Source organism: Pristiophorus japonicus, chromosome 19 (genome assembly GCF_044704955.1).
Source record: "Pristiophorus japonicus isolate sPriJap1 chromosome 19, sPriJap1.hap1, whole genome shotgun sequence".
Lineage (NCBI taxonomy): Eukaryota > Metazoa > Chordata > Chondrichthyes > Pristiophoridae > Pristiophorus > Pristiophorus japonicus.
Genome location: NC_091995.1, coordinates 13,906,358 through 14,049,523, shown reverse-complemented (window position 1 = coordinate 14,049,523; position 143,166 = coordinate 13,906,358). Strand labels below are relative to the sequence as shown.

The 143,166-nt window shown below is 49.7% G+C and overlaps 6 protein-coding genes across 6 annotated transcripts in view; 4 read left to right on the top strand and 2 right to left on the bottom strand.

Moving 5' to 3' along the window:
* Positions 1-2,142: 2,142 nt before the first annotated feature.
* LOC139230365 (histone H2B, gonadal-like) lies at positions 2,143-2,632 on the bottom strand. The gene has a single exon (XM_070862193.1). The coding sequence runs from the start codon at positions 2,591-2,593 to the stop codon at positions 2,183-2,185; it is 411 nt and encodes a 136-aa protein (XP_070718294.1). The 5' UTR covers positions 2,594-2,632; the 3' UTR covers positions 2,143-2,182.
* Positions 2,633-13,925: 11,293 nt separating this feature from the next.
* Positions 13,926-14,302, top strand: LOC139230364 (histone H4-like). The gene has a single exon (XM_070862192.1). It carries the CDS (start codon positions 13,958-13,960, stop codon positions 14,267-14,269), a length of 312 nt encoding a protein of 103 aa, XP_070718293.1. The 5' UTR covers positions 13,926-13,957; the 3' UTR covers positions 14,270-14,302.
* Positions 14,303-16,574: 2,272 nt separating this feature from the next.
* LOC139230363 (histone H2B 5-like) lies at positions 16,575-16,988 on the top strand. The gene has a single exon (XM_070862191.1). It carries the CDS (start codon positions 16,577-16,579, stop codon positions 16,955-16,957), a length of 381 nt encoding a protein of 126 aa, XP_070718292.1. The 5' UTR covers positions 16,575-16,576; the 3' UTR covers positions 16,958-16,988.
* A 19,064-nt stretch (positions 16,989-36,052) lies between these two features.
* On the top strand, positions 36,053-111,969 carry LOC139230362 (suppressor APC domain-containing protein 2-like). Its single transcript, XM_070862190.1, has 6 exons — positions 36,053-36,614; positions 82,741-82,874; positions 100,874-101,020; positions 106,344-106,445; positions 108,082-108,192; positions 111,420-111,969. The coding sequence occupies exons 1-6, from the start codon at positions 36,140-36,142 to the stop codon at positions 111,546-111,548; spliced, it is 1,098 nt and encodes a 365-aa protein (XP_070718291.1). The 5' UTR covers positions 36,053-36,139; the 3' UTR covers positions 111,549-111,969.
* Positions 111,970-116,194: 4,225 nt separating this feature from the next.
* On the top strand, positions 116,195-134,542 carry LOC139230361 (suppressor APC domain-containing protein 2-like). Its single transcript, XM_070862189.1, has 5 exons — positions 116,195-116,722; positions 122,863-123,018; positions 125,561-125,662; positions 127,943-128,065; positions 132,678-134,542. Exons 1-5 carry the CDS (start codon positions 116,645-116,647, stop codon positions 132,804-132,806), a joined length of 588 nt encoding a protein of 195 aa, XP_070718290.1. The 5' UTR covers positions 116,195-116,644; the 3' UTR covers positions 132,807-134,542.
* A 6,777-nt stretch (positions 134,543-141,319) lies between these two features.
* The window catches only part of LOC139230125 (valine--tRNA ligase-like), a 77,757-nt gene continuing 75,910 nt past the window's right edge, over positions 141,320-143,166 (bottom strand). Inside the window, exon 25 of the mRNA XM_070861968.1 lies at positions 141,320-142,110. Within this exon, the coding sequence (XP_070718069.1) occupies positions 142,042-142,110 (69 nt within the window). The 3' untranslated portion in view covers positions 141,320-142,041. The remainder of the gene's footprint in view (positions 142,111-143,166) is intronic.

The following is a 143,166-nucleotide window of genomic DNA, read 5'->3' as shown; positions in this document are numbered from 1 at the left end:
AAAAGGTCCCCTGGACCTGAAGCTCATCTTATCAGCTCACAAGAACACAAGGAATAGGAGCAAGAGTAGGCCGTTCACATCAGCCATGAACAATAAGATCATGGCTGATCTGATCTTGGCCTCAACACTTCCCTACCCGCTCCCCACAACCCTTGACTCCCTGTATCGTTTAAAAATCTGTCTATCTCCGCCTTAAATATATCCAATGACCCAGCTTCCACAGCTTTCTGGGGCAGAAAATTCCACAGATTTACAACCCTTTGAGAGAAAAAAAACTCCTCATCTCAGTTCCAAATACAAACATAGAAACATAGAAAATAGGTGCAGGAGTAGGCCATGGCTGATCATGGCTGATCGTTCACTTCAGTACCGCATTCCTGCTTTCTCTCCATACCCCTTGATCCCTTTAGCCGTAAGGGACATATCTAACTCCCTCTTGAATATATCTAACGAACTGGCATCAACAACTCTCTGCGGTAGAGAATTCCAGAGGTTAACAACTCTCTGAGTGAAGAAGTTTCTCCTCATCTTGGTCCTAAATAGCTTACCTCTTTTATCCTTAGTTTGTGACCCCTGGTTCTGGACTTCTCCAACATCGGGAACATTCTTCCTGCATCTAACCTGTCCAATCCCGTCAGAATTTTATATATTTCTATGAGATCCCCTATCATTCTTCTAAACTCCAGTGAATACAGGCCCACTCGGTCCAGTCTCTCCTCATAGGCGACCCCTTATTCTGAAACTGCCCCCTAGTTTTGTATTCCTCCAAGAGTGGAAACATCCTCTCTGCATGTACCCTGCCAAACATCCTCAGATTGTTATACGTGTCAATAAGATCCGTTCTCAGTCTTCTAAATCCAATGGGTATAGGCTCAACCTGTTCAACCTTTCTTCATATCAGGAATCAACCTCGTGAACCTTTTCTGAACTGTTTCAATAAGTAGACCAAAACTGTGTGCAGTACTCAAGGTGTGGTCTCACCAATGCCCTGTACAGTTGTAGCAGGACTTCCCTACGTTTTTACTCCATCCCCCTTGCAATAAAGGCTTTTCTCATAATCGTGGGCTCATCTAATCTTCTGAAAAATGAATAATAAAAACACAAAAGTCACCGATTTGAGGGGACATGTCTTCACCCAGCGGCTAGTGAGAGTCTGTAACTCACTGCCTGAAAAGGCGGTAGAGACAGGAACCCTCACCATATTTAAAAAGTACTTGGATGTGCACTTGAAGTGCTGTAATCTGCAGGGCTATGGACCAAGAGCTGGAAAGTGGGATTAGGCTGGATAACTGTCGGCCAGCACGGACACGATGGGCTGAAGTGGCCTACTTCCGTGCTGTAAATTTCTATGATTCTATGATTTCCAAAACGTGTATCACCTGCGAGCGATTATACATTTCCAGAGGCATTCTCCCCCCACTTTCAAATTTATTCTGAAACCCCCCATCGTTCCCTAAAGACATGAGCGTCTCTTCACCTATTTCCTCGGTGAAGCGTCCTAGGACGTGTTTCGACCTTAAATGTCATTTATAAATGCAAATTGTGCAGATCTCTTGATTTGGGGGAAATTGGCCGTCTTATATCCTTCTCCAAATCACGATCTCAATGACCTCTTGCCTCCCTCAAGTTCTCCCCCTCCATGTACAAAAACACACGTCTTCAGGCCCTAAACTTAGCGTCACTTAACATTATTCCTTGATTCACCTCATTATTTTCCCCGCTTTCCCCCCCCCACAATATTGATGGGTCCAGCAATATTGATCTTCGCTGTACACCTGAGTTTCAATTATCAAGAGCAAATTCAATTGGCAGAGCTAAGCGCTTTGGTTTCTGCCGCATTCCTTCTCAAAAAATATTTCATTGAGCGAAACTGTTTATTGAGCCCTTATTCCCCATCCCTAGCCTAGTGAATTTCCCAATCTCTTAATGTCATTTCGTATTCTTATATATCTTACAATCAAAAGTAATGAATTAAAACACATTCATAAATGGAGCACACCACGTGTAGTTTGCATAGATCAGACGGGACTTGGAAATTGGCAATTCAGTTCATTAAAATACAGCCATTTCTTCAGAGGTCCCTTTATTTTGTTCACTTATAGCCCCGTCTTAGACTTTGTGAAATGGCTCTTAAAAGAGCCTTTTGGCGATTCAATCGCAGGTTTTTCTGTGGGGGAGGGCTCTATTTGGAGCTGGTGTATTTGGTGACCGCCTTGGTCCCTTCGGAGACGGCGTGCTTGGCCAGCTCCCCCGGCAGCAGCAGGCGGACGGCGCTCTGGATTTCCCGGGAGGAGATGGTCTGCCGTTTGGTATAATGGATCAGGCGGGAAGCCTCGCAGGCGATGCGCTCGAAGATGTCGTTGACGAACGAGTTGATGACACTCATTGCCTTGGAGGAAATGCCGGTGTCGGGGTGGACCTGCTTCAGCACCTTGTAGATATAGATGCTGTAGCTCTCCTTCCTGCTCTTCCGGTATTTCCTGTCGCCTTTTCTGGTCATTTTCATGGCGGTTTTCTTCGAGCCCTTCTTGGAGACGGCGCCTTTGGCACTGGCGACGGTGGAACTGGTGGAAACAGCAGCAACAGTCGGCATCGCAAATCCTTCAATTCCTTCTGCAAGTTGAGCTAGTCCACACAATCACGGAGCAACATACAGATGGCAGCACTCAGCTTCTCCTTTATATACACAGTTTTATGCTAATGAAGGATACCAAATGCTCGATTCCAATTGACTGATCCTTGACACACCACATGCTCAGTTTGCACAAATCACAGAAAGGTATCAAGTTTTTTTTGGGCCAAGAGCGGCTGTCACGCAAGGAATGGAAAAACCTTAATTTGCTGGAGCAAAATCCCGAATCTATATAAATGCCATTCTCTCGTGTGACATGTCCACAAGTCATAAGCAAATGGCTCATGCAAAATACATTCATTCCAGCCATTAAAAAGTCTGGAACTTCCCGTAATATACAAATTAGACGGTCCCAGAAACTATAAACGAGGTCGTCTCAGAAAAGAATCTAGGACTAATCTATTGTGCCTCAGAAAGGCCACTGTAAGATTAGCTATTTACTAAAAACCCTTAAGGCATATTACACAAATGTTGAACCTAAGGCACTTTATTTGGTCTTTTAAAACATTATCTGGATGTGGGAGTCGCTGGCAAGGCAGGCATGTATTGCCCATTCCTAATTGCCCTGGAGAAGGAAATGGTGAGCCTCCTTCTTGAGCCGCTGCAGTCTGTGTGGTGAAGGTACTTCTACAATGCTGTTCGGGAGGGAGTTCCAGGATTTTAACCCAGTGAAGATGAAGGTGCGGTGATATATTTCCAAGTCAGGATGGTGTGTAACTTGGAGGGGAACTAGAAGAAGCCCGAAGAAGCCGTGGCGTGTTGCTGCAGTGCATCTTGTAGATGGTACACACTGCAGCCACAGTGTGCTGATGGTGGAGGGAGTGAATGTTGAAGGCGGTGGATGGGGTGCCAATCAAGCGGGCTGCTTTGTCCTGGATGGTGTCGAGCTTCTTGAGTGTTGTTGGAGCTGCACTCATCCAGGCAAGTGGAGAGTGTTCCATCACACTCCTGACTTATGCCTTGTAGATGGTGGAAAGGCTTTGGGGAGTCAGGAGGTGAGACACTCACCGCATAATCCTCTGGCAGGGTGAGTTAAAAGTCGGGAGACACGGATACTCATGTGGCGCACAGACACCAACAAACGTCCAACTGTTAACCGCAGACCAGTCCAATAATTTTGTGTTACTAATTGTTCTCTAACTTATTCCAGTCTGTAAGATATTTGGTGAGGACTGGAGTCGGTTTCAGAGGTTCATTGGGGCTGGAAGACAACCGCCGAGCTCATTCGCTGCTGTCAAGATTCTCAGGTTTTATCTTCAAAATGTCATTCGAGAAAGTTTGAACAGAAACACAGCATTATAATAAATATATATATATGTTTATTGTGTAATTCTGGAGCACTCTCTCTTTCTGTAAAGGCGTGCTGGCTCTGGAAAGAGCCTTATTTACGGTCCACGCGTGTAATTTTGCTCCTGGGTTTCTGGCCGCCTTGTCCGGGCAGCTCCTGGGCTCCCCGGCGCTGGCGGCGGCTCCTCCCCCCGGGCCGCCCTCCACCTCTTCCTCGCGTTGCGGCCTCGGGCCGGCCTTTGCCCTCCCTCCCCCCGAACACGCTGGCTCGCCGCCGGTCAGCGCCCTCCGGCCGCTCCCTGCACCGAGCTCAGCTGCCGAGCGGCGGCCGCGCCTTTTTCACCTCATGGCGGACAGTCCAGAGGTTTAACTCCTTCCCCCGGGGACCCGGCCGGCGGCTGGCTGAGCGCTGCGTGCTCCCAGCTGCCGCATCTGTCTCTGTGTCTGTGTGAGTGTGTGTGAAGAGCATCCAATTTGGCTGCATTTTTCAAACTTTCAACCCCTCCCTTGGCGGATGCATCCAATTTGGTTGCATTCTTCAAACTTTCAACCCCTCCTTCTCCCCAGATGGGTGCACCCGATCGTTTGCATTCTTCAAACCTTCAACTATTTAAGTTGTGCACTTTAATTGTGCAAAGGGGACATGTTCCAAAATATTTATTTTTCCAGTGCCCTTTTTTCTGGGGGAGGCGGTGGGTTTAGGGCACTAAAAACAGAAATTATACAATTGCCCCCTGGCTAAAGGGGAGGGGGCACTAAAACCGAAAACTTTAGACATTAAAATCAATTTAAAATTTGGTTGCCGAGATGATAGAAACATAGAAAGTATGTGCAGGAGTAGGCCATTCGGCCCTTCGAGCCTGCACCGCCATTCAATGAGTTCATGGCTGAACATGCAACCTCAGTATCCCATTCCTGCTTTCTCGCCATACCCCTTGATCCCCCGAGTAGTAAGGACTGCATCTAACTCCTTTTTAAATATATTTAGTGAATTGGCCTCAACAACTTTCTGTGGTAGAGAATTCCACAGGTTCACCACTCTCTGGGTGAAGAATGTTCTCCTCATCTCGGTCCTAAATGGCTTACCCCTTATCCTTATGATGATGCACTCCAGTCCCTCCGGCAACCACCTCTCGCGGAAGGCAGCGAGCGCACCGGTGAACACCGCGTACTCCATCTCTAGGGACACCCTGGCTCGGATGTAGCCACGGAAGAGAGGCAGGCAGTCGGGCTGAACGACCCCCTCGACCGCCCGCTGCCTGGACCGGCTGATGGCCCCCTTGGCGAAGCCCAGGAGCAGTCCTACCAGGAGGCCTTCCGACCTGCCTGCTCCCCTCCGCACAGGGTGCCCAAAGATCAGGAGTGTGGGACTGAAGTGCAACCAGAATTTGAGGAGCAGCCCCTTCAAATAATGGAACCTTCAATCCCTCTCTCCCGAGGCGGGTGCAACCATGCAAACTAAACTTTCAATTCGGGCTTGCCTTACACAGATTGTTCTTCAGATAATGAAGCAATCCCTGCAGCACGACCTGGAAAATATTCAAACTTGATAAGTAGCAAGTAATATTCGTGTCACACAAGTGCCAGGCAATGACTATCTCCAACAAGAGAGAGTCTAGCTACCTCCCTCTGACATTCAACGGGATTACCATCACCTCACAGACTGCAGCAGTTTAAGAAGGCGGGTCATGACCACCTTCTCAAGGACAAATAGAGTTGGCCAATAAAATTTGGCCTTGCCAGCGACACCCACATCCCATATTTTAAAACTCATCACAATACTCTCCACTTGCCTGGATGAGTGCAGCTCCAACAACACTCAAGAAGCTTGACACCATCCAGGACAAAGCAGCCCACTTGATCGGCACCCCATCCACCACCTTAAACATTCACTCTCTCCGTCATCAGCGGACCGTGTCTGCAGTGTGTACCATCTACAAGATGCATTGCAGCAACTCGCCAAGGCTTTTTCGGCAGCTTGTCCCAAACCCTCAATCTTTAGCATCTAGAAGGACAAGGGCAGCAGAAGCATGTGAACACTGCCACTTCATCGTCGCTGGGTCACAATCCTGGAACTCCCTCCCTAACAGCACTTGTGGGAGAACTTTCACCACAAGGACTGCAGCGGTTCAAGAAGGCTGCTCACCCCCATCTTCTCAAGGGCAATTATGGATGGGCAGTAAATTCTGGCATTGCCAGCGATGCCCACATCCCAGGAATGAATAAATAAAAATGGGATTAAAAAGTCCATTAACTCAGCATACAGCAAACAGAATCTATTTAAGAACAGAATCCCCATGAACTACAGCAAAAAGAACTCATGACCGAAGCTATAGCAAAGTCTCCCGATAATAGCAAGTTTATTTCTCAAGCAAAATGTAGTGAGTAGGATAGTTACATAATAGAAATGATGTGTGCAAAATTACTCCCAGTCACTTATAGCCATGTGGTCGGCAGGCATGTTTGGCGGGGGTATTACCAAGTCATCTCCATTGTGCCCAGCACTTGAAGTGTCACTATATGCAGCCGTGTGAAAATTATCCAATTTGTTTGTGTTTCCTACATTACAACAGTGACTGCACTTCAAAAGTACTTCATTAGCTGTGAAGTGCTTTGGGACGTCCTGAAGTCCTGAAAGGGGCTGAGGACAATGTCAGTGATGCTGAAGTCCACTCTAACTGAGTGGCTCCCGCTGCTGCCCCACTTTGCTACCCCCCACCCCCTCCTGCTATTCACCACAACACCATCGTGCTCCGTGAGGTGAAAAACATTAATGAGCAATATTGACCTTCCCATTCACGAACGCCTGGAAAAACCCATCACGAAAGCACTTAAAGTTGGCGCCGGCCACTCTGGGAAACAGCAGCCGATATTGACACAGCTGGTGACAACCCACTATCCAGATGGATGGAATCGGGGCACGCATGCGACGTAAGGAACCAACGCCTCACCACTAACCCAACAGCAGAGGTCCCCTGGCTTCGACCTGCCACAAAGAGAGTGGGCAGTGCCACAGGGCACGGGCGAAGTGGCCAACTGCTCCACAAGAGTATTATGAGACAAAGAAATTGACACCGAGCCACATAAGGAGAAATTAGGGCAGGTGACTAAAAGCTTGGTCAAAGAGATAGGTTTTAAGGAGCGTCAAAGAGGAAAGAGAGGCGGAGAGATTTAGACAGGGAATTCCAGAGCTTGGGGCCTAGGCAACAGAAGGCACGGCCACTGATGGTTGAGCGATTATAATCACGGGTACTCAAGAGGGCAGAATTGGAGGAGTGTAGACATCTCGGGGGGGGGGGGCGGTTGTGGGGCTGGAAGAGATTACAGAGATGGGACGAGGCCATAGAAATACTTCATAAGAAGGAAAAAGCTTATGAGTCCCAGACCATGGATACGTCACATCGGCCTGCCCACTAAGATCTGCTGTGGGAGGTACCTCATCTCTCCTCTCGGCGTCTCATCGAATGGATAGCCAAACTAGACATCCCATAATAAGCGTTTTCCTTCTTATGAATGTAGTAGTGATGCAAGTCTTTCTATGGCCTCGCCCCTATCTCTGTAATCTCCTTCAGCCCCACAACCCCAGCCCCCACCACCCCGAGATGCCTACACTCCTCCAATTCTGCCCTCTTGAGCACCCGTGATTGTAATCATTCAACCATTGGTGGCCGTGCCTTCTGTTGCCTAGGCCTCAAGCTATGGAATTCCCTCCCTAAACCTCTCCGCCTCTCTTTCCTCCTTGACGCGCCTTAAAACCTATCTCTTTGACCAAGCTTTTAGTTACCTGCCCTAATTTCTCCTTATGTGGCTCGGTGTAAATTTTTTTGTCTCATAATACCCCTGTGAAGCACCTTGTTAAAGGCGCTATATAATTACAAGTTGTTCTTGTTAATACCAAGGTCATACTAACACAAGACTTGGGGACTGAAACCTGGTTACATTATCACTATGGAACTTACAGCACCGAAACAGACCATTCAGCCCAACTGCTCCATGCCGATGTTTACAGAGTCATAGAGTCATTATGGCACAGAAGGAGGCCATTCGGTCCATCGAGTCCATGCCGGCTCTCTGTAGAGCAAACCAGTCAGTCCCATTCCCCCGCTCTATCCCCGTAGCCTTGCAAGTTTATTTCCCTCAAGTGTCTATCCAATTGCCTTTTGAAATCATTGATCGTCTCCGCTTCCACATCCTCCTAGGCAGCGAGTTCCAGGTCATTACCATTCGCTGCGTAAAATGTTCTTCCTCACATCCCCCCTGCATCATTCCCCCTGTATCTCTTGCCCAAAATCTTAAATCTGCGCCCCCTAGTCATTGTACCATCAACTAATGGGAACAGCTTTTCAATGTCTACCTTACCTAAACCCGTTATAATCTTGTGCACCACTATAAAATCTCTCAACCTCCTTTACTCCAAGAAGAACAACCCCAGCTTCTCCAACCCAACATTGTAGCTAAAATCCCTCAGCCCTGGAACCATTCTGGCAAATCTCCTCTGCACCCTCTCAAGGACCTTCACATCCTTCCTAAAGTATGGTTATCAGAACTAGATGCAATACACCAGTTGTGGCCTAACCAGAGCTTTATAAACTATTGGTGGCTGTAACTTCTGTTGCCTAGGCCCTAAGCTCTGGTATTCCCTGTCTAAACCTCACCGCCTTTCTACCTCCATTTCCTCCTTCAAGATGCTTCTTAAAACCTACCTCTTTCACCAAGCTTTTGATCAACTGCCCTATGTGACTTGGTGTCAAATCTTTTGTCTCAATACTCCTGTGAAGCGCCTTGGGACGTTTCACTATGTTAAAGGCGCTATATAAATACAAGTTGTTGTTGTTGTTGTTGTTCAGCATAACTTCCTTGCTCTGAACTTCCCAGTCCTGGATGCGCAGAAATTTTCTCCAATTGAATATTGGGAAGACCGAAGCCATTGTTTTTGGTCCCTGCCACAAACTCCGTTCCTTAGCCACTGACTCCATCCCTCTCTCCAATTTTTGCCTGAGGCTGAACCAGACTGTTCACAACCTGGGTGTGATATTTGACCCTGAAATGAGCTTTTGACCACATATCTGCGGCATAACCAAGACCGCCTATTTCCACCTCCGTAACATCGCCTGTCTCCGCCCCTTGCCTGAGCTCATCCGCTACTGAAACCCTCATCCATGCCTTTGTTACCTCTAGACTCGACTATTCCAACACACTCCTGGCTGGTCTCCCACATTCTACCCTACGTAAACTAGAGGTGATCCAAAACTCGGCTACCCGTGTCCTAACGTGCACCAGGTCCCGATCACCCATCACCCCCGTGCTCGCTGACCTAAATTGGCTCCCGGTTAAGCAACGTCTCTATTTCAAAATTCTTATCCTTATTTTCAAATCCCTCCTTGGCCTCACCCCTCCTTATCTCTGTAATTTTCTCCAGCCCCACAACCCCCTGAGATGTCTATGCTCCTCTAATTCTGCCCTCTTGAGCCTTCCTGATTATAAATCGCTCAACGATTGGTGGCCGTGCCTTCTGTTGCTTAGGCCCCAAGCTCTGGAACTCCCTGCCTAAACCTCTCTGCCTCTCTGCCTCTCTTTCCTCCTTTGACTCACTCCTTAAAACCTATCTCTTTGACCAAGCTTTTGGTTACCTGTGCTAATTTCTAATTATACGGCTCGGTGTCAGGAAGGAAATCTGGCCTGTTTATCCGGTTCTCCCCAGGCTGAAGAAGCACAGCAGTCTTGATTTCCGTGGATGGAATAGTTGAATGCTCGGTTTAACAAGCCTAAAAAAAAAACCTTGTTTGTGACAGGTTTAAAAAAATGTGATTAATTAAAGAATGACACATTTATATTCCACCTTTCATGACCTCAGGACGTCCCAAAGCACTTTGCAGACAATTAACTACTTTTGAAGTGTAGCCACTGTTGTAATGTGGGAAACGTGGCAGCCAATTTGCACACAGCATATGATAATGACCAGATAATCTGTATTTGTTATGTTGATTGAAGGCTAAATATTGGCCAGGACATTGGGGATAACATCCCTGATCTTTTGCAACCACCTGAAAGAGCAGACGGAGCCTTGGTTTAACATCTCATTTGAAAAACGGCACCTCCAACAGTGCAGCACTCCCTCAGCACTGCACTGAAGTGTCAGCCTAGATTTTTGTGCTCAAGCCCCTGGAATGTGGACTTGAACCCACAAACTTCTGACTCAGGCGAGTGTGCTCCCACTGAGCCACAGTTGAAACAAGGTCCCTCTCAAAAATCACCCCCGCCCTTGCTGAAGTACTTTGGCCCCTGATTTCCCAACACCTCCAATTTAAAAGAAAAGGCATAATTATACTGTGTATTAATGTAAAAGACTTTCGTAACAGTAAAAAAAAATTTGTGATTCGCCACGTACTTGGAAGAAACTTCTAACGAGGAGGGAACCTGCTTTGTCAGTTCATAAATGTCACAATTTCAAAATTTGCAGATTACACAAAACGCGGAAGTAAAGTAAACAGTGAGGAGGAGTGTGGTTGACTTCAGGAAGTCACAGACAGGCTGGTGAAATGGCGGACACGTGGCAGATGGAATTTAACGCAGAAAAGTGTGAAGTGATACATTTTGGTTGAAAGAATGAGGAGAGGACATATAAACTAAATGGCACAGTCTTAAAAGGAGTGCATAAATCGTTGAAGGTGGCAGGGCAGTTTGAGAAAGCAGTTAAAAAAGCGTACGGGATCCTGGGCTTCACAAATAGAGGTAAAGAGTATGAAAGTGTGGAAGTTATGATGAACCTGTATAAAACATTGGTTCGGCCCACCTGGAGTATTGTATCCAATTCTGGGCACCGCACTTTAGGAAGGATGTGAAGGCCTTAGAGAGGGTGCAGAAAAGATTTATGAGAATGATTCCAGGAATGAGGGACTTCAGTTGTGTTGATAGACTGGAGAAGCTGGGGTTGTTCTCCCTGGAGCAGAGAAGGTTAAGAGGAGATTTGATAGAGGTGTTCAAAATCATGATGGGTCTGGACAGGATGGATAGAGAGAAACTGTTCCTTTTGGCAGAAGGGTCGAGAACCAGAGGACACAGATTTAAGGTGATTGGCAGAAGAACCAAAGGTGACGTAAGACAAAACGTTTTTATGCAGCGAGTGATCAGGATCTGGAAAACACTGCCTGAAAGGGCGGTGGAGGTAGACTCAATTTTACCTTTCAAAAGGGAACAGGATGAATATCTGATGGGAAAATATTTGCAGGGCTACGGGGAAAGGGTGGAGGAGGGAGAATAGCTGAGAGTAGGCATGGGCACGACGGGCCGAATACCCTTCTTCCGCACTAACCATTCTATGATTCTATCATTTTATAAGGCTCGGTCTGGGGATTGAAACTGGCGAGACTGCCTGTTATAGAAACTATCTGATTTTCATTACATTAAAATCAGGCGGTTTCTTTAACGGGCGCCGATTCACAACACCCATTTTACACTTGGGCGCTGAGGTGAAAATCTATCCCCTGGTTTTCTTTCCTTCCTCTCCATCATGAATATCATTTACTTCCAACTCGGTAACATCACCTGCCTCCACCCCTGCCTCAGACCATTTGCTGCCAAAACCTCTCACCCGTTCCTTTGTCACCCTTAGACATGACTGTTTCAATGCTCTGCTGGGCAGCCTCCCATCCTTCATTGTCGGTAAACTTCAGTTCGTCCAAGACTCTGCTGCCCATATCCTATCCTGCACAAAGTCCCGCCCACAAATCACCCCTGCCCTTGTTGGCCTACTTTGGCTCAAACACTTCCAATTTCACAAGAAAGAAAGACATATCCTGCATATTAACTTAAGGTGTTTACGAAACAACAATTTCTATTTATACAGCAGTTTTAACATTGTGAAACACTCCAAGGCACTTTACAGGAGCATTCATAGAATTATAGAATCATAGAAATTTACAGCACAGAAGGAGGCCATTTCAGCCCATCGTGTCTGCACTGGCCGACAGAGATATCCAGCCTAATTCCACTTTGCAGCTCTTGGTCCATAGCCCTGTAGTTTATGGCAGTTCAAGTGTACATCCAAGTACTTTTTAAAATGTGATGAGGGTTTCTGCCTCTACCACCCTATCAGGCAGTGACTTCCAGACCCCCACCACACTCTGGGTGAAAAAACATCTGCCTCAAATCCCCTCTAAACCTCCTACCAATTACTTTAAATCTATGACCATTGGTAGTTGACCCCTCTGCTAAGGGAAATAGGTCCTTCCTTTCCATTCTATCTATGCCCCTCATTATTTTACACACCTCAAGGTCTCCGCTCAGCATTCTCTGTTCCAAAGAAAACAAACCCAGCCTATCCAATCTTTCCTCATACTTAAAATTCTCCAGTCCAGGCAACATCCTGGGTAAATCTCCTCTGTACCTTCTCTCGTGCAATCACATATTTCCTGTAATGTGATGACCAGAACTGCATGCAGTACTCTAGCTGTGGCCTAACTAGTGTTTTATACAATTGAGGTATGACCTCCCTGCTCTTGTCTTCTATGCCTTGGTTAATAAAGCCGAGTATCCCATATGCCTTCTTAACCACCTGATCTACCTGTCCTGCTACCTTCAGGGATCTGTGGACATGCACTCCAAGGTCACTCTGTTCCTCTACACTTCTCAGTGTCCTACCATTTATTGTGTATACCCTTGCCTTGTTAGCCCTCCCCAAATGCATTAACCTCACACTTCTCTAGATTGAATTATATTTGCCACTGTTCTGCCCACCTGACCAGTTGATTGATATCTTCCTGCGGTTTGCAGCTTTCTTCTGCATTATCAACCACAAGGCCAATTTTTGTATCATCTGCAAACTTCTTAATTATGCCCCCCTACATTCAAGTCTAAATCATTGATATATACCAGAAAAAGCAAGGGACCCAGCACTGAGCCCCGAGGACAAAGTTTGGCACAGAGCCAAAGAGGTAGGTTTTAAGGAGTGTCTTAAAGAAGGAAAGAGAGGTAGAGAGACAAAGCAGTTTAGGGAAACAATGGAAAAACAATTACTGAGAAATAGATTGGACAATATTAATGTTGTATCTATAGATCTTCCTGTCTAGCAAAGATTGATTAGTATTATAAACCATAGTAATCACATGCAATTGGGAAATATGGAAAGGAGATGGAGTAACATTTCTATTAGGGATGATTGCTAGTAGTCTTGTCTGTATTATTTTAAGTGGCTCTTTATTCCGTTATTGTTCTTCTAATTAATATTTGTGATGGTAAAGTTGCTGATGGACACTACACATACAATGGCCCTTGCATTCTGAAACCCCTGGAGCGACAGGTACTTTCTAAAGCAAAGGTTTCAGCTCAGATCACAATTGGGATATCATTTATTGCTGGTGGGTGTTCAACTAAGAGCCAGGAGAACACGGAAAAGTAGCCATCTGCCAGTCATTGTTCTTTTAAAGCTTTGTGCCTATCTGCGATTACAACACTCTGTGAAAGAGGGCTCCAGGTTGCCTTCATCCAGGCTGCATCCAACTGAAGGCATTCCCCCACCTCCTCCATCCCTGTTAGCTTGTGAAAATTAGGTGAACTGGACGGACCTCACAAAAGGCCGTCATGGGAGCAGGGGAAAAAACAGCGGTACAAAGGAAAAGCAATTTGCTGGAAGGACCGAAACATATAGTGAGAGATTTTAAAAAACTGGGAGGGACTTCAATAAAATGCAGCTCGAGGAGACAACACTGTGTCCAAAACAGGGTCTGGCACACAGAAGTGACAGAGAAAATCTCTCTCTCTCCACAACTTGCTGAGTGTATTCCATGCATTTTATGTTTATGTTTCAGATTTTACCACATTTGCGGCATGCTGCTTATGTCTAGGTGTCTCTTTCCCCCACGGGTGCAGTTTAATATTGAGAAGAAGCCTGGAGCCCTCATTTGCATCCGGACTCCGCCCATTTTATAGGTTTCCAACCAGGTCCGCCAGTACTGTATAAAATGAGTATGTGCTGCCGCAAGTTTCCATTTCCGATTCAATTGCTGGGCTAGAATTTTTTTTGATAATTTGCTCTTCGTTATGACTGGTAGAGGAAAAGGGGGCAAAGGGCTAGGGAAAGGAGGAGCCAAGCGACACCGCAAAGTCCTTCGTGACAATATTCAAGGCATTACCAAGCCGGCTATTCGCCGTTTAGCTCGCCGAGGTGGCGTCAAGCGCATCTCCGGCCTCATTTACGAGGAAACCCGAGGAGTACTGAAGGTTTTTTTGGAGAACATCATCAGGGACTCGGTTACATACACGGAACACGCCAAACGCAGGACGGTCACCGCTCTGGACGTGGTGTACGCTCTGAAACGCCAGGGGCGGACACTCTATGGATTTGGTGGTTGAAAAATATTAATACAATTAAGACCTGAAACCCAAAAAGGCTCTTTTAAGAGCCACCCATTCAATCAGCAGAAGAGCTTACAGATTGTTGCATATATACAAATTCGTGTTTATTCTTGGGTTTGATATGGAGGGAGACGTTGGGGTATAGTAGGAATGGACCCAGATAATGGAGTTTGTTTTTAGTGGTCATTCTGTATCCTTGTCCTGAACCAGAAATGTGCAACTGGGAATGGCAGAATCACCAACAGCAGCCGCCAGAAAAAATGGCAGTGGTCTGACATTATTTAACTTTGTTGAGTCCAGAAGGAACTGCCTAATCAAAAAAGATGCTGTTCCTCGAGCATATATAGCGCATTTATATAGCCTCTTTAATGTAATAAAACGTCACAAGCACTGACCAGGGATGCAACTATACTATTACAATATATTTTTCCCTTTGTCAGCTGCAACCCTCTGGGATTCCTTTCTCCAGTATGCACCGTTACTGAAATTTAAAGAACTTGCATTTATACAGTGCCTTTCACGATCACAGGACATTCCAAAGCGCTTCACAGCCAATGAAGTACCTTCTAAAGTGTCACTTCAAATGTAGGAAACGCAACAGCCAATTTGTGCACGGCCAAGCTCCCACAAACAGCAATGTGATAATGATCAGATATTATTTATATTTGTGATGTTGATTGAGGGATAAATAATGGCCAGGACACCATGGAGAAATCCCCTGCTCTTCAAAAGGGAATAAGGGGTTATGGGGAGCAGGCAGGGAAGTGGACCCGAGTCCATGATCGGGTCAGCCATGATCGGATTAAATTGAATTGAATGTAATATCTCCAAGTTTGCAGATGACGCTAAGCTGGGTGGTGGTGTGAGCTGTGAGGAGGATGCTAAGAGGCTGTAAGGTGACTTGTACAGGTTAGGTGAGTGGGCAAATACATGGCAGATGCAGTATAATGTGGATAAATATGAGGTTATCCACTTTGGTGGCAAAAACACGAAGGCAGATTATTATTTGAATGGCAGATTAGTAAAAGGGGAGGTGCAACGAGACCTGGGTGTCATGGTGCATCAGTCACTGAAGGTAGGCATGCAGGTGCAGCAGGCGGCAAAGAAGGCAAATGGCATGTTGGCCTTCATAGCGAGAGGATTTGTGTATAGGAGCAGGGAGGTCTTACTGCAGTTGTACAGGGCCTTGGTGAGACCACACCTTGAGTATTGCCTGCAGTTTTGGTCTTCTAATCTGAGGAAGGATGTGCTTGCTATTGAGGGAGCGCAGTGAAGGTTCACCAGACTAATTCCCAGGATAGCAGGACTGACATAAGAAAGAAAGACTAGATCAGCTAGGCTTATATTCACTGGAATTTAGAAGAATGAGAGGGGTTCTCATAGAAACATATAAAATGATGACGGGACTGGACAGGTTAGATGCAGGAAGAATGTTCCCGATGTTGGGGGAAGTTCAGAACCAGGGGTCACAATCTAAAAGATAAGAGGTAAGCCATATAGGACCGAGATGAGGAGAAGCTTTTTCACCCAGAGTGATGAACTTGTGGAATTCTCTACCACAGAAAGTTGTTGAGTCCAGTTCGTTGGATATATTTAAGAGGGAGTTAGATGTGGCCCTTACATCTAAGGGGATCAGGGGGTATGGAGTGGGGTACTGAAGTTGCATGATCAGCCATGATCATATTGAATGGCAGTGCAGGCTCGAAGGGCCGAATGGCCTATTCCTGCTCCTATTTATGTTCTTATGAAATAGTCCCATGGGATATTTTACATCCACCTGAGAGCGGACAGGGCCTCGGTTTGACATCTCGTCCGAAAGACGGCATCTCTGACAGTGCACTGTTCCCTCAGCACTGCCCTGGGAGTGCCAGCCCAGATATTTTTGCTAAATTTAGATGAGGAAAAACGGGAGGAGGCTCGAGTGGAGCATAAACGCTGGCATAGACTAGTTGGGCCGAATGGCCCGTTGCTGTGCCGTATAAGTCTCTGGAGTGGGACTTGAACCCACAACCTTCTGAATCAGAGGCGAGACAGTGCTACCCCATTGAAGGTGATGTTGTCCCACAATCAAAGCAGTTTAACTTCCGCATTCTCGGAGTTTGCCTGAAGACTTGGAAACTGCAACAATACCGTTCGCGATCCTGATTGGCCAATTATCACGCATTGTATCCAAATCACAATGGAGACCGCGCCGGTCCACCAATAGGAATGCGTGAGTTTCCGATTCCTCATTTGCATACGACGGGTTATTAAATCGCGCGTCGAGCAGACTTTCTCCCAAACAAAACTTCCCGCCCGTGTACCATGCCTGAGCCAGTGTCAAAGGGCATAGCGCCTAAAAAGGGGCCAAAGAAAGTGGTCTCCAAACAACGGGTCAAAGGCGAGAAGAAGCGCAGGAAGTCCAGGAAGCAGAGCTACAGCATCTACATCTACAAGGTGCTGAAGCAGGTTCACCCCGACACCAGCATCTCCTCCAAGGCCATGAGTGTCATGAACTCGTTCGTCAACGACATCTTCGAGCGCATCGCCTGCGAGGCCTCCCGCCTGATCCACTACAGCCGGCGGCACACCATCTCCTCCCGGGAGATTCAGACCGCTGTCCGCCTGCTGCTCCCGGGGGAGCTGGCCAAGCACGCCGTCTCCGAGGGGACGAAAGCGGTCACCAAATACACCAGCTGCAAATAAAGCTTCCTGGTCAGTGGAACATTTAACCCGAAAAAGGCTCTTTTCAGAGCCACTTGCCATTATCCAAAGATGGGCTAAATCAGAAGGCGCTCTAACGCCACTTCCACATCGCTGGAGAAATACCACCAACGATGTCTCCACAAGATCCTGCAAATCCATGGGAGGATAAGCGCATCAACATCAGTGTTCTCGCTCAGGCCAACATCCCCAGCATTGAAGCACTGACCACACTCGACCAGCTCCGCTGGGCAGGCCACATTGTCCACATGCCCGACACAAGACTCCCAAAGCAAGCGCTCTACACGGCAGGCGAGCCCCAAGTGGGTAGAAGAAACGTTTCAAGGACACCCTCAAAGCCTCCTTGATAAAATGCAACATACCCAGCGACACCTGGGAGTCCCTGGCCAAAGACCGCCCTAAATAGAGGCAGAGCATCCAGGAGGGGGCTGAGCACCTCGAGTCTCATCGCCGAGAGCATGCAGAAAGCAAGCGCAGGCAGCGGAAGGAGCGTGCGGTAAACCAGGCTCCCCACCCACCCTTTCCTCCAACCACTGCCTGTCCCACCTGTGACAGAGACTGTAATTCCTGTATTGGACTGTTCAGTCACCTGAGAACTCACTTTTAGAGTGGAAGCAAGTCTTTCTCGATTTCGAGGGACTGCCTATGATGATGATGAGCTCTGGAACTCTGCTCCTGATCATTTAAGTGATTCATTTGTTCTCATCCTTTCCAGAACTAAGGTCACCTCTAAGATGCCCAGTTTTTCACCGTTGTTCCAAACATCTCATCAAAAATTTTTATTCTGTGAGGTCCAATTCCACCTGAGGCTGTCCTCATGTCTCACACCCTCCCAAACAGAGTACAAGAAGAAAGGTGGTTGTCTATTTAGCTGTTCCTTCTTACACCTGCGGCCACCCTCTCTCTGTATTAACAACAACACATTGCATTTATATAGTGTTTTTAACATAGTCAAACATCCCAAGGCGCTTCACAGGAGCGATGATCAAACTGATCATTTGACACCGAGCCACATAGGGCAGGTGACCAAAAGCTTGGTCAAAGAAGTAGGTTTTAAGGTGTGTCTTAAGGGAGGAAAGAGAGCCGGAGAGGTTTAGGGAGGGAGTGCCAGGATTTAGGGCCCAGGCAGTTGAAGGCACAGCCACCAATGGTGGAGTGATTAAAATAGGCCAGCAATCCAGCCACGTGCAGTCCTTCTCTCACCCGATATTCACAAGCATGAGCAGACGGACTTTGCGGTAGGAGTTGTGGGTTTGTAATCAGGAACAGGCTGACTTTCTCATCCCCAACACAAAAGGGAGACTGAAGCCAAATGTGGCACTTATACTGCTGTGCCGGCTGAGATCAGCCATCTCAGCGCACTGCAGGGGTCAAACCTGCTCTGTAAGACCCGGTGGTACCAGCTCAGCAAGCATAGAAAACATAGAAACATAGAAAATAGGTGCAGGAGCAGGCCATTCAGCCCTTCTAGCCTGCACCGCCATTCAATGAGTTCATGGCTGAACATGAAACTTCAGTACCCCCTTCCTGCTTTCTCGCCATAACCCTTGATCCCCCGAGTAGTAAGGACTTCATCTAACTCCCTTTTGAATATATTTAGTGAATTGGCCTCAACTACTTTCTGTGGTAGAGAATTCCACAGGTTCACCACTCTCTGGGTGAAGAAGTTTCTCCTCATCTCGGTCCTAAATGGCTTACCCCTTATCCTCAGACTGTGACCCCTGGTTCTGGACTTCCCCAACATTGGGAACATTCTTCCTGCATCTAACCTGTCTAAACCCGTCAGAATCTTATCCGGGACTCCCTTATCCGGCACCACCACTCATCTGGGACCATTCGATTCCACCGGGTGGTGCATGCACAGAACGCGGCCATCAATAAGCACTTGCCTATTGAGTCATTGGGGAGTGGAGAGAATGCTTTTTAAATTAAGCCTAACAACCATTATAGGTGACTGTAATGTATGCACGAGTGAGTATGCTCACAGGTTTGTAGAGCTTTTGGGTTAGGAGTGGCTTAGCCAGTCACGTGATATTCACAAGACTCAACAAAACCCCAGCCAGTTGGGCTCAGGGGATCCACGATGAGCCATGTGGTTGTGAGCCTGGTGGATGAACTGGTATTGTGTAATGTGTTTTGTGATTGATAAACCTTTGCTAATAAGCTAACTACTTCTTAATAGCAATGTGTTGCGATGAATTCTTAAGCAGAGAATCCATGAACGAAATACAGGTTCAACCTCTCTTATCCGGGACTCCCTTATCCGGCACCACCACTCGTCTGGGACCATTCGATGCCACCGGGTGGTGCATGCACAGAACGCGGCCATCAAAATCCTCAAAAAATATCAAGGTTAAAAAAAACTTGGCCATTTACACTTGCACGGCACATTTCAATCTCAACAGACCCATAATAAATTTACCCAACTTCGGAGGCGACACCTCGGGACCCACCGACTCCTCAGGGCCCACCAACACCTTCGGAGCCTCCCCCCAGCCCACCGACACCTCGGGGGCCCGCCGGCCCACTGACTCCGTTGACTCACCTTCCTTTTGCACGGTGCTGGCTCCTCGACCAGCAGTGGATGTGTGGGGTGTTGGTCAGCTTCGTCCCCCAGCGCTGTGCTCAGGGCTGGGGTAAGGGTCGGTGGGGAAGGAGACGAGGAACCGCTGCTCCAGCACGAACTCCAGTTGCTGCTGGTCCCACTCCAGGAGTCGTTCCTGGAGTCTCCCCACACTGGCACAGGGACAAATCAAACAGGAAGATTCACTCTCACTCTGTCTAACCCATTGTGCTCAGTAGATCCAAGTGTGAACAATGTGTGTGAGCACAGAAGTGTCAGCGGGCCACGAGCCCCGAAGTGGCTTGAGGCTGGGAGTGGGTTGCAAACACGTCACCTCCCCTCATCCGGCAAAATCCCTTATTTGCCGGATAAGGGAGGTTCAACCTGTACATTACAGTGACAATTGCCAATGATTCACGGGGCTGAATTTTTAGCTTTCCGTTGAGATGGGTGGGGAAGGAGGGAGGCGTGGAGCGGGTCGGGAGCCCGGATGTTCTAACAGCGTGTTCTGCATGGCTTTTTTTCGAAGCCACTGCAATTGAATCAGTCATGCGGGTTCCCCGACCAATTAACTGGAGCAGGTCTAATGACGTCGCAGATGAGGCGACTTCAGCTCAGCTAGTTAAAGGTTGCAGTTGAAGGTTGGTGAAGGTGCAAAAGAGTTTGGTGGGGAGAGACAATGGATTGTTGATAGTGTAAGCTCGTTGGTAGAATATCAAGTTATACAGCTTGATAAGCAAAAATGCAGGCTCAGCACCAAGACCATGTCCTCAGATTCAGTGATGCCTCTCTAGAAATCCTGCACCAGGGAGTCAGCCCACAGGGAAGGCCTCTTCTCCAGTGACGGGATGAAGAGGGCAGCGGCCGAGACAACAAGGGCATGGCTGGAGATCGAGAAAGAAGTGAGCAGCAGGACTGTGCTTACTAGTTCCTGGATACAGTGAGGGGAGCGATTTAATGACCTCACGAGGGCAGGAAAGGTGAGTGCAATGCCACATTACCCACACCCTGCCATCACTCTGTCTTCCCGCGCCTACTCCTGCATATCACTCCTCACAACAGGAGTGATGTTGCATCACTCATGTCCCCACTCATGTCCCCATCTGACTAGCCACCACTGGCACTCGCCCTCACCCGAATGCAATCCTAGCCAGTAACACCACACAAGGAGGACATTGGGCAATGTCACCCTCTGCAGATCTTGCCCATCCAGCGCTAACACTCATTCCATGACTCAAACTCCAAGGTCCTTTGTTTTGCAACTTGCAGGGGAAGAGAGCACAGAACACACTGGAGAGGCAGAGAACCAAAGATGGCCCTCCAGTAATCACACCATTGATTGCAGCAGAGGAGGAGGCATTGGACATCAGTGGAATCACCATCATCATCATCATCGGCAGTCCCTCGAAATTGAGGAAGACTTGCTTCCACTCTAAAAGTGAGTTCTCAGGTGACTGTACAGTCCAATGTGGCAATTACAGTCTCTGTCACAGGTGGGACAGGCAGTGGTTGAAGGAAAAGGTGGGTGGGGAGTCTGGTTTGCTGCATGCTCCTTCCGCTGTCTGCGTTTGTTTTCTGCATGCTCTCGGCGACAAGACTCGAGCTGCTCAGCGCCTTCCCAGATGCTCTTCCTCCACTTAGGATGGTCTTTGGCGAGGGACTCCCAGGTGTCGATGGGGATGTTGCACATTATCAAGGAGGGCTTCGAGGGTGTCCTTGAAAGGTTTCCTCTGCCCACCTAGAGATCCCTTGCCGTGTAGGAGTTCCGAGTAGAGAGCTTGCTTTGGGAGTCTTGCGCCGGGTATGCAGACAATGTGGCCTGCCCAATGGAGCTGGTCGAGTGTGGTCAGTCCTTCAATGCTGGGGATGTTGGCTTGATCGAGAGCACTGACTTCGGTGCGTCTATTCTCCCAGGGGATTTGCAGGATCTTGCTGAGACAAGGTCCCATCCTCTGTCGTCGAACTACAGTACGCGGACGACGATTGCGTCTGCGCACATTCAGAGACTGAACTCCAAGCCATCTTCAACATCTTCACCGAGGCGTACAAAAGCATGGGCCTTACACTAAACATCCTAAGACAAAGGTCCTCCATCAACCTGACCCCGCCACACAGCGCTGACCCCCGATCATCAAGATCCACGGCGTGGCCTTGGACAACGTGGACCACTTCCTATACCTCGGAAGCCTAGCAATCATCGATGACGAGATTCAACACCACCTCCAGTGCGCTAGCGCAGCCTTCACTCACCTGAGGAAGAGAGTGTTCGAAGATCAAATCTGGCGCCAAACTTATGGTCTACAGGGCTGTAGTGATACCCGCCCTCCTGTATGGCTCAGGGACATGGACCATATACAGTAGACACCTCAAGGCTGGAGAAATACCTCCGACGATGTCTCTGCAAGATCCTGCAAATCTGTGGGATGCGGAGCTGCTGGCAGTAGGAGATGGAGAGAGGGCGACCTCCCAGCTACGTGGTGACAGAATTAAAATTCACACAGCCACATGGCATGCAACAGTCACACGTCTCCCAAACCCGTGACCTCTACCACCTAGAAGAACAAGGGCAGCAGGCGCATGGGAACACCGCCACCTCCATGTTCCCCTCCAAGTCACATGCCATCCTGACTTGGAAATATATCGCCATTGCTTCATGGTCGCCTGGTCACAATCCTGGAACTCCCTCCCTAACAGCACTGTGGGAGCACCTTCACCACACGTATAGCAGCGGTTCAAGAAGGCGGCTCACCACCACCTTCTCAAGGGCAATTAGTGACGGGCAATAAACGCTGGCCTTGCCAGCGATGCCCATTTCCCATAACAAATTTTAAAAACACTTTATGACAACAGGCAGAGAAATATAATCAAGTGCATAATGGTAACTCAAAACATTCTTATCATAATAGTTCTAATTTATGTATTTACTCTTCCACAGGTCCATCAAATGCCCCTCACCTCCCCCCCTTTCCCCCCCCCCTCCCAACTTTTGTCCAGCTGGAGGAGGAAGGTGACTCCTCAGAGACCCATCTGTACCCAGCATCAGCACAGATACGCATATGACGGTGGGTCCTGTGACAGAGAGCAAGTAGTGTTGTCACCTGGTGTCTCAAAGATCAGAAGTGAGCAAGAGCAGGTGGAGTTGACAGGGTCAGCAGTGAAGAGTCTCGTTGGTGGGCACAGAATGCTCAAAGCCCTGCTCAGCTGGACACATGCTGTAGCTCGGGGGCCTTTGACCAAGAGGATAATTCTTGAGGAGCAGCAAAAGAAATGCTCTGGGAGGCTCTGGCAGCTTTTCCAGTGCGACTGCAGGGAGAATGGAGAAGTCCGTTTCCAACATGAGCAGCACCGTGTCACAGGCGATGGCGACGATGCGCTTTTCCACTGCCAGTCACCTGCACGGAGCAGCTAATGCGCCAGACAAATGAGGGCATGCTTGCTGTGAACAACAGCCTGCAGATTCTGTTTGCAGCCATATCCAGGAGGATACAAACCTAGACTTGGCCACTCATCGCCCCACTGCTGTGCAGAAAGATGCTCTCTAGCTCCTGGCTAGTAGGGAAGTGCGGGTAGGTCATGAGAGGGATGATGGTGAGAGGGGACATGGAGGTGGGCTCCTTTGTCTGAACGTCTTTCGGATGAGACGCTAAACCGAGGCCCCGTCTGCTCTCTTAAGTGGACATAAAATATCCCATGACCACTGTTTCGAAGAAGAGCAGGGGAGTTCTCCCCGGTGTCCCGGGCCAATATTTATCCCTCAATCAACATAACAAAAAAATATTATCTGGTCATTCTCACATTGCTGTTTGTGGGAGCTTGCCATGTACAAATTGGCTGCCGCGTTTCCCGCATTCCAACAGCGACTACACTCTAAAAATACTTCATTGGCTGTAAAGCGCTTTGGGACAACCTGTGGATGTATAAATGCAAGTCTTTCTTTGTTTCTTTCTCTGCTCAAAGCGCTTCCACTTCATCCCCGTTGCCTCCCCCTCAGTCTCAGAGCCCCACATGCTGCCTCGGGTCACACTGGCCGAGTCCACCTCTGCACAGGTGCAGGAGGAGCAGTCTTTGGCGGGGTCCTCACAGGCTCCAAAACCCAGAGGATGACTGCCAAATGTATTGAAGAAGTCAGAGCATCCTGGCTCCACCTCTGCTGAAGCCTCAGGGGTGCATGTCATAGAAATGGTAGGAAAAGTAAAATGACACAATTGTAGATGCACATGGGTGTGTTCCAAAATGTCAGAGGGTTAAGATTCACTTCAATTTATGAACCACATAAATGCATTTATATGCAGCTCTTTCCTGTCTTGTCCATTTTTGCCTGCTATCTGGGAAGCGGCCTTGACAGTTGGAGTGAAAGGTAGTACATTACTTAAACTCGAGCAATGGTTGAGTGTGTGTGACAGGAATGGTTCCACTCGTGGGGGGAATCTAGAACTAGAGGGGCACAGTCTCAGAATAAGGGGTCACCCATTTAGAACTGAGATGAGGAGAAATTTCTTCTCTTAGAGGGTCATGAATCTGTGGAATTCACAAAGCTGTGGAGGCTGGGTCATTGAATATATTTAAGGTGGAGATAGACAGATTTTTGAGTGATAAGGGAGTCAAGGGTTATGGGGAGTGGGCGGGGAAGTGGAGCTGAGCTCAAGAACAGATCAGCCATGATCTTATTGAATGGCGGAGCAGGATCGGGGGGTCAAATGGCCTACCCCTGCTCCTATTTCTTATGGTCATTTTAGGACTGCCTTGTGGCGTTGGTGGGGGGGGGGGTGGGATAAGTTAGTTCAGCATCCGGGTGTCGTATAGTGCAGTGGTGCAGCTTAACTAAATCTGGTCATTATGAGGTCATTCCGGGCCTCTCGGGCAGCAATGTGCACCGCCACCTCAGTTCCCTCCACCTCTTCGTGTTCCTCCTGCGAAGCTGCTCTGGGCCTCGCTCCACCTGCAGCTCCAATCCACACTGCTGTGCTTTATTGTGCAAGAGACCCTGGCTGGTGCACATTGAAGGGCTCTTCAAGATCTGTCCAGGCATCTGAAGCACATCTTCACCATCCCGATTGCTTGCTCAGTGTCAGCTGTGGCTCAGTGGGTAGCACACTCACTTCTGAATCAGAAGGTTGTGGGTTTAAGTCCCACTCCAGCAACTTAAGCACAAAAACATCTAGGCTGACACTCCAGTGCAGTACTAAGGGGGCGCTGCAGTGCCAGAATGTGCCATCTTTGGAAAGAGATGTTAAAGCGAGGCCCTGTCTGCTCCCTTAGGTGGATGTAAAAGATCCCATGGCACTATTTTGAAGAAGAGCAGGGGAGTTATCCCCAGTATCCTTGGCCAATATTTATCCCTCAATCAACATCACAAAAACAGATTATCCGGTCATTATCACATTGCTGTTTGTGGGAGCTTGCTGTGCGCAAATTGGCTGCTGCATTTTCTACATTACAACAGTGACTACAAAAGTACTCCATTGGATGTAAAGCACTTTGAGACGTCCGAAAGGCGCTATATAAATCTAAGTCTTTCTATCACACGTCTGGTCATTATGTGGCTTTGACTGTAGTGCACTTCGGCCTCATTGTTTGGCCTCCTCAAGGGTGTCATCAGCTGATACCCCTTGTCTCCAAGCAGCCAACCGGTAAGTCTGGTTGGAGGTGTGAAGAGTTGAAGGAGGGTGGACTGGTGCAGGATGAATGAATCATGGCAGCTCCTTGGGAATCTGTCACACACATGTACATGATGATCTTTTTGTGGTTGCAGACGAGCTGCACATTGAGGGAGTGGAGGCCCTTCCGGGTCACAAATACACCTCGGTGATCTGGGGGGTGCCTTGACGGGCACGCATCTGCAATCGATGGTGCCCTGCACCTGTGGGAAGGCAGCCAGAGCCACAAAGCCCAGCGCCCGCTCAGTCTGACTGGTTTCATCAGTGGCAAAGTTGATATAATTGGCTGACTTGTGAAACATGGCATCAGTCATCTGTGTGATGCATTGTGGGTGGCCGACTGTGGGATCCTGCTAACGTCTGCTGCAGATCCCTGGAAGGAGCCTAAGGTGAAGAAGTTGAGGGCAGTGGTGACTTTGACAGCCACTGGCACCAGGTCCGCTTGGCAACAGGTCTTCTTCCAGCAGTCTACAAATGTCTTTACAATATACATTAATGATTTAGATGATGGAATTGAGTGTAATATCTCCAAGTTTGCAGATGACACTAAACTGGGTGGCGGTGTGAGCTGTGAGGAGGACACTAAGAGGCTGCAGGGTGACTTGGACAGGTTAGGCGAATGGGCAAATACATAGCAGATGCAGTGTAATGTGGATAAATGTGAGGTTATCCACTTTGGGGGCAAAAACACGAAGGCAGAATATTATCTGAATGGCGGCAGATTAGGAAAAGGTGAGGTGCAGCAGAACCTGGGTGTCATGGTTCATCATATACAGCAGGCAGTTAAGAAAGCAAATGGCATGTTGGCCTTCATAGCGAGGGGATTTGAATACAGGGGCAGGGAGGTGTTGCTACAGTTGTACAGGGCCTTGGTGAGGCCACACCTGGAGTATTGTGTACAGTTTTGGTCTCTTAACTTGAGGAAGGACATTCTTGCTATTGAGGGAGTGCAGCGAAGGTTCACCAGACTGATTCCCGGGATGGCGGGACTGACCTATCAAGAAAGATTGGATCAACTGGGCTTGTATTCACTGGAGTTCAGAAGAATGAGAGGGGACCTCATAGAAACGTTTAAAATTCTGACGGGTTTAGACAGGTTAGATGCAGAAAGAATGTTCCCAATGTTGGGGAAGTCCAGAACCAGGGGTCACAGTCTGAGGATAAGGGGTAAGCCATTTAGGACCGAGATGAGGAGAAACTTCTTCACCCAGAGAGTGGTGAACCTGTGGAATTCTCTACCACAGAAAGTAGTTGAGGCCAATTCACTAAATATATTCAAAAGGGAGTTAGATGAAGTCCTTACTACGCGGGGGATCAAGGGTTATGGCGAGAAAGCAGGAAGGGGGTACTGAAGTTTCATGTTCAGCCATGAACTCATTGAATGGCGGTGCAGGCTAGAAGGGCTGAATGGCCTGCTCCTGCACCTATTTTCTATGTTTTTCTATGTTTCTATCAGTCACTGAAAGTTGGCATGCATATACAGCAGGCGGTGAAGAAGGCAAATGGTATGTTGACCTTCATAGCAAGGGGATTTGCTACTGAGGGAGTGCAGCGAAGGTTCACCAGACTGATTCCAGGGATGGCTGGACTGACATATGAGGAGAGACTGGATCAACTGGGCCTTTATACACTGGAGTTTAGAAGGATGAGAGGGGACCTCATAGAAACATATAAGATTCTGATGGGACTGGACAGGTTAGATGCGGGATGAATGTTTCTGATGTTAGGGAAGTCCAGAAGCAGTGGACACAGTCTTAGGATAAGGGGTAGGCCATTTAGGACTGAGATAAGGAGAAACTTCTTCACTCAGAGAGTTGTTAACCTGTGGAATTCCCTGCCGCAGAGAGTTGTTGATGCCAGTTCATTGGATATATTCAAGAGGAAGTTAGATATGTCCCTTACAGCTAAAGGGATCAAGGTGTATGGAGAGAAAGCAGGAAAGGGGTACTGAGGGAATGATCAGCCATGATCTTATTGAATGGCGGTGCAGGCTTGAAGGGCCGAATGGCTTACTCCTGCACCTATTTTCTATGTTTCTATGTCTGCAATGACCTGACACAATAGTCAGAGCCTCCTGAGGCACTGCTGTTCAGTCATATGCAGGAAGCTCACCCTCTGCTATATAAGAATGAAAAACTTGGATTTATATATTGCCTGTGGAATTCGCTGCCTCAGAGAGCTGTGGAAGCTGGGACATTGAATAAATTTAAGACAGGGGATAATGGGTTATGGGGAGCAGGCGGGGACTTGGAGCTGAGTCCATGATCAGATCAGCCATGATCTTATTGAATGGCGGAGCAGGCTCGAGGGGCCGTATGGTCTACTGCTGTTCTTATTTCTTATGATCTTTCATGACCACCGGACATCTCAAAGTGCTTTACAGTCAATGAAGTACTTCTGAAGTGCTGTCACTGTTGTAATGTAGGCAACCCGGCAGCCAATTTGTGCACAAGCAAACTCCCACAAACAGCAAGGTGATAATGACCTGATAAACTGTTTTTTGATCTGTTGATTGAGGGATAAATATTGAGCCAGACACCAGGGATAATTCCACTGCTCTTAGAAAATAGTGCTATGGGATCTTTTACATCCACCTGAGAGAGCAGACATTGCTTCAACATCTCATCTGAAAGATGGCACCTCCGACAGTGCAGCACTCCCTCAGCACTACACTGGGATGTCTGCTCTTTTTTGTGCTCATGTTCCTGGAGTGGGACTTGACCCCACAATCTTCTGACTCAGAGGCGAGAGAGTGCTACCCACTGAACCACAGCTGACACCGTGTTGACGATATCCTCTCCAGCGTTGTGCACCCCTGTGTCTGTCACCTCCCTCCTGTGGAGCACCAGATCGGTGAGAAGGCTGCTGCTGTTGTTGCTGCTGTTGCTGCTGATGTTGCTGGGGTTATTGCTGCTGGGGCTCGAATCGCAGGTCCAAGGTGAAACAGCATAAGCGGCACCCGTGCAGATCCGATAGATGCCGGGTAAAGTGAAGATCAGAGGCACTAACCTCCAATGTAGTGAGAGTGGATTGAGTCTGTGGTGGATCTGCTGGTCAGGACCACGGCCTGCATGTCGTCGTGGAGCAGGCGGAGGATGGTGACAAACTTTTGGGGACAGCCGAAACGGAGGAGGACGCTCCATAGTCCCTCGCGGTTGACAGTGTCAAAGGTCTTTGTGTACAAGGGTTGGTGCTGCTCTCTGCATTTCTCCTGTAGTTGTTGCGTGGTGAAGATCGTGTCCGTTGTACCTATTAGTGGACAGAATCTGCATTGTGACTCTGGGAGGAGCTCTTCAGCCACAGGTAGAAGACGGTTTAGGATCCGGCACCAAGCTTATGGTCTACAGGGCTGTAGTGATACCCACCCTCCTCTATGGCTCAGAGACATGGACTATATACAGTAGACACCTCAAAGCGCTGGAGAAATACCACCAATGCACCCTCCGCAAGATCCGGCAAATCCACTGGGAGGACAGACGCACCAACGTCAGTGTTCTCGATCAGGCCAACATCCTCAGCATCGGAGCACTGACCACACTCAACCAGCTCCGCTGGGCGGGCCACATCGTCCACATGCCCGACACGAGACTCCCAAAGCAAGCGCTCTATTCAGAACTCCTACATGGCAGACGAGCCCCAGATGGGCAGAGCAAACATTTCAAGGGCATCCTCAAAGCCTCCTTGATAAAGTGCAACATCACCACTGGCACCTGGGAATTTCTGGCCCAACACTGCCCAAAGTGAAGGAAGAGCATCTGGGAGGGTGCTGAACACCTCGAGTCTCATCGCCAAGAGCATGCTGAGGACAAGCGCAGGCAGTGGAAGGAGCGTGCGGCAAACCAGGCTCCCCACCCACCCTTTCCTTCAACCACTGTCTGTCCCACCTGTGACAGAGACTGTAATTCCCGCATTGGACTGTACAGTCATCTGAGAACTCACGTTTATAATGGAAGCAAGTCTTTCTCGATTTCGAGGGACTGCCTATGATGATGATGAGTGAGAGAGGCTTCGGAAATTCTAGAAATTACTTGCAAACTCATGAAAGCAAATTCCCAGTACAAATGGTGATTGTATTAGATTCCCCCTTGTGCAAGGAAGCATGTGATTTTTTTTCAACTGTTCGATCACAAAAGGTCCGCTCAGTTCTGACCTTGCTTTCACAGGCAAGGTTCAGGAGGCCCATGGATCCAGTGCACATCCAGTAAAAGCTGCAACATCAGGTTCAAAAGACTGTCACTAGCCCATTAACAATCTCTCAAATACTTTAATTAGGTCAGCCGCCTCTCCCGAGCGGGGCTCTGGCGTGATGACTAACACATCCGAGTTAAAGGTGGAAGGCGGTTTCCCGACGCACTGCCGATTTCAGCGCTTTTAGCTTCCCACCTGCTCGCAAACCCGCATTCTCTTCAAAGTAAAAGTTCCGGCCATGGTGTCAGCTCAAACAGTCAGAAAGTCATAATTTCGGGTCCCACTCCAGAGACTTAAGTACAATATCTAGACCGATACTCCCAGTGCAATGCTGAGGGAGCGCTGCACTGTCGGAGGTGCCGTCTTTCAGATGAGATATTAAACCGAGGCCCCGTCTGCTCTCTCAGGTGAACGTAAAAGTTCCCATGGCACTACTTCGAAGAAGAGCAGGGGAGTTATCCCCGGTGTCCTGGTCAATATTTATCCCCCAATCAACATCACTAAAAACATATTTATCTGGCCATTATCACATTGCTGTTTCTGGAAGTTTGCTGTGTGCAATTTGGCTGCTGCGTTTCCGACATTACAACAGCGAGTACACTTCAAAAGTACTTAATTGGCTGTAAAGTGCTTTGGGATGTTATATAACATTATAAGGGCACCACAAGTTGTCTCTTTCTCTTAAGGGCGTAAGTGTCAGAAGCTGCAGAAATCCTGGGGATGCTGAAAGGTTGATTTTATGGTTGGCAGCCTTGCTAGGTGAAGCTAAAAATTTTCGACCTTTAAAAAAAGCTGCACCTGGTGTTTGTGTTTTTAGTTCATGTAATGACATGTACTTGCCAACAGAGAGTGCTATTGTGCTTCCTGATGAAACAAATTACGAAGCGAGACTTCAATGTCAGTGACAATCAGGGTGCAGATGTCTGTGTGGCCCTGGACACCGTGGACCACTTCTCATACCTCGGGAGCCTCCTATCAACAAGAGCAGGCATCGATGGCGAGATCCAATACCGCCTCCAGTGTGCCAGTGCAGCCTTCGTCCGCCTAAGGAAAAGAGTATACCAGGCCCTCAAAACTGCCACCAAGCTCATGGTCTACAGGGCTGTAGTAATACCCGCCCTCCTGTATGGCTCAGAGACATGGACCATGTACAGCAGACACCTCAAGTTGCTGGAGAAATATCACCAACGATGTCTCCGCAAGATCCGACAAGTCCCCTGGGAGGACAGGCGCACCAACATCAGCGACTTCATCCAGGCTAACATCCCCAGCATTGAAGCATTGACCACACTCGATCAGCTCCGCTGGGCAGGCCACATAGTCCGCATGCCAGACACGGGACTCCAAAAGCAAGTGCTCTACTCGGAGCTCCTTCACGGCAAATGAGCCAAAGGTGGGCAATGGGAACGCTACAAGGACATCCTCAAAGCCTCCCTGATAAAGTGCGACATCTCCACTGACACCTGGGAGTCCCTGGCCCAAGACCGCCCCAAGTGGAAAAAGTGCATCCGGGAGGGCGCTGAGCACCTCGCGTCTCAATGCCAAGAACATGCAGAAATCAAGCGCAGGCAACGGAAACAGCGTGCGGCAAACCTGTCCCACCCACCCCTTCCCTCAACGACTATCTGTCCCACTTGTGACAGAGTCTGTGGCTCTCGTATTGGACTGTTCAGCCACCAAAAGACCTCACTTCAGGAGTGGAAGCAAGTCTTCCTCAATTCCGAGGGACTGCCTATGATGATGATGATGATGCAGGTGTCTGCTGCGGGTCTATTGCCATTTCTCTGCTCATTAATAGCTTAAGCCGTTTAAAACAACGGTGACAATGACAGATGATGCAATGCCCGACAGATGCTTTGGGCATCTGCACACATCTGCAGCAGTAATTGCTATCGTAACATTTTGTAAAAATAAAAACAAGGTACTCTAGTCAGAAATATAAACAGAAAATGCTGTAAACATTCAGCAGGTCAGGCAGAACGGGGGGGGGGGGGCGGGGTGGGGGGGAGAGAGAGAGAGAGCAAGAGAAACAGAGTTAACGTTTCAGGTCAATGACCTTTCAAGGGGACTGCTTCTATTTATATTCCAGATTTCCAGCACCCGCAATATTTTGTTTTTGTATCCTATTCAGAATTCCTTCACATTAATACAAAGTTACATCTTTTGTTTTATATTTTTTTTAAAGGTCTAAAATTTTTAGCTGCACCCATCATAAAATCAACCTTTCAGCATCCCCAGGATTTTTATTTTCTCTTTCTTTATTCATTTTGACTCTTTTTGAGGGGATGATTCGACAGGCAGTAACTCTCCAGTACTTCACTGGAATGCTCACTGCGTGTGTATGAGCCCAAACAGCGAATATCGGTGGGCTGTTCGACTGTGGAGGCCATCGTGGTCGAGCTTGATAACGCCCTCACACACATCTACACGCTTCAGTGGGGATTCACCAGATATCCTAGAATCATAGAACGGTTACCGCACAGAATGTGGCCATTCGGCCTGTCGAGCCCTTGCCAGCTCTCTGCAAGAGCACCTCAGCTAGCCCCATTCCCCCGCCTGCTCCTGATATCAGGAGCCCTGGCTGCTTTTATTCCCTTTTCTAATTTGGTGGGGGTAGCTGCAGATCCCTTTTCTATGGAAAACGCTTTGTGCAAACATCAATATGTTTTAATTGTAATTCCAGCTATTTCCTTGCTAAGTTAATAATTCAGATTGTTATGTTTTCGTCCTAAATATTCAAGCACCTGATAAGCAAAGGCTTCCGCATGGTCTCGTCCCTCCCCTTCTCTGTAAGTTTCTCCAGCCCTACAACCCCTCCGAGATGTCTACGCTCCTCCAATTCTGGCCTCTTGAACATCCCTGATTTCAATCGCTCCATCATTGTTGGCTGCGCCTTCAGCTGCCTGGGCCCCTAAGCTCTGGAATTTCCTCCCAAAACCTCTGCACCTCTCTACCTGTCCTCCTTTAAGTTACTCCTTAAAACCTACCTCTTTGAGCAAGCTTTTGGTCAGCTGCCCCAATTTTTCCTTATGTGGCATGGTGTCAAATGTTGTTTAATCATCGCTCCTGGGAAGAGCCTTGGAATGTTTAGCTATGTTAAAAGTACTATATAAATACAAGTTATAGTTGTTGTCATTTTCGACACCTCACAATTAGAATAGTTCTGACACTTCCCCGTCTGGGGCAGATAACAATCAAGAAAAATGTAAAGAATTAACATTAGACACAAGATAAACCTGCCCATTAGTTTCAAGATTGGTTCTCTGATCGTGTTAAGTCTAAATACACAATAGAATTTCCTGTTGACAAATTGTACACCACTGATTTTGGAATTAATTGACAAATTCCCTGACCTTTATGAATGAATACCAAATAAATCTATCGGGCACTGTCATCATACTGCAAAATCTACACATGTTTAGAGTGCATAACCTACAAAGGAGACTGGGCAGTGTAGTGGGTCACACACTGTCCTTTCCCCCTCTGGGACTGGGTGGTGCAGTGGTCACACACTGTCCTTTCCCCCTCTGGGACTGGGTGGTGCAGTGGGTCACACACTGTCCTTTCCCCCTCTGGGATTGGGTGGTGCAGTGGGTCACAAACTGTCCTTTTCCCCTCTGGGACTGGGTGGTGCAGTGGGTCACACACTGTCCTTTCCCCCTCTGGGACTGGGTGGTGCAGTGGGTCACACACTGTCCTTTCCCCCTCTGGGACTGGGTGGTGCAGTGGGTCACACACTGTCCTTTCCCCCTCTGGGACTGGGTGGTACAGTGGGTCAGACACTGTCCTTTCCCCCTCTGGGACTGGGTGGTGCAGTGGGTCATAGAAACATAGAAACATAGAAAATAGGTGCAGGAGTAGGCCATTTGGCCCTTCGATAAGATCATGACTGATCATTCACCTCAGTACCCCTTTCCTGCTTTCTCTCCATACCCCTTGGTCCCTTTAGCTGTAAGGGCCATATCTAACTCCCTCTTGAATATATCCAATGAACTGGCATCAACAACTTTCTGCGGCAGGGAATTCCACAGGTTAACAACTCTCTGAGTGAAGAAGTTTCTCCTCATCTCAGTCCTAAATGGCCTACCCCTTATGCTAAGACTGTGTCCCCTGGTTCTGGACTTCCCCAACATTGGGAACATTCTACCCGCAACTAACCCATCCCACCCTGTCAGAATCTTGTATGTTTCTATGAGATCCCCTCTCATCCTTCTAAACTCCAATGTATAAAGGCCCAGTTGATCCAGTCTCTCCTCATATGTGAGTCCTGCCATCCCGGGAATCAGTCTGGTGAACCTTCGCTGCACTCCCTCAATAGCAAAAACATCCTTCCTCAGATTAGGAGACCAAAACTGAACACAATATTCCAGGTGAGGCCTCACCAAGGTCCTGTACAACTGCAGTAAGACCTCCCTGCTCCTATACTCAAATCCCCTAGCTTCTTCACCACCTGCTGCACCGGTATGCCAACTTTCAATGACTGATGAACCATGTCACCCAGATCTCGTTGCACCTCCCCTTTTCCTAATCTGCCACCATTCTGTCTTCATGTTTTTGCCCCCATTTATCCACATTATACTGCATCTGCCATGCATTTGCCCACTCATCCAACCAGTCTAAGTCACCCTGCAGCCTCTTAGCGTCCCCTTCACAGCTCACACCGCCACCCGGTGTCATCTGCAAACTTGGAGATATTACACTCAATTCCTTCATCCAAATCATTGATGTATATTGTAAAGAGCTGGGGTCCCAGCACTGAGCCCTGCGGCACTACAATCGACACTGCATGCCACTGTGAAATGGACCCATTTATCCCAACTCTCTGCTTCCTGTCTGCCAACCAGTTCTCTATCCACGTCAGTATATTACCCCCAATACCATGTGCTTTGATTTTACAAACCAATCTCTTGTGTGGGACCTTGTCAAAAGCCTTTTGAAAGTCCAAATACACCACATCCATTGATTCTCCCATGTCACTCTGCTAGTTACATCATCAAAAAATTCCAGAAGATTTGTCAAGCATGATTTCCCCTTCATAAATCCATGCTGACTTGGACCGATCCTGTCACTGCTTTCCAAATGCTCTGTTATTTCATCCTTAATAATTGATTCCAACATTTTCCCCACCACTGATGTCAGGCTAACCAGTCTATAATTAACCGCCTTCTCTCTCCCTCCCTTTTTAAAAAGTGGTGTTACATTAGCTACCCTCCAGTCAATAGGAACTGATCCCAAGTCGATAGACTGTTGGAAAATGATCACCAATGCATCCACTATTTCTAGGGTCAGACACTGTCCTTTCCCCCTCTGGGACTGGGTGGTGCAGTGGGTCAGACACTGTCCTTTCCCCCTCTGGAACTGGGTGGTGCAGTGGGTCACACACTGTCCTTTCCCCCTCTGGGACTGGATGATACAGTGGGTCACACACTGTCCTTTCCTCCCTCTGGGACTGGGTGGTGCAGTGGGTCAGACACTGTCCTTTCCCCCTCTGGGACTGGGTGGTGCAGTGGGTCACACACTGTCCTTTCCCCCTCTGGACTGGGTGATGCAGTGGGTCACACACTGCCCTTTCCCCCTCTGGGACTGGGTGGTGCAGTGGGTCAGACACTGTCCTTTCCCCCTCTGGGACTGGGTGGTGCAGTGGGTCACACACTGCCCTTTCCCCCACTGGACTGCGTGATGCAGTGGGTCAGACACTGTCCTTTCCCCCTCTGGAACTGGGTGGTGCAGTGGGTCACACACTGTCCTTTCCCCCTCTGGAACTGGGTGGTGCAGTGGGTCACACACTGTCCTTTCCCCCTCTGGAACTGGGTGGTGCAGTGGGTCAGACAGATAGATGGATGCAAATACACAGGGTAAATATGTGCATTAGTCTATTTATGTATTCCTGTTTCTGTATACGTGACCCGTCTGCTCTCTCATGTGGACATAAAAGCCCCTATGGCACTATTTCGAAGAGCAGGGTAGTTAACCCTAGCGTGCAGGCCAATATTTATCCCTCAACCAACATCACAAAAAAAAAGAAAAGCTGGTCGTTAATACATTGCTGTTTGTGGGAGCTTGCTGTGCGCAGATTGGCTGCCGCGTTTCGTACATTACAGCAGAGGCGACACCTCAACAACGAGTTATTTAGCTGTAAAATACTTTGGGAAGCCCTGAAGTTATGAAAGGCGCTATCTAAATGACAACAACAACAAATTGTATTTATATAGCGCCTTCGACGTAGTAAAGCGTCCCAAGGCGCTTCAGTGAGTGTTATAAGGTGTGGGGAGGGGGAAAAATAAGTATTTATTATATATTTGTGTTTTCTAATCATGTCTGTTAATCTCTTTTAGTCTATCTATCGCTCTATCTGTAGCTGGCTATATACCTGTTTCTAATATCTCTCCAATGTAGCTATCTGATTATGTCCCTATCAGTATTGTGTGTGTATGTGTGTGTGTGTGTGTCCCCGTCTCACCTTTACATGTCTTTCTATCTGTGTGTCTATTTATTTTGTATTTCCCATCGCAGTGTTCACTGATGCGTCGATCTGTCACTGCCTATATCTCTCTCAGTCTATCCCTGGCGCTTGTGCTGGTTTTTGTCATTTGTTTCCAGCTGCACTTTCAGTGTTGTTTCTGTAGCTCAACACACAGACAGAGAGAGAGACAGACCCTCTGCCTCGGCTCTCAGGATTATCCCTCTCAGGGTTTGGGGGTTTGTAGGAAGCAGGACTCTGTTGGGGGGCGGGGAGGAGGGGTTTGCTGAGCAGCAATGAGCCGGGCAGCAGCGGCGGAGCCCCCCGAACTACCCCAGCCCCAGGAGCGCTGCCTGCCCCGTACCTTCCTGCTCAGCTTGCGGATCCTCTTCGACATCCTGGACCAGGAGGGCCGGGGTGCGGTGGAGCTGCGGGAGATCGAGAGCCGCTGGCGGGCTGGCGGGGGTGAGGGCGGCGGGGGAGAGCCGGCGCTGCCCGCCGGGCTGATGCCGTGCCTGCGCCGGGCGGCCGAGCCGAGCGGCGGCCAGCTCACTTTCCCCCGCCTGCTGAGCGGCATCCGGGCAGCGCTGCAGCAGGACAGCGAGAGCCCGAGTCCGGGGGGCGGGCAACCCCAGCACCAGCTCCAGCACCAGCAGCAGCTCCAGCAGCAGCGCCGAGCCGACCGCTCCACTCTGGCCGCCTCCGGCCACAGCGACCTGGGGGGCAAGGGGACAGACAGCCCGGGACCAGACTGCAGGATCTGGACACAGGGTGAGTAACTATTACTAATATACACACCGTTCATCATAGTGAATGAATATCAAACTATTACTAATATACACACTGTTCATTATAGTGAGTGACTATCAAACTATTACTAATATACACAATGTTTATTACAGTGTGTGAATATCAAACTATTACTAATATACACACTGTTCATTACAGTGAGTGAATATCAAACTATTACTAATATACACACTGCTCATTATAGTGAGTGAATATCAAACTATTACTAATATACACACCGTTCATTATAGTGAGTGACTATCAAACTATTACTAATATACACACTGTTTATTACAGAGTGAATATTAAACTATTACTAATATACACAATGTTTATTACAGTGAGTGAATATCAAACTATTACTAATATACACACTGTTTATTACAGTGAGTGAATATCAAACTATTACTAATATACATACTGTTCATTACAGTGCGTGAATATCAAACTATTACTAATATACACACTGTTCATTACAGTGAGTGAATATCAAACTATTACTAATATACACACTGTTTATTACAGTGAGTGAATATCTAACTGTTACTAATATACACACTGTTCATTACTGTGAGTGAATATCTAACTATTACTAATATACACACTATTTATTACAGTGAGTGAATATCTAACTGTTACTAATATACACACTGTTCATTACAGTGAGTGAATATCAAACTATTACTAATATACATACTGTTCATTACAGTGCGTGAATATCAAACTATTACTAATATACACACTGTTCATTAGTGAGTGAATATCAAACTATTACTAATATGCACACTGTTTATTACAGTGAGTGAATATCTAACTGTTACTAATATACACACTGTTCATTACAGTGAGTGAATATCAAATTATTACTAATATACACACTGTTCATTACTGTGAGTGAATATCTAACTATTACTAATATACACACTGTTTATTACAGTGAGTGAATATCTGTTACTAATATACATATTGTTCATTACAGTGCATGAATATCAAACTATTACTAATATACATACTGTTCATTACTGTGAGTGAATATCAAACTATTACTAATATACACACTGTTCATTACTGTGAGTGAATATATAACTATTACTAATATACACACTGTTTATTACAGTGAGTGACTATCTAACTGTTACTAATATTCACACTGTTCATTACAGTGAGTGAATATCAAACCATTGCTAATACGCATACTGTTCATTACAGTGAGAGAATCAGATTATTAATAACATACATACTTTTCATTAAAGTATCAGATTATTAATTATATAAGTACGTTTCATTACAGTGAGTGACTATCAGATTGGTAATAATATAAATACCTTTCATTGATAAATAGTCCTGCAACTGACAGTAGGAACTGGGCAGCGAGTGTGTGAATAGCAGATTATTAATAAAATATAAATACTTTCCATTAATAAATAGTCGCACAATAGAAACCAAGAACTTGGCAAAGAGTGACTATCAAAAAAATTAATATATTTAATAATAAAATAGTCCTGAAACAGGCAGCAGGAACTTGGCAGAGGGAAAGTGACTACCAGATTATTAATAATAAATGTATAATAATCTGGCAATGGAGAGTATGAACTCAGCAGGGAATAAGTAAATATCAATTATATTGATAAATAAATGCATGTACTGTACTAAACAATGAATAAACCGTCTGGGAGTAGAGGGCTGCAACTCGCGACTCATTTTTTTCATCACTTCTCCCAACCCATCTCTCTTACTTACTCCTTTATCTATCTCTTGTTTTCTTTCTCACTCTTTCTCTTTAGCGCTCCCTTTCGCTCTGTCTTTGTCTCTCTCTATTTCTTTCTCTGTATTTCTCTGTATATCATTTATTTCTGTACTTCTCGTCCTCTCCCTCTTTCTCTCTCTTTCCCTCTCTCTCCTCTATCTCTCTATTTCGCGCTCTCTCTTTTTCTCTACCTCCCTCTCTTTCTTTCTCTCTTTCTTTTCCTCTCACACACACACAATCAGACAGACCCCTCTCCAGGAAACCTTTTCCAATATGAATGTCATGCACTGAATGACTTCAGCCCCTGTGGGAGCAGCCTCTGTTGTTGAATCATTAAATGCCAATCATGTTCACTGGTAGACCATGTGTGCAATCAGTGTGTGCAATCGTGAACATCCGGAATCAGTCCAATTCTAAACTGCAGCTGTTTTGTTTTACGGAGAGCGGGAGAAAGGTGCGAGGTATGCTAGCAAGTACAGTGTGCGAGAACGACCCAGAACAGGCCTAGATCCACAAACAATGAATTGTTCCCAGCTGTAACATTTGTTGCGGAGTCCTTGAACAGACAGCCAGGTGTTAAACCCGCGGTGCGATACAGGGAGAGTCACAGCGAGACTTCAACAACAATAACTTCTATTTATATAGCGCCTTCAATGTAGTAAAACGTCCCAAGGCGCTTCACAGGAGTGTTATAAGACAAAAATTTGACACCGAACCCACATAAGAAGAAATTACAGCAGATGACCAAAAGCTTGGTCCAAGAGATAGGTTTTAAGGAGCATCTTGAAGAAAAAAAGAGAGGTAGAGAGGCGGAGAGGTTTAGGGAGGGAGTTCCAGAGCTTAGGGCTCAGGCAGTTAAAGGCACGGTCACTGATGGTGGAGCGATTCTAATCATGGATGCTCAAGAAGGCAGAATTAGAGGAGCGCAGACATCGCAGGGGGGTTGTGGGACTCAAGGAGATTACTGAGGTAGGGAGGGATTTGAACACTAGGATGAGAATTTTGTAACTGAGGCATTGCCGGACCAGGAGCCAATGTAGGTTAGCGAGCACAGGGGATGAACGGGACTTGGTGCGAATTAGAACACGGGCAGCCAAATTTTGGATCACCTCAAGTTTACATAGTGCAGAATGTGGGAGGCCAGCCAGGAGTGCGATGGAATAGTCAAGTCTGGAGGTAACAAAGGCAAGAGACAATCGTAACCTAACCTGTCCGTCAGGAAGCTGACCAGATCGGTTGCGACGCTCGTCTTACAACCCGGACCAATTTTAATCTCCATTGAATTCAACAGCAAATAATATCGGGCAGGGGGTGTAAAACCGCCATTCCACCATTCTCGCGAGTCCATTTAAATTAACCCCCTTCCTCTCAGTTAAAGGAAATGTAAGGCACAGAGCGAGAACCGGACCAAGAGGAGCGGGCAGGGAAGTGGAGCTGAGTCCATGATCAGATCAGCCGTGATCTTATTGAATGACGGGGCAGGCTCAGGGGGCCAAATGGCCTACTCCTGCTCTTATTGCTTATGTTCTTATGTTCTTATGAGAGCAGAATAAATGGGGTGGGGGGGGGGGGTTGGGGGAGGGGTGTAAAGATCTGCAGCAGCGCCTAGAATAATTGAGGTCAGTCATCGTGGCTAGAAAGCTCATCCCAGATGCTCACGTTGTCTGTTCAGTGTTACTGAGATCGTTCACAGCCTCGCCTTCTCACTCACAATATTAACTCGAAGATCCACTTCGGATCCCAAGCACGTAGCAAACCAAAGCAATATCAGTATAACGCACTGATTCCTGGGATGCGAGGGTTGGCTTGTTAGGAGAGAATGGGCCTATATTCTTGGAGTTTAGAAAGAAATAAAGAAAGATTTGGATTTATATAGCATCTTTCAAGACCACCGGACCTCTCAAGGTACTTTGCAGCCAATTAAGTGCTTTTGGAGTGTAGTCACTGTTGTAATATGGAAAAACGCAGCAGCCAATTTGCGCACAGCAAGCTCCCACAAAGCGCAATGTGATAACGACCAATTAATTTGTTTCTGTTATGTTGATTGAGGGATAAATATTGGCCCAGGACACCGGGGATAACTCCCCTGCTCTGCTTCACAATAGTGCCATGGGATTTTTTACGTCCACCTGAGAGAGCAGACTGGGCCTCGGGTTAACGTCTCATCTGAAAGATGGCACCTCCGACAGTGCAGCACTCCCTCAGCACTGCACTGGAATGTCAGCCTAGATTTATGTGCTCCATTCCCAAGCAGTGGGACTTGAACCCACGATTGAATGAGAGGCGATCGCATTGAAACATATAAGGTTCTGTAGGGATTGACAGGGTAGATGCTGAGAGGATGTTTCCCCAGACTGGGGAGTCTAGAACCAGGGGGCACAGTCTCAGGATAAGGGGTCGGCCATTTAGGACTGAGATGAGGAGGAATTTCTTCACTCGGAGGGTGGTGAATCTTTAGAATTTTCTGGCCCAAGAGGGCTGTGGCGGCTCAGTCATTGAGTATATTCAAGGCAGAGATCGATAGATTTTTGGATATTAAGGGAATCAAGGGATATGGGGATTGTGCAGGAAAGTGGAGTTGAGGTAGAAGATCAGCCATGATCTCATTGAATAGTGGAACAGGGTCAAGGGGTCGTGTGGCTGACTCCTGCTCCGAATCTTTATGTATTTATGTTCTCAAAGTGTAGTAAGTCCTTGAAGGCGGAGAGGAAAAAAAGCACAAATGAAGAGGGTGAGAGGGAGGGCTCGAGGGGGCAGGCTTTGTAGCAGTTGGCAGCCACCACTCTAGGCTGGTTCCTCATTTCACGCTCCTATTCACCAGAACTCAATCCCAAGTGATGAAAGGCTCAGGGATGATTTGAACAGCAAAAAAATTCATTAAGTAAACCTCGTGTCAGCAGCTAGCCAACCGTTATCTTGTATGAGACTATCATGCAGCAAATGCTGGATTAAATTCACAGTCTTCTAATCCAGGCTCCCATTGAATGCAGTAGCTGGACTTTCTCTGCAGCATGTGCTATTGATATCTGGCAGGGGATTACACGGGATCTACCAGAGATGCTTGGAGGGAGGGGGCAGCGAGAGGGAGGGAGGCAGAGGGATTTGCATCTGTAATCTTGTGGTGATATAAAAGGTCACATTGAGAGACAGCAGGGAAGGGAAGCGTGCAAGATTTTTTTCCAACAGGCACGTAGATACCTGCAGCACAGAAGGGGGCTATTCGGCCCATCGTGCTTGTGTCAGCTCTTTGAAAGAGCATTGCAGTTTAAAGAAAGGCTTGCATTCATACATTGCCCTTTCACGACCTCAGGAACCCAAAGCGTTTTACAGCCAATTAAGTGCTTTTTGAAGTGCAGTCATAGAAACATAGAAAACAGGTGCAGGAGTAGGCCATTCGGCCCTTCGAGCCTGCATCACCATTCAATATGATCATAGCTGATCATGCAACTTCAGTACCCCTTTCCTGCTTTCTCTCCATACCCCTTGATCCCTTTAGCCGTAAGGGCCACATCTAACTCCCTTTTGAAAATATCTACTGTTTGAATACTGTTGTAATGTAGGAAACGTGGCAGCCACTTTGCGCCCAGCAAGCTCCCACAAACAGCAACGTGATAATGACCGGATAATCTTTCTTTTTTTTTTAGTGATGTTGGTTGTGGGATGAGTATTGGCCCCAGGACACCGGGTAGAATGCCCCCTGCTCTTCCTCGAAATAGTGACCGCGGGATATTTTACGTCCGCCCGAGAGGTTTAACGCCCGGTCAGAAAGATGGCACCTCCGACAGTATAGTGCTCCCTCAGCACTGCGCTGGAAATGTTAGCTGAGGTTATGTGATGAGGTGGCTGGAGTGGGGCTTGAACCCATGACCGGCTGGCGTTGAGGTGAGTGTGCCACCCGCTCAGCTGCGGCTCAATCATCTAGTTCATCCATGTCCCTCTCACCCTGCTCTGTCCCCCTCGCTGCTTGGCTGCTAATATGCTATTCCTGAGGCAAGGTTTGCTATTGGCTACCTCGTCACTCCTAAAATCATTATCCATTGCACTTAGCTGTCGAAGTGAGTTTTTTGGTCAAATGAGCATTGATTCTGGCATATCTTCTTTTACTTTTGCGGCTTATCAAAGTGAAGGTGTGAGTGCTGGGGAGGGGAACACTGACCAGACACTGCCAGGTCAGTTAGAACATTCTTCGGTACAATTCAAAGGTCCTTCCACAGGATGCTAACGATGTGCCTCAACATCATCTCCTACTGCATGAGTGTGAAAGTTTTCCCTTTCCCAGTGTAGGCGCCCTGTGGACTGTCTGAGCGAAGGCGCCTATTTATGCTGACTCTATGCCAAATAGAGTCAGTTTACTGTTGTTGATCCACACCCACTGGAAACTGGATTGAAACTGCACCAACACCTTTTCTGTAATATCTTTCCAGCTAGCATTAAAAAGAGGTTTTCACACCATTGTTCTTGACTGTATTCCAACACAGTCCCAGAGGGGGAAAGGACAGTGTGTGACCCACTGCACTACCCAGTCCCAGAGGGGGAAAGGACAGTGTGTGACCCACTGCACTACCCAGTCCCAGAGGGAGAAAAGCAGTGTCTGACCCACTGCACCACCCAGTCCCAGAGGGAGAAAGGACAGTGTGTGACCCACTGCACTACCCAGTCCCAGAGGGGGAAAGGACAGTGTGTGACCCACTGCACCACCCAGTCCCAGAGGGGGAAAGGACAGTGTCTGACCCACTGCACCACCCAGTCCCAGAGGGGGAAAGGACAGTGTGTGACCCACTGCACCACCCAGTCCCAGAGGGGGAAAGGACAGTGTGTGACCCACTGCACCACCCAGTCCCAGAGGGGGAAAGGACAGTGTCTGACCCACTGCACCACCCAGTCCAAAGCTTTTTTATTCCATCTCTTTATCAAGATCCCATAGAGTGCAGTCAGTAGCTGTGTTAACATATCACTTCGGAGTGCAGGTAATGTCATTGTGTGCTCTGACTCTTATCTGCTCTGCCCGTCCCAAGATCGGAATGAAATCCTTTTAAGGAATGATTTATGTTGCAACCAATGGATTCACTGCACAACACCTTCAGTGTGCGTGGGCCTGGTGCCAATAATAAGAAGATACATGTATTTTTTTGCCAAACGCTTTTTAAAAGAAAACGCCTGCCGCTTTAATGTTTTCAATAAAGTTCCTCGTAAAGTCTCGGCGCACGGCCAGCAGGGGTGAAGCAGCCGAGACTTTACATAAACAGCACTTGGTCAGTGGGTGACTGATGGCTTGCTCATATTGCCTGCTGGCTCAGCTGTTAATGGGATCAGGGAGAGGGCAGAGTTAATGGTCCGTCAGAGCGAAACAAAGGCTGATTAAAGGGGGTTGTCACTGTGAAGGTCTGCATGTGTCCTTTGTAATCTCCCTACCTCCTCCTATTCACTGCTACATGTATACAGTTTTATTTTGCTACAGAGCTCCGAATTCCTCGATTAAAACCAGCGTTCAGATCGAATCCCTCGCTGCAGCAAATGGGAAGATGTGAAATGGAGTTGGTTATCCATGGACGGTGTCGCATTACTGTTAGTGGGAGCTTGCTGTGCGCAATTCTGGCTGCTGCGTTTCCCTACCTTACCACACTTCGCAAATGCTTCATTGGCTGTGACCCGAGGTGGTGAAAGACGCATTAGAAATGCAAGTCATACTGCGAGCCACCACGACTTGTAGAGCGAAGGGTTAAGTTTCCCCCGCCCCGCACGGCTTGTAGCAATTTTGCCTGCCGATCTGTCAATCTGGGACAAGGAGGCCTCTGTGTCAGTGCCGGTCCTGGCACACGGCTCTCGAAACTCCCGATGTACGACTTTAATGCCACTCCCACCAGCTGAGCGATTGTCTACAGTGAGAGCAGGATCTCGCCAGGCCGGTACACACACAGAGCTCTGTGTACAGCGACGGGCCGGGAGCCAGTTTCACTCAAGTCTTTCACTCCCTGTACAGGTGGCCTTGGGCACACCCCACACTACTGCACGGACCCTCCCCACACTGGTCCGTGGATCCCCCCACACTAGTCCACAGACCCTCCCCACACTAGTCCACAGACCCTCCCCACACTAGTCCATAGACCCTCCCCACACTAGTCCATGGACCCTCCCCATATTGGTCCATAGACCCTCCCCACACTAGTCCATAGACCCTCCCCACATTGGTCCATAGACCCTCCCCACACTAGTCCATGGACCCTCCCCACATTGGTCCATAGACCCTCCCCACACTAGTCCATGGACCCTCCCCACATTGGTCCATAGACCCTCCCCACACTAGTCCATAGACCCTCCCCACACTAGTCCATAGACCCTCCCCACACTAGTCCATGGACCCTCCCCACACTAGTCCATAGACCCTCCCCACACTAGTCCATGGACCCTCCCCACACTAGTCCACAGACCCTCCCCACACTAGTCCATGGACCCTCCCCATATTGGTCCATAGACCCTCCCCACACTAGTCCATAGACCCTCCCCACACTAGTTCATGGACCCTCCCCACATTGGTCCATAGACCCTCCCCACATTAGTCCATAGACCCTCCCCACACTAGTCCATAGACCCTCCCCACATTGGTCCATAGACCCTCCCCACACTAGTCCATGGACCCTCCCCACATTGGTCCATAGACCCTCCCCACACTAGTCCATAGACCCTCCCCACACTAGTCCATAGACCCTCCCCACATTGGTCCATAGACCCTCCCCACACTAGTCCATGGATCCTCCCCATATTGGTCCATAGACCCTCCCCACACTGGTCCGTAGACGCTCCCCACATTGGTCCGTAGACCCTCCCCATACTGGTCCGTGGATCCCCCCACACTAGTCCATAGACCCTCCCCACACTAGTCCACAGACCCTCCCCACACTAGTCCATGGATCCTCCCCATATTGGTCCATAGACCCTCCCCACACTGGTCCGTAGACCCTCCCCACATTGGTCCGTAGACCCTCCCCACACTGGTCCGTGGATCCCCCCACACTAGTCCATAGACCCTCCCCACACTAGTCCACAGACCCTCCCCACACTAGTCCATGGACCCTCCCCATATTGGTCCATAGACCCTCCCCACATTGGTCCATAGACCCGCCCCACATTGGTCCGTAGACCCTCCCCACATTGGTCCGTAGACCCTCTCCACATTGGTCCATAGACCCGCCCCACATTGGTCCGTAGACCCTCCCCACATTGGTCCGTAGACCCTCTCCACATTGGTCCATAGACCCTCCCCACATTGGTCCATAGACCCTCCCCACACTGGTCCGTAGACCCTTCCCACACTGGTCCGTAGATCCTTCCCACACTGGTTCATAGACCCTCTCCACATTGGTCCATAGACCCTCCCCACATTGGTCCATAGACCCTCCCCACACTGGTCCGTAGACCCTTCCCACATTGGTCCATAGACCCTCCCCACATTGGTCCATAGACCCTCCTCACACTGGTCCGTGGATCCCCCCACACTAGTCCATAGACCCTCCCCACACTAGTCCACAGACCCTCCCCACACTAGTCCATGGACTCTCCCCATATTGGTCCATAGACCCTCCCCACATTGGTCCGTAGACCCTCCCCACACTGGTCCGTGGATCCCCCCACACTAGTCCATAGACCCTCCCCACACTAGTCCATGGACCCTCCCCATATTGGTCCATAGACCCTCCCCACATTGGTCCATAGACCCGCCCCACATTGGTCCGTAGACCCTCCCCACATTGGTCCGTAGACCCTCTCCACATTGGTCCATAGACCCTCCCCACACTGGTCCGTAGACCTTTCCCACACTGGTCCGTAGATCCTTCCCACACTGGTTCATAGACCCTCTCCACATTGGTCCATAGACCCTCCCCACATTGATCCATAGACCCTCCCCACACTGGTCCGTAGACCCTTCCCACATTGGTCCATAGACCCTCCCCACATTGGTGCATAGACCCTCCTCACACCCATCTATCGACCCTTTCCCCACTCGTCCACGGACCCTCTCCCCACATCCATAGACCCTCCCCCTACTCGTCCATGAATCCTCCCCACATCCATCCACAGACCCTCCCCCACTCGTCCAAAGACTCTCACCCACTCGTCCATGGACCCTCCCCACACTCATCTGCAGACCCTCCTCACACTCGTCCGCGGACCTTGCCCCCACTCGTTCATGGACCTTCCCCACACTCGTCCATGGACCTTCCCCACACTTGTCCACAGACCCTCCCCACACTCATCCACAGACCCTCCCCATACTCGTCCACAGACCCTACCCCCATTCGTCCATCGACCTTCACCATACTCGTGCACGGATTCTCCCACACTCGTCCACAGACCCTCCCCGCTCTCGTTCACAGACCCTCCCGCTCTTGTCTATGACATCTCAATTGCTAATATAGGGGGCAAAAGGCAGGATTAGGATACAAGGTTTGATGCTCAAATTGTTTTATGGTGCGTTTCCAGTGTGATCCTTCTCTCATTTCAAATCCTCCCCCTCTGTCTCTCCCACTTCTCACTCTGACGTTGACTCTTCTTACTCTCTATCTCTTTCGGTCTTTCTCATTCCTGTGTGCAAGTTGGCTGCCGTGTTTCCCACATTACATCAGTGACTGCACTCCAAAAGTACGTCATTGGCTGTAAAGCGCTTTGAGATGTTCAGTGGTCATGAAAGGCGCTATATCAATGCAAGTCTTTTTTACTTTCTTTCTTTACCTCCTGCCTCTGTTTTTCTCTCTCACTCCCTCCCTTCTCCTTTCGCTCCATCCCTGCAGTCACTGTTGTAATGTAGGAAACGCAGCAGCTAAATTTGTACACAGCCAGCTCCCACAAACTGCAATGATATAAATGACCAAATAATTTGCTTTTTTGGTGGTGTTGATTAAGGGATAAATATTGTCAAGGACACCGAGGAGAACTCCGGTGCTCTTCATTGAAATATTGGCTGTGGAATCTTTCACATCCCCCTGAGAGGGCAGATGTAGGACTTGTTTTAAGATCTCATCCGAAAGACAGCATTCCCTCAGGACTCATCATCATCATCATAGGCAGTTCCTCGGAGTCGAGGAAGGCTTGCTTCCACTCCCAAAGTGAGTTCTTTGATGGCTGAACAATCCGATACGAGAGCCACAGACCCTGTTACAGGTGGGACAGACATTCGTCGAGGGAAGGGGTCGGTGGGGCTGGTTTGCCACGCGCTCCTTCCGCTGCCTGCGCTTGGCATCTTCATGCTCTTTGCGTTGAGACTCGAAGAGCTCCACGCCCTCCCGGATGTACTTTCTCCATCTCAGGCGGTCTTCGGCCAGGGTCTCCCAGGTGTCAGTGGTGATGTCGCACTTTACCAGGGAGGGTTTGAGGGTGTCCTTATAACATTTCCACAGTCCTCCTTTGGCTCGTTTATCATGAAGGAACTCCGCATAAAACATTTGCTTAGGGAGTTTCGTATCTGGCAAGCGAACTATGTGGCCTGCCCAGCGAAGCTGATCGAGTGTGGTCAGTGCTTCAATACTGGGGATGTTAGCCTGGGCGAGGACACTGATGTTGGTGCACCTGTCCTCCCAGGGGATTTGCAGGATCTTGCAGAGACACCGTTGGTGATATATCTCCAGCGACTTGAGGTGCCTTCTATACATCGTCCATGCCTCAGATCCATGCAGGAGGGACGGTATTACTACAGCCCTGTAGACCATGAACTTGGTGGTAGATTTGAGGGCCTGGTCTTCAAACACTCTTTTCCTCAGATGGCCGAAAGCTGCACTGGCACACTGGAGGCGATGTTGAACCTCTGCATCAATGTCTGCCTTTGTTGAGAAGAGACTCCCGAGATATGGAAAATGGTCCACGTTGTCGAGGGCCACGCCGTGAATCTTGATGACTGGTGGGCAGTGCTGTGCGGCGGGGACAGGCTGGTGGAGGACCTTTGTCTTACGGATGTTAAGCGTTAAGGCCCATGCTTTCATATGCCTCAGTGAATACATTGACTATATCCTGGAGTTCAGCCTCTGAATGTGCACAGACGCAGGCGTCGTCCGCATACTGCAGCTCAACGACAGAGGTCGGGGTGATCTTGGACCTGGCCTGGAGGCGGCGTAGGTTAAACAGCTTCCCACTGGTTCTGTAGTTTAGTTCCACTCCAGCGGGAAGCTTGTTGATTGTGAGGTGGAGCATGGCGGCGAGGAAGATTGAGAAGAGGGTTAGAGCGATGATGCAGTCCTGTTTGACCCCGGTCCGGACGTGGATTGGGTCTGCAATGGATCCGTTGGTAAGGATCACGGCCTGCATGTCGTCGTGAAGCAGACGAAGGATGTTGACAAACTTTTGGGGGCATCCGAAATGGAGGAGGACGCTCCATAGACCCTCACGGTTGACAGTGTCAAAGGCCTTTGTAAGATCGAAAAATGCATGTATAAGGGCTGGCGCTGCTCCCTGCATTTTTCCTGCAACTGTCGCGCTGCAAAGATCATGTCTGTTGTGCCCCGTAGGGGATGAAATCCGCATTGTGATTCCGGGAGGAGCTCCTCGGCCACAGGGAGAAGTCGATTGAGGAGAACTCTAGCGACAACTTTCCCAGTGGCTGATAGCAGGGAGATTCATCTGTAGTTGCCGCAGTCGGACTTGTCCCCTTTTTAAGGAATGGTCACAATCACTGCATCTCTGAGATCTCCCGGCATACTCTCCTCCCTCCAGATGAGAGAGATGAGATCATGTATCCACGCCAACAGCGCCTCTCCGCCATACTTTAGCGCCTCAGCAGGGATTCCATCTGCACCCGTAGCCTTGTTATTCTTGAGCTGTTTTATAGCTTTGCCTACCTCGTGCAACGTTGGAGTTTCACTGAGTTGGTGGTGGGCCGCATGCTGCGGGATGGAGTCGAGAACACTCGAGTCAAAGGCAGAGTCTCGATTGAGGAGATCTTCAAAGTGCTCCTTCCATCGGGCCCTGACAGCCTCGGTGTCCTTGATGAGTGTTTCCCCGTTCTTGTGGGGCCTTGGGAGTTTGGACCATAGGTGGCCTTGACTGCAGAGAAGAATCCTCGCCTGTCATGGCTGTCAGCCAGTTGTTGTATCTCCTGTGCTTTCTCCATCCACCACCTGTTCTTTAGGTCCTGGGTTTTTTGTTGGACCTGAGCCTTGAGCCGTCTGTAATGTTGTTTTGCAGCTCCCGAATAAGTGTTGTTGCTTGAGGCTCAGAAATGCTTTGCGCTTGCAATCAATTAGTTCTTTGATCTCCTGATGGGTTTTCATCAAACCAGTCGTGATGTTTTCTGGTTGAGTGACCAAGTGTCTCTTCACAGGCACTGGTTATAGAGGCCTGGAGGGCAGACCAAGCGCTATGGGGATTCAGCATCTCAGGGTCATCAAGGCACGCCAGATTGTCTGTGAGGCGCTGGCTGTATAGGGCTCTCTTAGCTGGGTCTCTAAGTGCCCCGGCATTAACTTATTTGCGGAACTGTTTCTGCTGTCCCCTCTGCTTTGGGGCTATGTTAATGTCGATGATGGATCGGATTAGGCGATGGTCCGTCCAGCAGTCGTCAGCTCCTGTCATGGCGCGGGTGATGCGCACATCCTTGCGATCCCCGGCTCGGACGATGACATAGTACAAGCAGCACTGCACTGGGAGTGTCAGCCTAGATTTATTTGTGCTCCAACCCCCAGAGTAGGACTTGAACTCACGACCTTCTGACTCAGAAGCGAGAGTGCTACCCACTGAGCCGCAGCTGACATTTGGGTAAGTAGTTTGAAAAGGAAGATGTAAATGGGTACCGGGGAAGGGTGGGTGGGGGGAGGGGGGTGGGTACGGATCAGTGGAGCCGGTTTCCAGTTGGCGAGCTCGAGTGCGACGGGCCTATAACTTCCAGCGCGTTTGTCACCATGTTGGGTGCCAGATTAGGTGGCATTTGGCTCGCGTCAAGACCCATGACAAGATCTTGGACAACGTGGACCATTTTCCATACCTCGGAAGCTTACTCTCAACAAGGCCAGGCATCAATGACAAAATCCAACACCGTCTTCAGTGCGCCAGTGCAGCCTTCGGTCACCTGAGGAAGAGAATGTTTGAAGACCAGGCCCTCAAAACTGCCACCAAACTCATGGTCTACAGAGCTGTAGTGATACCCGCCCTCCTATATGCTTCAGAAACATGGACCATGTACAGCAGGCACCTCAAGGCACGAGACAAGTACCGCCAACGTTGCTTCAACAAGATCCTGCAAATTAATTGGCAGGATAGACGCCCCAACACCAAATGTTCTCGCTCAGGTCAACATCCCCAGCATCGAAGCATTGATCACGCCCGATCAGCTCTGATGGACGGGCCACATCGCCTGCATGCCCGATACAAGACTCCCAAAACAAGCACTCGACTCAGAGCTCCGACACGGCAAGCGAGCCCCAGGTGGGCAGAGGAAACACTTCAAGGACCCCCTCAAAGCCTCCTTAAAAAAGTACAATATCCCCACCGACACCTGGGAATCCCTGGCCTAAGACCATCTCGAGTCTCTTCGCCGGGAGCACGCTGAAGCCAAGCGCAAACAGCAGAAGGAGCGAACGACAACCCAAGCACCCCACCCACCCATCCCTTCAACCACTGGTCTGCCCCACCTGTGGCAGAGACTGTAGGTCCCGCATTGGACTCTTCAGTCACCTGAGAACTCATATTAGTGTGGAAGCAAGTCACCCTCCACTCCGAGGGACTGCCTAAGAGAGACTTGGCTCGCGTCGAGAGCTTTTGAATTGCAAGCCAAAAAATTCACACAGGCGACGTCGCTGACCCACACAGCTGCAGACATCGATCGACTTCAGAGGCATCGCAGACGCGGAGCCAGACAGACGGAGGCACACGGCTGGCTCTGTAGTCTAGTTGGCTGGGAGCCGGGGTACTGGGAGCGGCTGCTGCCTACTCGTGCTCAGGGAAGTTTGTTCTATGAATCTGTTCCTACGGTTACAGTGGCAAAGTGGAGGCACTGCTGCACACGTACATCCTGGAAAGGGGCAGGAGCCAACCTTTCCATTGGTTTCGGTCCCTGCCACAAACCCCATTCCCTAGCCACTGACTCCATCCCACTCCCCAACTTCTGTCTGAGGCTGAACCACACTGTTCGCAACCTGGGTGTTATATTTGACCCTGAAATGAGCTCTCGATCACACATCCGCGGCATAACTAAAACCGCCATTTCCACCTCCGTAACATCGCCCGTCTCCGCCCCTTGCCTGAGCTCATCCGCTGCTGAAGCCCTTATTCATGCCTTTGTTACCTCTAGACTTGACTATTCCAACGCACCCTTGGATGGCCTCTCACATTCCACCCTACTTACACTAAAGGTGATCCAAAACTCGGCTGCTCGTGTCCTAACTCGCATCAAGTCCCGCTTACCCATCACCCCTGTTCTCGCTGACTTACGTTGGCTTCCGGTTAAGCAACACTTCGATTTCAAAATTCTTATCCTTATTTTCAAATCCCTCCATGGCATCTCTGTAATCTCCTCCAGCCCCACAACCCCCCCACCCCCCGCCCCCCCCCCCCCCCCCAAGATGTCTGCGCTCCTCAAAATTTGCCCTTTTGAGCATACTTGATTGTAATCGCTCAACCATCGGTGGCCATGTCTTCTGTTGTCTTGGCCCGAAGCTCTGGAATTCCCTCCCTAAACCTCTCCACCTCTCTATCTCTATTTCCTCCTTCAAGCTCTTTAAAACATACCTCTTTGGCCAAGCTTTTGGTCACCTGCGCTAATTTCTACTTATGTGGCTCGGTGTCAAATTTTTAATCTCATAACACTCCTGTGAAGTGCCTTGCGATGTTTCACTACGTTAAAGGCGCTATATAAATACACTTTATTGTTGTTGTCAAATGATAGGGTTACAGCCAGCCTGGGAGAATCACCCGCACATTGCAAAGGCCCTGGGCTACCTGTGATTGCTTTCCCCGTCTTGGCTGCTGTCTCCACGTGCGGTCCTTTCCAAGGGGCAGGAGGAGGCTCGCGTGGAGCATAAACGCAGCCGGCAGGCACTGGGTGGGCCAAACAGCCTGTTTCTGTGCTGTAAGCTGCATGTGATTTCACTTCAGTGCAGTGTGTGTGTGTGTGGGTGTGTATGTGTCTGGCCTGTCGAACAATGTCTCAATGATGCCGGCTCTCTCTCTCTCTCTCTCTCTCTCTCTCTGTGATGACGCAGCGCTTACATTGACACCCATCCTCAATGCTCCTTGCCCGCTCTCCCCCAACCTCGCCAAAGCTTCCCTCTCCTTTCGACTAAACAAACAAACCCCTTGAAAAGAGTTAAGTGGGGGCCAATTTGAACCTATGCAACCCACCCCGTCGGGGAGACTGACGGGATCAGGGTGCGATACTGCTTTCACACCCCGCCAAAGTTCCCTGTAATTTGTTTTTTGGGAGGGTGGGGGGTGGTGGGTGGGGGAGGGGTGCATGGCCCCTTTAAGTAGCTGCGCGGCCCATTCAAATGTTTGCATCCTGCGCGGTTATTCCAATTGAGAAGCCAGCCTGCGTGGGAGCTCCAGACAACCGTCTGGCCACGCAGCTTGAAGGGATCATTGCCCCGATTTTGATCTATGTTGGAGTCTATGTGTGATATCGGGCAGGGGTGCTAAACCAGCGTTCCGTCGGGATTCTTCCCCGAGAAGAGTTCGGTTAAAGTGACCCCCACCCCCCTCACACCCCCCGCCACCCCATCCACCCCCCATGATAGTCTCGGCATTGGAGCTGCCTCCTACTCCTCAAGTTCCATTTGACTCTCCATTTCGAGGGTATACATATCAGGAAAGGATGAACTGGCCGGGTCTATTTTACCTTGAAAAAAGAAGGCGGAGGGGTGACCTTATATAGATCTTTAAAATTATGAAAGGTTTTGATAGAATGGATACAGAGAGAGCATAAGAACATAAGAACATAAGAAATAGAAGCGGGAGTAGGCCATACGGCCCCTCGAGCCTGCTCCGCCATTTAATACGATCATGGCTGATCCGATGATGGACTCAGGTCCACTTCCCTGCCCGCTCCACATAACCCCTTATTCCCTTATCAGTTAAGAAACTGTCAATCTCTATCTTAAATTTATTCAATGACCCAGCTTCCACAGCTCTCTGAGACAACGAATTTCACAAATTTACAAGGAATTCCTCCTCATTTCAGTTTTAAATGGGCGGCCCCTTATTCTAAGATTATGCCCCCTAGTTCTAGTCTCCCCCATCAGTGGAAACATCCTCTCTACATCCACCTTGTCAAGCCCCCTCATAATCTTATATGTTTTCATAAGGTCACCTCTCATTCTTCTGAATTCCACTGAGTATAGGCCCAACCTCCTCAATCTTTCCTCATAAGTCAATCCACTCATCTTCGGAATCAACCTAGTGAACCTTCTCTGAACTGCCTCCAAAGTAAGAATATCCTTTCTTAAATATGGAAACCAAAACTGTACGCAGTATTCCAGGTGTGGCCCCACCAATACCCTGTATAGCTGTAACAAGACTTCCCTGCTTTTATACTCCATCCCCTTTGCAATAAAGGCCAAGATTCCATTGGCCTTCCTGATCACTTGCTGTAACTGCCTACTAACCTTTTGTGTTTCATGAATAAGTAACCCCCAGGTCCTGCTGTACTGCAACACTTTGCAATCTCTCTCCATTTAAATTAAAACTTGCTCTTTGAATTTTTTCTGCCAAAGTGCATGACCTCACACTTTCCAACATTATACTCCATCTGCAAAATTTTTGCCCATTCACTTAGCCTGTTTCCACTTGTGGAGAAGAGCAAAACTAGAGGCCATCAATATAAGATAGTCACCAAGAAATCCAATAGAGAATTCTGAAGCAACGTCTTTACCCAAAGAGTGGTGAGAATGTGGTACTCGCTACCACAGGGAGGCTTGAAGCAAATAGTACAGATGCATTTGAGGGGAGGCTAGATAGGCACGTCAGGGAGAAAGGAATAGAGGGTTATGCTGATAGTTTCATGAGGAAGGACGGAAGGAGGCTCGGGGGTGGAGCATAAACACTGGCATGAACTGCTTGGGCCAAATGTAATTCCAAGTAAGACTTTAAAAGAAAGAAAGACTTGCATTTATACAGTGCCTTTCCTGACCTCAGGGCATCCCAAAGTGCTTTACAGCCAATGAAGTGCTTTTGAAGTGTAGTCACTGTAGTAATGCAGGAAACGCGGCAGCCAATTTGTGCATAGCAAGCTCCCACAAACAGCAATGTGATAAATGACCAGGTATTCAGTTCCAGCGCTGGTGGTTGAAGGATAAATAACTTTAACCCACAATGAGAGGGGCACCCACTGAGCCCTGACTGACACTGTAAACACATCGATGGAACATCGAGTGAACTCTGAGTGAAAGACTTTCTCTTTTTTAATGGGCCACAGGTTCTGTGCGTAACACCCTGTACAACTCTCTGAAAATCTGCTTAGCACAGCGGAAAGATAATCCTCTCCCATTGAAGGCCATGTGTTTGCTGGGCTGGAAATCCAGGTATTAGAGCTAAAGAATTTTGTTTCTACCTAATAGGAACATAGGAACAGGAGGGGGCCATTCAGCCCAGAGGCTGTTCCGCCATTCACTGAGATCATAGCTGATTTGTGGCCTAACTCCACTGTAATGTATTTGCTTCATGGGTTCTTTGTTTAAGAATTCACAGCAACACATCACTATTAAGAACAATTGGTTTATTAGCAAAATGTTTAACAATTACACGACACAGTTCCAGTTCATCTGCCAGGCTCACAACCTTCCTCATCGTGGACCCCCGATCCCAACTGGCTTGGGTTTTATTGAGTCATGTGAACATCACATGACTGGCTAAGCCAATCACAACTCAACAGCTGAACAAGCCTGTGAGCATATTATGTATGCAATAAAGGTTCAAACTGAGTACTGTTTAACGAAGCAAGGTACAACCTTGCTTCTGCTTTATTTTGGCCCAAAGTGCCTGACTCACAAAATGGCTGGCCTTTTATACCAGAGCAGCACCATGTGCATGCTGCTCAGTGACCTCCAACAATGATACCATCTGGTGGCTACAAACAGCATGTACATACATGACAGAGCAAACACACAGGGGCAAACATTACACCCTTCTTTGGCCCACATCACTTGATACCTTTGGTTAATAGCAAGCTATCAATCTCTGATTTAAAATTAACAATTGATCCCAGCATTAATTGCCATTTGTGGACAAGAGTTCCAAACTTCTACCACCCTTTGTGTGCAAAAGTGTTTCCTAATTTCACTCCTGAAAGGCCTGGTTCTATTTTTTAGACTATGCCTCCTAGTCCTTGAATCCCCAACCAGCGGAAATAGTTTCTATATACTCTATCTGATCCCCTTCATATCTGGAAAGCTTCAATCAGATCACCCCTTAATCTGCATGTGTCAAAGATGAATATCTGGTGAATGCATGCAGATCCATTTTATGCTTGAAAAATTCAGCTCGAACATAAATTGGTGTATGTATGGCTCTGTTTCCCATCAATGTCTGCCGTGTTTAGAAACCTATCTCCAACCTGAGTTACTGAGCAAACCACACGTGTAGGGTTTTTGTTTGATCGCTGTGGAGGACACACTCTCTCCCTAACTTATCGAAGTCTGGCAAGATCCCAGGCTTACGAGTGCCCGCCCCTCGCCCCGCTCCCCAACCAGCGGGTCAATTTTAACCTAACCCTCCTCCGGCGGGAATCCCAAGGGTTCGGGTGGAATGCTGGCTTTACTGCCGCCCGCCCGATATTGCTCATTGACTTCGATGGAGAGTAACGGGGGTCACAGGCGAGCCTCCATCCCGGGCTTTCCCGACACATGCACATGCGCACTTTGGAGTCGGAGCCGTTGGCAAGAGATGAGGAGCAGGAACCCCGGCTGATTCGCTTCCTCCTCCCCCAACTCTCTCTTGCTGAGACCAGTTGTAGTTGCCCCTATTTCTACCCCCACTAACACAGCAGAGAGTAAGTGGGGAAAGTGCATTTATATAGCGCCTTTCACAACCTCAGGATGTCCCAAAGCGTTTTACAGCCAATTAAGTACTTTTTAAAGTGTAGTCACTGTTATAATGTAGGCAACGCGGCAGCCACTTTGTACACAGCAAGCTCCCACAAACAGATACCTGTAATGATGTTGGTTGAGGGAGCGGGCAGGGAAGTGGACCTGAGTCCGTGATCGTATTAAATGTTGGAGCAGGCTCGAGGGGCCATATGGCCTACTCCTATTTCTTATGTTCTATATTGGTGGCCCAGGACACTGGGGAAAACTCCCCTGCTCTTCTTCAAAATAGCTCCATGGAATCTTTTACATCCATCTAAGAGAGAGCAGACAGGGGCTCGGTTTAACGTTTCATCCGAAAGACGGCACCTCCGGCAGTGCAGCGCTCCCTCAGCACTGCACTGAGAGCATCAGCTCTTAGATTACCTGCGCAATTTCCTGGAGTGGGACTTGAACCCATGACCATTCTGACTCAGAAGCAGAGAGTGCTACCTACTGAGCCACGGCTGACACTCCCAACAGCTACCATGCAGTTGTTGAGCTGACCCCTGACCTCTGAACCATGATGCTCTGGCCTGGTAACACTGGTGTGTGTCAAACAGAGTGTACATGAGAACATCTGTGCAGAAGGTGGGAGCTATTTGTACAGCTGTGCCACCCATTTACAAAATAAACAGATGAATTGACATTATCATCTCTTCTTTGCCCCACCGCTCCTATCCACACATTCTTAGACCCAGGACTGATTGCAGCCATCTCCCTCAGTGCCCAGGATCAGTCTCTCCTATGGTTCCCATTGTTATGTCTGTAATGTACTTATGAATTACTCCATGAGGCAATGTGTTGTACTCAAACTGTAGTGACCTTGGTCCTTTATTTATAATTCCAGAGTGAGGCACAAACATGGTGGGCAGCCTTTTATACTGGGCCCTGCACACCTGTGCAGGTGACCCTCAGGTCTCCCACTGCAATGCCCTCTGGTGGACAGGGGCAGGAAACCCCGGTCTCCACCAGTTGCACCCTCTAGTGGTGCCAGCATACTATATACACAGTGTAAACCTTATTAATAGTACATCAGGTAACAAGTCTTCATCTTATGCAGATATACAGTGACTACATAGAGAGCATCTCTATAGTCTGCATATATAACACCCATTATGGTTAAACAGGCTGCTGACATGCACTGCATGAATGGTCATTCTCCATTGTCTTCAAGGGAGAGTTAAACAGCGGTGGGGTGTGAAACCAGCATCGCACCTGATCCTGTCAGTTTCCTGATGGGCAGCTTCGGATAAAATGGCTCCTCCCGCCCCCCCCACCTCTGACCGGGGATTGTGCCTGAACGTGGACTTGGGGTGAGGGTGGGATCGGGTTAGACTGTGATGGTCAAACGACAGGAATTTGCATTTATGTCAGGCCATTGATGTTTAAAAAAGTGCCCCCATTCACGAGACACGGAAATGGGCCCTTAACCACGGAGGGAGCAATTAAGATGGGTGGCGGAAGCCTTGGACTGGTTTGGAAGAAGGCTTTTCAAGGTGGAGAGAGACGCGGAGAGGTGGAGAGGTGTAGGGAAGGAAGGCATGGCCACCAATGTTGAGGCGAAGGGGGATTGTGCAATAGGTCAGAGGTCAGAGGGTATGGGGAGAGAGGTCATAAAGAGTGGAGGGGAATAATTTTTAACAACATTCTGATAGCTTCACAGCCACTTTTACTGATACCAACGTTTACTGATACCAACGTCTATTGATACCAGCTGTGGCTCAGTTGGTAGCACACTCGCCTCTGAATCAGAAGGTTGTGAGTTTAAGTCCCACTCCAGGAACTGGAGCACAAAAAATCTAAGCTGACACTCCAGTGCAGTGCTGAGCAAGTATCGCACTGCCGGAGGTGCTGTCTTTCAGATGACATGTTAAACCGAGGACCCTCTGCTCTCTCGGGTGGATGTAAAAGATCACACGGCACTATTTCGAAGAAGAGCAGGGGAGTTATCCCCAGTGTCCTGGGCCAATATTTACCCCTCAATCAACATCACCAAAAAACAGGTTATCTGGTCATTATCACATTGCTGTTTGTGGGAGATTGCTGTGTGCAAATTGGTGCCGCATTTTTCTACATTACAACAGCGACTACCGTCCAAAAGTACTTAATTGCCTGTAAAGCACCTTGAGACGTCCGGTGGATGTGAAAGTTGCTATATAAATGCAAGTCTTTCTTTTGATTCCCAGATTTATTTTTAAAAAACGAATTCCGAGGTGGAGCTTGAACTTGCGTTCTCTGGCTCGCCAGTCCCGAAACTTAACCCCTGTGCCACCTTATCCAGCTGGCATGCAGCGAGTCGGACAGTAGGGCACTGTACCCCTGTCGCCAAGTCCCAGGGAGGAGTCAGCACCTGCCGGAGAGGGGGCTGGCACAAAAACAGTGTGTTGTTTGTGGTAGACTTGGCTTCCTGATTTATACAGACACTTTGCCAAAAAAACAACACCTGCCCTGGATCAGGGTTCCTGGAGAATGCAGATTGCAAATCTCCTCTTACCCCCGTTTAATTATGTATTCACTCATTGAATGCAATGAGAAAAAAAAAACCATCGGCAAACACTGAAGAGAAAGCACATTGAGCACAGAGGGATTAGACCCCCGAATGGGGAAGTGCTTCGGGTGCCAGTGAGCTGTGCATTTGAATGTGGCAAATGTCAAAATCTGGAAAATCAGATTCCGCTCATTCGTCGGATTGGGACTGAATTTCTTCTCCTTTTACAAGCCCCCTTCAGCCGAGGTGCTGACTTATACTGGGTGTGGCTTCGACGCTTTTGCGGTGGTGATGAGTGTCGGCGGGGCATTTGGCTATAGGGAGCATCGTTAGCCAAGCCCGATCCTGTCCAGCGACACGGGCTTAGCCAGAATTTCCACCACTCAGGACGGTGGTGTTGTTGGCGGAGGGGGGGGTGGGTTGGAATGAGGGTTAACCCTGAATGCTTTTAAGACATGAAAAGCTTGCATTTATATAGCGCCTTTCACAATCTCAGGACATCCCAAAGCACTTTGCAGCCAATGAAGTACTTTTGAAGTGTAGTCACTGTTGTAATATGGGAAATGAGGCAGCCAATTTGCGCACAGCAAGCTCCCACAAACAGCAACGTGATAATGACCAGATGATCTGTTTTTTTTATGTTGATTGAGGGATAAATATTGGCCCCAGGACATCAGGGATGACTCCCCTGCTCTTCTTCGGATTAGTGCCATGGGATCTTTTATGTCCACATGAGAGAGCAGACGGGGTCTCAGCTTAATGTCTCATCCGAAAGAGGGCACCTTGCGACAGCGCAGCACTCCCTCAGCACGGCATTAGGAGAGTCAGACTAGATTTATGTGCTCAAGTCTCTGGGGTGGGACTTGAATCCATAATCTCTGACTTAGAAGCGAGTGTGCTACCCACTGAGCCACGGCTGACAATAGGGAGCTCAGGCAAAGCTTCTTTACCCAGAGAGTGGTCAGAATATGGAACTCACTACCACAAGGAGAAGTTGAGGTGAATAGCATCGATGCATTGAAGGGGAAAGTAGATATGTACGTGAGGTAGAAAGGATTAGAGGGATATGCTGATGGTGTTAAATGAAGTTAGGAGGGAGGCAATGCTGCCGTTAAGCAGCGCGGCCGCATAGCTGCCTGGAGCTTGCTGGTTTCCGAATGGAAAAACCACACCGGCGCAGAAGTTTGAATGGGCCACGCGGACCCTTAAAGGAAAATTATGGGGAACATTGGTGAGAGGAGGCTCGTTTGGAGCAGAAACGCTGGCATGGACCAGTTGGGGCTGAGTGGCCTGTTTCAGAGTGATAGATTGTATGTCATTCTATGTAACAGTCCTCAGTGAAGTGGTTAAGAAGGTGGAGCCTGGTAGTTTGTTGTTCGTTGAGACCTGGCAGCTTTAGCTGTGAAATCCTCTGCTGTGTATTGTGGTTCGGGCGGAATCGGTGAAGCATGAGCCCATTGGTTGAGTTACAGAGCGGCGTGGCCAGAGGTCGCCACATCATGTGAGCGCTGCTCCTCATATCAGTCAAGTCCAGACACGCAGCCAACAACAGCAGCGAATTCAGCATCAGCCGAACAACAAACTCTCGACAGCAACAATGTCGTGGAGCTTGTTTGAAACCGTACCTAGACAACATAAAGGAGCTCAGGTGTCAGCCGTGGCTCAGTGGGTGGCCCACTTCTCACTCAGAAACACGATGGTTCAAATCCCACTCCAGAGACTTGAGCACGTGAACTCGGCAGTGTAATGTATGCAATAAAGGTTCAAACCGAGTACTGTTTAACTAAGCAAGCTACAACCTTGCTTTCTGCTTTATTTAGGCTCAAAGTGCCTGACTCACAAAATGGCTGGCCTTTTATACCAGAGCAGCACCATGTGCATGCTGCTCAGTGGCCTCCAACAATGACACCATCTGGTGGCTACAAACAGCATGTACATACATGACAATACCCTTCTCTGAGATCTTATCACAGTCTTTCACAAGTTGAGACAGTCCGGTGCTTTACACTTCCGGGCTGACTGTCTCAGTTCGATTCTGGCCTTGGGTGAGTGAGCGGAGTCTGTTGTGGCTGGTGGCTGGATGGCTGACTTGTTGGGGGTGGCAGTGTCCATATCAGGAATTGCAAGTCCATTTTTATTGAACAGGTCCGTGATGGGAATTCCGGGTTCACTGATGACCCTTGAGTCCACTGAAGGCTGCTGGTAGGTTGGTTGGTCGTCGTTGGTTTCTTCGTTCGACTGCTCTGGCTCATCTGTGTACCTCAGCTTTGTTTGATCCATGTGTTTCCTGCAAGTTTGCCCATTCTTGAGCTGAATAACAAATACTCTGTTGCCCTCCTTGGCCATGACCGTACCAGCAATCCATTTGGGACCCAGACCATAATTCAACACATATACAGGATCATTAACAGAAATCTCGCGTGACATAGTCGCCCGATCGTGGTACCCTTGTTGACTCTGTCTTCTGTATTCAACATGATTACTTAAATCCGGGTGTACAAGAAATAATTTGGTCTTAAGACCTCTTTTCATCATGAGTTCAGCAGGCGAGACCCCTGTGAGTGTGTGGGGTTTTGTCCTATAACTCAGCAGTATTCAAGACAAGCGGGTCTGCAGTGACCCTTGGGTTACTCACCTCATGCTTTGTTTGATCATTTGTGCTGCACATTCTGCTTGCCCGTTGGACGCAGGCTTGAACGGTGCTGACCTTACATGTTTTATGCCGTTAAGTTTTACAAACTCCTGAAACTCCTGACTGGTGAAGCACGACCCACTATGTCAGGCAGACCATGTGTCGCGAACATGACATTAAGGTTCTGTATGGTTGCCGTGGACATACTGGATAGAAACATAGAAACATAGAAACACAGAAAATAGGTGCAGGAGTAGGCCATTCGGCCCTTCGAGCCTGCACCGCCATTCAATTAGTTCATGGCTGAACATGCAACTTCAGTACCCCATTCCTGCTTTCTCGCCATACCCCTTGATCCCCCTAGTAGTAAGGACTTCATCTAACTCCTTTTTGAATATATTTAATGAATTGGCCTCAACAACTTTCTGTGGTAGAGAATTCCACAGGTTCACCACTCTCTGGGCGAAGAAGTTTCTCCTCATCTCGGTCCTAAATGGCTTACCCCTTATCCTTAGACTGTGACCCCTGATTCTGGACTTCCCCAACATTGGGAACATTCTTCCTGCATCTAACCTGTCTAAACCCGTCAGAATTTTAAATGTTTCTATGAGGTCCCCTCTCATTCTTCTGAATTCCAGTGAATACAAGCCCAGTTGATCCAGTCTTTCTTGATAGGTCAGTCCCGCCATCCCGGGAATCAGTCTGGTGAACCTTCGCTGCACTCCCTCAATAGCAAGAATGTCCTTCCTCAGGTTAGGAGACCAAAACTGTACACAATACTCCAGGTGTGGCCTCACCAATGCCCTGTACAACTGTAGCAACACCTCCCTGCCCCTGTACTCAAATCCCCTCGCTATGAAGGCCAACATGCCATTTGCTTTCTTAACCGCCTGCTGTACCTGCATGCCAACCTTCAATGACTGATGTACCATGACACCCAGGTCTCTTTGCACCTCCCCTTTTCCGAATCTGTCACCATTCAGATAATAGTCTGTCTCTCTGTTTTTACCACCAAAGTGGATAACCTCACATTTATCCACATTATACTTCATCTGCCATGCATTTGCCCACTCACCTAACCTATCCAAGTCACTCTGCAGCCGCATAGCATCCTCCTCGCAGCTCACACTGCCACCCAACTTAGTGGCATCCGCAAATTTGGAGATACTACATTTAATCCCCTCGTCTAAATCATTAATGTACAGTGTAAACAGCTGGGGCCCCAGCACAGAACCTTGCGGTACCCCACTAGTCACTGCCTGCCATTCTGAAAAGTCCCCATTTACTCCTACTCTTTGCTTCCTGTCTGACAACCAGTTCTCAATCCATGTCAGCACACTATCCCCAATCCCATGTGCTTTAACTTTGCACATTAGTCTCTTGTGTGGGACCTTGTCGAAAGCCTTCTGAAAGTCCAAATATACCACATCAACTGGTTCTCTCTTGTCCACTCTACTGGAAACATCCTCAAAAAATTCCAGAAGATTTGTCAAGCATGATTTCCCTTTCACAAATCCATGCTGACTCGGACCTATCATGTCACCTCTTTCCAAATGCGCTGCTATGACATCCTTAATAATTGATTCCATCATTTTACCCACTACCGATGTCAGGCTGACCGGTCTATAGTTCCCTGTTTTCTCTCTCCCTCCTTTTTTAAAATGTGGGGTTACATTGGCTACCCTCCACTCCATAAGAACTGATCCAGAGTCAATGGAATGTTGGAAAATGACTGTCAATGCATCCACTATTTTCAAGGCCACCTCTGGGATGCAGTCCATCAGGCCCTGGGGATTTATCGGCCTTCAATCCCATCAATTTCCCCAACACAATTTCCTAACTAATAAGGATTTCCCTCAGTTCCTCCTTCTTACTAGACCCTCCGACCCCTTTTATATCCGGAAGGTTATTTGTGTCCTCCTTAGTGAATACCGAACCAAAGTACTTGTTCAATTGGTCTACCATTTCTTTGTTCCCCGTTATGACTTCCCCTGATTCTGACTGCAGAGGATCTACGTTTGTCTTTACTAACCTTTTTCTCTTTACATATCTATAGAAACTTTTGCAATCTGTCTTAATGTTCCCTGCAAGCTTCTTCTCGTACTCCATTTCCCCTGCCCTAATCAAACCCTTTGTCCTCCTCTGCTGAGTTCTAAATTTCTCCCAGTCCCCGGGTTCGCTGCTATTTCTGGCCAATTTGTATGCCACTTCCTTGGCTTTAATACTATCCCTGATTTCCCTTGATAGCCACGGTTGAGCCACCTTCCCTTTTTTATTTTTACGCCAGACAGGAATGTACAATTGTTGTAGTTCATCCATGCGGTCGCTAAATGATTATGCATTTGAATAAGCATCCACCATCACTAAAAACATCTTGCCCAGGAAGGGACCTGCAAAATCTACATGGATCCTGGACCAAGGTTTGGATGGCCATGACCAAGACTCAGCGGCGATTCCGCTGGTGCTTTGCTGAGCTGCATGCAGTTGTTGCTCTGATGTACGCATGCTTCCAGCTCAGAATTAATTCCTGGCCACCATACGTGGGACCTGGCGATGGCCTTCATCATCACTATACCAGGATGTGTGCTGTGTAACTCACGCACAAACTTCTCTCTCCCTTTCTTAGGCATTACAACTCGATTACCCCACAATATGCAATCTGCTTGAATAGACAGTCGTCCTTGCAACGAATGTACGGTTTGGCCTCCTCACACATTTGTTTAGGTATGGCAGACCAATCCCCTTTGAGGATGCAACCCTTTACCACCGATAATATTGGGTCCTGGCTGGTCCAGGTCTTAAACTTGTTGAGCTGTGACAGGGGTACTTTCACTCTCAAAAACATCCATGATTAACATTAAATCTGCCGTTCGTGGCATTTCCATCTCTTGTGTGGGCAACGGCAACTGGCTCAAAGCATCAGCACAATTCTCTGTGCCAGTTCTGTGGCAAATTACATAATCATAGACAGATAATGTCAGCGCCCACCTTTGGATGAGGGATATTGATACCTTTGCTCTCGGAAAACAACGAAATGAGCGGCTTGTGATCGGTCTCTAATTCGAACCTCAGACCGAGCAGGTATTGATGCATCTTTGTAACACCGTACACACACGCTAAAGCTTCTTTTTCTACCATACTGTAGGCTCTTTCTGCTTTAGACAAACTTTTGAATGCTTACGCGACAGGTTGAAGTGTCCCCGACTCATTGGCTTGTTGTAACACGTAACCAATTCCATATGACGATGTGTCACAGGCCAAAACTAAATGTTTACATGGGTCATAATGTACCAGCAGCTTGTTTGAATAAAGTAGATTGGTGGCTTTCTCGAAAGATCTGTCTTGCAATGCGCCCCACACCCAGTTGTTGCCTTTTCTCAATAGCATGTGCAGTGGTTCAAGTAAGATGCACTATTTAAGTAAGAAGTTACCAAAGTAGTTGAGTAGACCCAGGAACGAACGCAGCTCCGTCATGTTTTGCAGTGAGGGTGCATTCTTGATGGCCTTGGTTTTCACGTCAGTAGGTCTAATGCCATCACCGGCGATTTTCCTCCCGAGGAATTCGACCTCTGGTGCCATTAAGACGCACTTCAAGCATTTCAGTCTGAGTCCCACTCTATCCAAATGCAGTAGAACCTCTTCCAGGTTGTTTAAATGTTCCTTGGAGTCACGACAGGTGATCAGGATGTCATCATGGAACAGGACGGTTCTGGGAACGGATTTCAGTAGACTTTCCTTATTGCTGCAGCTGAGCGAATTCAAAACGGGCACCTAAACGGATAAATAAACAGTCCTTTGTGCGTGTTAATGCACGTAAGTCTCTTCGATGTCTCGACCAACTCCTGCATTATATAGGCCGACGTTAAGTCCAGTTTTGTGAACAACTTTCCTCCGGCTAGTGTCGCAAACAAGTCATCAGCCTTCGGTAACGGATATTCATCTCGTTTCGAAACTCTGTTGATCGTAGCCTTGTAGTCTCCACAGATCCTGACTGTGCCATCACTTTTCAGCACAGGAACAATGGGGCTGGCCCATTCATTAAATTTGACCGGTGATATGATCCCTTCATGCTGGAGTCTGTCCAGTTCAATTACGAACTTCTCCCTCAGCATATACGGCACTGCCTGAACTTTATGATGGACGGGTCTTGCATCTGATGGACGTGGATCTGCACCTTGGCTCCCGTGAAGTTGCCGATACCCGGTTTGAACAGCGAGGGGAACTTGCTCAGTACTTGGGCACATGTATCTTCCTCCTCCAACGATGCCTTTATGTCGTTCCAGTCGCATCTGATTTTCTCCAACCAGCTCCTGCTGAGCAGCGTTGGGCCATTGCCTGGAACAATCCACTGCTGGTGCCGATGATTTCCCCCACAACGCTAACATGGAGAAGTCGGATACATTCCCTCTGGTGGACTTTGGGCAGTCGCAGGTTTCGCGAACGCAGCCGGATAGGCCCTGCCATGTGCCATTCTTCCGAACGCCGAATCATTCACATTTACAGTACTTGCCGAGGTTCGGTTCTTCACCGCTATTTGCTTTAAACTCCCGTCCATCTTCATACAATGATTGAGCGATCTGGATGGCCCTTTTTAAATCCAACTCCTCCACCACCAGAAGTTTGCGCAGGATCACCTCCTGGTTAATACCGATAACAAACAAGTCCCGCAGAATGTCTGCCAACACCGTCCCGAACTTGTACGGTCCCGCTAGACATCTCAGATCGGCAACGAATTCCGCCGCACTCTGGCCCTCCGATCGAACGTGTGTATTAAACCTGTATCTCAAGATGATGATGCCGTCGTCTGGCTTGAGGTGCTCCCGTACCAATGTACACAACTTCTCGTACGTTTTCTCTGTTGGATCACTAGGCATGAGTAGATTCTTTATTAGACTGCTGCTCTTTGAACCGCACACAGTGAGGAACACGGCCTGGCACCGATCTGCATCGTCGACCCCCTCCATTTTGTTGGTCATGAAGTACTGGTTCAAACGGCTCACAAAGTCTGCCCAATTTTCTTCCTCCACGAATCGCTCTAAAAATCCAATCATGCTCATTTTGCAAACAAAGGTTCTTGTATTCTCGTCGCCAAATGTTATGTATGCAATAAAGGTTCAAACTGAGTACTATTTAACTAAGCAAGGTACAACCTTGGCTCTGTTTTATTTAGTCCCAAATTGCCTGACTCACAAAATGGCTGGCCTTTTATACCAGAGCAGCATCATATATGTGTTGCTCAGTGGCCTCCAACAATGACACCATCTGGTGGCTAAAAACAGCATGTACATACATTACAGGCTGACACTCCAGTGCCGCACTGAAGGGCGCTGTACTCTCGGAGATGCCATCTTTCGGATGAGATGTGAAACCGAGGTGCCTTTCAGGTGGACATAAAAGATCCCACGGCACTATTTCAAAGATGAGCAGGGGCATTCTCCCCGGTGTCCTGGGCCAATATTATCTCTCAACCTACGTCACTAAAAAACAGATCACCTGGTCATTATCATATTGCTTGTTTGTGGGAGCTTACTGTGCACAAATTGGCTGCCACGTTGCCTTCATTTAAACAGTGACTACACTTCAACAATTACTTCATTGGTTGTAAAAACTTTGGGGCATCCTGAGGTTGGGGTGATGAGTAGAGTTTTGTTCACACTGCTGTGATCTGGAACGCGCTGCTTGAAAGGGCGGTGGGAGCAGATTCAATAGTCACTTTCAAAATTAAATTGGATAAATACTTGAAAAGGAAAAATCTGCAGGGCTACGGGGAAAGAGCAGGAGGAGTGGGACTAATTGAAATGCTCTTTTAAAGAGCAGGCAAAAGAATGATGAGCCAAATGGCTGTATCATGCCGTGAAATACCAATGGTATCTTGGCCTTTATTGCAAAGGGGATGGAGTATAAAAGCAGCGACAGTTATATCGGGTATTGGTGAGGCCACACCTGGAATATTGCGTGCAGTTTTGGTTTCCATATTTATGAAAGGATATACTTGCTTTGGAGGCAGTTCAGTGAAGGTTCACTAGGTTGATTCCGGGGATGAGGGGGTTGACTTATGAGGAAAGGTTGAGTAGGTTGGGCCTCTATTCATTGGAATTCAGAAGAATGAGAGGTGATCTTATGAGGGGGCTTGACAAGGTGAATGCAGAGAAGATGTCTCCGAGAACTAGAGGGCATGATCTTAGAATAAGGGGCAGCCCATTTAAAACAGAGATGAGGAGAAATTTCTTCTCTCAGAGGGTTGTAAATCTGTGGAATTCGCTGCCTCAGAGAGCTGTGGAAGCTGGGACATTGAATAAATTTAAGACAGAAATAGACAGTTTCTTAAACGATAAGGGAATAAGGGGTTTTGGGCAGGGAAGTGAAGCTGAGTCCATGATCAGATCAGCCATGATCTTATTGAATGGCAGAGCAGGCTTGAGGGCCAAATGGCCTACTCCTGTTCCTATTTCTTATGTTCTTATGTAAACCTTTCTTCTTTTATTAGACCTGCGCTGGGAAAGAGGGTGATTGGCGTTCAAAGTTAATCAAAAAGGCACGGGCGTATATTTGACCCGATGAAGCCCCTATGGCCAATGGAAATTGACCCATTCTCTGCTGAATTGACAAGTGATGACAGCCAATGATTGAAAAGTGATTGATCACCCTGATGGGTCAGCAAGTCTCGTGAGAGCAGAAATGATTGCACAAAATTGATTATGGTCGGGTCCTTTCTGCATTTGCATCAAACCCCGGCCCTGTTATTGAATTCGCACACCCTCGGGTCAGTCCGTGCAATAAAACCTGTCCCAGCTGTCCCGAAGGTTCGGTTGGTCAATTCACCGCTCGATGGGATACCGGGCCCCTTTGCACGGGAAGATCCCAGGGTTGACCCCTGACCTTTGCCGAATTGGCTAATCTCAGTTGAGGTGGTGGATGGGGCAGCTGCTCCCAGTGGCCTTGTAGATAGGAAGAATTTATATCACCTTTAATGACCTCAGGGTGTCCCAAAATGCCTCACAGCCAACGAAGTACTTCTTGTAGTTTAGTCGTTGTTGTAATGTAGGAGGCGTGGCAGCCAATATGCGCACAGCAAGCTCCCGCAAACAGCGACATGATAGTGATCAGATCATCTGTTTTAGTGATGCTGGTTGATGGAAAAATACTGGCCAGGACACCAGGGAGAACTCCCCTGCTCTTCTTCTTCTTCGAGAGTGGCCATGGGATCTTTAATGTCCACCTGAGAGGGCAGAGGGGCCCTATTCAGGCAGTACATTTCAGATCACGTCCAACTCGCTGCGTAACCAAAACTCTCCTCATCTCCACAACCTCAGGACATTGGAAAGCGCTTTACTACCAATGAAGTACTCTTTGAAGTGTCGTCACTGTTGTAATGTAGGAAGCACGGGAGCCAATAATGCGCACAGCAAGCTCCCACAAACAGCGACGGGATATCATCCGTTTTTGGTGATGCTGATTGAGGGATAAGTATTGGCCCAGGGCACTGGGAAGAACTCCCCTGCTCTTCTTCGAAATAGTGCCGTCAGATCTTCAGCTGCCTGGGCCCTAAGCTCTGGAATTCCCTCCCTAAACCTCGCTCTCCTTCTGTAAGATGCTCCTTATAACCTACCTCTCTGACCAAGGTATTGTGACATCTCCTCATATCTCTTTTTGTGGCTCGGTGCCAAATTTTGTTTGATAATATTTCCTTGAAGCGCCTTGGGATGTTTTCCGAGGCGCTGTATGAATGTAAGTTGTTGTGTGGCTGTGCCAAGCCCTGATGATCCATGCACCATGTGATCAGGCAGAAGCCAGCATTTGTTTTTTGTTGAACTCGCACCGACCTACCGTGCGCCCACGTGATGCCCGTTGCCCGTCGTACCCGAATGGCGCGGTCGATGGGCGCGGGCTCCCTTTCGTTGGCCCAGGTCCAAAGCGTTCACCAGCCACTTGGTTTACGAGCAGGCAGCAGCTGTTCACTGGGGCTGGGCGGGGGGGAGGGGGGGGCCGGCTGCGAGGGCCAGACACCCCTCTCCAGAGAGGCCCAATACATGTGCACAAAGGCGTTCAAAGGCAGATTGACCCAACCCCCCCCGTAATGTGCCAGAGAGCCTGTGATTTCCGCAGTGCAATCTCAAAACAACATAAGAATTAGGAGCAGGAGTCGGCCATTTGGCCCCTCGAGCCTGCTCCACCATTCAATAAGTTCATTACATAGGATTACATAGAATATACAACACAGAAACAGGCCATTCAACCCAACCAGTCCACGCCGGCGTTTATGCTCCACTCGAACTTCTTCTCATCTTTCCTTATCTAAATCTAACATATAACCCTCTATTCCCCTCTCACTCATATGCTTGTCTAGCCTACCCTTAAATGTATCTAGAATGTCCGCTTCAACCGGTGGCAGCGAGTACCGCATTCTCACCACTCTTCGGGTAAATACGTCTCTGCTAAATTCTCTACTGGATTTCTTGGTGACTATCTTATATTGATGGCCTCTAGTTATGCTCATTCCCACAAGTGGAAACGTTCTCTCTGTATGCACTCTGTCACGATGACTGATCTTCTACCTCAACTCTACTTTCCTGCACTGTTCCCATAATCCCTTGATTCCCTTAATATCCAAAAATCTATCATAGAATCATTTAAATCATTGAAATTTACAGCACGGAAGGAGGCCATTTTGGCCCATCGTGTCCGCGCTGGCCGACCAAGAGCTATCCAGCCTAATCCCACTTTCCAGCTCTTGGTCCGTAGCCCTTTATGTTACGGCACTTTAGGTGCACATCTAGGTATCTTTTGAATGTGGTGGGGGTTCCTGCCTCTACCAACCTTTCAGGCAGTGAGTTCCAGGCCCCCAAGACATTTCCCCTCATATCTCCTCTAAACCTCCCTCCAATTACTTTAAATCTATGCCCCCTGGTCGTTGACCCCTCTGCCAAGGGAAACAGGTCCTTCCTATCCACTCGATCCAGGCCCCTCATAATTTTATACACCTCAATCAGGTCTCCCCTTAGCCTCCTCTGTTCCAAAGAAAACAGACCCAGCATCTCCAGTCTTTCCTCATAGCCAAAATTCTCCAGTCCAGGTAACATTCTTGTAAATCTCCTCTGCACCCTTTCCAAAGCAATCACATCGTTCCTGCACACAGTACTCCAGCTGCGGCCTAACCAGTGTTTTATACAGTTCAAGCCTAACCTCCTTGCTCTTGTATTCCATGACTCGACTTATAAAGGCAAGTATTCCATATACCTTCTTAACCACCTTAATTACCTGGCCTGCTACCTTCAGGGATCTGTGGACCTGCTCTCCAAGGTCCCTTTGTTCCTCTACATTTTTCAGTGTCGATCTCTGTCTTGAATATACTCAATGACTGAGCCTCTACAGCTGTCTGGGATGGAGAATTCCAAAGATTCACCACTCTCTGAGTGAAGAAGTTTCTCCTTATCTCAGTCCTAAATGGCCGACCCCTTATTCTGAGACTGTGATCCCTGGTTCTAGACTTCCCAGCCAGAGGAAACATCCTCCCTTCAGTCTTTATGGGTCCCAGACGAAATATTTGTAGTTCTTTTGGCTGAATCTTCTTGTTATATCATGAGATGCAACACATATGTATATAGATATATATATATGTCTATATACATATCTATCTATCTATATATAGATACATATCTCTCTGCCTATGTAACTCTCTATCTATATATATATCTATATATTTTATATCTGTATATATTATGGAGTGATACAGCACCGAAGGAGGCTATTTGGCCCATCGTGCCTGTACTGGGACACACGATATACACACACGCACAAAATATTTTATGGAGTAGTTGAGATGAATAGCACAGCTACATTTAAAGGGAAGTTAGATAAAGATGAGGGAGAAAGGAATAGACGAATATGCTGATAAGGTGAGATGAAGTAGGGAGGGGAGGAGGCTCGAGTGGAGCATAAACACCGACATGGACCTGTTGGGCCAAATGGCCTGTTTCTGTGCTGTACGTTCTATGTAATTTCACGAAACTAAAATAGTTTTTAAAAATCCACATTTCAGGCACATACAGGTGTGGCAGTTGAAGTAACAGATTGTGTAAGAGGTTCTGTTATTTCCACAGGATCGTGGATGTCACTATCTATAGCAATCAGAACGCTCATTTGCAGCTGCCATCAGGATTTTTTCTTCCACTAATATCTTGAAGGGTTAATACTACCTTCAGGGAATAGGATTAATCTCTCTCATTGGTACAGGTAGTTGAATGGTTAATTCTTCTGGGTGTAGTTAACTGAAGGGTTAATCGCTTGGGAGCTGGGTGGGGTTATTGAAGTGTTTATCGTTCAGGAGCTGGATGGGTTTATTGAAGGGTTAATCATTCAGGAGCTGGGTGGGGTTATTGAAGTGTTAATCGTTCAGGAGCTGGATGGGTTTATCGAAGGGTTAATCGTTCAGGAGCTGGGTGGGTTTATTGAAGGGTTAATTGTTCAGGAGCTGGGTGGGGTTATTGAAGTGTTAATCGTTCAGGAGCTGGATGGGTTTATTGAAGGGTTAATCATTCAGGAGCTGGGTGGGGTTATTGAAGTGTTAATCGTTCAGGAGCTGGATGGGTTTATCGAAGGGTTAATCGTTCAGGAGCTGGGTGGGGTTATTGAAGTGTTAATCGTTCAGGAGCTGGATGGGTTTATCGAAGGGTTAATCGTTCAGGAGCTGGGTGGGTTTATCGAAGAGTTAATCGTTCAGGAGCTGGATGGAATTATCAAAGGGTTAATCGTTCAGGAGCTGGGTGGGTTTATCGAAGGGTTAATCGTTCAGGAGCTGGGTGGGTTTATCGAAGGGTTAATCGTTCAGGAGCTGGGTGGGTTTATCGAAGGGTTAATCGTTCAGGAGCTGGGTGGGTTTATTGAAGGGTTAATCGTTCAGGAGCTGGGTGGTTTTATCGAAGAGTTAATCGTTCAGGAGCTGGATGGAATTATCAAAGGGTTAATCGTTCAGGAGCTGGGTGGGTTTATCGAAGGGTTAATCGTTCAGGAGCTGGGTGGGTTTATCGAAGAGTTAATCGTTCAGGAGCTGGATGGAATTATCAAAGGGTTAATCGTTCAGGAGCTGGGTGGGTTTATCGAAGGGTTAATCATTCAGGAGCTGGATGGGTTTATCGAAGGGTTAATCGTTCAGGAGCTGGGTGGGTTTATCGAAGGGTTAATCGTTCAGGAGCTGGGTGGGGTTATCGAAGGGTTAATCGTTCAGGAGCTGGGTGGGTTTATCGAAGGGTTAATCGTTGAGGAGCTGGGTGGGGTTATCGAAGGGTTAATCGTTCAGGAGCTGGTTGGGGGTTATCGAATGGTTAATCGTTCAGGAGCTGGGTGGGGTTATGGAAGGGTTAATCGTTCAGGAGCTGGGTGGATTTATCGAAGGGTTAATCGTTCAGGAGCTGGGTGGGGTTATGGAAGGGTTAATCGTTCAGGAGCTGGTTGGGGGTTATCGAAGGGTCAATTGTTCAGGAGCTGGGTGTGGGCTATCGAAAGGTTAATCGTTCTTGAGCTGGGTGGTGTTTTCGAAGGGTTAATTGTTCAGGAGCTGGGCGGGGAGCGATTATTTAGCATGTGACTGAATTGCATTTTAAACTTTCTGTTGCAAACATCCACACAATTTCCTCCCGCACCTCCCCAAGTCCCAGCTGCTGCGGGAGCAGAGGGCGAGGGTGTTGTGATGGGAGTGCCCCAGGTCTGCACAATCTCATTTCAGCCCATGTTTAATCAGCTGCAGCGACTCACAGCTGCCCCTGTGCCTGCTCCGCGTCCCTCGATCACGTCTCGCATCTGTCTATCATTTGTTATACTTGCCTTGTTTGCCAAGTTTATAATCGTAACGGGTTGTGATTGAACATTCTTGATCCCCTCCACCCGCTGCACACGGGAGGAACGTGAGCGACAGATGGAGGGACTTTAACCCCTTCCGCAAGGGAACCCAGTGAAGCGGTGAGCATCACAATCACCGATCCACACAGCTCGACACTGTGCAACATTTAACACACTCTCCCTCTGTTCATACAACCCCACTCTGTGAAAGGAACAAAATAAATAAATGGCACCTTTCATAACCAGCGATGCCCCAAAGCCACTTGCAGCCAATGAAGTATTTTTTGAAGTGTGGTCACAGCTATACGCGACAGCTGATTTACACATAGCAAACTCCCAAAAAGAGCAATGAGATAACAACTAGATAATGTGTTTTTTAGTGATGTGGATTGAGGGATAAATTTTGGCCACCTGCACCACCCAGTCCCAGAGGGGGAAAGGACAGTGTGTGGCCCACTGTACCACCCAGTCCCAGAGGGGGAAAGGACAGTGTGTGACCCACTGCACCACCCAGTCCCAGAGGGGGAAAGGACAGTGTCTGATCCACTGCATTAACTGTGCAGGCAGCTATTAATGAATATGATATAATTGTGATTACGGAGACATGGCTCCAGGGTGACCAAGGCTGGGAACTCAACATCCAGGGGTATTCAACATTCAGGAAGGATAGACAGAAAGGAAAAGGAGGTGGGGTAGCGTTGCTGGTTAAAGAGGAAGTTAATGCAATAGTAAGGAAGGACATTAGCTTGGATGATGTGGAATCTGTATGGGTAGAGCTGCGGAATACCAAAGGGCAGAAAACGCTAGTGGGAGTTGTGTACAGACCACCAAACAGTAGTAGTGAGGTTGGGGACAGCATCAAACAAGAAATTAGGGATGCATGCAATAAAGGTACAGCAGTTATCATGGGCGACTTTAGTCTACATATAGATTAGGCTAACCAAACTGGTAGCAATACAGTGGAGGAGGATCATATTCATTAATAGCTGCCTGCGCAGTTAATGCAGTGGGTCAGACACTGTCCTTTCCCCCTCTGGGACTGGGTGGTGCAGTGGGTCACACACTGTCCTTTCCCCCTCTGGGACTGGGTGGTGCAGTGGGTCACACACTGTCCTTTCCCCCTCTTGGACTGGGTGGTGCAGTGGGTCAGACACTGTCCTTTCCCCCTCTGGGACTGGGTGGTGCAGTGGGTCACACACTGTCCTTTCCCCCTCTGGGACTGGGTGGTGCAGTGGGTCAGACACTGTCCTTTCCCCCTCTGGGACTGGGTGGTGCAGTGTATTAGGGAAGTTTTCCAGACTAATATGTCGAGGAACCAACTAGAGGGCTGGCCATCCTAGACTGGGTGATGTGTAATGAGAAAGGACTAATTAGCAATCTTGTTGTGCGCGGCCCCTTGGGGAAGAGTGAGCATAACATGGTAGAATTCTTTATTAAGATGGAGAGTGACACAGTTAATTGAGAGACTATGGTCCTGAACTTAAGGAAAGGTAACTTCGATGGTATGAGACATGAATTAGCTAGAATAGACTGGCAAATGATACTTAAAGAGTTGACGGTGGATAGGCAATGGCAAACATTTAAAGATCACATGGATGAACTTCAACAATTGTACATCCCTGTCTGGAGTAAAAATAAAACAGGAAAGGTGGCTCAACCGTGGCTAACAAGAGAAATTAGGGATAGTGTTAAATCCAAGGAAGAGACATATAAATTGGCCAGAAAAAGCAGCAAACCTGAGGAAGGGGAGAAATTTAGAATTCAGTAGAGGAGGACAAAGGGTTTAATTAGGAGGGGTAAAATAGAGTACGAGAGGAAACTTGCCGGGTACATAAAAACTGACTTCATAAACTTCTATAGATATGTGAAAGAAAAAGATTAGTGAAGACAAACGTAGGTCTTGTGCAGTCAGAATCAGGTGAATTTATAATGGGGAACAAAGAAATGGCAGACCAATTGAACAAATACTTTGGTTCTGTCTTCACGAAAGAAGACACAAATAACCTTCCGGTAATACTAAGGGATCGAGGGAAATCCTTATTAGTCAGGAAATTGTGTTAGGGAAATTGATGGGATTGAAGGCCGATAAATCCCCAGGGCCTGATAGTCTGCATCCCAGAGTATTTAAGGAAGTGGCCCTAGAAATAGTGGATGCATTGGTGATCATTGTCCAACAATCTATCGACTCTGGATCAGTTCCTATGGACTGGAGTGTAGCTAACGTAACACCACTTTTTAAGTCGGGATAAATGGGTCCTTTTCAGAATGGCAGGCAGTGACTAGTGGGGTGCCGCAGGGCTCAGTGCTGGGACACCAGCTATTTACAATATACATCGATGATTTAGATGAAGGAATTGAGTGTAATATCTCCAAGTTTGCAGATGACACTAAGCTGGGAGGCAGTGTGAGCTGTGAGGAGGATGCTAAGAGGCTGCAGGGTGACTTGGACAGGTTAGGTGAGTGGGCAAATGCATGGCAGATGCAGTATAATGTGGATAAATGTGAGGTTATCCACTTTGGTGGCAAAAACAGGAAGGCAGAATATTTTCTGAATGGCGACAGATTAGGAAAAGGGGAGGTGCAATGAGACCTGGCTGTCATGGTACATCAGTCATTGAAAGTATGCATGCAGGTACAACAGGCGGTGAAGAAGGCAAATGGCACGTTGGCCTTCATAGCTAGGGGATTTGAGTATAGGAGGAGGGAGGTCTTACTGCAGTTTTACAGGGCCTTCGTGAGGCCTCACCTGGAATATTGTGTTTAGTTTTGGTCTCCTAATCTTGCTCTTGACCGAGTGCAGCGAAGGTTCACCAGACTCATTCCCAGGATGGTAGAACTGACATATGAGGAGAGACTGGATCGACTGGGCCTGTATTCACTGGACTTTAGAAGAATGAGAGGGGATCTCATAGAAATATATAAAATTCTGACGGGATTGGACAGGTTAGAAGCAGGAAGAATGTTCCCAATACTGAGGAAGTCCAGAACCAGGGGTCACAAACTAAGGATAAGAGGTAAGCCATTTAGGACTGAGATGAGGAGTAACTTCTTCACTCAGAGTTGTTAACCTGTGGAATTCTCTACCAGAGAAAGTTGTTGAGGCCAGTTGATTAGATATATGCAAGAGGGAGTTAGATATGGCCCTTACGGCTAAAGGGATCAAGGGGTATGGAGAGAAAGCAAGAAAGGGGTACTGAAGTGAATGATCAGCTATGATCTTATTGAATGGTAGTGCAGGCTTGAAGGGCCGAAAGGCCTACTCCTGCACCTATTTTCTATGTTTCTATGCATCACCCAGTCCCAGAGGGGGAAAGGACAGTAACTGACCCACTGCACCACCCAGTCCCAGAGGGGGAAAGAACAGTGTGTAACCCACTGCACCACCCAGTCCCAGAGGGGGAAAGGACACTGTGTGACCCACTGCACCACCCAGTCCCAGAGGGGGAAAGGACAGTGTGTGACCCACTGCACCACCCAGTCCCAGAGGGGGAAAGGACAGTGTGTGACCCACTGCACCACCCAGTCCCAGAGGGGGAAAGGACAGTGTGTGACCCACTGCACCACCCAGTCCCAGAGGGGGAAAGGACAGTGTGTGACCCACTGCACCACCCAGTCCCAGAGGGGGAAAGGACAGTGTGTGACCCACTGCACCACCCAGTCCCAGAGGGGGAAAGGACAGCAACTGACCCACTGCACCACCCAGTCCCAGGGGCGGAAAGGACAGTGTGTGACCCACTGCACCACCCAGTCCCAGAGGGGGAAAGGACAGTGTGTGACCCACTGCACCACCCAGTCCCAGAGGGGGAAAGGACAGTGTGTGACCCACTGCACCACCCAGTCCCAGAGGGGGAAAGGACAGTGTGTGACCCACTGCACCACCCAGTCCCAGAGGGGGAAAGGACAGTGTGTGACCCACTGCACCACCCAGTCCCAGAGGGGGAAAGGACAGTGTGTGACCCACTGCACCACCCAGTCCCAGAGGGGGAAAGGACAGTGTGTGACCTACTGCACCACCCAGTCCCAGAGGGGGAAAGGACAGTGTGTGACCCACTGCATCACCCACTGTCTCACCCAATCTCTGAGCAATGTACTGTTTCATTGATCACAGTAACGTGAATCAAATGTTGAAAGGTTTGACGAGAGATTATATTTGGCATGTATGCCGCCTCCCATCGTGTTACAGGCACTCAGAGACTGCCACACTGACGGGTTTATTGACTGGGGGTGGGATCGGCGGTCAGGCAGTTAGATGTGCATGTCAGTTGTGTGTCTACCCCTAGGGAATAGATGCAGACGAACTCTTCCATGTGTGAGATGAGGACAGGGAATGTGAGGCTGTCACTCAGCTGGCCTCGACACATTTAAAGCGACACCGTGCGACCTTTTAACAGTTGCTCTTGTTCAGTGGGGAGCCAGAAGGAGAAGCAGCAATTAAAGGAGTGCTGCAGGTCGTTTGAGTGAAGGCCAAAAACTTCACCTGTCGGGTGACGGCACATGTTGAGTTCCCGATCACAGCTGCCGGCAAGGTGTAAGGCGATCCGGAAACTGACACAAGCTTTTGTAAGAAATGCAATCGGGGCAGCAATCAAGTCCCTTATTGGGTGGGAGTGTCAATGCCTCAATTCATGAGGGGTCTGGACAGAGTAGATAGAGAGAAACTGTTCCCATTGGCAGAAGGGTCGAGCACCAGAGGACACAGAATTAAGGTGATTGGCAAAAGAACCAAAGGCGACACGAGGAACAACTTTTTTACGCAGCGAGTGGTTAGGATCTGGAATGCACGGCCTGAAAGGGTGGTGAAGGCAGATTCAATTGTGGCTTTCAAAAGGGAGTTGGAAAAGTTTCTAAAGGAAATGCAATTGCAGCACAACAGGGAAAGGGCAAGGGAGTGGGACTGGCTGAGAGTCGGCACGGGCTCGAAGGGCCGAATGTCCTTCTTCCGTGCCATAATCATTCTAGGATTCTATGATTTTAATTCATCCTTTCAAGGTGGAGCTGGATGAAGGATCAGATGGGCAGACTGATGGAGTAAAAGGCCTCTGTCTCTGCTAGCTTTCCTGGTTGTCATTATGAGTTTAACGCCATTTCAACACAATCGGCAGTGAACACGGACTCAGGGCACAGAGCTATCACTGCTGGTACCTGCCCTGGGAGTGTTTGATAGGACAGTACAGATAGTAAAGCTTTTACCGATATATAAAACGGAAGAGAGTGACTAAAGTAAATCTTGGTCCCTTAGAAGATGAGAAGGGGGATTTAATAATGGGAAATGTGGAAATGGCTGAGACCTTAAACAATTATTTTGCTTCGGTCTTCACAGTGGAAGACACAAAAACCATGCCAAAAATTGCTGGTCACGGGAATGTGGGAAGGGAGGACCTTGAGACAATCACTATCACTAGGGAGGTAGTGCTGGACAGGCTAATGGGACTCAAGGTAGACAAGTCCTCTGGTCCTGATGAAATGCATTCCAGGGTATTAAAAGAGATGGCGGAAGTTAAAGCAGATGCATTCGTTATAATCTACCAAAATTCTCTGGACTCTGGGGAGGTACCAGCAGATTGGAAAGCAGCTAATGTAAAGCCTCTGTTTAAAAAAGGGGGCAGACAAAAGGCAGGTAACTATAGGCCGGTTAGTTTAACATCTGTAGTGGGGAAAATGCTTGATGCTATCACTAAGGAAGAAATAGCGGGACATCTAGATAGGAATCAAGCAGACGCAACATGGATTCATGAAGGAGAAATCATGTTTAACTAATTTACTGGAATTCTTTGAGGATATATCGAGCATGGTGGATAGAGGTGTACCGATGGATGTGGTGTATTTAGATTTCCAAAAGGCATTCGATAAGGTGCCACACAAAAGGTTACTGCAGAAGATAAAGGTATGCGGAGTCAGAGGAAATGTATTAGCATGGATAGAGAATTGGCTGGCGAACAGAAAGCAGAGAGTCGGGATAAATGACTCCTTTTCAGGTTGGAAATCGGTGGTTAGTGGTGTGCCACAGGGATCGGTGCTGGGACCACAACTGTTTACAATATACATAGATGACCTGGAAGAGGGGACAGAGTGCAGTGTAACAAAATTTGCAGATGACACAAGGATTAGTGGGAAAGCGGGTTGTGTAGAGGACACAGAGAGACTGCAAAGAGATTTAGATAGGTTAAGCGAATGGGCTAAGGTTTGGCAGATAGAATACAATGTCGGAAAATGTGAGGTCATCCACCTTGGAAAAAAATACAGAAAAAGGGAATATTATTTGAATGGGGAGAAATTACAACATGCTGCGGTGCAGAGGGACCTGGGGGTCCTTGTGCATGAATCCCAAAAAGTTAGTTTGCAGATGCAGCAGGTAATCAGGAAGGTGAATGGAATGTTGGCCTTCATTGCGAGAGGGATAGAGTACAAAAGCAGGGAGGTCCTGCTGCAACTGTACAGGATATTGGTGAGGTCACACCTGGAGTACTGCATGCAGTTTTGGTCACCTTACTTAAGGAAGGATATACTAGCTTTGGAGGGGGTACAGAGACGATTCACTAGGCTGATTCCGGAGATGAGGGGGTTACCTTATGATGATAGATTGAGTAGACTGGGTCTTTACTCGTTGGAGTTCAGAAGGATGAGAGGTGATCTTATAGAAACATTTAAAATAATGAAAGGGATAGACAAGATAGAGGCAGAGAGGTTGTTTCCATTGGTGGGGGAGACTAGAACTAAGAATTCCAGTAAGTTAGTTAAACATGATTTCCCTTTCATGAATCCATGCTGCGTCTGCTTGATTGCACTATTCCTATCCTTAATGATAGTTTCAAGCATTTTCCCCACTACAGATGTTAAACTAACCGGCCGAAAGTTACCTGCCTTTTGCCTGCCCCCTTTTTTAAACAGAGGCGTTACATTAGCTGCTCTCCAATCCGCTGGTACCTCCCCAGAGTCCAGAGAATTTTGGTAGATTATAAGAAGGAATTTCTTCTCCCAGAGGGTTGTGAATCTGTGGAATTCTCTGCCCAAGGAAGCAGTTGAGGCTAGCTCATTGAATGTATTCAAGTCACAGGTAGATAGATTTTTAACCAATAAGTGAATTAAGGGTTACGGGGAGCGGGCGGGTAAGTGGAGCTGAGTCCACAGCCAGATCAGTCATGATCTTTTTGAATGGCAGAGCAGGCTCGAGGGGCTAGATGGCCTACTCCTGTTCCGAATTCTTATGTTCTTATGAGCTTTACTCTATATCTAACCCCATGCTGTACCTGCTCTGGGAGTGTTGGATGGGACAGTGTAGAGGGAGCTTTACTCTGTATCTAACCCATGCTGTACCTGCCCTGGGAGTGTTGGATGGGACAGTGTAGAGGGAGCTTTACTCTGTATCTAACCCGTGCTGTACCTGCCCTGGGAGTGTTGGATGGGACAGTGTAGAGGGAGCTTTACTCTGTATCTAACCCGTGCTGTATCTGCCCTGGGAGTATTGGATGGGACATTGTAGAGGGAGCTTTACTCTGTATCTAACACATGCTGTACCTGCCCTGGGAGTGGTGGATGGGACAGTGTAGAGGGAGCTTTACTCTGTATCTAACCCATGCTGTACCTGCCCTGGGAGTGTTGGATGGGTCAGTGTAGAGGGAGCTTTACTCTGTATCTAACACATGCTGTACCTGCCCTGGGAGTATTGGATGGGACAGTGTAGAGGGAGCTTTACTCTGTATCTAACACATGCTGTACCTGCCCTGGGAGTGTTAGATGGGACAGTGTAGAGGGAGCTGTACTCCATATTTAATCTTCCCCAAGAACAACATAATTCACCATTTTGAGCACAAAACTCACACGGGAAACCTAGTGAGGGAACAGTTGGATAGATAACAGGAATGACGTCGGTGATTGACTTCTTCAGTAATGCAGTATCAGTCGTGATTTGGTGCTCAAGTCTTTGGAGTGGGGCTTGAACCCACAATCTTCTGACTCAGAGGCCAGAGTGATACCAACTGAGCCACATTGTGAGTTGAGACAACAGCAGTAAATTGTATCTATATGGCTGCTTTACCGTAGTAAAAACGTCCCAAGGTGCTTCACAGGAGCGATTATCAAACAATATTTGACACTGAGCCACAGAAGGAGATATTGGGACAGCTGATCAAAAGCTTGGTCACAGAGACCTTAATAATAACCTTGACACTCTAATAAGGAAGGACACTCTGTGTGTCTGTTTCCTCTCACTATAAAACTCAGATTTTAGGTTATAAGGAGCGTCTTGCATGGGATATGCGGCACAGAAACAGGCCATTCGGCCCAACCTGTCCATGCCAGCGTTTATGCTCCACTCGAGCCTCCTCCCGTCTTTCCTCATCTAAATAAAAACAGATGATCTGGTCATTATCACATTGCTGTTTGTGGGAGCTTGCTGTGCGCATATTGGCTGCCTCGTTTCTCACATTACAACAGTGACTACACTCCGAAAGTACTTCATTGTTTGTAAAGTACTTCGAGATGTCCGGTAGGAGCTATGTCTTTCTTTTAAATCTATCAGAATAACTCTCTATTCCCTTCTCCCTCAGATGTTTGTCTAGCCCCCCCCTTAAATACATCTATACTATTTGCCTCAGCGAGTTCCACATTCTCACCACTCTCTGGGTAAAGAAGTTTCTTCTGAATTCCCTGTTGGATTTCTTGGTGACTCTCTTATATTGATGGCCCTTAGTTATGCTCTTCCCCGCAAATGGAAAAATGCTCTCTGTCTTGAAGGAGCAAAGAGTGGGGGAGAGGTTTAGGCAGGGAATTCTCGAGCTTTCGGACCCAGGCAGCTGAAAAGGTCCCGTTCGATCACAAACTGTGGCCCCAATGTTTCTTCTCTCAATTGCCACTTGGGATCACTGGAGCTGCCGTTCCCAACTGTCCATGCGACGGGAGGGCAGGTGTTCCTGCTGCTACCTCTTGGACTATTAGATCCTGGGAGCAGCGAATCCAGGAAAAATCAGACCAGCTGAGCCACATAGTGAGTTGAGGCAACAACAACAACTTGCATTCATTCAGCGCCTTTAACGTAGTAAAATGTAGCAAAGCACATCACAGGAGCGATTATCAGACAGAAATTTGACACCGAGCCACCATAAAGAGATACTAGGGCAGGTGTGATCAAAGAGGTAGGTTTTAGGGAGAGTCTTAGAGGAGGAGAGAGCAGTGGAGAGGTTTAGGCAGGGAGTTCCAGAGCTTAGGGCCCAGGTGATTATGAAGGCACGCCCGCCAATGGAGCGACGGAGGTTGGGGAGTGGGCAAGTGGCCGGAACGGCAGAAGGGCGGGGTCTCACCGAGCCGTTTCCCCGGCAGTCTCCGCCAGCGTCGGACCTTCCTCGCTCTAACCGCCACTTCTCTCTTCCGATTAGACCGCGAGGGGATGGGAATCGGACGCTCCCAGAGTGTCACCGCCTCCATCGCCCGGGTGGCCCAGCACAGGAGCAGCCGGGGACGCAACGAGCCCAGGCGCCACACCATCGCCAATGGCATTGATTACGACGCGGTAAGTGCGACCGAGCGACGCCCCGCGATGGGGGGTGGGGGGGGGGTTTGTGGGGGCAGGGGCAGGGGGTGGCAGGGGATCGACTTCACCGGGTTACCCGAGAGCAAATCGGGATCCCGTGATCAGCCTGAAAGGATGAGCAGGCTGGGACTCCTTTCACTACCACAGGGAAGACTGAGGCTGCCCCAATAGAGGCCTTCAGGATTATGAAGGGGTTCGATCGGGTGGATGCAGAGAAGATGTTTCCCACATCACAACAGTGACCACATTCCAAGTGTACTTCATTGGCTGTAAAGCACTTTGCGACATCCGGTGGTGCTGAAAGGCGCTATATAAATGCAAGTCTTTCTTTCTTTTTTGTGGAGGGGCCAGAACTAGGGGTCATCAATATAAGATAGTCACTAATAAATCCAGTCGGGAATTCAGGAGAAGCTTCATTACCCAGAGAGTGGTGAGAATGTGGAACTCACTACCACAGGGAGTGGCTGTGGCGAACAGCATAGGTGCATTTAAGGGGAAGCTGAATAAGGAGATGACGGAGAAAGCAATAGCAGGATATGCTGATAGGGTGAGATGTAGTAGGGTGGGAGGAGACTGGTGTGGAGCATAAACACTGACATGGACCTGTTGGACCCAATGGCCTGTTTCTGTGCTGTAAAATTCTACATATTCTATGTAAATTCAGCTCCTCCCCCAGTGACCCCACTCTCCCTCGTCCAGTGACCCCACTGCCCCCCCAGTGACCCCGCTCCCCCCTAGTGACCCCGCTCCCTCCCCCAGTGACCCTGCTCCCTCCCCTGTGAACCCTCCCCCCTCACCAGTGACCCCACTTCCCCAGTGATCCCGCTCCCCCCCGCAGTGACCCCACTCTCCCCCAGTGACCCCATTCTCCCCCAGTGACACCGCTCCCTCCCCCAGTGATCCCGCTCCCCCCCCCAGTGACCCCACTCTCCCCCAGTGCCCAGTGACCCCGCTCCCACCCCCAGTGACCCCGCTCCCTCCTGCAGTGACCTCGATCCCTCTCCCAGTGTTCCTCTCCCTCTCCCAGTGACCCCACTCCCTCCCCCAGTGATCCCACTCACCCTCCAGTGACCCCACTTCCCCCACTGACCCCGTTCCCTCCTCCAGTGACCCTGCTCCCTCCCCTGTGGAACCCCCCCCCCAGTGACCCCACTTCCCCCCCCCAAAGTGACACCGCTCCCTCCCCAAGTGACCCTCCTGCCCCAGTGACCCCGCTCCCACCCCCAGTGACCCCGCTCCCTCCTGCAGTGACCTCGATCCCTCTCCCAGTGTTCCTCTCCCTCTCCCAGTGACCCCGCTCTCCCCCAGTGACCCCGCTCTCCCCCAGTGACCCTCCTCCCCTTGTTATCCGAAGGTTCCCCACTCCCCTACGCTTGCCTCTGTCTCCTGACTCCCCCTCCCCCACCAGGAACACTGAAAATGGGTCCCTCAGCCCCGCTGCAGGCCTGTACCCGCGAAGGGTTAATGGAAACATTGGACATGGATTGGGAACGGCCCAGGCTAGAGAACTCCGGTGAGGACAAGACCTCCCTGCGGTGGTGGCTCAGCGAACCCCTGCAGGCCCCCAGGGCCTACTCTTGAGGTGATGGCGTGCGCTCAGTGCCCGAGAGGAATTCGAGGATGATGTGTCCCGGGAGCAGGAACATTCATCCTGCCCGCCGTTGAGGCCGAATGCTCATTGAGTCCGGTGGGAGCAGTTGCAAGACTCTCGATGGCAGGTGCAAAACACAAGGACATCCTCCCTCCCTCCCTCTCTCTCTCTCTCTCTCTCTCTCTGCGCCATCAAAACAAAGCAAAGAAGTGATTCCAAAGATAAAAGAGAGTCGGCAATTTGTCACCAATACAGGCTCGACCTGTGGGATTTGGGAAGCCTGAGGTTTACAGAGATCATGAGGATGAAGTTTTCCACGGAGACGAGTGACGAGCTCAGTCTGACAGCGACTCCCCCCTCCCTCTCCCTCCCCATCCTCTAGTGACCCCGCTCCCTCCCCCAGTGGCCCTGCTCCCTCCCCCAGTGACCCCATTCCCCCCTCCCTCCCCCGCCCCGTCCTCTAGTGACCCCACTCCCTCCCCCAGTGACCCCACTCTCCCCAGTGACCCCACTCCCTCCCCCAGTGACCCCGCTCCCTCTCCCAGTGACCCCACTCCCCCCTCCCTCCCCCGCCCCATCCTCTAGTGACCCCACTCCCTCCCCCAGTGACCCCGCTCCCTCCCCCAGTGACCCCACTCCCCCCTCCCACCCCCGCCCCATCCTCTAGTGACCCCACTCCCTCCCCCAGTGACCCCACTCCCTCCCCCAGTGACCCCGCTCCCTCCCCCAGTGACCCCGCTCCCTCCCCCAGTGACCCCACTCCCCCCTCCCTCTCCCTCCCCCGCCCCGTCCTCTAGTGACCCCACTCCCTCCCCCAGTGACCCCACTCTCCCCAGTGACTCCGCTCTCTCCTCCAGTAACACCGCTCCCTCCCCCAGTGACCCCGCTCCCTCCCCCAGTAACCCCGCTCCCTCCCCCAGTGACCCCGCTCCCTCCCCCAGTGACCCCGCTCCCTCCCCCAGTGACCCCACTCCCCCCTCCCTCCCCTGCCCCGTCCTCTAGTGACCCCGCTCCCTCCCCCAGTGACCCTGCTCTCTCCCCCAGTGACCCCGCTCCCTCCCCCAGTGACCCCGCTCCCTCCCCCAGTGACCCCGCTCCCTCCCCCAGTGACCCCGCTCCCTCCCCCAGTGACCCCGCTCTCCCCCAATGACCTCGCTCTCCCCCAGTGACCCCACTCTCCCCAGTGACCCCGCTCCTCCCCCAGTGACCCCGCTCCCTCTCCCAGTGACCCCATTCTGCCCCAGTGACCTCACTCCCTTCCCCAGTGACCTCACTCCCTTCCCCAGTGACCCCGCTCTCCCCCAATGACCTCACTCTCCCCCAGTGACCCTGCTCTCTCCCCCAGTGACCCCGCTCCCTCCTCCAGTGACCCCGCTCCCTCCCCTAGTGACCCCGCTCCTCCTCCATGACCCCGTTCCCTCCCCCAGTGACCCCGCACCCACAGTGACCCTGCTTTCTCCCAGTGACCCCACTCTCCCCCAGTGACCCCACTCACCCTCCAGTGACCCCACTTCCCCCACTGACCCCGTTCCCTCCCCCAGTGACCCTGCTCCCTCCCCTGTGGAACCCCCCCCCTCAGTGACCCCACTTCACCCCCCCCAAAGTGACACCGCTCCCTCCCCAAGTGACCCTCCTCCCCCAGTGACCCCGCTCTCTCCCCCAGTGACCCCGCTCCCTCCCCCAGTGACCCCGCTCCCTCCCCCAGTGACCCCACTCCCCCCTCCCTCCCCCGCCCCGTCCTCTAGTGACCCCGCTCCCTCCCCCAGTGACCCTGCTCTCTCCCCCAGTGACCCCGCTCCCTCCCCCAGTGACCCCGCTCCCTCCCCCAGTGACCCCACTCTCCCCAGTGACCCTGCTCCCTCCCCCAGTGACCCCGCTCCCTCCCCCAGTGACCCCGCTCCCTCCCCCAGTGACCCCGCTCTCCCCCAATGACCTCGCTCTCCCCCAGTGACGCCACTCTCCCCAGTGACCCCGCTCCTCCCCCAGTGACCCCGCTCCCTCTCCCAGTGACCCCATTCTGCCCCAGTGACCTCACTCCCTTCCCCAGTGACCTCACTCCCTTCCCCAGTGACCCCGCTCTCCCCCAATGACCTCACTCTCCCCCAGTGACCCTGCTCTCTCCCCCAGTGACCCCGCTCCCTCCTCCAGTGACCCCGCTCCCTCCCCTAGTGACCCCGCTCCTCCTCCATGACCCCGCTCCCTCCCCCAGTGACCCCGCACCCACAGTGACCCTGCTTTCTCCCAGTGACCCCACTCTCCCCCAGTGACCCCACTCCCTCCCCCAGTGATCCCACTCACCCTCCAGTGACCCCACTTCCCCCACTGACCCCGTTCCCTCCCCCAGTGACCCTGCTCCCTCCCCTGTGGAACCCCCCCCCAGTGACCCCACTTCACCCCCCCCCAAAGTGACACCGCTCCCTCCCCAAGTGACCCTCCTCCCCCAGTGACCCCGCTCTCTCCCCCAGTGACTCCGCTCCGTCCCCCAGTGACCCTGCTCCCACCCCCAGTGACCCCGCTCTCTCCCCCAGTGACTCCGCTCCCTCCCCCAGTGACCCTGCTCCCTCCCCCAGTGACCCCGCTCCCTCCTGCAGTGACCTCGTTCCCTCCCCCAGTGTTCCTCTCCCTCCCCCCAGTGACCCCGCTCTCCCCCAGTGACCCCGCTCTCCCCCAGTGACCCCGCTCCCCCCCAGTGACCCTCCTCCCCTTGTTATCCGAAGGTTCCCCACTCCCCTACGCTTGCCTCTGTCTCCTGACTCCCCCTCCCCCACCAGGAACACTGAAAATGGGTCCCTCAGCCCCGCTGCAGGCCTGTACCCGCGAAGGGTTAATGGAAACATTGGACATGGATTGGGAACAGCCCAGGCTAGAGAACTCCGGTGAGGACAAGACCTCCCTGCGGTGGTGGCTCAGCGAACCCCTGCAGGCCCCCAGGGCCTACTCCTGAGGTGATGGCGCACGCTCAGTGCCTGAGAGGAATTCGAGGATGAGGTGTCCCGGGAGCAGGAACATTCATCCTGCCCGCCGTTGATGAGGCCGAATGCTCATTGAGTCCGGTGGGAGCAGTTGCCAGACTCTCGATGGCAGGTGCAAAACACAAGGACATCCTCCCTCCCTCCCTCTCTCCCTCTCTCTCTCGTTCTCTCTGCGCCATCAAAACAAAGCAAAGAAGTGATTCCAAAGATAAAAGAGACTCGGCAATTTGTCACCGATACAGGCTCGACCTGTGGGATTTGGGAAGCCTGAGGTTTACAGAGATCATGAGGATGAAGTTTTCCACGGAGACGAGTGACGAGCTCAGTCTGACAGCGACTCCCCCCTCCCTCCCCCGCCCCATCCTCTAGTGACCCCGCTCCCTCCCCCAGTGACCCCGCTCTCTCCCCCAGTGACCCCACTCTCCCCATTTCTCCCCCAGTGACCCCACTCTCCCCAGTGACCCCGCTCCCTCCCCCAGTGACCCCGCTCTCTCCCCCAGTGACCCCACTCTCCCCATTTCTCCCCCAGTGACCCCACTCTCCCCAGTGACCCCGCTCCCTCCCCCAGTGACCCCACTCCCTCCCCCAGTGACCCCACACTCCCCAGTGACCCCGCTCCCTCCCCCAGTGACCCCGCTCCTCCCCCAGTGACCCCGCTCCCTCTCCCAGTGACCCTATTCTGCCCCAGTGACCTCACTCCCTTCCCCAGTGACCTCACTCCCTTCCCCAGTGACCCCGCTCTCCCCCAATGACCTCGCTCTCCCCCAGTGACCCCGCTCCCTCCTCCAGTGACCCCACTCCCTCCCCTAGTGATCCCGCTCCTCCTCCATGACCCCGCTCCCTCCCCCAGTGACCCCGCACCCACAGTGACCATGCTTTCTCCCAGTGACCCCACTCTCCCCCAGTGACCCTGCTCCCACCCCCAGTGACCCCGCTCCCTCCTGCAGTGACCTCGTTCCCTCCCCCAGTGTTCCTCTCCCTCCCCCAGTGACCCCGCTCTCCCCCAGTGACCCCGTTCTCCCCCAGTGACCCCGCTCCCCCCCAGTGACCCTCCTCCCCTTGTTATCCGAAGGTTCCCCACTCCCCTACGCTTGCCTCTGTCTCCTGACTCCCCCTCCCCCACCAGGAACACTGAAAATGGGTCCCTCAGCCCCGCTGCAGGCCTGTACCCGCGAAGGGTTAATGGAAACATTGGACATGGATTGGGAACAACCCAGGCTTGAGAACTCCGGTGAGGACAAGACCTCCCTGCGGTGGTGGCTCAGCAAACCCCTTCAAGCAAACCAGTGCCTACTCCTGAGGTGATGGCGCACGCTCAGTGCCTGAGAGGAATTCGAGGATGAGGTGTCCCGGGAGCAGGAACATTCATCCTGCCCGCCGTTGATGAGGCCGAATGCTCATTGAGTCCGGTGGGAGCAGTTGCAAGACTCTCGATGGCAGGTGCAAAACACAAGGACATCCTCCCTCCCTCCCTCTCTCCCTCTCTCTCTCGTTCTCTCAGCGCCATCAAAACAAAGCAAAGAAGTGATTCCAAAGATAAAAGAGACTTGGCAATTTGTCACCGATACAGGCTCGACCTGTGGGATTTGGGAAGCCTGAGGTTTACAGAGATCATGAGGATGAAGTTTTCCACGGAGATGAGTGACGAGCTCAGTCTGACAGCGACTCCCCCCTCCCTCCCCCGCCCCATCCTCTAGTGACCCCGCTCCCTCCCCCAGTGACCCCGCTCTCTCCCCCAGTGACCCCACTCTCCCCAGTGACCCCGCTCCCTCCCCCAGTGACCCCGCTCCCTCCCCCAGTGACCCCACTCTTCCCAGTGACCCCGCTCCCTCCCCCAGTGATCCCGCTCCCTCCCCCAGTGACCCCGCTCTCCCCCAATAACCTCGCTCTCCCCCAGTGACCCCGCTCCTCCCCCAGTGACCCCGCTCCCTCTCCCAGTGACCCCATTCTGCCCCAGTGACCTCACTCCCTTCCCCAGTGACCTCACTCCCTTCCCCAGTGACCCCGCTCTCCCCCAATGACCTCGCTCTCCCCAGTGACCCTGCTCTCTCCCCCAGTGACCCCGCTCCCTCCTCCAGTGACCCCGCTCCCTCCTCCAGTGACCCCGCTCCCTCCCCTAGTGACCCCGCTCCTCCTCCATGACCCCGCTCCCTCCCCCAGTGACCCCGCACCCACAGTGACCCTGCTTTCTCCCAGTGACCCCACTCTCCCCCAGTGACCCCACTCTCCCCCAGTGACCCTGCTCTCCCCCAGTGACCCCACTCTCCCCCAGTGACCCAGCTCTCCCCCAGTGACCTCGCTCCCTCCCCCAGTGACCCCGCACCCACAGTGACCCCACTCTCCCCCAGTGACCCCACTCTGCCCCAATCACCCTCCTCCCCCTGTTAACCAAAGGTTCCCCACTCCCCTACGCTTGCCTCTGTCTCCTGAACATGTCCCACCAGGAACACTGAAAATGGGTCCCTCAGCCCCGCTGCAGACCTGTGCCCGCGAAGGGTTAATGGAAACATTGGACACGGATTGGGAACGGCCCAGGCTAGAGAACTCCGGTGAGGACAAGACCTCCCTGCGATGCTGGCTCAGCAAACCCTTCCAGGCCCCAAGGGCCTACTCCTGAGATGATGGCGTGCGCTCAGTGCCCGAGGGGAATTCGGGGATGAGGTGTCCCGGGAGCAGGAACATTCATCCTGCCCGCCGTTAATGAGGCCGAATGCTCATTGAGTCCGGTGGGAACAGTTGCCAGACTCTCGATGGCAGGTGCAAAACACAAGGACATCCTCCCTCCCTCTCTCTCTCTCTCTCTCTCTCTCCCGCTCTCAGTGCCATCAAAACAATGCAAGGAAGTAATTCCAAAGATAAGAGAGACTTGGCAATTTGTCACCGGCCTGTGGGATTTGGGAAGCCTGAGGTTTACAGAGATCATTAGGATGATGGTTTCCACGGAGACGAGTGACGAGCTCAGTCTGACAGCGACTCCCCCCAACCTCCCCTCCCCCGCCCCCTCCCCCACACCTCCCCAGAAACATTGCAATTAATATTTAAGTTTGTCTAAAGCCTCCAGAGTTGCTGATTGGTTGACTGGCACTTGCCGCTGATTCACTGAGTGTGTTGGGACTGAGGAACAGCAGGAGGGAGGGCCTTTTTACCCCCTCGGGCCTGCTCTACCATTCGATGAGATCAAACCCACTCACCCGCCTCATCTCCATATCCCTCGATACCCCCACCCAACAAAAAGCTATCGATCTCGGTGTTGAAAGCTCCAATTGATCCCCAGCCTCCACAGCACTTTAGTCGAGAGAATTCTAGATTCGAACTACCCTTTGTGTGAAAAATGATTCCCCTCCTCAATTACCTCAATTTCTTGGTTTACACCACCAGAGGAAATAGTTTCTCTTATCTACCCTATCGGATCCTCTTAACATTTTAAACACCTCAAATCTTCTATATTCAAGGGAATACTAGCTACGTTTATCCAACCTGTCCTCATAGCTTTACCTTTTAAGCCCCAGTATCATTCTGAATTGGTGGATTCTGAATAATGAACTATCATTGAGCCGGGGTGTGGTATGGGGGACAGAATACTCCAGGGTCCCCAATAGTACTAAGGTATAAGAAGCAGAAAACCTCCTGGTAAAATCTTGGGTCCCACAAACAGCAATGTGATCGTGACCAGATAATGTTTTAGTGATGTTGATTGAGGGATAAATACTGGTCAGGACACCGGAGATAACTCCCCTGTTCTTCTTCGAAATAATATTGTGAGATCTTGTCCATTCACCTGAGAGGGCAGACGGGGCCTCGGTTTAACGTCACATCCAAAAGATGGCACCTCCGACAGTGCAGCGCTCCCTCAGCACTGCCCCTCCGACAGTGCAATATTCCCTCAGCACTACCTCTCCAACAGTGCAGCGCTTCTTCAGTGCTACCCCTCCAACAGTGCAGCTTCAGTACTGCCCCTCCGATAGTGCAGTGCTCCCTCAGTACTGCCCTTCCAACAGTGCAGCGCTCCCTCAGTACTGCCCCTCTGACAGTGCAGCGCTCCCTCAGTACTGCCCCGTTGACAGTGCAGCGTTCCCTCAGTACTGCCCCTCCGACAGTGCGGTGCTCCCTCAGTACTGCCCCTCCAACAGTGCAGCACTGCCTCAGTACTGCCCCTCCGATAGTGCAGCGCTCCCTCAGTACTGCCCCGTTGACAGTGCAGCGTTCCCTCAGTACTGCCCCTCCGACAGTGCGGTGCTCCCTCAGTACTGCCCCTCCAACAGTGCAGCACTGCCTCAGTACTGCCCTTCCAACAGTGCAGCGCTCCCTCAGCACTGCTCCTCCGACAGTGCGGCACTCCCTCAGTACTGCTCCTCCAACAGTGCGGCCCTCCCTCAGCACTGCTCCTCCGACAGTGCGGCGCTCCCTCAGCACTGCTCCTCCGACAGTGTGGCACTCCCTCAGTACTGCTCCTCCAACAGTGAGGCCCTCCCTCAGCACTGCTCCTCCGACAGTGCGGCACTCCCTCAGTACTGCTCCTCCAACAGTGCGGCCCTCCCTCAGCACTGCACTGGGGACTGTCAGCCCAGATTATTCGCTCTGGAGTGGGACTTGAACCAAAATCTTGTAAGTCAAAGGCGAGAGTGTTACCCACTGAGCTACGGCTGATGTCACAGAGTTGGCAAGGAGAGACGTGGAAAAGGAGTGAAGTGGAAAAGAGTCTAAGAACAAACTTGCCTTAGTATAGCACCTTTTATGACCTCAGGACGTTCTAAAGTGCTTTACAGCCAATGAAGTGTGGTCACTGCTGTAGCCTAACTCCTTCAACTGGGCATTGAAGAGGAAATTCTGCCCAATTCGGCAGGTTTGACATCAATTGGATGCACTTGAATCCTAATGGAGGCAAGAACAGTGTCAAGAACTGGATAGTTAGTGAATTATATTAAAACCCTTTTCTCTCCGTGGTCATTGAGTCCCCAAACAATGAGCAAGGCATCTTTCACTGTGCAGTACTGCTGCCCCCTGCTGGCTACGATTATGCTGCAGTTTCAGGGACTGGAGTGAATTGTCGATCTCAACAACAACAACAACAACAACTCGCATTTACATAGCACCTTTAACATAGTGAAATGTCCCAAGGCGCTTCTCGGGAGTATTATGAAACAAAACATTTGACACCGAGCCACATAAGGAGATATTAGGATAGATGACCAAAAGCTTGGTCAAAGAGGTAGGTTTTAAGCAGTGTTTTGAAGGAGGAGAGTGAGGTAGAGAGGCGAAGAGGTTTAGGCAGGGAGTTCCAGAGCTTAGGGCCTAGGCAACAGGGATGCTCAGGAGGGCAGAATGAGAGGAGCGCAGGCATCTCTGGGGTTGTGGGGCTGGAGGAGATTACCGAGATAGGGAGGGGGGGGGGCGAGGCCATGGAGATATTTGTAAATAAGGATGAGAATTTTGAAATCGAGGCATTGCTTAACTGGGAGCCAATGTAGGTCAGTGAGCACAGGGGGGGTGATGGATGAGTGGGACTTGGTGTGAGTTAGGTCACGGGCAGCCACGTTTTGGATCACCTCGAGTGTACGTAGGGTAGAATGTGGGAGGCCAGCCAGGAGTGCGTTGGAGTAGTCAAGGCTGGAGGTAACAAAGACATAGATCTCTTTCTAAAAGGGGCAATGTTGCCAGACTGTGGCCTCATGTGAAACCCTCTACGGTCTATGTTCCGGGCATTGCATTTCTCCGGGTGACTCTGCTGCTGTTCCCAGATTATTTCCCATTATAACCGCTTCCAATCCTGACATGTAGTATTTAAACCCACGCTGCTCCACGTTGGAGTCACGGTCCCTCCTGTGAATGCAAAGGTGCTGCCAGGGAGCGTCAGTGACCAGTGCGGTTTCTGCAGGACTTCCCATTGCGGACGAGAAGGCTTCCCAGGCCCGGAGTAAGCATCCGCGGTAATTACCTGCCCTGTACATCGGCCAACGTCGAGCCAACCTGTCGCACAGGTGTTATCCTTCTGGCACAGTGGTTGTCAGCAGACAACTGAGTGATGCATCAAGGGGTAGATTCAAGGGAGGAGGACCGTACCCTCTCTCAGCTGTCACATGGGCCCATTGCTCTTCATCAGCATCTAACATTCACCCTCTGTGGTGCAGTGGGTAGCACTCTGAACTCTGAGTCAGAAGGTTCCCACTCCAGGGAACTGAGCACAGAATCCAACTCTGTGCAGTGCTGAGGGGACTGTACCTGCTGAATGGGGCAGAATTTCCTCTTCACTGCCTCAATGACAGAGTTTGGTTACGACAGCGACTACACTTCATTGGCTGCACAGCACTTTGGGATGTCCTGAGGCTGTAAAAGGCGCTATCTAAATTTATTTTCCACGTCTAACTCTGCAACGGCAGCCGTGTCTCAGTGGGGTAGCACTCTTGCCTCGAACTCACAAAGATTTTGCTTCAGGTCCCACGCCAGAGCGCATGATCTAGGCTGACTCTCCCCAGTGCGGTACTGAGGGAGCGCTGCACTGTCAGCGGTGCTGCCCTGGGGGAGGCATGAGTTCGGGGCCCAGGGGCCCAGGGGCAGCACGGGCCAGCCCACACTGCGATTATGTGTGCGCGCACTAGGTCCGTGCAGCACAGCTGGTCTCCAGTTAGTCTTGAGTAATCCTTGCCACGGGGCCAAGACCTGGCTCTGTCAAGCCCGTGTGCTGGCTGGTGTGCAACGGCCACCACACGTGAAAAAAATCCACGCTCAGGCATCGTCCATCCGTGAGGATGTAGTTTGGGTTCTTCATTCGAAATACCTGTGAACTCATCCTTCTTTTGGTATGGAAGTAAGTTATCCTCATTTCGAGGGACTGCCTCTGATGATGATGATGATGATGATTATGCTAAACCAAGGCCCCATCTGCTCTCTCATGTAAAAGATCCCACGGCACTATTTTGAAGAAGAACAAGGGCATTCTCCCCGGAGTCCTAGTCAATATTTATCCCTCAACCAACACCGAAAATGACATTATCTAGTAGCTTATTCCCTTGCGTTTCCTACATTACAACAGAGAGTCGTGAATCTTTGGAATTCTCTGCCCCAGAGAGCTGTGGAGGCTGCGTCATTGAATATATTTAAGGCAGAGATAGACAGATTTTTGAATGATAGGGGAGTCAAGGGTTATGGGGAGCTGGCAGGGAAGTGGAGCTGAGGACAAGACCAGATCAGCCACGATCTTACTAAATGGCGTAGCAGGCTCGAGGGGCACAAATGGCCGACTCCTGCTCCTATTTCTTGTGCTCTTATGTTCTTACAACAATGACTGCACGCTGTAAGGTCCTGAGGTTGTGCACTGCTACAATGTAGATACAAGTTTTTTCTTTCTATATCACTCATTTAGCTCGCGGGTGTCTCTTCATTCATAAATGCAAGAAGCTGCCACTCAACCTGCCAAGTCGGCTTGCAAAGGCTGATTCTACAGAAGGCAGGACTTCCCAGCCGGACTGGGTATCGGGCGATCGATGGGCACTACCCGTCAATGCCACCCTCAGTTTGCCGGGTAGGTGCTCAAGGTGGGCAGTGCTCCGTGCCTGGAGCACGCGTTCGGAAAATCGGTCCCACCTTCTCCACGTCAGGAGCAGCAGCCCGAAGTACTAAAGTTTTGCCATCACCTGAGCCAAGCTGACACACTTGTCTTCCTGCATCACACCCCTGCACTCTACAACGCTGTTGTTATACGACTCGCCTCCCCGCACCTTTCCCACCTTTAAAAGCTTCCTGAGAACCTACAGCATTAATTATGGGCCTTGGCTCATTTACCCCAACTCTTCTCACCCACTCATCAAGGTTTGCAAGGCCTTGACACACTTTGCTACATCACTGGAGTTCTACACAAATACCTTGTCCTATTTCTACCTTTATATAATCAAAATCTTTGTGTATTTTCTTTAACATTCGTTGGATGTGGGCATCGCTGGCAAGGCCAGCATTTACTGCCCATCCTTCACTGCCCTTGAGAAGGCGGTGGTGAGCCGCCGCCTTGAACCACTGCAGTCCGTGTGGTGAAGGTGCTCCCACAGTTAGGGAGGGAGTTCCAGGATTGTGACCCAGCGACGATGAAGGAAAGGCCGATATGTTTACAAGTCAGGATGGTGTGTGACTTGGAGGGGAACGTGGAGGTGGTAGTGTTCCCATGCGCCTGCTGCCCTCGTCCTTCTAGGTGGTAGAGGTCACGGGTTTGGGAGGTGCTGCCGAAGAAGCCTTGGCGAGTTGCTGCGGTGCATCTTGTAGATGGTATACACTGCAGCCACGGTACGTCAGTGATGGAGGGAGGGAATGTTTAAGATGGTGGATGGGGTGCCAATCAAGTGGGCTGTTCTGTCCTGGATGGTGTCGAGCTTCTCAAGTGTTGTTGGAGCTGCATTCATCCAGGCAAGTGGAGAGTGTTCCATCATATTCCTGACTTGTGCCTTGTAGATGGTGGAAAGGCTTTGGGGAGTCAGGAGGTGAGACACTGGCCGCAGAATACCCAGCCTCTGACCTGCACTTGTTGCCACAGTATTTATGTGGCTGGTCCAGAGCTTAGGCCCAGGCAGCTGAAGGCACGACCACTAGTGGTGGAGAGATGGCCAGGATTGAAAGAGCGCAGAGATCTCAAAGGACCTGGTGAGGTTACAGAGATAGTCAGGGGCGAGGCAATGGAGGGATTCTTAGACCTTACACACAAAGTGTACTTGGAGCCTTATGGAGAAATGGACTGGCGGAGTAAGTGAATGCCCGAAGCATGTAACTTGTGTAAAGTGCTGTCCCCTCAGTACAGATTCACACGAGGCATGTAGTGAAGTCAAGTTCACTCTGGACCTGCACCTTTATTTCACAGCTCTGGAATGCTGCACTTGCCTGAGACCTGTCCTTATATACCCGTCTCTTGCAAGTGCACCCCTGGTGGTAAGGTTTTTCTTGAGGTTACAGGTCATATCTTATTACAGTCATGTATAGCATGTTAGGATACAGTTATATATAATAATGTAAGATACATGACATCACCCTCCCCCAAGGTCTTATTGTCCTTATAGGTTTAGTCTCTCAGGTGGTCTACGCTCTCGCGTGGAGCGTCTGAGTTGTGGTTCAGTTGTTTGCCTTGGTGTCTGTTTTTCTTTGGGTGTGGTTGTTGGTATCTCGCCTGGGCTGTCTGTTTCAATTGGTGTGATTGTTGTTGACTCGCCTGGGCTGTCTGTTGGGAATGCCCTTTCCTCAGGTTGTTCCCTCTGTCTGTCCACCAGGTGTGGTGCGAGTTCCACATTGTAGTCTGCCTCAGGTTCCGCAGTGTTGTTGGTAAATCTGCTTTTGACTTGGTCGACATGCCTCCGGCAGGTTTTGCCATTGTCCATTTGGACTACCAGTAGCCTGTTTCCTTCCTTGCCCATTACTGTCCCTGCAAGCCATTTGGGACCCCTGCCATAGTTTAGTACAAACACTTTGTCCCCTATCTCATTCCACCTCCCCCTCGAATTTCTGTCATGGTACTCAGTCAGCTTACGACGCTTTGCCTCAACGATTTCGTGCATGTCTGGGAGGATTAATGAGAGCCTTGTTTTTAAAGTCCCTTTCATCAACAGTTGCGCGGGGGGGATCCCACTCAGTGAGTGCGGACGAGATCTGTATGCCTGCAGCGTGGGATCTTGGATTTTAAGCATGCCTTGTTTGATGATTTGCACTGCTCTCTCCGCCTGGCCGTTGAAGGCCGGCTTGAACGGTGCCGTCTTGACGTGATTTATGCCGTGGTCAATTATAAAGTCTTGGAATTCTGCGCTGGTGAAGCACGGACCATTGTCACTGACTAATATGTCAGGGATTCCGTGCATTGCAAACATGGTTGCGAGGCTCTCCACAGTGGTGGAGGTTGTGCTCGAGTTTAAAATGGTGCATTCAATCCACTTTGAAAATGCATCTACAACTACGAGGAACATTTTGCCCATGAATGGTCCCGCATAATCTACGTGCACCCGCGACCATGGTTTGGTAGGCCAGGGCCAGGGGCTCAGCGGAGCCTCCCTGGGGGCATTGCTGAGTTGGGCACAAATGGTGCACCTTCCGACGCAGAACTCCAAGTCCACATCAATACCAGGCCACCAGACGTGGGGTCTGGCTATGGCCTTCATGAGAACGATCCCCGGGTGCTCGCGGTGGTGCTCCCGGACAAATGCCTCTCTGCCTCGCAGAGGCATGACTACTCAGCTGCCCCACATCAGGCAGTCTGCTTGTAGTGATAGCTCATGCATGCGCCTGTGAAAGGGTTTTAATTCCTTGGGGCAGGCATCGCGAGCCTCTGCCCAGTCACCGGTTAGGACACATCTTTTTACTAAGGATAACGTGGGGTCGCTGGCCGTCCAGGCTCTGATTTGGCGAGCCGTCATGGGCGAACCTGTGGACTCAAAGGCATTGATTGCCATGACTATCTCACAGTCCTGTTCGTCAGACCCTTCCGTGGTCGCCAGGGGTAGCCTGCTGAGCGCGTCGGCACAGTTGTCTGTGCCTTCTGTGCCTTATGGTCGTAGGACGCCAGCATGAGTGCCCACCTTTGAATTCGCGCCAAGGCGTTGCCGTTTATTGCCTTGCTCTCGGATAGGTGGGACGTGAGGGGCTTGTGGTCGGTTTCTAACACAAACTTGGCCCCGAAAAGGTATTGGTGCATCTTTTTGATACAGTACACGCACGCGAGCGCCTCCTTCTCTACCATTCCGTACCCACGCTCTGCCCGCGAAAGTGACCTGGAGGCATAAGCTATGGGTTGTAATTTGCCCGCACTATTGACAAGTTGCAAAATGCACCCGACCCTATATGCTGACGCATCGCATGTGAGAACTAGCTTTTTACCTGGGTCAAAGGAAGTCAAAATACTGTTGGAACACAGAAGGTTGCGTGCCTTATTGAAGGCGCGTTCCTAGGCGTCCCCCCAAAACCAATCGCACCCCTTCCTGAGTAGCACTTGGAGAGGCTCCAGCAGTTCTGAGACATTCCGGGGCCTGGGTGCCAGGCGAATTGCTTCTGTTTTGGACTCTGTTGGGCGGATTCCATCAGCGGCAATCCTTCTGCCCAAAAATTCAACCTTGGGTGCGCGAAACAGGCACTTGGATTTCTTGACTCATAGGCCTACCTGATCCAACCGCTTTAGTACTTCCTCCAAATTACAGATGGGAGTCGGTGTCCCTGCCCGTGATAAGTATGTCGTCTTGAAATACAACCGTCCCCGGGATGGACTTGAGCAGACTCTCCATGTTGCGCTGGAATATGGCAGCCGCCGACCTGATGCTGAATGGGCATCGATTGTACATGAAAAGGTTTCGATGTGTGTTGATGGTGGTGAGTAGCTTGGATTCCTCGGTCAATTCTTGCGTCATACACGCAGATGTGAGGTCTAGTTTTGAGAAAAGTTTACCTCCAGCCAATGTGGCAAATAAGTCCTGGGCAACGGGTACTGGTCCTGTAGGGAGACTCTGTTTATGGTAGATTTGTAGTCCCCACAGATTCGTACGGATCCATCAGGCTTCATGACTGGGATGATGGGACTTGCCCAGTCGCTAAATTCCACATGTGATATAATGCCTTCCCGCAGAAGCCTGTCTAGTTCGTGTTCAATCTTTTCCCTCATCACATAGGGTACAGCTCTGGCCTTGTTATGGACCGGTCTAGCATCCTGTGTGATGTAGATTTTGACTTTGGCCCCTTTGAAAGTGCCCACACCTGGCTGAAAGAGATGTTCAAATCGCTTTATAACTGTTGAGCAGGAGGTCCGTTCCTCTAATGACATGGCATGGACATCATCCCATTTCCAGTTTAGTTTTGCCAGCCAGCTTCTCCCCAGCAGTGCTGGGGGGTCTCCGGGGACAATCCACAGGGGAAGTCGGTTCACTGTCCCTTTGGGTGTGACAGAGAGCATGGCGCTGCCGAGGACTGGTACGATTTCTTTGGTATAGGTCCTTAGTTTGGTGTCGACCCTTGTGAGTTTTGGTCTGTCTCTTTTATGCGGCCACAGTTGTTCAAATTGTTGAGCGCTCATGAGAGATTGACTCGCTCCCGTATCCAGCTCCATGTTGACAGATATCCCGTTGAGTAGGACCCTCATCATTATAGGAGGCGTCCTGTTGTAGGAGCAGCAGCCATTGATCGTGTTGACCCGCTGTACATTGGTGTTCCGGGTACTGTCCCCACCATCTTCTGGTCCGCTTTCCGACCCATCCGATTCGTATACCAGCCAAGCTGCCATTTTTTTGCACATGCGGGCCAAATGCCCTGTATATTCACAATTTCTGCAAACAACCTGCTGAAATCGACATCCCCTTGACGAGTGCCCACCCCCACACCTCCAGCACAGACCTGTATCATTGTTCAAAGTGTTTCCAAAGAATGAGCTGCGTCTGGCTGATCTCTCTTGAGCTTCTCTCAGTTTGTAGTTGATTGCTCGCATTGTGAGTTGATGAGGTGTGAACGGCCGTTCCTGTGGCCCTTGATGGCTTCTGCCTGCTGTCGAGAGCCTGTTCTCCCGGTTTTGTCTGTGTGTGGTGGTAGCAGCTTGTTTAGTGCTGTGAACTTCTTGTTCCGATATTTCGTTCATTGTCGTACCTGCATTATAAATCGACCTCGTTTCTTCTTCCCCTACCAAGAATGTCTGTGCAACCAGTGCTGCTGTCTCTAAGGTCAGGTTCTTGGTCTCTATGAGCTTTCGAAATATGCCTGCGTGGCCTATTCCTTCAATGAAAAAGTCTCTCAGCATTTCTCTCCTCAGTTCATTGGAGAACTCAAATAAACTAGCCAACCTCTGAAGTTCCGCCACAAAGTTGGGTATGCTTTGTCCCACACAGTGTCTGTAGTTGTAGAACCTGTGTCTGGCCATGTGTAGGCTGCTCACTGGCTTCAGGTGCTCAATTCTTCAAACGACTTGCTTGCTGGTTTCTCGGGTGCCAACAGATCCTTCATTAAAGCGTATGTTTTCGAGCCACAGCTGGTCAAGAGATGGGCTCTTCTCTTGTCTGCCTTATCGTCGCCTAACCAGTCTTTGGTTACAAAGTTTTGCTGGAGCCTTTCTATAAAGTCCTCCTAATTGTCTCCCGCAATGTACTTTTCATCTGATCCGTTGTTCGCCATTCTGTGGATTCTGTAATCCCGTAACTTGTTGCCACTGTAAAGTCCTGTCCCCTCAGTACAGATTCACACGAGGCATGTAGTGAAGTTAAGGTCACTCTGGACCTGCACCTTTATTTCACAGCTCTGGAATGCTGCACTTGCCTGTCCTTATATACCTGTCTCTTGCAAGTGCACCCCTGGTGGTAAGGTATGCTGGTGGTTACAGATCATATCTTATTACAGTCATGTATAGCATGTTAGGATACAGTTATATATAATAATGTAAGATACATGACAACTTGCTTTTCTCTTTCCTTTTGCCTCCCTCTCAGCTGAAGCAGATGAAGGAGCTGGAGCGAGAGCGCGATGCCCTGTTGCACGGGCTGGAGATGGCGGAGCGGGCACGGGACTGGTACCACCAGCAGATCCACGCCCTGCACCAGCGGCAGAGGCATGTCAGGCAGGGCCTCGGGAACCAGGTGAGTCACGGGACGGGCATGGCCAGCGCCAGCTGAGCGCTGGGCTCAGCGAGTCCCCCTCCTGCTCCCCTCCCTCCCCTCCCCTGCCTCCTGCTCCCCTCCCTCCGCTCCCCTCCCTCCGCTCCCCTCCCCTCCCTCCGCTCCCACCCCCACCCCTCCTGCTCCCCTCCCTCCGCTCCCCTTCCCTCCCTCCGCTCCCATCCCCACCCCTTCCCTCCCTCCGCTACCGCCCCCACCCCTTACCCCCCTCCGTTCCCACCCCTACCCCTCCCCTCCCGTCCCTCCACTCCCACCTCCAACCCCTTCCCCTCTCCTCCCGCCCCAACCCACCTCCCCCTCCCCTCCCGCCCCAACCACCCTCCCCTCCCTCTGCTCCCAGTGACAGCGCTGAAATAATTACTGAGCTCAGGTAGTACACGGGAAGCCTAGGATGGCAGGACATGGTCCATACCCAGCGCCCCAGAGTGCCTGATGTCAGGCATAACGGCGTGGAGAGGTACTGAACAAAAGTGGGGGGGGGAAAGAATCAGCCAAGGAGCCTGTCCAGAACCCCATCTTGTGTCCTTTCAGAGCAGGAATGATGGAGTCCTGCTCGTTAGCATGAATGGAAAGAAAGATGTGCATTCATACAGCGCCTTTCATGACCACCAGATGCCCCAAAGCGCTTTACAGCCAATGAAGTACTTTTGGAGTGCAGCCACTGTTGTAATGTGGGAAACGCGGCAGCCAAATTGCGCACAGCAAGCTCCCACAAACAGCAATGTGATAATGACCAGATAATCTGTTTTTTTGTTATGTTGATTGAGGGATGAATATTGATCGGGACACCGGGGATAACTCCCCCCTGCTCTTCGAAATAGTACCCTGGGATCTTTTATGTCCACTTGAAAGAGCAGACGGGACCTCGGTTTAACATCTCATCTGAAAGACGTTACGTGACGTGGGAGAATATCGATGCGGGGTTGAGAATTACGACTCACAGGAGCAGGAGTTGGCCATTCAATAGCCTGTTCCGCTATTCCATTAGATCATGGCTGATCTGCACCATGTTATGTTTTCGGTACGACCTCACAAACACACAGGCTACAAGATGGCTGATAACTCACTCTTTATTGTTGTAAACAGCAATTGCTGCAATGCCACAGTAGTCCACTATGTGGAGCTATATATATATATATATATCACACACCTCAACTCCATTTACGCACCTTTTCTCCGCACCCCTTGGTACCCTCACCCAACAAAAATCTATCGCAGTCTTGAAAATGTCAATTGCCCCTCCCTCAGCATCCACAGCCTTTTGTGAGGGGAGAGAGAGAGAGAGAGACAGTTCCAGATTTCCACTACACTTGTGTGAAAAAGTGTTTCTTCATTTAGATAGGTTAAGCCAATGGGCTAAAGTTTGGCAGATGGAATACAATGTTGGAAAGTGTGAGGTCATCCACCTTGGGAAAAAAAACAGAAAAAGGGAATATTATTTGAATGAGGAGAAATTACAACATGCTGCGGTGCAGAGGGACCTGGGGGTCCTTGTGCATGAAACTCTTTTAGAGTCTACCTGCAAAAACATAAAACATTAAATCGTGCCACCCAACCTGGGTGACACACCAGACATTTACAAGGCCCTTTTTTTCCTTTTTTTGTTTTTTTTGAGTTTTTTTTTTTTTTTTTTTTGGGCACTAAAATCACAATTTTCCAGTGCCCCCTAAAAAAGGGAAGGGGACACTAAAAGCACCGGCAATTAAAACAAATTAAACTTTAAAACGTAAAGTCAAATTAAAATTTGGTTGCCGGGCGTGATGATGCACTCCAGTCCCTCCGGTGCCCACCTCTCGCGGAAGGCCGCGAGCGTACCGGTGGACACCGCGTGCTCCATCTCCAAGGACACCCTGGACCGGATGTAAGAGCGGAAGAGAGGCAGGCAGTCAGGTTGAACGACCCCCTCGACCGCCCGCTGCCTGGACCGGCTGATGGCACCCTTGGCCGTGCCCAGGAGCAGTCCTACGAGGAGGCCTTCGGACCTACCCACTCCCCTCCGCACAGGGTACCCAAAGATCAGGAGAGTGGGACTGAAGTGCAGCCAGAATTTCAGGAGCAGCCCCTTCAAATAATAAAACTCCTTGTGCATGAATCCCAAAAAGTTAGTTTGCAGGTGCAGCAGGTAATCAGGAAGGTGAATGGAATGTTGGCCTTCATTGCGAGAGGGATGGAGTACAAAAGCAGGGAGGTCCTGCTGCAACTGTACAGGGTATTGGTGAGGCCGCACCTGGAGTATTGCGTGCAGTTTTGGTCACCTTACTTAAGGAAGGATATACAAGCCTTGGAGGGGGTACAGAGACGATTCACTAGGCTGATTCCGGAGATGAGGGGGTTACCTTATGATGATAGATTGAGTAGACTGGGTCTTTACTCGTTGGAGTTCAGAAGGATGAGGGGTGATCTTCTAGAAACATTTAAAATAATGAAATGGATAGACAAGATAGAGGCAGAGAGGTTGTTTCCACTGGTGGAGCTGAGTCCACGGCCAGAACAGCCATGATCTTGTTGAATGGCGGAGCAGGCTCGAGGGGCTAGATGGCCTACTCCTGTTCCTAATTCTTATGTTCTTATGTTCACCCTCAAACGACCGAGCTCTAATTGTAAGCTTATTCCTCCTTGTTCTGGACTCCCCCAACCACCAGAGGAAATAGTTTCTCTCTCTCTATCTACCCTATCAAATCCTTTAATCATCTTAAACACCTCGATTGGATCGCCCCTTAATCTTCTATACTCGATGGAATACAAGTCCGGTCTGTGCAACCTGCCCTCGTAATGTAACCCTTTGTGCCCCGGTATCATTCTGGTGAATCCGCGGGGCACCCCCTCCAAGGACCTCCTTCCTGCGGAGCTCAGAACAGAACGCAGTTGCACCAGGTCAGGTCTGACTAACACGCCGTACAACTGAAGCACAGCATCTGTCACTTTAAGTTCCAGTGCCCCATCCCACCCCTTAAGATAAAGGCCACCATTACACTGGCCATTTTGATTTGCTTCTTGTAGCTGTGGACAGGCTCTTAGTGATTTGTGTACATGGAACCCCCCCGCCCCCCCCCCGCTATCCCGCCACCCCTCCCTCCCCTTACTGTAAAATGATTCATGTCAGCCACCTTCAATCGAAGCATTGGTCACTGCAGTTGCCTGTGTAGTTGTGGCCCTCGCTTGGCTCTGTCGGGGTATTCACACCATGTGCCCTCAATCCTTCTCCATCCACCAGAGACCTCGGAGGAATCAGAACGTCGAGTCCCAGTTACACCCCCCACCCCCCCCACCCCGCCCTACCCTCGTTGGAACAGTCCCTGGCCCTTCGCTGCTTGTCGCTTAGGGTCGTCAACTCTGGTTGAATGTATTCCTGGAGATTTCGTCACATGCCTCTAACTGCCCCGCACCCCCCCCTGCCCCCCCTCCCATCCCTCCACAATCCCACCATTGGTCGCGTTAACACATCCTTATAAGATAATGAGGGGGCTCGACAAGGTGGATACAGGGAGGATATTTTCACTCATAGGGGAAACTAGGGGACATAGTCTTAGAATAAGGGTCAGTCCATTTAAAACTGAGATGAGGAGGAAGTTCTTCTCTCAGAGGGTTGTAAATCTGTGGAAGTCTCTGCCCCAGAGAGCTGTGGAGGCTGGGTCATTGAATATATTTAAGGCGGAGATAGACAGATTTTTGAGCGACAAGGGAGTCAAGGGTTATGGGGAGCGGGCAGGGAAGTGGAGCTGAGTCTATGATCAAATCAGCCATAAGAACATAAGAACATAAGAATTAGGAACAGGAGTAGGCCATCTAGCCTCTCGAGCCTGCTCCGCCACTCAACAAGATCATGGCTGATCTGGCCGTGGACTCAGCTCCACTTACCCGCCCGCTCCCCATAACCCTTAATTCCCTTATTGGTTAAAAATCTATCTATCTGTAATTTAATACATTCAATGAGCTTGCCTCAACTGCTTCCCTGGGCAGAAAATTCCACAGATTCACAACCCTCTGGGAGAAGAAATTCCTTCTCAACTCGGTTTTAAATTGGCTCCCCTGTATTTTGAGGCTGTGCCCCCTAGTTCTAGTCTCCCCGACCAGTGGAAACAACCTCTCTATCTTGTCGATCCATTTCATTATTTTAAATGTTTCTATAAGATCACCCCTCAACCTTCTGAACTCCAACGAGTAAAGACCCAGTCTACTCAATCTATCATCATAAGGTAACCCCCTCATCTCCGGAATCAGCCTAGTGAATCGTCTCTGTACCCCCTCCAAAGCTAGAATATCCTTCCTTAAGTAAGGTGGCCAAATCTGCACGCAGTACTCCAGGTGCAGCCTCACCAATACCCTGTACAGTTGCAGCAGGACTTCCCTGCTTTTGTACTCCATCCCTCTCGCAATGAAGGCCAACATTCCATTCATCTTCCTGATTACCTGCTGCACCTGCAAACTAACTTTTTGGGATTCATGCACAAGGACCCCCAGGTCCCTCTGCACCGCAGCATGTTGTGATTACTCCCCATTCAAATAATATTCCCTTTTACTGTTTTTTTTTCCAAGGTGGATGACCTCACATTTTCCGACATTGTATTCCATCTGCCAAACCTTAGCCCATTCGCTTAACCTATCTAAATCTCTTTGCAGCCTCTCTGTGTCCTCTACACAACCCGCTTTCCCATTAATCTTTGTGTCATCTGCAAATGTTGTTACACTACACTCTGTCCCCTCTTCCAGGTCATCTATGTACATTGTAAACAGTTCTTATTAAACGGTGGAGCAGGCTCGAGGGGCCAAATGACCCACTCCTGCTCCTATTTCTTATGTTCTTATCCATCCTCAATTGGAAAGTTACCCCATTGATTCTTGACAGTCAGTCAAACAGCCTCTCCTCTTACTTCAGGATTATCTCACTGACCCTCACCAGAATCGAGCCTACATCCCATTGGCTAAGATCCAGGAAGTCAATTGCTGCCTCAGCGATCTCAATATTATTGTAACTACTTGTTCGAATAAAAGAAAAAAAAAATACACCATTTTTTTTTTAAAGCCCCTGTGATGTTTCCCCTGGCTTTGCTCGTATTCCTGCCCTGAAGATTCACCTTCAATTCCTGGAGACTCCAGGCCAATCCTGGAGGGTTGGCAACTCTATTGCCGCTGGAACTGGTGCTGGGTGTTGTCCGAGGGGTGGTTCGTTCAGGCACAGAGACTGGCCCCAAGCTGTAGGGGGGTATGTGGGTGGGATTGTTCCCCACCAGTACTTTGTCCCCCTGTCCCACTTGTTTCTCATGCTGCTCTCCTCTTGTTTCAGGATTACCTCACTGACCCCCACCAGAATCGAGCCTACATCCTATTGGCTAAGATCCAGGAAGTCAACTGCTGCCTCAGCGACCTCATTTCCCCTTCTGGAAAGGTGCGTCTCAGCGAAGAATGGTCGTTGGGGGGGGGTCGGTGGTTAGGGGGGGTCTATAGTCAAGACCACCCAGCCTCCGGCTGATGGCACAGGGCTATGGGGACGAGGGGAACAGGAGCCTCCACCTTATTGTGCCTGCTGGAAGGGAGACGACCCTCCCCTCAGCCTCACTGCGCACATCTGGAGGGCAGAGGAGGGGAACACGGGCCCACCCTCACTGCACACATCTTGGGGAAGGGGGAGGTGCCCCCCATCTGACCCTCACTACACATCTGGCGGGAAGGGGAGGAGAACTTGGTCCAACCCTCGCTACACATCTGGGGGGAAGGGGAGGAGAACTTGGTCCAACCCTCGCTACACATCTGGGGGAAGGGGAGGAGAACTTGGTCCAACCCTCGCTACACATCTGGGGGAAGGGGAGGAGAACTTGGTCCAACCCTCGCTACACATCTGGGGGAAGGGAAGGAGCCCCCAGCTTGACCCTCACTATACAACTGGGACCTGCCTGCCCCCGAACCTGTGCTGGGGGCTGGGCTGGTCATGGGGTGTTGTCCGCGTTGAGTCTCGCTGCTGTTCCTCCTCCGCTTGCTCCTGTGGAGGGAAAGGCTGGGCTGCTGTCATGTATCCTATATGGCTACTGTTGGTACTATCACAAGGCGTGCCACCAGGGAGGCACAGCAGTGGGAGACTTGTAGGTTACCTGTACAGGTGTGGCTGGCCTAGTACAAAAGGCAGGCCACCAGGTGTGATCCTCACTCTGGAGTTAGCAAATAAAGGACTAAGGTCACTACAGTTCAAGTACAACAATAATGACTCCACATTGCCTCGTGGAGTCATTATTAGAGCATCTAAGGACACAACAGCTGCGATCGGCCCCAGGAGGTGGGGTTAACCCTGCTTCCATACGGCAACTGAAAGGCAGTCTCACCGAAAACCCAAGCACCCGCCCTCCCACCTTTTCCTTCTCCTCCAGTCGTCAATGACCCTCAGAGAGGCACGAGCCGAAGTCAGAGGTCACCTTGCGGGGATGTGGTGGGGGGGGGGGTTGGGCGAGGAATCCCAAAGTCCAGGGCTCCCAGCGTATCGCTCACGGGGCAGCATTCCTGGGAGTGGCCCTCTAGCAAGACTGTGGTTTGGACTGTGACATTTACATCGGATATACGGCACAGAAACAGGCCATTCGGCCCAACCAGTCCATGCCAGCGTTTATGCTCTATTCGAGACTCCTCCCGACTTTTCTCATCTAACTCTATCAGCGTAACCCTCTATTCCCTTCTCCCTCATATGCCTGTCTAGCCTCCCCTTAAATGCTATCCGCTTCAACCGCTCCCTGTGGTAGCGAGTTCCACATTCTCACCACTCTCTGGGTAAAGAAGTTTCTTCTGAATTCCCTATTGGATTTCTTGGTGACTATCTTATATCGATGGCCTCTAATTTTGCTCATCCCTACAAGTGAAAACATTCTCTCTGTATCTACTCTATCAAATCCTTTCATAGTTTTAAAGACCTCTATTAGGTCACCCCTCAGCCTTCTTTTTTCAAGCGAAAAGCCTGTTCATCCTTTCCTGATACGTAGACCCTCGCATTTCTTGTATCATCTTCTAACCCCTGGCTTCTTCCTCCCTTTTTTTTGCAGGGTCTGTTCGCTCACCACCCCGTCAATGGGTTTGACTCCCCCCTGAAGGTGATGGGGTTCCAACGACAGCCAATCCGCACGCTGAGAGAACAGAACCAGTTGCTAACCAAGGTAGCTTCCGCTGGCCTTTAAAGAGACACTTACTCGCCCCGGTGTAAGATTAGCATCACAAGTCACACACAGATACCCAAAGGGAGCAGTAGTCCAAATATAGTCAAACACAACACACAATCAGGATAGACATAGTAGACGTACGACCGTGACAAGTAGCTGGTATTAGTCTCGATCGGCCAGATGGCTGGTGGTACAAACAGCTCTGACCTTCACCGTCTGCCCTGAAATGCCTTCTAGGTCTTTTTTTATTCTCTTTATAGGGGTGGGCCTGGTGTAGGGTATGGACAGGACCATTTAACGATGATATGTCAAGTTCTTTGTCTCAACTCTTGGGTGTCACCCTCCTCTTCACATCCTCCCAAGGTTGGAGTCAGACAGGCCGTTCTTGGCCTTCAGATGCTTGGAGCTGCCTGTTAGCCGTTATTTACGGTCACGCTGTTCAAGTCGCTTCAGCTGCTGTACCAGGGACTGATTCCTTCAATTCTAACACCCGTCTGAAAAGACTTTAATGATCTCAAGTTATTGCTTCCAATTGCTACATTGGGATTTGGGGGAGGGGATCAGAGGGGAGGCTGTGGATGACCCAAGCTTGCTCCCTCTGCTGTTCTTCCTCCTGTAAAAGGAGGATGGACTGTACAGCACTTAGAAACAACTTGTGCTCAATTCTCTAGAGTGGGTCTTGAACCCACAACCTTCTGACTCAGAGGCAACAGTGATTGTTGTGTATGTATACACCCTGTGCACTCAATGTACAGTTACATAAGACCACTGAATGTATCTTCACACTGTATACAATATGCATGCACCACCAGAGGGTGCAACTGGTGGAGACCTAGAGGTCACCTGGTACACTGCAGGTAACCAAGTACAAAAGGGAGCTCACCTTACTGTACCCTCATTCAGGAGCTGCAATAAATGGACTAAGGTCACAACAGTTCATGTGCAATACCTTATCTCGTGGAGTCATTACTAGAGTGCCTGCAAATACCACAGTGATAATAAGTGAACCATGTGAGTGAGTTGAGACAACAACAACTTGCATTTATTGCAACACCTTTAACATAGTAAAACGTCCCACGGCGCTTCATAGGAGCGATTATCAGACAAAGCCCTTCATAATTTTTTTAAAACCTCTATTAAATCTTCTCTTAACCTCTAGTGGAAATACTCCCTTTAGAAGAACATTAGAAATAGGAGCAGGAGTAAGTCATATGGCCCCTCGAGCCTGCTCTGCCATTCAACTAGATAATATTCTTCTTTTTTCTTTATTCACTCTTGGGATGTGGGCGTCACTAAAAATCCAGCATTTATTGCTCATCCCTAGTTGCCCTTGAGAAGGGGGTGATAATCCATCTTTATGAACCGCTGCAGTCCGTGTGACGAAGGTGCTCCCACAGTGCTGTTAGGGAGGGAGGTCCAGGATTGTGATCCAGCGACGATGAAGGAACGGCCGATATATTTCCAAGTCAGGATGGTGCGTGACTTGGAGGTGGTGGTGTTCCCATCAGGAGACATAAGGAAATATTAGAATGGCTGACCGAATGAGACCTTGATAATAACCTTGATGCCCTATTAAGGAAGGACACTCTGTGTGTCTGTTTCCTCTCGTTATAAAACTAAGATTTTAAATTTTAAGGAGCGTCTTAAAGGAGGAGAGTGGGGTAGAGGTTTAGGTAGGGAATTCCAGCGCTTTAGGGCCCAGGCAGCTGAAAAGGTCCCATTTGATCACAAACTGTGGCCCCAATGGTTCTTCTCTCAATTACCAGTTGGTAGTACAGGGCCTCCCGATCCCAACCATCGGGGCAAATGTTCCTCCTCCTGCCTCTTGCACTAGTAGATCGTCTGGGAGCAGCGAAAACAGGAAAATCCGACAAGTTGTCCTCCATGCCCAATTTTCTTAAATTTGCGGAGTTAGATAAATGGCCAGATAACCCTTTTATAGTGGTGTTAGTTGAGGGATAAATATTGGCACAGGACCTACGGGGAGAATTCCCCTGCTCTTCTTCAAAATAGTGCCACGGGATCTTTTACATCCACCTGAGAGGGCAGACAGGTCCTCGGTTTAACATCTCATCCAAAAGTATTCCCTCAGTACTGCACTGGGAGTATCAGTCTTGAGTTATGTGCTTAAGTCTCCGGAGTGGGACTGGAACCCACAAATTGTAGAAGGTGAAAGAGGTTCCATACAAAGATGGGAAGAAAAGCAATATGTGAGGAAGGCACAAAAAACCTGCAAAAGGACATAGACAGGCTAAGTGAGTGGGCAAAAATTTGGCAGATGGAGTATAATGTTGGAAAGTGTGAGGTCATGCACTTTGGCAGAAAAAAATCAAAGAGCAAGTTATTATTTAAATGGAGAAAGATTGTAAAGTGCTGCAGTACAGCGGGATCTAGGAGTCCTGGTGCACTAAACACAAAAGGTTAGTATGCGGGTACAGCAAGTGATCAGGAAGGCCAATGGAATCTTGACCTTTACTGCAAAGGGGATGGAGTATAAAAGCAGGGAAGTCTTGCTACAGTTATACAGGGTATTGGTGAGGCCACACCTAGAATACTGCGTGCAGTTTTGGTTTCCATATTTAAGAAAGGATATACTTGCTTTGGAGGCAGTTCAGAGAAGGTTCACTAGGTTGATTCCGGAGATGAGGGGGTTGACTTATGAGGAAAGGTTGAGTAGGTTGGGCCTCTACTCATTGGAATTCAGAAGAATGAGAGGTGATCTTATCGAAACGTACAAGACTATGAGGGGGCTTGACAAGGTGGATGCAGAGAGGATATTTCCACTGACAGGGGAGACTAGAACTGGGGGGCATAATCTTAGAATAAGGGGCCGCCCATTTAAAACTGAGATGAGGAAGAATTTCTTCTCTCGGAGGGTTGTAAATCTGTGGAATTCACTGCCTCAGAGAGTTGTAGAAGCCGGGACATTGAATAAATTATAGGCAGAGATAAACAATTTCTTAACCGATAAGGGAATAAGGGGTTATGGGGAGCGGGCAGGGAAGTGGACCTGAGTCCATGATCGGATCAGCCATGATCATATTAAATGACGGAGCAGGCTCGAGGGGCTGTATGGCCTCCTTCTGCTCCTATTTCTTATGTTCTTATATTCTAGTTGTGTACATACTTGTAAAAAGTCACAAATCATCACTCCCTATAGGATGGGAATGCCAATTATATGTTCACTTGTGCAGATTTCAACCTCAGTCATGTTCGTCCAACAGGAGCTGTCCTTCAAAAGCGAACGCATCACCATCTTGGAGCAGGAGAAGGCTTCTCTGATCAGGCGGCTGATTGAGGCCCGAGAACAAGGCCAGCCAGTGGCCAGCTGCAGGGACTCCACCATCATCTAGCCCGCTGACGTCCAACATTGCCCGTTTCCCTTCCGGGAAGAGGAGAGGCTTCGTAAAGACTTCCCCACGGCCCCAAACCTCCTCCAGACAGGACCGTTCGACTGGAGGCCTGGTTCCCGATCAACAATTCTTCGACATTCCAGCATTCCATGGTTCTGGAGATTGGACAAAACTTTTGCTCAATTCTACCCCACTTGGCATGAGGAAGATGAGCAAAATATGGGACCATTCGCAAATAACTGTAGCAATATCCCTCTGTTACAGAGAGCTTATGAAGACTGGACCATTGATGTCACCTCTCAACTTTGACCTTGGGAAGGCCATACTAGGTCCACCTTATATGCAATAACCCTGTCTGTCTAATCAGAACTGCGCTCTATTTATTACGTATTTATATAAATTATTGTCAATGTTAAATTTACGCACGTGTGTGTGTGTGTCCAACCTTTTTAATGTCTGACCTTTGACTCTCGGGGAATCTCCATACGACTAGGGGTATATGACAGGTGGGTCAAGGAGGAGACCCCTTCAAACTGAGAGGAGGATTTGACCCACCAAAATGACTGATATCGGAAAAAAAATGTTTTAAACGTATTCATTCATGGGATGTGGGCGTCGCTGGCAAGGCCGGCATTTATTACCCATCCCTAATTGTCCTTGAGAAGCTGGTGATGAACCGCCTTCTTGAACCACTATTCTTTGTAGCGGTTTGGTACAACTGAGTGGCTCGCTAGGCCATTTCAGAGTCAACCACCTTGCTGTGGGTCTGGAGTCACATATAGGTCAGACCGGGTAAGGACGGCAGATTTCCTTCCCGAAATGTCATTAGTGAACCAGATGAGTTTTTAATGACAATCCACCAGCTCCCGTGGTGGAATTTTGAACATGTCTCTGGATTATTCTTCGTCCAGGCCTCTGGATTGCTAGTCCAGTAACATAACCACTAGGCTACTGTCCCTTAAGTTATTATCACCGCCTGAACAGGAAAAAATAATAGAAAAAAACCCATCCAGCAGCAGGGTTGCCAACCCTGCAGTCTCCATGAATTGAACATTAATCTGCAGGACACTGCTGTGAGCAACACATGGGAGAAATATCATTGGGGCATTAAAAACAATTATATTTTTTGCATTTTTTTTTAACATTGAGTAGAATTATTATTTATAAGGGCTTTTTACTTTGCTGTATATGGCATAACTAATGCCCACAACTATCCAGTGTTCCATCCCATGTTCTTAGTGCCCCGGCATGGAAGTGTCTAAAATTCCAAACTGGGAAGCATTATTACCTCTGATTCCGCAGTATCAGCTGTGGCTCAGTGGGTAGCACACTTGCCTTTGAGTCAGAAGGCTGTAGGTTCAAGTCTCACTCCATGAACTTGAGTGCATAAATCCAGGCTAACACTCCCAGTGCAGCGCTGCACTGTCAGAGGTGCCATCTTTCATATGAGATGTTAAACTCAGGCCCCATCTGCTCTCCCCCCCCGTGGATGTAAAAGATCCCATGGCACTATTTCGAACAAGAGCAAGTAAGTTATCCTGGCCAATAATTATCACGCAGATTATCTGGTCATTATCACATTGCTGTTTGTGGGAGCTTGCTGTGCGCAAGTTGGCTGCTGTGTTTTACACATTACAACAGTGATGACACTCCAAAAGTACTTCGTTGGCTGTAAAGCACTTTGAGACGCCCGGCGGTCGTGAAAGGTGTTGTATAAATGCAAGTCTTTCTTACTTTACTGGTTATTTTCCTCAGAAAGGCTTGCATTTCTATAACGCCTTTCATGACCTCAGGGCGTCTCAAAGCATTTTTACAGCCAATGAAGTACTTTTTTTTGAAGTGTTGTAACTGTTGTAATGTGATTGGTAAAAGAACCAAAGGTGACATGTGGAAATTTTTTTTTACACAGCGAGTGGTTATGATCTGGAATGCACTGCCTGAGAGGGTGGTGGAGGCAGACTCAATCGTGGCTTTCAAAAGGGAATTGGATAAGTACCTAAAGGAAAGAAAATTGCAGGACTACGGGGAAAGGGCGGGGGAGGGGGACTAGCTGAAGTGCTCTTGCAGAGAGCCGGAATGGGCCAAAGGGCCTCCTTCTCTGCTGTACCATTCTATGATTCTAATACAGGATTCGTGGCGGCCAACTGAGCACAGCAAGCTCCCACAATCAGCCAGCTTATAATGACCAGTTAATCTGTTTTCAGTGAGGGATAAATATTGTCCAGGCAACCGGGGATAACTCCCCTGCTCTTCTTCAAAATAGCGCCATAGAATCTTTTACGTCCACCTGAGAGAGTAGACGGGGCCTCGTTCAGTACTGCACTGGAGTGTCAGCCTGGATTATGTGCTCGTCTCTGGAGTAGGACATGAAACCACGACCTTCACAGACTCTATCTCGCTTCTATTATCATAGCGCACTGTGTAATCTTATGCAAATACTTCAATCACGCATCATAGAGGTATTTTTAACAAAAACTTGTATTTATATAACCTACTTTCTTTTGCTTATAAATTATAAAATTATTTGAGATGGGGTGAAAGAGGCTGTTTGCCTGACAATAGAGAATCATCTAATCAGGTAATGAAGAGTTTGTTCGCTTTCTGATTGGCTGGGAACGTAAGAACATAAGAAATAGGAGCAGGAGTCGGCCAGTTGGCCCCTCGAGCCTGCTCCGCTTTTCAATAAGATCACGGCTGATCTGATCCTGGCCTCAGGTCCACTTCCCTGCCGTCTCCCCATAACCCTTCACTCCCCTGTCACTCAAAAATCTGAAGATGGGGTACAGCAAGTCAGGTGACCAATGGCAGGAGGTCATGTGATGAAAGCTCCATGAATACGTCTGACCAGAGTTGGCGACCCTTCCCGGCAGTGTACACCGGTCTGTCAGCTGCCCCAGAAAGCAATGCTTCAGCTCAAAACACAGGAAAGCAGCAGACCACAGCGGGGGAAGAGAACATTATCGCTTCTCACCTTCAGTGGTGGAATAGGCTCAACTGCTCGGTCAGAGGACTGCAATGAGCGTGAAGCAGCACATAGTGTAATAGCCAACAGAGTCGCCAATGGCACTGTATTCACATTGGTATTTGTCCTTTCCCCCTCTGGGACTGGGTGGTACAGTGGGTCACACACTGTCCTTTCCCCCTCTGGGACTGGGTGGTGCAGTGGGTCACACACTGTCCTTTCCCCCTCTGGGACTGGGTGGTGCAGTGAGTCACACACTGTCCTTTCCCCCTCTGGGACTGGGTGGTGCAGTGGGTCACACACTGTCCTTTCCCCCTCTGGGACTGGGTGGTGCAATGGGTCAGACACTGTCCTTTCCCCCTCTGGGACTGGATGATGCAGTGGGTCACACACTGTCCTTTCCCCCTCTGGGACTGGGTGGTGCAGTGGGTCACACACTGTCCTTTCCCCCTCTGGGACTGGGTGGTACAGTGGGTCACACACTGTCCTTTCCCCCTCTGGGACTGGGTGGTGCAGTGGGTCACACACTGTCCTTTCCCCCTCTGGGACTGGGTGGTGCAGTGGGTCACACACTGTCCTTTCCCCCTCTGGGACTGGGTGGTGCAGTGGGTCACACACTGTCCTTTCCCCCTCTGGGACTGGGTGGTGCAGTGGGTCACACACTGTCCTCTCTCCATCTGGGAATATGCAGTGTCAGCAGAACTACACCCAACCAGGAATCAGTGCCTTCAGAAAATTAGGGAAAAAAATTGGATGCATATTGTTTGCAAGAAGTGGAGAAAATTATCCAGGCCATCTTCCCACGTGTAGAAGGAGTGTGAGCCACAGTGAGAGAGAAAACCACTTTATGGTGTTTGTCGGCCTGATTATTATGACAGTTCCCTCCTTACTTTGGGATTTATTTCTGAAAATGCATTCCTGTTCATTTAACCCCAACCACATAAAATCTGCCCACACTTTAGCCAGAGGAGGAGGGGGTGGAGTTCTGTGGAACATCATCATCATCATAGACAGTCCCTCGGAATCGAGGAAGACTTGCTTCCACTCTTAAAATGAGTCCTTAGGTGCCTGAACAGTCCAATACGCGAACCACAGTCCCTGTCACAGGCGGGACAGACAGTGGTTGAAGGAAAGGGTGGGTGGGACTGGTTTGCCGCACGCTCCTTCCGCTGCCTGCGCTTGGTTTCTGCATGCTCTCGGCGATGAAACTCGAGGTGCTCAGCGCCTTCTCGGATGCTCTTCTGTGGAACAGGGCATGCACAGCAAGAGCCAACACTTTTAAGGAAAGAAAAAAGAGAAAGAATGAAGGAACTTGCATTTATATAGCGGCTTTCACGACATCCCAAAGCACTTTTAAGCCAATAAAGTACTTTTTGGAGCGTAGACACTGTTGTCATGTGGGAAACACGGCAGTGAACTTGCGCACAGCAAGCTCCCACAAACAGCAACGTGATAATGACCAGAAAATCAGTTTTGCAGTGATGTTGGCTGAAGGTTAGGGCACAGGGGGACAACTCCCCTGCTCTTCTTCGAAATAGTGCCACGGGATCTTCTCCGACCACACATATATATATATATTTGTTTTTAATCCTCCAAATTGGGGTCAAGAAAGAGTTAAAAGTTTGGGCTGCACGGCAGAGCCGGGGGTGTGGTGTAGAGGCCAGAATTGTTGCGGTCAGCAAAGTCGATTGTTGGAAATGGAGAGCACAATAAAAAGCTGCCGTTTGCCCTCCGGCTAATCCGGGGGCCTGCTTTATCTCTCTAACAGGTGGGGGCTGCCCTCCCCCCGTCCTCGCTCTCGGCTGCCATTCCTGCCCCGCAGCTCAAGAGGCGGGGAGGACCGGTGACGAGGGGCCAGGGGAGGAGGCAGGAGGCAGGCAACACCCTCTGTCGCCGTGCCTCAGACCGAGCCTGCAAGAGAGAGAGAACCCCTGCTGTGCTATCTCTCTGTGTGTGGGTGGCCGGGACACGGAGTGATCGCATGCACCAGCCAAACTTGTTTTAAGCTTCCCCTCCCCTCCCCACTGTCGGATAGGGTGACCGAGTGTCTGGGGCGGGGGTGGGGGAACCCCTACTGAGCTTCACCCCCTCCCCACACACCTTCTGTCCCCATCACACCCCCCCCTACCTCCCCATGCCTGTGGGACCTGGCTACACCCTGCTCATCATCCCTCTGCACGACAGTCTGGAAGCGAGCAACTTCTTCCTGTGGGTGAGTTCCATTCATGTTTTTTTTTCTCTCTCCTACCCCCCTTTTTCGATTTGAGAAGAAAGTTGGGTCTCCCTCCTTCTCTCTTTCGGTCTGCCCCTTTCCTCCCACTCACCCGGTGGGGTGGGGGGAGTTCGGCTCAGAGGAGGAGAAACTTCTTCACTCAGAGGGTGGTGAATCTCTGGCATTCTCTACCCCACAGGGCTGTGGAGGCTCAGTCGTTGAGTATATTCCAGGCAGAGATCGATAGATTTTTGGAGATTAAGGGAATCAAGGGATTATGGGGGCAGTGCAGGAAAGTGGATTTGAGGTAGAAGATCAGCCATGATCTCATTGAATGGCGGAGAAGGCTCGAGGGGCCGAATGGCCGACTCCGGCTCCTAATTCTTATGTTCCTTAAAGGGGCAGCGCCTTCCTGTTACAGGCAACTGTTGAGTAAAGTCGCTGTCCTCTTTGGAGATAGATTTTTATTTAAAGGCATGCGTTAACTTGCAGGAGTTTGCTCTGCCCCGCCCTCTCCAGAACTCAAAGCATTAACTGGTGGCATACGAAGAAAGAAAGACTTGCAATTATATGGCGCCTTCCACAAGTGTTTTTGAAGTACTTTTGAAGTGTAGTTAGTCACTGTTGTAATGTGGGAAATGCAGCAGCCAACTTGTGCGCACAGCAAGCTCCCACAAACAACAATGTGATAATGACCAGATAATCTATTTTATTGATGTTGGTTGTGAAATAAATATTGGCCAGGACACCGGGGATAATTCCTCTGCTCTTCTTTGAAGGTGCTGGTACAGCGGTTACTTAGCAAGGAGACGCTTTTAAGTATTGAGGCTCTGATATAGAAACATAGAAACATAGAAAATAGGTGCAGGAGTAGGCCATTCAGCCCTTCGAGCCTGCATCACCATTCAATAAGATCATGGCTGATCATTCACCTCAGTACCCCTTTCCTGCTTTCTCTCCATACCCCTTGATCCCTTTAGCCATAAGGGCCATATCTAACTCCCTCTTGAATATATCCAATGAACTGGCATCAACAACTCTCTGAGGTCGGGAATTTCACAGGTTAACAACTCTCTGAGTGAAGAAGTTTCTCCTCATCTCGGTCCTAAATGACTTACCCTGGTTCTGGACTTCCCCAACATCGGGAACATTCTTCCTGCATCTAACCTGTCCAATCTCTTCAGAATTTTATATGTTTCGATGAGATCCCCTCTCATCCTTCTAAACTCCAGTGTATAAAGGCCCAGTTGATCCAGTCTCTCCTCATATGTCAGTCCAGCCATCCCAGGAGTCAGTCTGGTGAACCTTCACTGCACTCCCTCAATAGCAAGAATGTCCTTCCTCAGATTAGGAGACCAAAACTGAACACAATATTCCAGGTGAGGCCTCACCAAGGCCCTGTACAACTGCAGTAAGACCTCCCTGCTCCTTTACTCAAATCCCCTAGCTATGAAGGCCAACATGCCATTTGCCTTCTTCACCGCCTGCTGTACCTGCATGCCAACTTTTAATGTCTGATGTACCATGACACCCAGGTCTCATTGCACCTCTCCTTTTCCTAATCTGCCGCCATTCAGATAATATTCTGCTTTCGTGTTTTTGCCCCCAACGTGGATAACCTCACATTTATCCACATTATACTGCATTTGCCATGCATTTGCCCACTCACCTAACCTGTCCAAGTCACCCTGCAGCCTCTTAGCGTCCTCCTCACAGCTCACACCACCACCCTGTTTAGTGTCATCTGCAAACTTGGAGATAATACATTCAATTCCTTCATCCAAATCATTAATGTATATTGTAAATAGCTGGGGTCCCAGCACTGAGCCCTGCGGCACCCCACTAGTCACAGCCTGCCATTCTGAAAAGGACCCGTTTATCCTGACTCTCTGCTTCCTGTCTGCCAACCAGTTCTCTATCCATGTCAGTACATTACTCCCAATACTATGTGCTTTAATTTTGCAGACCAATCTCTTGTGTGGGACCTTGTCAAAAGCCTTTTGAAAGTCCAAATACACCAATCCACTGGTTCTCCCTTGTCCACTCTGCTAGTTACATCCTCAAAAAATTCCAGAAGATTTGTCAAGCATGATTTCCCTTTCATAAATCCATGCTGACTTGGACCGATCCGGTCACTGCTTTACAAAATGGCTGTTATTTCATCTTTAATAATTGATTCCAACATTTTCCCCACTACTGATGTGATGCTAACTGGTCCATAATTACCCGTTTTCTCTCTCACTCCTTTTTAAAAAAGTGGTGTTACATTAGCTACCCTCTAGTCCATAGGAACTGATCCAAAGTCGATAGTGTTGGAAAATAATCACCAATGCATCCACTATTTCTAGGGTCACTTCCTTAAGTACTCTGGGATGCAGACTATCTGGCCCCGGGAATTTATCGTCCTTCAATCCCATCAATTTCCCTAACACAATTTCCCACCTCATAAGGAAATCCTTCAGTTCCTCCTTCTCACTAGACCCTCGGTCCCCTAGTACCTCTGGAAGGTTATTTGTGTCTTCCTTCATGAAGACAGAACCAAAGTATTTGTTCAACTGGTCTGCCATTTCTTTGTTCCCCATTATAAATTCACCTGAATTTGACCAAGAGACCTACGTTTGTCTTCACTAATCTTTTCCTCTTCACATATCAATAGAAGCTTTTGCAGTCAGTTTTTATGTTCCCGGCAAGCTTCCTCTCATAATCTATTTTCCCCCTCCTAATTAAACCCTTTGTCCTCCTCTGCTGTATGACAAAATTCTCCCAGTCCTCAGGCTTGTTGCTTTTTCTGGTCAATTTATATGCCTCTTCCTTGGATTTAACACGATCCTTAAATTCCCTTTTGAGCCACCTTCCCCATTTTATTTTTACTCCAGACAGGGATGTACAATTGTTGAAGTTCATCCATGTGATCTTTAAATGTTTGCCACTGCCTATCCACCGTCAACCCTTTAACTATCATTTGCCAGTCTATTCTAGCCAATTCATATCTCATACCATCGAAGTTACCTTTCCTTAAGTTCAGGACCCTAGTCTCTGAATTAACTGTGTCACTTTCCTTCTTAATAAAGAATTCTACCATACTATGGTCGCACTTCCCCAAGGGGCCTCATTACAACAAATTGTAAATTGCTCTTTAGATTGTGTCCTGATATATGAGACTCCCTCTTTAAAGGGGACCCTGATACTGAGACACCCTGTTTAAAAGGGACCCTCATACATGAGACTCCCTCTTTAAAAGAGACCCTGATACTGAGACGCCCTCTTTAAAAGGGACCCTGATACTGAGACACCCTGTTTAAAAGGGACCCTCATACATGAGACTCCCTCTTTAAAAGAGACCCTGATACTGAGACGCCCTCTTTAAAAGGGACCCTGATCTAGAGAATAAGGGTATATAATCAAATTGGAGTGAAATCAGGAAGCACTTTTTCACACAAAGGGTGGTGGATATCCAAAACACTCTCCTGCAAAAAGCTCTCAATTGGAGCTTTCAAGACTGTGATCGATGGATTTTTGTTAGGTTAAGGGTATCAAGGGATATGGGGCAATGGCAGGTAGGTGGAGTTGGGGTGCCGATCACCCATGATCTAAGTGAATGGCTGAACAGGCTTGAGGGGCTGAATGGCCTGCTCCTGTTCCTAATGTCCCTCTGTTTCAAGGTGAGGCCTACTATGCCCAGGCTGTTTAGATAGTTTCACTAAACACTCTACTGCGTCAGTGAAAGCCAGACTCCCCAACAATAACTATTATCGGAATGACATTCAACTGGGTTTCGCTCTTGCTTGTTGATCCATTGAGGGAGGGGCAGAGAGGCTTTCCAATGATCGCCCTCTGATAAATGAGATCTTTGTAATCAAAGTCAATGTAAGAAAGACTTTTCCAAACACCATTTAAAAAAAACAGGCGCTAAAAATAGACGAGTCACAAAACCCCCGGAATTGTACTGAGATTTTTTTTTAAAACACTTCAAACTGCCATGGGAGTCCATGCGTAGAAATGTTACTTAGAGGCTTTTTACTTTGTTGTACATGGTGTAACTCAGGCCCCCTCTTGTCCAGTGCTACATCCCATGGTCTTAGTGCCCCTGTCTGGAAGTGTCTGAAATGCAAACTGGGCAGTATTATTAGTTCTGATTCTGCACTTGGCACTTGTTACTTTATTCCAAAAACTCGGCTGCCCGTGTCCTAACTCGCACAAGTACCGCTCATCCATCATCCCATGTGCTCGCTGACCTACATTGGCTTCTGGTTAAGCAACGCCTCGATTTCAAAATTCTCATCCTTATTTTCAAATCCCTCCATGGCCTCGCCCCTCCCTGTCTCTGTAATCTCCACCAGCCCCACAACCCCCCCCCCCCCCCCCCCCCCCCGAGATGTCTGCACTCCTCTAAATCTGTCCTCCTGAGTATCCCTGATTATAATCGCTCCACCATTGGTGGCCGTGCCTTCAGCTGCCTGGGCCCCAAGCTCTGGAACTCCCTCCCTAAACCTCTCCGCCTCTCTACCTCTCTTTCCTCATTCAAGATGCTCCTTAAAACCTACTTCTTTGACCAAGCTTTTGGTCACCTGCGCTAATTTTTACTTATGCGGTGTCAAATTTTTCAAAATCTCATAATACTCCTGTTAATCACTTTGGGACGTTAAAGGCACTATATAAATACTAGTTGTTGTTTGCTCATAACATTAATAGGAAGAAAGAACGGACTTGCATTTCTATAGCGCCTTTCACAATCTTAAGATATCTCAAAGTGTTATTCGGCCAATGAAGTACTTTTTATTTGGAGTGTTTTAATGTAGGAAACACAGCAGCAAGTTTGTGCACAGCAAGCCCCCACAAACAGTAATGTGATAATGACCAGATAATCTCTTGTTAATGTTTTTTGAGGGATAAATATTGGCCAGGACACCGGGGTGGACTCCCCCTGCACTTCTTCGAAATAGTGACCGTGGGTTCTTTTACATGCACCTGAGAGGGCGGACGTGGCCTCAGTTTAACGTTTCATCCGAAAGACGGCACCTCCGACACTGCAGCATTCCCTCAGCACTACACTGGGAGTGTCGGCCTAGATTATCGGCTCAAGTCCCTGGAGTGGGACTCGATCCACAACCCTCGCAGCCGCTCTCGCGCTTCCTTAATCATAGCGCACAATGGGATTTTATGCAAATACTTTAATCAGCGCACTACAGAGGTAATTTCAACAGCAGCAACGTATATTTATATAGCGTCTTTAACATAGTAAACTCTCCCAAGGTGCTTTAGTGGAACATAATCAGACAAAATTTGAAACCGAGTCACATAAGAGAGATATTAGAACAGGTGGCCAAAAGCTTGGTCAAAGAGGTATGTTTTAAGGAGCGGCTTAATGGAGGAAAGAGAGGCAGAGAGGTTTAGGCAGGGAGTTCCAGAGCTTTGGGGTCTATGCAACAGAAGGCACAGTCACCAATGGTGGAGCGATTATAATCAGGGATACTCAAGAGGGCAGAATTAGAGGAGCGCAGACATCTCGGGGTCACCGATTACGCTATCACCTATATATTACCATATCACAAATACTCCACCCACACACCCACACACCCACACACCCACACACCCACACACCCACACACCCACACACCCACACACCCACACACCCACACACCCACACACCCACACGAGCTAAACTTTCCTCTAAAATTCCTGGAGTGGTTCCTAAGGGGGTTGTTTCTGAGCCCACTGAAGGCATCCCTGACTCCCCACGCCCCACCTCCTCAAAAGTCAGGCAATTTGTCGTGTTTTGGGATGGGTGCCAATCTTTTGGGACCGACGGAGGGAGGAATCTCTCATCGTCAGAGGGTCTCCGCTGGGGTGCGCGACAATTTTAATAACTTCCGGCTCCTGTCTCGGACGGTGGCAGCGCAAGGCGACCGATCGCGGGGCACCGGAGACCCACAGGCATCCCCAGCGATGGTGGCATTCTCATAGTGCTGCCACCTTATAGCGGGCCATCGCATTCGCAAGAACACGCGCATCCCCCTTCCAACGCCCCACCCCCACCGCCCGTAAATGGCGGGGACTGCAACATGCTGAGTGGTTTCAAACCGGCTAGACGCGACCCATGAGCGTGACTGCGTGCACCGTGTAACTGGCGTGTTTTTCAGCTGAAGCGAATGAAGGAGCTGGAGCAGCGGCGTGATGCCCTCTGGCACGGGCTGGAGATGGTGGAGCGGGCGCGGCACTGGTATCACCAGGAGATCCACGGCGTGGACCAAAGGCAGAGACACGGCGGTGAGGGTTCGGCAGATAACGTGGGCATGGTAGGGAAACATTATATTCAGTTTCTGTTTTTGGAGAGGGCGAATACCAGGGAAGGGCAACTCTATAGTGGGGAGGAGAGACTTGCGATACTGAGGGAATCGAGGGATATGGGGAGAGGGCGGGAAAGTGGAGTTGAGGTAAAAGATCGGTAGTGATCTCCCAACCACGACACCTCTACCACCGAGAGGAACAAGGGCAGGCGCACCCGTGTAATGTATTTGCTTCAAGGATTGTTTGCTTAATAATTCATAGCAACACTTCGCTGTTAAGAACTAGTTAGTTTATTAATAAAGGTTTAACAATCACACGACACATTACCAGTTCATCCACCAGGCTCACAACCACATGCCTCATCGTGGACCCCCTGAACCCAACTGGCTGGGGTTTTATTGAGTCTTGTGAACATCACGTGACTGGCTGAGCCACTCACAACTCAACAGCTCTACAAACACAGACGCATACATTACAACGGGAACACCACCGCCTCCAAGCTCCTCCTCCAAGTCACACACATCATACTGACTTGGAAATATATATCGTCCCCGCCTTCATTGTCGCTGGGCCAAAATCCTGGAACTCCCTCCCTAACAGCACTGGGGGGGGGGGGGTACCTTCACCACACAGACTGCAGCGGTTCAAAGAAGGCGGCTCACCATCACCTTCTCGAGGGCGATTTAGGGATGGGCAATAAATGCCGGCCTTGCCAGTGATGCCCACATCCCATGAATGAATGAATAGAAAAAAAAGAAAATGATCTAGTTGAATGGTGGAGCAGGCTCGAGGGGCCGTATGGCCAACTCCTGCTCCTATTTCTCATTTTCTTATACAGGGAGGCAATTTAATAGAGTTTTTAAAAAACAAACAGAGATTGAGTGTGGCCAATTTTAACCTGAGCCACCCATTGGGACACAAATGGGATCGGGTGCAACGCTGGGTTTACCCCCCCCCCCCTCGCCTGATTTTACTCTAGGCAACAGAAAGTAATATCGGGCGGGAGTATAAGACTGGCGTTCCACGGGATCCCGTGGGATTCTTGCCCTTCGAGTTAGGTTACAATTACTCCCGCACCCCTCTCTCCCCAGTCTACTCCCTCTGGAGTCAGTGACGAGGGGTTCTTTAATTTAAAGTAATCACTGAGAGAGTGAGGTGGGAGGTCAGGAGAAGATCCTTTAGGCAGAGGGTCATTGGCACATGGAGTGCTTTGCCACAGCAAGTGGTGGGAGCAGAGAAGGGGAAGGCAATATCATCATCATAGCCAGTCCCTCAGAGTCAAGGATGACTTGCTTCCACTCTAAAAGTGAGTTCTCAGGTGATTGAACAGTCCAATGAGGGAATTACTGTCCCAGGTGGGACAGACAGTGGTTGAAGGGAAGGGTGGATGGGGAGTCTGGTTTGCCGCACGCTCCTTCCACTGCCTGCGCTTGTTTTCTGCGTGCTCTCGGCGAGGAGACTCGAGGTGCTCAGCGCCCTCCCAGATGCTCTTCCTCCACTTTGGGTGATCATGGGCCAGGGGATTCCCAGGAGTCGGTGGGGATGTTGACTTTATCAAGTAAGCTTTGAGGGTGTCCTTGGAATGTTTCCTCTGCCCACCTGGGGCTCGCTTGCTGTGTCGAAACTCCGCATGGAGAGCTTGCTTTGGGAGTCTCGTGTCGGGTATGCGGACAATGTGGCCCGCCCACTGGAGCTGGTCGAGTGTGGTCAGTGCTTCAATGCTGGGGATGTTGGCCTGAGCAAGAACACTGACATTGGTGCGTCTATCCTCCCAGGGGATTTGCAGGATCTTGTGGAGGCAGTGCTGGTGGTATTTCTCCAGTGTTTTGAGGTGTCTATTGTATATGGTCAATGACTCTGAGCCATATAGGAGGGCGGGTATCACTACAGCCCTGTAGACCATAAGCTTGGTGCCGGATTTGAGGTCCTGATCTCCGAACACTCTCTTCCTCAGGCGACCGAAGGCTGCACTGCCACACTGGAGGCAGTGTTGGACCTCGTCGTCGAAGTCTTCTCTGGCTGTGGGCAATAAATGCTGGCCTTGCCAGTGGTGCCCACATCCCAGGAATGATTTTTTATTAAAAAAAATCTCTTAAAGGGGTATTAAATATTTGGAGCAGATCTAGTAAACGAGACTATGGGGAAGAGGGCGGAGTCAGTGGGATTCGTTTTGGGTTGGTCTAGCAAAGAGCTGGCACAGGCACGATGGGCCGAATGGCCTCCTTCTGTACAGTAAGCTTCCACGGTTCCATGAGGGTTGTCCTTAGCGACTGGGATTTTGCGTCTTCGGGATTTTTTAATGAGCTGAGAATCCTAGGCCGGTGGTGAGGAACGACCTCTCAGGATGCACCAGCAGGGTTAAGGAGAGCATAAGGCCCTATTCCCTTGGCTCCTAAGTGGGCTCTTATATGAGGTAGTTGGGAAGGATTCCAGGATGCATCAGTACCTTCAGGACAGGAGGAGAGAGAACTGGGAATCAGGATATGACAGTTCAAACCTGAATATGAACTCTCATTTTTATCTGTAATGTTTTCCTCCCACTTCTCTTAGGATTATGCTTCCAAGTTTCACCCAGACCGTGCCTCCCTTCTTCTGGATAAGATTCAGCACGTCAACTACTGCCTCTGTGACTTCATTTCCTGTGCAGAGAGGGTCAGTTCCACCGTCATTGGCTTGGTTATTCCTGGCTAAAGAGAGAAAGAACTTGCAACTTGCAGTGGTCATGCAAGGCGCTATAGAAATGCAAGTCAGTCTGTCTGTCTTTATACAGCGCCTTTCACGACCTCGGGCCGTCCCGAAGAGCAGTGCAGCCAATGAAGTACTTTGCTGAAGTGTAGTCACTGTTGTAATTTAGGAAATGCCACAGCCAATTTGCACAGAAATGTAATAATGATCTTCTATTTTTAGTGACGTTAGTTGAGGGAGAAAGTATTCTCTCAGAACTCCCCCTTTCTCTTCTCCAAAACTGGAATCTTTTGCATCCACCTGAGAGAGCGGAGACGGAGCCTCGGTTTAACTCCTCACCCGAAAGACGGCACCTCCCGACAGTGCAGCGCTCCCTCAGTACCGCTCTGGGAGTGTCAGCCTGGACCTTGTGCTCAAAGTCTCTGGCGTGGGACTTGAACCCACAACCTTCTGCCTCAAGCGTGCGAGAGCGCTACCCGCTGAGCCACGGTTGACACTTTTTGCTTAAGCTCAGGGTTAGGATGCAGTCGGGGAATGCAGATTGACGGTGAGGCCCGCTCCGAGCTCTGGAATATGGGTTTGTGCCCCGGAAACCATCCCACTGCAGGGTTGCCATGGAAAGGCAAAGAGGAGAGCAGTGAGCTACCATGCATCTGTTCATGTTAATCCCCTCTGTTGTATGCAGGTGGCTTCCGGTATTAACTTGATCCAATAGTCTAATCTGCTTCTGACGTTCAGAAAAGATTTAAAAATAATGGAAGACATCTAATAGTTGACAGTCACAGCCAGTATATTGTATGTGAATATTCATTTACTCACACTATTGAGAACACCATCTCAGCTGATACTTTCAGTGCAGTACAGAGGGAGCCTCTGCTGCACTGTCGTAGTTGCCGTCTTTCGGGTGAGACGTTAAACCAAGGTCCCGTCTGCCCTCTTGTGTGGACATTAAAGATCCCAAGGCCAATATTTCTAACGGGTCCAGGGGGGGGGAGTTCTCCCCAGGTATTCTGGGCCAATATTCATCCCTAGAGCAACATCATTAAATCAGATGATACGGTCATTATTGTCATGTATTTCACCATCTTGCAACGACAATAGTTATGTAACTGTAACTCATGCACACTGTACCGGTACCCTTGAAATGCACACCCTGACCACAGGGGGTGAGCTTGCGGGAGACACTCCTCACCTGGGTTTCCAGGTATAAAAGGGGAGGTCCCACCCAGGGTCAGCACTCCTTGGTCCTGGGAATAAAGTGAAGGTCACAGAGTGACCGTGTCTGATATATACATGCCTCGTGTGAGTTTGTAACAAGGTGCAGAGACACCACAATGATCTCATCGTTGTTTGTGGGAGCTTGCTGTGCGCAGATTGGCTGCGGCATTTCCTACATTTCAACAGTGACTACACTTCAAAAGTATTTCATTGGTTGTAAAATACTTTTGGACGTCCTGAAGCCATGAAAGGTGCTGTATTTCTTTATTTTCCTTTTAATTAATTATGTTGGCCCAATTTGCAGAAAGTAGGAGGAACCAATTGATTCACTTTGAAGCAGTCTGCAGGTTAAAACCCCAATTTTCTTGCCATCCAATGAAAAATGATTGGGGGGGGCGAGGGTGGAGAGAGACGAGAAATGTTCTTGTCAGCTGCAACTATTCCCCTTGTCTTAAAAGAAAGAAAGGCTTGGATTCATCACCACCGGATGTCTCAAAGTGCTTTACAGCCAATGAAGTACTTTTGGAGTGTAGTCACTGTTGTAATGTGGGAAACGCGGCAGCCAATTTGCATGCAACAAGCTCCCACATGTGATAATGACCAGATAATCTGTTTTTTTTGTTATGTTGATTGAGGGATAAATATTGACCAGGACACTGGAAATAACTCCCCTGCTCTTCTACCAAATAGTACCATGGGATCTTTTACGCCCACCTGAGAGAGCAGTCGGGGCCTCGGTTTAATGTCTCATCCGAAAGACGGCACCTCCGACAGTGCAGCGCTCCCTCAGCACTCCACTGGGAGCGTCAGCCTAGATTTATGCGCTGAAGGGCCTGGAGTGGGACTTGAACCCACAACCTTCTGACTCAGAGGCAAGAGAGTGCTACCCACTGGCCTCATTCTTAAAACAATCGGTCTTATATTCAGCTAGCTATCATGAGAGTGGGGAATGAAACGCTTTGATAAAACATGAAATGAATGAACAATTTAAATTTAAAAATCTCTGGTTGGTCACTCCACTTCTTCCAGATGTTGCTGCCCCACCACTGTGCCACGCAGCCTGCCGCTCAACATCTGCCAAGAGGGAAGGATGGAAGGTCCCAGCAGCAGACCTTGGAGGCGCTAAAACGACAAAATCGTTTGCTGACCAAGGTATGAAGTGTCTGCGCAATATTCAGCATTAATAACATTCAAAGGAACCATGAGAATTAGGGACACGGGCGGGGGTAATAGGTCAGTTGGGAGCAGTCAAGGCCAACGGGCATTGTTAAGCAAACCTCCTTACAAAGCAATTGAAATTTTTTTTTTTAAAACACTAGAAAGTAAGAAACTTCAACTTTCTCCATCCTCCCACGGTGCAATGTGGTGTTACGGAATTGCCCCATCAAAGGCGATGAATTTCAGTCAGCTCCTTCAAACCAACGCCCAACCTGTCTCCGCCAAGCACTCCTGTACCAGGAACAAACATCTGGTAGGGTTTAGTCACAGCCCTCTAAGGCCCCAAGCTCTGGAGTTCACCCCACTTCCCCTCACTCTCTCCTCCTTTAAGACACTGCTGAAAACCAAGCTTTTGGTCATTGTTAAGTAGTCAACCTCCTATCATGGTCACCATTACTGATACTAGTTTTTATATTCCAGATTTATTTAATGAACTGATTTTAAATTCCCGCAGCTGCTGTGGTGAGATTTGAGCTCACGTGGCCAGATCATTAGTGCAGGCCTCTGGATTATGAGTCCAGTAATATAACCACTATGCTACCGTTCCCGTAACAGTTTGTAATTGTTTACTCAGAACCATTTCCCCAACACGAGACTTCCTGACGCAACATTTTCCAGCATCCTTGGCCACCTGCTATCTGTGTCTAATGGATACATACGTCCCATGTGTATTACTCTAAAACTAAACATTAACCAATCACTAGCACTCATTCCCTTACTCAAGCACTCTCCACTTCAGAAAACAAGCTATGCCTTCTCCTCCGGCAACTCCAGTGCCATCCTGTTTATATTGGAAAGTCTGACAATGCATTCCTTTTACATCATTTCCAGGAAAATCTGTTGCTTTAAGATACAAAGTAGTTTTATTGTTAAGCTTTTAACCTTCACAATGTCCAGCAGGCACTTTTTTGCTGATTAAGGTCAGTTTGAACAAGGCCCTGTCCAGTCCGCTAATAAACCTCACAGACTAGAAGGACCCTGGCTCAATTAGACACCACTGGGTTGGATGACCTTGCCAACCATCAACAACAACTGATATTTATCGAGCGCCTTTAACATAGTGAAACATCCCAAGGTGCTTCCCAGGAGTATTGTGAAATTTAAAAAAAATTGACACTGAGCCGGATAAGGAGAAATTATGGCAGGTGACCAAAAGCTTGGTCAAAGAGGTATGTTTTAAGGAGTGTCTTGAAGGAGGAAAGAGAGGTAAAGAGGTTTAGGCAGGGAGTTCCAGAGCTTAGGGCCCAGGCAACAGAAGGCACCGCCACCAATGGAAGAGGGCAGAATTAGAGGAGCACAGACATCTCGGGGGGGGGGGGGGGGGGGGGGTTGTGGGGCTGGAGGAGATTACAGAGATAGGGAGGGGCGAGGCCATGGAGGGATTTGAAAATAAAGATGAGAATTTTGAAATCAACGTGTTGCTTAACCGAGAGCCACTGTAGGTCAGCGAGCGCAGGGGTGATGGGTGAGCGGGACTTGGCGCGAGTTAGAACACGGGCAACCGCGTTTTGGATCACCTCTAGTTCACGTAGATGGCAGCTGTACCAAGCTTACGGTCCTTGCCATCAGGCATCAGGAAGTTCAAAGGCTACACAGGAACAGGAGGAGGCCACTCAGCCCCTCGAGCGCGTTCACCCCGTTCAATGAGATCACGGCTGATCTGTGCCCACCCGCCTTGGCTCTATATCCTTGAATACCCTTGACTAGCAAAGATCGATCGAGATCAGATTGTAAATGATTAATTGAGCTACCATCTACTGCTTTTTGTGGGAGAGAGTTCCACACTTCTACCACCCTTTGTGTAAAGAAGTGTTTCCTGACTTCTCTCCTGAATGACCTGGCTCTGATTTTAAGATCATGTCCCCCTGTCCTAGGCTCCCCCCACCAGCAGAAAAAGTGTGTCTCTATCTACCCAATCAATTCCTTTCAAAATCCTAAAAACCTCAATCAAATCCCCCTATATTCCAGATGATACAAGCCTAATTTATGTAATCTCTCCTCGTAATATAACCGTTGGAGCCCTGGTAACATTCTGGTGAATCTGTTCTGCACTCCAAGGCCAGTATATCCTTTCTAAGGTATGGTGCCCTGAACTGCGCTCAGTACTCCAGATGTGGTCCAACCAGGGCTTTGTGCAGCTGTGGCAATACATCCTCCCCTTTATATTCCAGCCCTCTACTTATAAAGGCTAACATTCCATTCGCCTTTCTAATAATGTTTTGTACCTGACCACTACACTGTAGGGATCTATGTACATGGACCCCTAAATTTCTTTGAACCTCCACTAGTTCTAGCTGTTCACTGTTTTAAAAAAAACTCGGATCTAACCTTTTTTAGTCCACAATGGATGGCCTCACACTGAACCTGTGTTGATATCCATCTGTCACAGTTTCACCCACTCACTTAATCTATCAACGCCTCTAGGTAATGTTATGCTCCCGTCTACACGACTTACTATACTTGCCAATCTTTGTGTCATTGGCAAACTTGGGATTACCCAATAATCCTGGGATTTATTCACAAGTCTTTTGGTTAAAGTGCATTCGACATCAGAAAAATTCACTGCGTTAAAAACAAAAATTCTCCTCGTCTCCCCCCTGGTATTTTTGCCAGTGATCTTAAATCTGTGTCCTCTGATTATCCGCCCTCCTGCCACTGAAAAGAGCTGCCTGAAAGGGTGGTGGACCTCCCATTATTTATTGGGGATTTGGCCTGGAGGGTGGTGCACGGAGCAGTCCCGTGCAATAAATTTTTAAGCCGGTTCACGGGCTCCCTGCAATTTCTGCGGTCTGGAGGAGTCTGTGTTCCATGTTTTTACTGAATGTGCGAGGTTGCAGCCCCTGTTCCAATATTTAAAGGGCCTGCTCCTGAAATTCTGGTTGCACTTCAGTCCCACACTCCTGATCTTTGGGCACCCTGTGCGGAGGGGAGCGGGTAGGTCCGAGGGCCTCCACGTAGGACTGCTCCTGGGCACGGCCAAGGGTGCCATCAGCCGGTCCAGGCAGCGGGCGGTCGAGGGGGTCGTTCAGCCTGACTGCCTGCCTCTCTTCCGCGCCTACATCCGGGCCAGGGTGTCCTTGGAGATGGAGCACGCGGTGTCCACCGGTACGCTCGCGGCCTTCCGCGAGAGGTGGGCGCCGGAGGGACTGGAGTGCATCATCACGCCCGGCAACCAAATTTTAATTTGATTTTATGTTTTAAAGTTTAATTTGTTTTAATTGCCGGGGGTTTTTTAGTGTCCCCCTCCCCTTTTATAGGGGGCACTTGTAAAAATTTATGATTTTATTGCCCAAAAAAAATCACAAAAAAAACCCCCAAAAAAAAGTTTAAAAAAAAAAAGGGCAGTTGAAAAATGTTTGGAGTGTCCCCCAGATCGGGGGGCACTTGATTTAATGTTTATTTTGTCTCCCTCAAAAGAGTTATAAGGGTGGTGGAAGCAGAGTCAACAGTAACTTTCAAAAGGCAATTGGATATATACTTGCAAAGGAAATAAATTGCACGGCAAAGGGGGTGGGGAAAGGGGGCAAATTGGATTGCTCTTTCAATGAGTCGGCAAGGCACGGTAGGCTGAGTGGCCTCGTTCTCTGCTGTATGATTCTACGCATGTTCAGAGAAGGTTCAATTGGTTGATTCCTGAGATGAACGGGTTGTCTTTTATGAAGAACGGTTGGGCCTATAATCATTGGAGTTCGGAAGAATGAAAGGTGGTCGTTTTGAAACATGTAAGATTCTGAGGGAGCTTGACAGGATAAGTGCAGAGAGGATGTTTCCCCTCGTGGGGGAATCTAGAATTAAGGGGCAGTGTTTTAGAATAAGGGGCCGCCAATTTAAAATGGAGATGAGGAGGAATTCCTTCTCTGAGGGTCGTGAATCTGTGGAATTCTCTGCCAGAGAGAGCTGTGGAGGCTGGGTCATTGTCTCCACCTTAAATATATTCAGACAGTTTTCTGAATGATAGGGGAGTGAAGGATTATTGGGAGCAGGCAGGGAAACAGAAACATAGAAAATAGGTGCAGGAGTAGGCCATTCGGCCCTTCGAGCCTGCACTGCCATTCAATAAGATCATGGCTGATCATTCCTTCAATACCCCTTTCCTGCTTTCTCTCTATATCCCTTGATCCCCTTAACCGTAAGGGCCATATCTAACTCCCTCTTGAATATATCCAATGAACTGGCATCAACAACTCTCTACGGCAGGAAATTCCACAGGTCAACAACTCTCTGAGTGAAGAAGTTTCTACTCATCTCAGTCCTAAATGGCCTACCCCTTATCTTAAGACTATGTCCCTTGGTTCTGAACTTCCCCAACATCGAGAACATTCTAACCCTCATCTAACCTGTCCAGTCCATGATCAGATCAGCCATGATCTTATTAAATGGCGGAGCAAGCTCGAGGGGCCAAATGGCTGACTCCTGTTTCTTATGTTCTTATGTACGTATGGTCCACCCCTGGTACATGCAGGACTGCATCTAGACCTTCTGCCTGCTGGTCCGGTTATTACATACCTCTTCGCAAATACAAACTAACTGTGTTTCTGTTCAACAGGAGGTGTCGAAGAGAAGTCAGTGGATCACGCAGCTGGAGCAGGAGAAGGCGGTCCTCATCAAACAGCTGCTGGAAGCCCAGTTCCAAAGCCATGCTCAGTCCAGCTGGAACAGCTCCATCCTCGTCTAGCTTGCTCAAGGCACGGGTTTACCTCTCGTCCGGTGGAGCCAGGGCGGCCCTGGGTTTTCCAGCTCTCCGTGCCGCATGCTGTAAATGTCTAGCCAAGGTATTGTACATTACAACAGTGACTACACGCCAAAAGCACTTCACTGGCTGTAAAGCGCTTTGAGATGTCCGGTGAGGCGCTGTATAAATGCAAGTTTTTCTTTCTTTCTTTCTTGGGAGTTTTACAAGAGTACAATAGAAAGGAAGAAAAAAACACAGCTGCTTCTGAACATAGATAACACTTGCGGGGGGGGGATAGTGGGGAGGTGGCGGAGGGATGTGGGGGTGAGCAGATAAAATTTGACACCGAGACACCTAAGGAAGACATCAGGATGGGTGACCCAAAAACTTGGTCAAAGAGCTTGGCTTTGAGGGACGTCCTGTAGGAGGGAAGAGAGAGGCAGAGAGCCAGCGAGGTTCAGGGGGAAGAATTCCAGAGCTCGGGGCTTTTAGGGTGGCTGAAAGCGCGGCCGCCAGCAGTGGGGGCGAAGGAAGTGCGGGATGTGCAAGAGGCGGGAACTGGAAGAGGGCCGAGTTCTCGGAAGGTTGTAGGGCCGGAGGAGCTTCGGGAACGGCGAGGCCGTGGATCGTGGCGATTTCACCAGAATCCCTAAAAATGTTATGAACGGAGATTCCGCGGCACACTTGCTGATTGTGACATCATGAAGCCCCGCCCATTGACATCATAAATCGGTGGCCATGGAATTATCAGAAAGGTCCCCATTCATAAAAGCACTGAGCAGAACTTCATGGTGACAATGCTGCTTCCAGGCTGTCTGTGGCGAGCAATTCTGGAGGTTCACACCACAGTTAAGAAAGGATGAGTGGCAGGCGTGGATTGGTGAATATGGTGGCCGAAATTGCCCCTCTCAGAAAATCCCGTTAACGTCTAAGTGAAGCGCTAACAGGGCGCTAAAGGGTTTTCGCCAGAGCGCCCCCGCCCCTCGGAATTGCATCTGGGGCTCCGCCGGCAAAAAGTGCTTTGTGCTGTGACCTGCGATTAGCTCACTGGTGTGGCACATACATGCCAATGGTGTCATCGCCGTGTGCGGTGACCCCTTTGTGCCCCGCGGGGGAAATTGCCCCGCGGGACGCGAGATGGGCCGCGGGGCCGTGTCACCGTCAGCTTCTCGGCGCGAGAAGCTGTGGTGGTTGTGGGGCTCCGGCCGCCCTTAAAGGGGAGATGGTAGCGTGGCGGCCGCCATCTTTTTTCTGTCGGCCCGACAATGGCAGCTGGCTGGTCGGTCTGGCCGGGCCCACCGACATGCAGACCGCTGGCCCGGCCAACACCCTCCCTGGTGGCCCAGTGGGTGCCACTACAGAGGTTGCAGAGTTCGCAGCGGACCTTCCCTTTAGAAGGGGTGGGACATTGTGACGCGTCAGCTTGACGCAGCACATCCATGTCGTGCTGACATCATCAGCGTGGCGCTGATGTGCTGACCGTCGCACCCAGTGAGCGTCGGGCGAACGCTCCGTTACCGCAAGCAGCATTTTCTTTCTCAGAGGCCAATTCCGCTGAAAAAAAAAATCACATAAATCCAACTGACCGCCTCAAATCGAGCGTGGGGAAATTCTGGCCCGCAAGACACTGAGGTGATTCAAGATCCCTCTCCTTTGAAACACGGTATTGCCACACCTGTGTACATGTCTTACATTCTGTACTTTAAAACGTTACTGCAATAAAGATCTATGTGAACTGATTGTAGATTTATTTCTTGGTGGGTGGGCGGGGGGGAGTAACTCACTGGGCGAGAATCCCATGGGATTGGGTGAAACCCCAGTTTTAAACCCTGCATTAAACCCTCACTTTAAAAAAAAAAAATCATTTCAGGGGATGTGGGCGTTGCTGGCAAGGCTGCCAATTATTATCCATCCCTAATTGTCCTTTGAGAAGGTGGTGGTGAGCCACCTTCTTGAACCACTGCAGTCCGTGTGGTGAAGGTACTCCCACAGTGCTGTTAGGAAGGGAGTCCCAGCGATGATGAAGGAATGGCGATATATTCCCAAGTCAGGATGGTGTGGTGACTTGGAGGGGAACGTGGAGGTGGTGGTGTTCCCATGCGCCTGCCGCCCTTGTCCTTCTAGGTGGTAGAGGTCGGGGGTTTGGGAGGTGTTGCCAAAGAAGCCGTGGTGAGTTGCGACAGTGCATCTTGTAGATGGTGCACACTGCAGCCACGGTGCGCCGGTGGTGGAGGGAGGGGATGTTGAAGGTGGTGACTTCAATGGAGCGTAAAATCGGGCAGGATGTAAAACCAGTGTCGCAAACACCTGTTCTCGTCAGTTTCCCTGACGGGCAGGTTTGGAAAAAATTGCCCCTCACTGCCTGAGGTCCGACAGGTTCGAGAGAGAGAAGTAGCCGGGAGCTTCATTCCCAAGGCTCACGTTGTCTCACCTGCCCATGGTCAGCTGGAGGATTGTGGGCAATTCTGGACACCACACTTTCGGGAGGATGTCAAGAACTTGGAAAGGTTGCGGGCGAGATTTACTAGAATGGTACCAGGGATGAGGGATTTCAGTTATAAGGAGAGACTGCAAAAACTGGGATTGTTCTCCTTGGAGCAGAGGTTAAGGGGAGATTTAATAGAGGTGTGCAAAATGATGTGAGGGTTTTTGGTAGAGAGAGAGCAACTGTTTCCACTGGCCAATAACCAGAGGGCACGGATTTAAGATAATTGGCAAAAGAACGATAAAGATGAGGACATTTATTTCATGCAGGGAACTGTTGCGATCTGGAATGCATTGCCTGGAAGGGTGGTGGAAGCAGATTTAATAGTAACTTTCAAAAGGGAATTGCATATATAGTTAAGAAACACATTGCAGGGCTATGGGGATAGAGCAGGGTGGGTGGGTGGGTGGGTAGGACTAATTGAATAAGCTCTACCAAAGAGCCAGCACAGACACGATGGGCCAAATGATCTCCTCCTGAAGGATTCGTCGATTCTCTCTGGTCAGAGTGCCGTTCCCGTTCCTCAGTTGCGGTCCATCCCGACGTTAGCAGTCCGCACCAGACATTACATAGAAACATGGTGCAGGAGTAGGCCATTCGGCCCTTCTAGCCTGCACCGCCATTCAATGAGTCCATGGCTGAACATGCAACTTCAGTACCCCATTCCTGCTTTCTCGCCATACCCCTTGATCCCCCTAGTAGTAAGGACTACATCTAACTCCTTTTTGAATATATTTAGTGCATTGGCCTCAACAACTTTCTGTGGTAGAGAATTCCACAGGTTCACCACTCTCTGGGTGAAGAATTTCCTCCTCATCTCGGTCCTAAATGGCTTACCCCTTATCCTTAGACCGTGTCCCCTGGTTCTGGACTTCCCCAACATTGGGAACATTCTTCCTGCATCTAACCTGTCTAAACCCCATCAGAATTTTAAACATTTCTATGAGGTCCCCTCTCATTCTTCTGAACTCCAGTGAATACAAGCCCAGTTACTTACAATTCGGAGGCTCCAAGTGCGGCTCACGCACAGAAGAGGATAGGGGAAAAGACGAGCGTTGTAAATGTTGGTTGAGGGATAAATATTGGCACAGGACACCGACTGGGGAGAATCCCCCTGCTCTTCTGCAAGCTGAGAATCCATGGAATTTTTCACGTCCACCCGAGAGGGCAGACGGTGGTGGTGGGGGGGGGGAGGCCTCGGTTTTAACGTCTCATCGGAAAGGCAGCACCTCTGACAGTGCAGCGCTTCCCTCAGTACTGTATTCGAGCCCTCAAACTGTAACCTCAGCCAGGCTTTAGTGCCTTCAGAAAAGAATCGGTTAAGCAAAATAGAAAGCAGCAGCAGGCACTTGCACTGCGGAGATTTACAGGCCGCACTTCACAGAGTGGAGCCCTGGAATACTTATCTACAAAATCCATCTGTTTCCCAGGCTTTGTGTTCAATCCATCCCTCCCTCTCTAATACACTGCCCTTTTAAAGAGAATTACAAAAGGATTTCTATTACTAGTTATTTTAAGAAGCAAAGCGACTCAAAATGTACTACTGACATTTAAGCGAGATTACTGTATTTACATCATTCAGACAAATGTGATTTTTTTCACCCAACGCCCACAGATGCTTGTCTCTAAAGATCTATAAAAATAAATTTTGCCCTTTATGTTTACAATGAAATAATTACAGATGATGTTTTTCTAACAGCACAAAAATATCATTGTTTGCAATAACTAACCGTTGCAATGATTCCTCACAGACCATGCATGTTTGTGGGATCTTCAACTGAGGCCACGTCCACTATCTCGGGTGGGCGTAAAAGATCCCATGGGACTATTTCGAAGAAGGGCAGGGGAGTTCTCCTTGGTGTTTTGGCCAATATTTATCCCTCAATCAACATTACTAAAAAAAAGCAAGTTATCTGATCATTATCACGCTGCAGTTTGTGGCAGCTTGCTGATTCGCTGCCGCGTTTCCTACACAAGAATGTAAGAAATAGGAGCAGGAGTAGGCCATTCGGCCCATCGAGCCTGCTCCGTTATTCAATATCATACCTGATCTTCCAGCTCCACTCTCCCCGCCAGATCTCCATATCCCTCGATTCCCCTAGAGCCCAAAAATCTATCGCTCTCGGCCTTGAATATACTCACTCAGCCCCCTGGGGTAGAGAATTCCAAAGATTCTCAATCCTCTTGAGCGAAGAAATTCCTCCTCATCTCTGTCTTAAATGGCCGACCCCTTATCCTGAGACTGTGCCCCCTAGTTCTACACTCTCCAGTCAGGGGAAACAACCTCTCAGCATCTACCCCATTCAGAATCTTGTCTGATTCAATATCACCTCTCATTCTTCTAAACTCCAGAGAGTATAGGCCTAATCTACTCGATCTCTCATTTTAGGACAACCCTCTCATCCCATTACAACAGTGACTGCCCTTCAAAAAAAAAAGTACTTCATTGGCTGTAAAGCGCCTTGGGCAGTCCTGAGGATGTGAAAGGCACTATATAAATGCAAGTCTTTCTTTCGGTCTGTTGTAGACGCGGAAGTATTGGTGTTATCCCTAGATGTATTTAGCTTATTGGCACCAGTTCTACTGACAATTAAAACAAATATTAACGGTGAATTCAAAACCAGTCAATGAGCAATTCCTAAAACTTAAATATATGAAACCAATGCACATTACCAGGACCGAATTCAAAATAAATCAGTGTATCTCTTCAAGTCGCGATTAATTAACAGGAAAAAAAAACATTGGAAGACTGTAAAGAATAAGACTACGGTCTTTAATGAAACAATAAACTTTATTTAAATACCGTCACCTGGCAATATTTTGAGCAGACAACTGTCGAGAGATGGAGGGAGAGTGGGAAAAGGATCTGTATGTTAATACCCGTATTTGGGGGGGGGGGGGGGGAAATGTTGGATGGGGGAAAGAGCGCGTGGCGGAAGAGAGGAAAATAGGACAGTAGCGACTAGATCGACACCTGCACAGCGGCAGCAGTGTCGAGGGAACAGCTACAGTGCTACAGCGACACACCAGAACATTGCTCAATCAATGAACGACCTCGAGCAATCCCGCAGAAGACCGTGACAACGGAACAGACCCTTCGATAAAAAAACACGAGACACCTCCTTTGGCTGATTTCCCCTCCGCTTTTCTTCCTGGTGGCGCTGCCCAGAGATGAGACCAGACCAGGAATATAAACAAACTCGACCCCTCCCCCTTCCTCCTCCCCACCACCATCTTTGCCCACAATATATAAACAAACTCAACTCTCCCCCCATCTCTTCCCAACCATCCCGGGGGCGGGGGGGGGGCTTAAGCAGCCTGCGATTACAAGCGGGTGCCCTGGTCTTGAGGAGACACAAGACAGCAACTGTGCACGGGAAAAAAGCGACCACCCCCCCAAAAAAAAATCAGGGGCAAGATTTCTCCTTCCACCCCCCCCCCCCCCACCCATTGCGCCCAAATACTGGCTAACCAATGGCACAAACTCCTAACTTCTGGACTAAGTCACAGGGTGAATGTCAGAATGCAAACCTGAGGGTCTCTTTTTTTTTTGCAGCAACGGGTTACTTCGAAAATATCCGCAAAACTTTTTTTTAACGTCGGTAAGGAAACAAAAGAACTGAGGGGTGGGGGTGGGGAATCCGTGTCCTGCTTATTCCACATTCCGGTTCCAGCGAACTGGCAATTGAAGTTCCTTTAAGAAGGTCCAATCAAACTCCACCCTTCCTCCCCCCCCCCCCCCGCCACCAACAACACACTTAAACCCAACAATCTGAAACATGTATCCATCAATAGCAGAGAATAACTTTTTAGAGACCATTAGAATAGATCAGCACACATGGCCCGATCAGGGAGCGCTCATGTCATCGCGCCGCACTCCTGGAATCTCCAGCACGGTTGGAAAGTCCCCAGTTAGGGGCCCGAGGGACCAAACGCATCGGCCCGACGCTGCAAATCGGAACGGTTCAACGCGGCTGAGACGGCAGCGAGCGGCCCCACGGGAGACTTGGTGCAATCCCTGGCTTGTGCTGTGGTTCAGAGCAATGGCATTCTCTCCGTGCTTACCACCGAACAGCACATAGTCCAGTGGATAATTTATACCGCACCCCCTCCCCAGTCCGGGAATCCGACCTACAGCGGCAGAACTAACCGCTGGCTCAAACTTACCAGCGAGTTCTCAGTTTGTCGGCATCACAGTCGCAAATGTGTCCACAATGCTTAAAGAGTTTACCCACATAACCGCATTGGAGCTCTATCGAGGGGTGGGGGGGATCTCGAACTACAATGTGCCTTTGATTATGCTGTGGGGTGGGCAGGGCTGTGATAGGAACCAAACTCTCCGGGCGGGAATCGGGAAGAACGCCGGTTTTAAACCCCTTGCCCGATATTAGTCTCCTTCCACTGCAATGAAACGATAAATCAGGCAGTGCGCAGTGTTCCGGTTTAATATTTTGTTTTGGGTGCGTGGCCCCTTTAAGGGGCTGCATGGTTCATTCACACCACCCACCCACCCGCGGCTTTACGCCGGCTGCGGGAGAGCTGCAGAGCGCCGCACGGCCGGGCAGCTTGAAGGGAACATTGGCGGCAGGTAAGGCCAGCATCGCAGCCCGTCCCCTCAGCTTCCCGACCGGCGCGTTAGGTTGAGATTGCCCCCCCTGTGCACTTCCAGCGTTGGCAGGTTTTTTTTTATAAAAAATTGATCTCGGCTACATTGGTCTCGTGACCAATGGTCTCCCGATACACCAAGGAGTTACAATCGCCTTTGAAAACCCCTCGCACCAGAAATAAAGAATTGGCTTCGAGGCCTTGTTCTTTGGGAAGAGGAGAAAGGAGGGCGAAGGAAGGGGAGGAAGTGGGAAGGGATGGGGAGTGTGGAGGGAGATAAAGCAGGAAACAGGCCTTTCATTGACATACAACTGGTCAGGGAGAAGACATGTTTTGGGGGGGGGAAAGGGGGGGAAGGCGGGGGGAAAGGGGGGGGGGGAAAGTGGGGGCATGCACACGGCGGTGAGGGGGGGTGGCAGGCACAAGGTGGGAGGTGGGGGGTGGGGGGGAGGAGGGCAGGCACAAGGTGGAGGGGGAGGGGCAGGCACAAGGCGGAGGGGGAGGGGCAGGCACAAGGCGGGGTGGGAGGGGCAGGCACAAGGCGGGGTGGGAGGGGCAGGCACAAGGCGGGGTGGGAGGGGTAGGCACAAGGCGGGGTGGGAGGGGTAGGCACAAGGCGGGGTGGAGGGGCAGGCACAAGGCGGGGTGGAGGGGCAGGCACAAGGCGGGGTGGAGGGGCAGGCACAAGGCGGGGGGGAGGGGCAGGCACAAGGCGGGGGGAGGGGCAGGCACAACGCGGGGGGAGGGGCAGGCACAAGGCGGGGGGAGGGGCAGGCACAAGGCGGGGGGGAGGGGCAGGCACAAGGCGGGGGGGGAGGGGCAGGCACAAGGCGGGGGGGGAGGGGCAGGCACAAGGCGGGGGGGGAGGGGCAGGCACAAGGCGGGGGGGGAGGGGCAGGCACAAGGCGGGGGGGAGGGGCAGGCACAAGGCGGGGGGGAGGGACAGGCACAAGGTGGGGGGGAGGGGCATGCACAAGGCGGGGGGGAGGGGCAGGCACAAGGCGCGGGGGGAGGGGCAGGCACAAGGCGGGGGGGGAGGGGCAGGCACAAGGCGGGGGGGGAGGGGCAGGCACAAGGCGGGGGGGGAGGGGCAGGCACAAGGCGGGGGGGGGAGGGGCAGGCACAAGGCGGGGGGGGAGGGGCAGGCACAAGGCGGGGGGGGGAGGGGCAGGCACAAGGCGGGGGGGGAGGGGCAGGCACAAGGCGGGGAGGGAGGGGCAGGCACAAGGCGGGGGGGGGCAGGCACAAGGCGGGGGGGGGGGGCAGGCACAAGGCGGGGGGGGGGGCAGGCACAAGGCGGGGGGGGGGGGGGCAGGCACAAGGCGGGGGGGGGGGGGCAGGCACAAGGTGGGGGGGGGGGGGCAGGCACAAGGCGGGGGGGGGGGCAGGCACAAGGCGGGGGGGGGGGCAGGCACAAGGCGGGGGGGGGGGGGCAGGCACAAGGCGGGGGGGGGGGGGCAGGCACAAGGCGGGGGGGGGAGGGGCACGCACAAGGCAGGGGGGGAGGGGGCCAGGCACAAGGCGGGGGGGAGGGGTAGGCACACAGGGAACAGGCAGGTGGGAAAGCTGTGCCAAATGCTACCTCCATGATGAGCCACCCACAGCTGCGGGGCAGGCTCGAGGCCTACTCCTGTCTCTGGTCTAATGTTCACAGACCAGTGCACTTCACCGGCTGGTGCGAAGGGTTCAGCCACCAACAACATCAGGCGCAACGAACTGATCAACAATAGCAGCAGCCAATAATCACCGAGTGAGGGGAGAGTGAAAAGCCCCAAACACTGGAAATGAAGAGGAGGGGGGGAGAATGCCACAAGGCCGGGGCAGATCGCTGTGTCTGAAAGAGAGGTTGGGCCCAGAAGAAGGAACTCCCCCCCCCCCCCCACCCCCCTTCTCTCTTGCAGACGCTGAGCGAATAGCTCCGGCATTGCCCGGATGTAACCGGGTGTTTTCCAGCCACGTCCGTACGAGGTTGGGATTTGCTTCCGCCGGTGTCCACACCCCCACCAAAAAAAAATAACAGAATTCAGCACAAGCCCCGCGACCACGTCTGGAGCATTAAACAGCGACGTCATCTCTGGTATGGTCAAGGTGACAGGAAAGGACTGGGAGCCTGGGTGTCTTCTACTCCAGGCCCCTTCCTTTAACCAGTCAGATCATCTTCTCAAAGTTCATCACGGCTTCTTCCACCTTCTGCAACTCCGTCTCACTTTGCTTCAGCTGTGAACCAAAAAACAAACACAAATAAACTCCTTTACCCACAGAGTGGAGCGCGCTGCCACTGGGAGTGGTCGAGGCGAATACCCACAGATGCATTTAAAGGGGGGGGGGGGGGGAAACGAATGAACACAAGGAGGCCATTCAGCCCCTCGAGCCTGTTCCGCCATTCAATGTGATCGTGGCTGATCTGTGATCTAACTCCATCCTTTAAGAACATAAGGAATAGGAGCAGGAGTCGGCCATTGGGCCCCTCGATCCTGCTCAGCCACTCAATAAGATCATGGCCGATCTGATCTTGGCCTCACTGCCCGCTCCCCATAACCCTCGACTCCCCTGCAGTTCAAAATCTGTCTATCTCCGCCTTAAATATATTCAATGACCCAGCCTCCACAGCTCTCTGGGGCAGAGAGTTACACAGATTTACAACCCTGAGAGAGAAGAAATTTCTCCGAATCTCAATTTTAAATGGGCGGCCCCTTATTCTGAGACTATGTCCCCTAGTTTTAATTTCCCCTATCAGTGGAAATATCCTCTCTGCATCCCCCTCATTATCTTATGAGCTTCAATAGGATCACCTCTCATTCTTCTGAACTCCAATGTGTATAGGCCCAACCTACTCAACCTATCTTCATTAGGGGCAACAGGCCCCTCGATCCTGCTCAGCCACTCAATAAGATCATGGCTGATCTGATCTTGGCCTCACTGCCCGCTCCCCATAACCCTCGACTCCCCTGTAGTTCAAAATCTGTCTATTTCCACCTTAAATATATTCAATGACCCAGCCTCCACAGCTCCCTGGGGAAGAGAATTCCAAAGATTCATGACCCCCAGAGAGAAGAAATTCCTCCTCATCTCAGTTTTAAATGGGCGACACCTTAATCTGAAACTATGCCCCCTAGTTCTAGATTCCCCCACGAGGGGAAACATTCTCTTTGCATCTACCCTGTCAAGAACCCTCAGAATCTTATATGTTTCAATAAGCTCACCTCTCATTCTTCTAAACTCCAATGAGTGTAGGCCCAACCTGCTCAACCTTTCCTCATAAGACAACCCCTT

Bases quoted from the DNA above. Each gene is read 5' to 3' on its own strand.
- LOC139230362 (XM_070862190.1), top strand. From the start codon at position 36,140: ATGAGCCGGGCAGCAGCGGCGGAGCCCCCCGAACTACCCCAGCCCCAG. The intron at 101,021-106,343 runs GTGAGTCACGGG...CTCTTGTTTCAG, and splicing joins GGCAGGGCCTCGGGAACCAG to GATTACCTCACTGACCCCCA. The intron at 108,193-111,419 runs GTAGCTTCCGCT...TTCGTCCAACAG, and splicing joins AGAACCAGTTGCTAACCAAG to GAGCTGTCCTTCAAAAGCGA.
- LOC139230361 (XM_070862189.1), top strand. From the start codon at position 116,645: ATGCCTGTGGGACCTGGCTACACCCTGCTCATCATCCCTCTGCACGAC. The intron at 116,723-122,862 runs GTGAGTTCCATT...CGTGTTTTTCAG, and splicing joins CGAGCAACTTCTTCCTGTGG to CTGAAGCGAATGAAGGAGCT. The intron at 123,019-125,560 runs GTAGGGAAACAT...CACTTCTCTTAG, and splicing joins CGGCAGATAACGTGGGCATG to GATTATGCTTCCAAGTTTCA.
- LOC139230365 (XM_070862193.1), bottom strand. From the start codon at position 2,593: ATGCCGACTGTTGCTGCTGTTTCCACCAGTTCCACCGTCGCCAGTGCC.
- LOC139230364 (XM_070862192.1), top strand. From the start codon at position 13,958: ATGACTGGTAGAGGAAAAGGGGGCAAAGGGCTAGGGAAAGGAGGAGCC.
- LOC139230363 (XM_070862191.1), top strand. From the start codon at position 16,577: ATGCCTGAGCCAGTGTCAAAGGGCATAGCGCCTAAAAAGGGGCCAAAG.